This window comes from Abramis brama (assembly GCF_963993115.1).
Source record: "Abramis brama genome assembly, chromosome: 22".
In the NCBI taxonomy this organism is placed as follows: Eukaryota; Metazoa; Chordata; class Actinopteri; order Cypriniformes; family Leuciscidae; genus Abramis; species Abramis brama.
This window is the reverse complement of record NC_139984.1, coordinates 6,124,611-6,268,789: the sequence shown is the minus strand read 5'-3', so window position 1 is coordinate 6,268,789 and position 144,179 is coordinate 6,124,611. Positions and strand designations below refer to the sequence as shown.

Sequence of the window (144,179 nt, the reverse complement as noted above, 5' to 3'; positions counted from 1 at the left end):
GCACTGTGCAACCCGTGAGTGTTCCGAATGAGCCTGCGGTACAGTCCACTGACTTGCCGCAGGTCTCATTCGGCGCTCCAGAGGAAGATTTGATGTCGATCGCTGCATCACAAGGTGGGCAGGAGTCCTTGGGAAGTGACGATTCGGCTGTGCTGCCACCCTCGGGTGTCCCAGCATTGCCCGAGTCTGATCCCGAGATGACGGCCATGCTTTCCCGGGCAGCCGTGGCCATTGGACTAGAGTGGTCCCCGCCACCTGGTCCAGTGCGCTCGCGGCTGGACGATTGGTTTTTGGGTGCGGCCGCTGACCCTCGTCGGCGCCCAACCCCAATGCCTTTCTTCCCGGATGTGCATGAGGAGGTCACGAGGTCCTGGAAGGCACCATTGTCTTCCCGTGATCGCTCGGCGACCTCCTCCGCCTTGCCTCCTCTCGATCAGGCGGCCGCCAAAGGGTACACTGGGGTTCCCCGGGTGGAACGCTCTGTTGCGATGCAGTTGTGTCCTCAGAGTGCTTCCTCTCGCGGCGATCCTAAGCACCCCTCCAAGGCCTGTAGGTTCTCCTCCACTCTCGTGGCGAAGGCCTATAGAGCTGCGGGGCTGGCGGCCTCCTCACTGCATGCCATGGCGACTCTGCAGGTCTACCAGGCCCAGATGTTGCGTGATATGCACGAGGGGAGGACTGACCCAGCACTCTTTGATGAGTTGCGTGCCGCCACCGTCCTCGCCCTCCGGGCGACGAAGGTGACCGCACGCTCGCTGGGTCAGGTGATGTCCACTTGTGTGGTCCAGGAGCCTGTGGCTCAACCTGGCTGATATGCGGGAGGCAGAGCGGACCCGGTTCCTCGACACCCCCATATCCCAGGCTGGCCTCTTCGGCGGTGCAGTCGAGGACTTTGCCCAGCAGTTCTCGACTGCCCAGAAGCAGACTGAGGCTTTAAAACATGTCCTGCCCCGGCGGCCCGCTGCTTCGGCAGCGCAGTCGTCGGCACAGGTGCCTCAGCCTGCTCGCTGCCGAGGGCACCCTCCTGCGGCTCCCGCCCCTCCCGATCGGCCCCAGCAGCCCGCTGCTTCCGGGTCGCGTCGTGGAGGAAGCCGCAGGAAGGCGCCACAGTCCTCTCCCGCCCCGCGCCCGCTAAACGCCAGGCCAAGCGGCGCTCCTGAGACGGGCTGCTCAGAGATGACTTTGAGTTCTTTTCAGGAGACGGTAGCAGGGCCGCTCCTTCCCCCGGTGGAGGGCCGGGGGAGAATCCTTGGTTATCCCACTCCCGCTGCTCGTCCCACGACGGGCAGCACCCTAATGTGGTTAAAGAAAGAACTCACTTCCCCATCTCTGAGCACTCAGAGTTCTCGGATGACAGTGCACGCCGCTCTCGAGCCTCGCCACTCTCGAGCCTCGCCACTCTCGTCCCCCTCTGTTGCCAGACCCCTGCCAGAGCACGTCCCCGTGGGACGCTGGTCCTCCCCTGGCCTCCTCTGGCAGGACGCGGTTAATGACCGTGACCCCGCTCCGGGCCGCTATGCCACCCTCGCCTGGGCCGGTCATTCCGCCTCGCTGCACCACCGAGGGTATGTCTGTGGTCCGCATGACCCCGCTGGTACAGTTCTTGGGAGCTTGGTTAGAGCTTCCCGGTCTGTCCCGCTGGGTTGCGAGGACCATCAGGCTCGGCTACGCGATTCAGTTTGCGCGGTCTCCTCCCCGCTTCAGGGGAGTTCACTTCACGATGGTCGGTGGCAATGCCCCTGTCATGAGAGCGGAGGTCGCCACCCTACTGGCGAAGGGTGCGATCGAGACTGTCCCTCCAGCCGAAATGAAGTCCGGCTTCTACAGCCCTTACTTCATTGTACCGAAGAACTCCGGTGGATTACGACCTATCCTGGACCTGCGCGTCTTGAACCGCTCCCTTTACAGGCTGCCGTTCAAGATGCTCATGGCCAAACGCCTTTTCGAATGCGTACGGCCACAGGATTGGTTTGCAGCGATCGACCTGAAGGACGCCTACTTCCATGTCTCCATCCTTCCTCGACACAGACCGTTTCTTCGGTTTGCTTTCGAGGGGCAGGCATACCAGTACGCGGTTCTCCCTTTCGGGCTAGCCCTGTCTCCTCGCGTCTTCACGAAGGTCGTCGAGGCAGCCCTTGTTCCCCTACGAGAACACGGGGTTCGCATCCTGAACTATCTCGACGACTGGCTGATCCTAGCTCACTCTCGAGACCAGGTTTGCGAACACAGGGACCTTGTGCTCCGGCACCTAGCTCGTCTGGGCCTTCGGGTCAACTGGGAGAAGAGCAAACTCTGCCCCGTGCAGAGGATCTCTTTTCTCGGTATGGAGATCGACTCGGTCGCCATGTGCACGCAGCTTACGAGCGAGCGCGCACAGTCTCTGCTGACTTGCCTTCGTCAATTCGAGGGCAAGAGTGCGGTTCCACTGAAACTTTTTCAGAGGCTCCTGGGGCATATGGCATCCGCAGCCGCAGTAACGCCGCTCGGATATTCTCCTCAGGTGAGCCTGATAAGCCCTGAGTCTCCTCCAGCACTGACGACGTCAACGCCAGAGTTATGCCACTGGCAGCTTCGCGCTTGGCTAGGTGCCTCCATGTGCATGGTTCCCCCTCTGGGGGACCCCCACATGTGTATTTCCACTGTAAGCCTCTTGAGCATGTGTCTTTCCCTTGGCAAGCCACCTTGCCACCCCTGGGGTTGAAATATTCCACCTGCGGTTGGACACCCCAGTGATTCTCCATATGTAGCCCTTCGGGGTCATATGTGTATTCCAAGTTCCCCCCTTCGGGTTGGGCATGATTGCATATTTCCACTGAGATATGCTTCCCAGTGTACCTTGGTATTCCTGTGTTAAGTAGGAGTCCTTCGTCCGTGCCAGTCTCACGACAGGGAGCTCAGACTTACGCAGGGCACTGGAAGACAGTCGAGAGGTGGCGTGATTACACTGGGAACCCCATTCGTCGTCATCCGACGTAACTTGGAGTGACTACGAAAGGGAACGTCTCGGTTACGTATGTAACCCTCATTCCCTGAGTAGTGAACGGAGACGTTACGTCTCCCTGCCACTTCCGCTGTACCGCTGGAACGCCTGAGTTCAGTCTCGGCTCCTCAGCGAAGACATATCTGCATGTTGCTAGCGCACTTCCTTATATACCCCCAGGGTAGGGCGGAGTTACGTTATGCAAATTCCGCAGACCCATGGCATTTCATTGCCATTGGCTCGTTTTATACACTCGAAGATGATAGGCTTTCTAAGCGAAACCCCATTCGTCGTCATCCGACATAACGTCTCCGTTCCCTACTCAGGGAACGAGGGTTACATACGTAACCGAGACGTTACATGTATGTAGACTGTACGATGATGACACCTATTGAATCGTAGGATACGGCGTAAGTGACAATAGCAGAATAAAACGTCATCAGCATGTGCTAGTGGTGAACCAATAGAGCAAGATGAATCACACTTTGGCAGTTGTGGTTTTTATATCTCCTCAAAAGAGGAGAAAATGGACGCGGTCACGGCTAATTATATGAAAATAATGTCTATATTAACATGAATGCTTTAATAGGTCATGAGATTTGTTTGTGATGTTTTGTTGTATTTATTGTGTGTTTGCCGCTACTTATAATTCGCTGTGATGGTCAGTTGAGCAACAAGATCGCAGCACATCTCAATTCTCACAAGGATTCTTTCTGTATCCTCACGTCCTTCCGAGTTCGTTCTTTCAAGGTCGCCTGGCAAGACCGGTCTACACGAGACCACAAGTCCATTCTTTGCATTCTTGAAATTGAGAAACAGCCAAGGCAAACACAGGATGTGGAACACAGGAACAATGGGAACAAGGAATACACTTCAATACGAGTCCACAACACAAGACAGGGAAACCCAAGACCGTAATCATGGCAGTTATGTTGTTTTCTGTGAAAACTTACCGCTATCGGTCTTAATAAATAACGTGTCCATGGCAACAATTGATTTTTGTTACAGAAAATCTTGGGGCTCTGACGTAAGAGAAGTGTTTCCCTTACCTAAGATAAGTGTTCAAGGGATTATATACAACATTCTTCTATCATTCCCTTTAGGAAAAGGGAAAATCACAGTTTACGTGTCAGGGAAAAACACAAGATGCTTTATGCAATTGGGCACGGAAAATGCTTGTAATGTTTTTGTTTGTTTGTTTGTTTTTTATTATTAGTGAATTATAATGACTTTTCAAGTAACTTTAATTTGTTTTGTTGTTTGACTTGTTTTCCAGTAAAATATCTGAAAATCTTTAAGACAAGATAGGGTCAGTAAGAAAAAAGAAAAAACAACAACAACAAATACAGTAGAACAATAAATAAATATATCTTATGTAATATTGCTACTCAAGTACATTTATCTTAGATTATAATTAGACAATATAACATAATAGAAAATTAGAAAAATATAGAAGTTTAACATTAGCATGTTGCTAAGCTAATGTTCAGTCTCAGGCACAAGTAGGGAAGCTTTCTGCAAACAAAAGTGTATACACTATTCTATACACTGAGCACTTGTAGTATACTGTGTACTATGTACACAATTTTATAAGGTTATTTTGTCATGCAACATCAGAGTCTGATATTTGATTTTTGACGTTTAAGTTTTCTTTTTGGAATTTTTAGAGTGAACACACTAATCACACTATTTATATATCAAAACATAATAGAATAGTGCATAAGTGTGCAAATTGGGACGCACCTAAAATGCTGCCTCCATAAGCTCAATAGCTTTTAGAACAGCTAGCTCGTAAGTTTATCCCCTAGAGCTTTGTTTTCATTTGCATCAAACTAAATATTTTGTCGACCCTGACCCTGATATTTGGTCCACCTGACTGGCATGTAAAAACTAAATTAACTCAACCATGCCAGTGAAGAACGAAAGCTTCCCGTCTCTGTCCTCATGTGAAGCTCTGCACAGCCTTTACTAAGAGAACAAGACATGAGTCTATTTTAGTGCTATATGTGCTGTTAATTACAGATACAGCATATCTCTCCAATACTCATGTATGGCCTGTGGGCTGGGTGTGACGTTACCCACAATGCATTGGTACATCTGCTGCAGGGTTGTGTCCATTTGGATTCACATGACACAGACCACGGTTTAGGGAAGCATAGAGGGAGAAATGGAATGCAAACATTTGCTAAGCTCCCTTTAACTAGACCAGAGAATAGAAAGCATTCATTATGGGTGACAGTACCTACACTCTGCTGTCTAACCAGTGTTAGGTAGTAACTAATAGCAGTGACGCTACTAAATTTGGCTAGTTTTTATATACAACAAGCTGTAGTTTTTTAAACAGAAGTATACTTTTAAAAAAGAGTGTTTATCACCGAAATCCCATTCATCCCATTCCTGGAATGTTGCATAGGATCAAACGATTCATTTTTATAAATTCTCTTTTCATCTTCCACAGAAGAAAATCATACAGATTTGGAACATCATGAGGCTGAATACTGTAGATAATGAAAGAATGGGTGAACAGTCTTCTCAGTCAGATCTGACCACCTGCTTGCATGTTTTTAGTGCTTTAGAAGCGTGTCGAGTGAAATCAGCATCGTCGCAGTCCTGAAACTCATAAACTTCATCTCCCACGAGCCCTACTGACGTCTCCACAGGTGACTTCTGAATGCGCCCATAAAATGTATCTTTCCTGTAAGCCGAAGGGCCGTGACCTCAGCTTGACCCTGTTACTCCCTGTGATTCATGGGAGTTCAGGAGAGATACAAGCGATTCCTCAGATTCCTCCGCGACCAGACACCGACAACAGCACGACACTTGGGAAGCAGAGATCACAGACCTCAGGGACCACCGTAACTCACAGTGTGTGTGTATGTGTGTGTGTGATTCAGAAAGAGAGGGAAGGCAATGGTACAGTCTCACTCCACACCATATACACATCTCACCACTAATTCATTACACTAACGTCCATGACCTCTCTGTGTCTGTTATTAAAGCTTTCAGATGCAGTGAGAATGAGTGTGTGTGTGTTTTACAGTAACTTCTCTGTAAATTACTCCCTGTTTGAGCTTTCCGTGATCTTGTGGTTGTGTTTAAAATGAAACACATGGCTGTACTGGAGCAGATTTCTGCTCAAGTGTATCTACATAGAGTGCATTCAAAATAAACTGATTCCTTAAAGTATATTCATTGTTGAATACATTGGTTTGTTTTATGTTTCAGTTAAATAAGCTACAATAGAAGAAGTTTGGTGATTTGGCTCTGGAACTCCTGTCAACTCGTCTGCTGTATTTACTTAGAACACCTTATCAACCAAATAGCAATGTAGAAACGCCCACAACACCCTAGCAACAGAACAACACTCTACAAAACACCCCTAGCAACTACCTCGTTGTCCTCTAGTAATGATCCAGATCATGCTAGCAAACACATATGAACATTAAAACACTTAGAACACCTTACCAACCACATACTGTAGCAATATATTAGTTATATAACACACTAAAAACACTCCCAGAAACCACAGTGCCCTAGCAACCACACTGAAATGCACAAGCAACCCTAAAACTTGGCAACCACTCATAACACCCTAGCAACCACATCGCAACACCCTGATAACCACCAAACAACATCCAGCGTAGTGGTGGTGAGCTTTGCACAGACGGGAGGTATAAACACGAATGTGCACAATGAAGGAACGTGTTCTACTTTAACAGAATCAGTGTGTATTGATGATCATGATCCTCAGTTTCTTATGCCTGCTACAGACTGTGTGATTTCAACTTATAAGATCATTAAAAATCCCACTATACGACGTGAATCTAATAAACTTTGGTACGACATGTGTGTAGACTGATGATGATGACACCTATTGAATCGTAGGATACGATGCAAGTTAGTGTAGAAGAATAAAACGTCATTAGCATGTGCGAGTGGTGAACAAATAGAGCAAGATGAATCGCACTTTGGCAATTTATGCATGCTGAAAAAAGAAGAGGAAGCAAAAGAGGATAATATGGACACGGCCATGGTTAGGGAAAATAGCCCAACTTGGGATGCTAATTTTGCAAATGAGCTTGAGGAAAGTGGTTTTAAGCTTTAGCGCCATGTTGTCTTGATCAATACGGCATTTCATGTTGTATTTTTATTGGCTAGTCAGTAGACGTAGGTCGTAGCATCATACACACTGTGAGATGATCATGTTAAAGTTCGGACACTGTCAGAAAATGATCGCTGGCTATTGGGCTTTGGTCTCAAGACCGTCTTTGATCCTCTCTCACTGTACGGCGTAGAGCCACTGTTTAGGAGCCACAGCCACAGAAATCAACACAATTGCTCAACTTTCATCTGGGACAGCCCAAAATCATACAGTGTGTACCGGACATTACTCATCTTATGGTGACGGGTGTTTTTGAGTCTTAGTGTCTCTGATCCATGCCGACAGTCACACCCTCAGATTTGGACTCAACTCTTTAACCTAAACACTCCCATTCTTTACTTTGGCATCTGCCCCTGAAATAAAAATACAAACTTCCATATCATTTTTCACAACTCTGCTGTGAATTGTGAGAATATTTCCATTTGTTCTGAGGTGGGCTGGATGTGTGTGTGTGTGTGTGTGTGTGTGTGTGTGCAATCTCTTATTGAGACAATTCTCACATTATTATAGAATATTATTACAACAAAACAGAACTCAGAACTACACCACACAGCGACCAACCCATTATCTTGTCTCTTTCTCAAACATATACACACATTTAGCTAGCTATGCAAATGAGTATATAGTGTACCATTGACTTGTATTGGTTTTTATATAAAGCTAATTAATTATTATGATATCAGATTATCTCAAGGCCACAACATAGCTCTAAAATTAAAGTATAAAGCTCCACTACAATACTTTGGCCTCACTATCGCCATCTGTGGTTGAAACATAAAACTGCATGTTACTTGCAGAGAGGTTCTTCTTTTACATCAGGGATGGACAACATCGTTCCTGGAGACAGTGCTGCTGTCCTGCAGAGTTCAACTCAAAACTCACCAAAACTAATCAATGTCTTCTGGATCACTAAGACTACAGGCAGGTGAAATTTTATATCAGGGTTGGAGCAAAACTCTGCAGGACAGACGTAACCAACCTTGTTTTACGTCATGCATGCGTCTGCGTGGATGAATCTGAGAGTTTTTGATGAATCTGTGGTTATGAATCACTGATCACCACATTACAGTGGATCAGTCATGCTGCACCAAGACCCACTGACTGAAAGAAGAACTTCCAGTAAATGTATGAAAAACGTCATGAGCAAGCAAGTGGAGCTTTAAAATTATTATGTATTTAATTTATGGATTGTTTTCTTTGAAAATTGTCAGATCTAGCTAACTTCTTGGGACAAATGTATCCCCACAGTATAGCTAAGCAAACTCGCTTTCTCTCTCACACACAATGTCTATCTAATTCTGACCCTGTACAATCTAATTCAATCTCACATTAAGAGAGACGGACGCAGCCATTGACCATGATGAAACCCCTGCAGGCGAGCCAGCAGCCCACTAATGCCTCACATTACACACACTCATTCATCATTCAAACACACTCATTCAGAGACACCTCCACTGCTTTCTGTGGAGAACTTTTAAGAATGTTATTTCCAGCCCTGTTGCATTATTAAATTATACTGTTTGGGAGAATGATATTTTCACTTGCAAAATAATCTTTCTATCCTTTCATTCTGAATTTATCTAATGTTGTTGGTTGAAAAAAATACACAAAACTATACCCATATTAAATTTTGAATCAGTGGTTCATGTAACGTTGATTTTTGAGAAAATCAAGAGACAAAACAACTAACTGAATTTAATATGAATTTAAACAACATGCAACTAAGTGTTTGACAACATTGCATTCAGTTCGTACTTATATATGTATATTCTTTTTAAGAGCTTTATTTGCGTAGTATGTATTCTTTTTAAAAGTACTCTAATGTGTACGTGTACATCTTTTTCACAAGGGTAGATGACACTCACAGTGTCAACATTAATACACTGGACAAAGGTATTTTTCTGCAAAAGTGCTCTTTACGCATCTCATTTGCACAAAAAAACAGATTATATATTGCTCAAACAGCATCAAAAAGCATGGGAACTGCCAACACGGAAATGCAAATCTGTATAATTCAATAATGAGCCAAGGTATGTCGAGACTAATGAAGTGTGTCTTTATTTTTGAATCTGATCAGAGTGTCTGGCGATTCACGCTCATCACTCATTCCCATGAGCCTCTCTCTCTAGACAGAAGTAATGGGAGACAGTGAGACACAAAAGCATCATGGTGTTTGAGAGGGACTTTCACATACAGCTGCATACATTGAGCATCAGGGGGTCTCGTGTGTGTGTGTGTGTGTTTATTGACCCTCTGTCTCCCCCCTGCCGTTCGGCCCAGTCTGCAGCGCTAATTGAATTCACGGAGAACAAGTGGCCATTAATGAAGCTGATAACGACGCTCACAGCAAGAAAACACACCAATGGGCCTGACGGAGAGACTCCAGCAGCGGACGGCAAGAGAAAACACTCGTTCCTGAAGAACCAGAGAGGATTTCTACAGAGATACTCTGTGCTGTCTGGCTCTGAAGGGAAGCAATAAAGCAATAAACAATCTGGGTATGTCGAAACTCACGGAAGCAGCAGCAGCAATAGTGAGAGAAACAAAGAAAAAAAAAATAAGAATGTCTTTCTGACAAACATTCATGGTAAATTTTGACAATTTATGGGTTAGTTTGCTTCCGTAACATGTCTTCTTTTAGACCAGTGGAAAGGAAACATCCAAAATGCAATTTCAAGTGTTTATTTTATACACTTATATATGTGTAAAGGTTTTTACATAAGAGATTGTTCATATAGCAATTTCCTGATTTATATTACATTTCATTCCTAATAATACTACTAATAAAAAATTCTGGCTGTTGGCTGTATTTTCTGATTTATGGAATGATAAAAAGAGATCAAATATAAAATTCCCTATGTAAAAACCTTTAACTCTAATGTCAACAAAATCCAAGCTTCATCCTTTGTTCAGATTTTTATTTTGGAAATGTATGCAAATTAGTGCATGTTTAATTAGAAAATGCCTCGTTTTAAAAATACAGTAACATTTCAGAAAACTTGTAATACAAATCAATTGTCGTAAAATAGGGGAGAGCTGGGCACAACTGAACGCGGGGCTAGTTGTAACACACAGGGTTTAAACATTGCCACATCAACATTATATAGAGAAAAACAATTAGGCAAAATTCTAAAATCTTTGGAAGATATCACTGAACATTTATTTAACCATAGCAAAAGTACATTTCTTACTGAAGTTAATTTTTCATCTGAGTTTTTAGTGTTTTTTTAAAGGGGATCTTATTATTATGCAAAATTATTTTTTACATGGTGTTTCGGCAGTGTGTGCACCCTATAATGGTAAAAATCCACCCACTCCTTTTTTTAATATTCCCCATAAATTATAAACAGTGTCTCAAAATGAGCTGTACGCAGTTTCTATACATTGTGATGTCACAATGTAACAGGCCCAGCCCAAGACTGGTGATAAACTACAGTATCTATGTTCGGTTGTTGGCTGTATCAGTGAACACAATATGCATTTTTTCCATTACACTGTGCTATTTTTCCATTGCTTTTCTACATAAACCCGCTAGACGGACGTGTTTGACCGTCGCTCTTGCGTCTTGCATCTTGCATCTTTTACAGTGTCTCGTGCAGGAAACAATGTTCTAAAATTAGTTTAACTTTTAAAAAAACACACCTCGACACCTTTGCGTTTTCCACTGTCCACGTCTCGTGCTATTAGACTCCTGAGCAGGACAAAAATACGCGAGGACCATCTAGTGCTTGTTTACATAGAAAATAATGGAAAAGCAGAGCAGTAGAATGTAAAAACACGTTCTGTGGAAATGGCCTCATACTTTTTCTCCTGTTCCCATTGGTACAACACATGACTATGGCATATCACGCTCACGTGTCATTCGCTGAAGACACCTTTATTCACGTCTGAAAGACAAATGACCCATGCCAACATGGGTGAACATACCTGCCCACAGCATGATATAAATGCGGTCGCAAGCGTCATTTCCCGTGATCTTCAGCTCTTGACTGCACTGCTAGAACACCATTACACCACATTCACAAGAAAGTGACCACCTTCTTGTGAATGTGAACCACGATGTTGACTCTTGTTGAAACAAAAGCATAAAAAGAAAAGTAGCTCAGCTAACAAAGGGCTAATAAACTTTTTTAAAGGAAATGTCCAAACATAAGAAAGGTTCTCGCCCCTGTCCTATTGCATGTGGGTATTTACTGTCAGAAAAGGATACTCATGAGCACTGTGCGGTATGTTTGGGGATTGTCCAAACTAAACTGGCTCTCTCCAACCTGCCAACTTTAGCCAGACACGTTCCGCTTCTGTCTTTGGGTGCTGATCCAGAGGTGGCTTTAGCTGTTTTTGGGGAGGCCACGGGCAGTTGGGTCGATAGTGTGGAAGCCAAGGAGAGTCTGTGTAATGACGACAATATTCCTCTGACTGCCCCTGAGGTTTATCAGGACTTTTGGTGATCTGAGGATGACTATCTCGACTGATGCGGGCAAGGAATTCTCTGACGACTGGAAGCGGTCGTGCCCCTCCTCCGATACAGAAGAGCTTGCGCTTCGGCGCGTTTTATTTGTCTCTTGTGCAAATGGTGGTAAGAACACGCCTGCAACTTTATCCTGCAACTTTTTATCATAAATTCAGGCTGCTCGTGTAATGGTCTTGTCTCCAGAGAATGCTATTTTCATCCTGGTCAGTAGGGGTTGCTCTCCTTGAGCTCTCCATGTCATGCTCCCTCCAGAACTGTGGATGGCACTTGTATCATGAACGCTTGTCTCTCCACTCCTGAAGGAGGCGCCACTGTAGACAGCAACCATGTTCTAAAACCTGCTTGTCAATCCTGATTTCCCACACCTCTGTTTGACCATTTATAAGTCTGTTTGTTCCCTGCCACTGTGTTCAGTCTTGAGCCATTTATCCCATGTCTCCTGCAGCCTGTCTTCGAGGTGAGTGTTTTTTTGTTGAATATTTTGGACCTTCGTGTCTGTTTTATAGAAGCTTGGCTCTCCTAGTTTATTTGTATTTTTTATCTTTTGTTTCTCTAGTAAAGATTACTTTTATTTTTTTGAAGACTCAAGTCTCCTGGCTCTTTGGATCTTCTGCTATTGGGTTTAAGTATTCGGGAGTATTACAACACTTAGAGCACCAGAGACCCGGGGTCAATCCCCACCATGTGCAACTTCTTACAGCATCTCTCTGAGAACATCATTAATTAAAGCCTGGAAAACAGCTAGATTGTTAACTAGGCTGAATGACATTACCTGGTACTCGTAGTGGCCTGTTGGGGTATTAAACGCCGTCTTCCATTCATCCCCCTCCCGGATCCTGACCAGATGGTATGCATTTCGAAGGTCCAGTTTAGTTAAGATGGTGGCCCCCTGCAGGATCTCAAAAGCTGTGGTCATAAGTGGAAGGGGGTAACGATTCTTGATGGTGATGTTATCCAGCAGTTGGTTATCCTTACCGATGCTAATGATGGTAGCTGTGTGGGCCCTTACGGTCGTGAATCTAACTTGCTTATACCATTCGGATGATCGGTGGGGCTCGCCCGTCCAATGCCTTGAGCTGCAGGCTCCCGTCGGATACTGCGCGGGTCCTCCCCGATAGATGGCTGGAATCACGTTTCCCCTAAACCCTGGTGGGGCTCACCCATCCGATGCTGTGAGCTGCAGTATCCCGTCAAATGTGCGTGGGCCCTCCCGATTGGGCTGTGGAATCACCTTCAACCCGTTCGACTGACCGGCAGGGCTTGCCCGTCTGATGCTGAGAGCTACAGGCTGCCGTCGGACACTGCATTGAGCCCTCCCGGTAGGGTGGTCAGAATCGCTTGCTCCCTGTTTAACTGCTGGTGGGGCTCACCCATCCGATGCCGTGAGCTGCAGGCTCCCGTTGGATGAAGCGTCGGGGGAAACGTGGAGTGGTGATTGTCAGACTAAAGGTTCATCTGCGGGCGAATTACCAACCCAGCTCCGTCTTTCAGCCATGGAACGTGGTCCCTAGCCGCTTCGCTGTTTGGCATTTGCCAGACGTTTCACCGCGATGGCTCCATCCTGTTGACTCTGGTCTTGTTGCTCCTCTTGCCCCTCCGGTCCTGCCTATAGACACAACTATTTTCCTTGGATCAGTCTAACTTCAATCTGTTCTAAATGACAATCAGATTTTTGAAGAATTTCAATCTGGGTTTAAAGCACAACATAATACTGAAACTGCACTATTAAGAGTTCTTAATGATATTTTAAATGCTACATATTCAAGTAACTCAGTCATTTTAGTTAAGTCCTCTGCCTTTGATACAATTGATCACAAGATTCTAATCTCCAGATTAATGTCTTGTGTGGGCTTGAGGGGAATGGTTTTAAAATGGTTTAAGTCTTTTTAACCAACAGAACAGAACCTGTTGGATGTTGCGTGGGCCCCTCCTGTTGGGATCGCTTGCACCTCCGTTCGGCTGGTGAGGCTTACTCATCCGATGCTGTGAGCTGCAGGCTCCCGTCTGATGCTGTGTGAGCCTTTCCGTTTGGGCGGTTGGAATCTCTCGCTCCCTGTCCGTCTGCTGGCGGGGCTTGCCCATCCGAAGCCGTGAGCTGCAGTCTCCTATTGGATGCTGAATGAGCCCTCCCGGTCAAGCGACCAGGGTCCTCCCCGCAAACACCATTTTGCCAACTTCGTTGCACACATTTTTTGTGGGTTAGTTAATAAATTCCCAGCAGCTGTCCCAAGTTCCCTTTCAAGGGAACTCGCGTTGCGTCGAGTTTGACGCTATGGGAACGCTTTGCGTGATGACGTCTTGAAGCACATGTAAAATCAGTCCAATGGTGTAGCGGGACGTCAGAGGCGGGTGACGTCACGTACCAGGAAGCTATAAAAGCCGGCCTGAAGCAGGAAACAACAGCTTTCTGAGTCTTCAGTAGCGCTCTGTGTTGAAATCTGTCTGTCTTATTTGGTGTTGTCTGATATATATATATTATTCAGTATGGCGAGCAAGCAGCAGTTTAGAGTGTGTGTCCATCCCTGCCCGCGTTATTTAACGGGAGGTGACACACACACTCTTTGTGTTGTTTGTTTGGGAGAGGAGCATGCCCAGTCAGCACTCGAGGGTGGTGACTGTGAGCATTGCTGTGCGCTTCCTTTGCGTACGCTCCGATCCCGCTTGGCTCGGTTCAATCCCGACCACGTTCCCCAGGGCTTTGGTCCCGCCGCTGCCGAGGCACGGCGTCGATCTCAGACCTGGGGTTCGCAGATGGATCTATCAGTGGATGTTGAGACGGGCTCTGCCTTATCTCAGCCTCCTTCTGATAGATCCAGTGCCTCTCATCAGGGTGTGGAAGCACGCGCTGCGGTTACTTCCCCCCCGATAGAGGCACCAGTACTGCAACTATCCAGCTCTGAGGAGTTGGATGTTGTAAGTATTGATGCTGAGTCTGAGGATTCGCCACCTCAGTCTCATGCTTTTGAAGAACTGCTCGATGTGATCACGAGAGCAGTTGACAGATTGTCTATTGAGTGGCCAGAGGATAGGCAGGACGTTCGTTCAAAAAGCAAACTCGACGAACGCTTCCTGCCATCTCGTGCTCAGCCCCAGCGTAGGAGCCTGCCGTTTTTCCCCGATCTCCACACCGAGGTGTCGAGATCGTGGGGGAGACCAGTCTCTCACAGAGTGTACACACCACACACCTCTCTATATTCTTCTATTTCTCAATATAAAGAGCATGGTTATGGGGGGATGCCGAAGGTGGAAGAGACGCTCGCGGGCTATCTCTCTCCAGCAACGGCATCTTCCCTGAAGGCTCCTACACTTCCCTCAAAGCCAGTAAAATTAACATCTTCCCTGATCAATAAATCGTATGCAGCCGCTGGTCAAGCTGCAGCGTGTCTGCATACGATGTCTATTTTACAAGCCTATCAGGCAGAATTATTGGGGGATTTAGAGGAGGGCGGGGGAATCGGTCCCGACACTGTGGCTGAACTGCGCAGAGCCACGGATGTTTCTCTCAGAGCCACCAAGGAGACCGCTAAATCTATCGGGCGGTCTATGGCAGCCCTGGTGGCTACTGAGAGGCATCTGTGGCTCAACCTGAGCGATATTAAGGACAAAGAAAAACATGTTCTGTTAGACGCTCCGGTTTCCACTGCCGGGTTATTTGGGGATGCAGTAAATATTGCGGTTGCAAAATCACAAGAAGCCGCTAAACAAGCAGCTGCTCTCCAAAAGCTTCTCCCCCGCCGTTCTTTCTATGAGGCTGCTGAGCGGGAGCAGCCTCACTCCTCTAAAAAGGGTGCTGAGCATCGTGCCACTCAGAAGCAGAGCGTGTCCTCCCGTGCTCCCCCACAAAAATCTCGGGGACACGGAGGGCGCGCTCAAACCCAGCAGTCTTCGAGGGGTAGAACGGATCTGCGGACCGTTATTACCGCCAAGAAGGCTGCTGGGAAGAAATCCTGACGTCCGAGGGCTCAGGATTAATGAGGGTAGTCCCCCCCGAGGCAGAGCGGTTAACACCTCTTTTTACGGTGCCCGTCTCTCTTCGGTACCCTCAGGGGACCGTTCTGCCAACCCTGCCGCCATCGGTGTTACAGGGCGCAGCGGTCTCCGGCGAGCACATATCTCAAGGACCACCCGGAAACGTAGTGGCCTCGGGATGCCCGCCCCCTCCGAGGAGGGTGTTAGAGCAGTCTGTTCGGTCGCTCCCTGCCGGTGCGCCGTTACAGGGCGTCGAATTGACTGCTCAACAACAACAAAATCCAGAAACCAGTCTCGAGAGGCTGGTACCTCTAGTAGAATCTTTGACAGCGTGGAAGCTACTGTCAAATGTTTCTCGTTGGGTCCTGCAGACCGTGGAAAAAGGGTATCTGATTCAGTTCGGGAAACGCCCACCTCGGTTTATGGGGGTTCTGCCCACTGTGGTGGCCCCCGAGCAGGTTCTGGTTATGGAACAGGAAGTAAACACTCTGTTAGAGAAAGGGGCCATAGAATATGTACCTCCCTCCGACAGGGAAACCGGGTTTTACAGCCGGTACTTCATAGTTCCAAAAAAGGACGGGGGATTGCGTCCCATTTTGGATCTTCGAGTTCTGAACGAGTCAGTCATGCAGCTCAAGTTCAAAATGTTGACATTGAGACAGATCGTGCCACAGATCAGGTCCGAGGACTGGTTTGTCACGATAGATCTCAAGGACGCATATTTCCATGTTTCCATCCGTCCTTGTCATTGGAAGTTCCTGAGGTTTGCTTTCGGGGGCAAAGCATACCAATATCGTGTTCTTCCATTCGGCCTAGCTTTATCACCCCGCACTTTCACCAAATGCATGGATGCAGCTCTGGCGCCTCTGCGCCTTCAGGGGATTCGCATCTTGAACTACATCGACGATTGGTTGATTTTAGCTCAGTCGCATCAGTTGGCGGTTCAACATCGAGATGTTGTTCTCGCCCACATGAAAGAGCTGGGGTTACGGCTGAACGCCAAGAAGAGTGTGCTTTCTCCACTCCAGAGAACCACTTTCCTAGGCGTGGTTTGGGACTCAGTGTCGATGCAGGCGCGCCTGTCACCGCCACGTATAGAGTCCATCCTTGCAGCTGTGAAAAGTGTAAAGCTAGGCCAGCTACTCACTGTCAAACAGTTCCAGAGACTGTTGGGTCTCATGGCAGCAGCTTCCAACGTGATACCTTTTGGACTGCTGCACATGAGGCCCCTGCAGTGGTGGCTCAGGACCAGGGGGTTTTCCCCGAGGGGCAACCCATTTCGCACAATCAAGGTCACGCGGCGATGCCTACGTGCCTTGGTTATGTGGAAGAAACCTTGGTTCCTGTCCCAGGGCCCAGTGTTGGGAGCTTCTTGTCGTCGCAGACTGCTAACGACGGATGCTTCCCTCACGGGTTGGGGAGCGATCCTGGAGGGTCGCTCAGCTCAAGGTCTGTGGGAAGACCATCATCGTTCCTGGCATATCAATCGCCTAGAGATGTTAGCTGTCTTCCGGGCTCTGAGGAGCTTTGTCACAGACCTCAGGGGACACCATGTGTTAGTGCATACGGACAACACGTCGGTAGTCGCCTACATCAACCACCAAGGGGGTTTGCGCTCGCGCCCATTATCAAATCTGGCACGCCATATCCTCTTGTGGTCCCAGGGGAAGTTGCTGTCACTCAGAGCAGCCTACATCCCCGGGGTTCAGAATATAGGAGCAGACACTCTGTCGAGGCAGGGGCCGAGGCCCGGGGAATGGAGGCTCCACCCCGAGGTGGTGGAGCTGATATGGAGGGAGTACGGCCAAGCACAAGTGGATTTGTTTGCGTCTCGAGAGACGTCTCACTGTCCACTTTGGTTCTCCCTCACGCATCCAGCTCCTCTGGGACTGGATGCTATGGTTCAGACGTGGCCGAGGCTACGTCTGTACGCCTTTCCCCCAGTTGCTCTGCTCCCGGGAGTTCTGGAGAGAGTTCGCAGGGACCGGGTTTGCCTGCTTCTAATAGCCCCGCGTTGGCCGGGCAGAGTATGGTTTCCCGATCTGGTCTCCCTCCTCGACGGGCATCCTCTGGAGTTACCCGTCAGGAGAGACCTTCTGTCCCAGGCAGGGGGCTCAATATTTCACCCCCGCCCAGAACTGTGGAACCTGTGGGCTTGGCCTCTGAGGGGGCCCAGCTCATAGAGTCAGGTCTCTCAACTGAGGTTGTTGAGACCATTCTACAGTCCAGAGCTCCCTCCACGAGGAAACTTTATGCCCTGAAGTGGAGAGTATTCACTTCTTGGTGTAGTGACCGTCGGTTGGACCCAGTCCACTGCCCAATTGGTACAGTGCTGGAGTTCCTGCAGGACCGGTTCACTGCAGGTCTGACCCCGTCCACTTTAAAGGTCTATGTGGCGGCCATAGGTGCTTACCACATTCCTTTGGGTGGAATGTCTGTGGGGAAGGACCCTCTGGTATCTCGTTTCCTTCGTGGCACTTGGAGGCTGAGGCCTGCAGTCCGCTCTAGGGTGCCGCCATGGGACTTGTCCATTGCTCTACAAGGCCTGTCCCTGGCCCCCTTTGAGCCCATTGAGGAGGTTTCGGAAAAGTTTCTGACTTTGAAAGCTATTTTCCTTCTTGCCATTTCTTCTCTTAAGAGAATTGGGGATATTCAAGCATTGTCGGTTGCTCCGTCCTGCTTAGAGTTTGCTCCGGGTATGGTGAAAGCTTTTCTCCATCCCAGACCGGGTTATGTCCCCAAGGTCCCCACTAATGTGGCCAGACCTATTATTCTGCAGGCCTTCTGTCCTCCTCCCTTCCAGAATGCGGACCAGGAGGCTAATAATTTGCTTTGCCCAGTTCGGGCGTTAGACGCCTACGTCCACAGAGCTGCCCTGTGGCGCAGAAGTGATCAGTTGTTTGTTTGCTTTGGCTCCCCTAACAAGGGAGGGCCGGTGTCTAAGCAAAGAATGAGCAAGTGGGTGGTCGAGGCTATCTCACTTGCTTATGAGGCGGCTGGGCAGCCTTCTCCTTTGGCTGTCCGGTCGCACTCTACAAGGAGTATGGCGGCCTCTAAGGCCCTTATTTCAGGAGTTTCACTACAGGATGTCTGTGATGCGGCAGGCTGGTCCTCACCGCACACTTTCGTCAGGTTTTACTCTTTGGATCTAGACTCTGCTCCAGGGTCTCATGTTTTGTCATCCTAGTGCTGCTCTTCATGATTTCACACAGGACAGACATTTGTAGCTATGGAGGCGTTGGTATAGACGTTCCCATAGCGTCAAACTCGACGCAACGCGAGTTCCCTTGAAAGGGAACGCTCCGGTTACGACTGTAACCTCGGTTCCCTGAAGAGGGAACGAGCGTTGCGTCACCTTGCCATATCTCCTTCATGCCTGTCAGCACGACTTCAGACCTTACTAAGCTGTTGTTTCCTGCTTCAGGCCGGCTTTTATAGCTTCCTGGTACGTGACGTCACCCGCCTCTGACGTCCCGCTACACCATTGGACTGATTTTACATGTGCTTCAAGACGTCATCACGCAAAGCGTTCCCATAGCGTCAAACTCGACGCAACGCTCGTTCCCTCTTCAGGGAACCGAGGTTACAGTCGTAACCGGAGCGTTCATTGTCTTTTTTGGGGAATACTCTGGGTTTGGGCCACATTCCGAGCTTGAAGTCCTCCCCCAGACAGCTCGACAAATATGCATACTCTTTTACTAATCATTTGTAAGTGTGAACTGGTGAAAACATATTTATCCACCAGGGACTGTCAAGCTGCAAAAAAATAAATAAAATTTGACAGAGACAGATCAGAACCACAACGCTTCATTAAAGTTAGGGATCAAAATTCATACATTTCTTGCTATCACCCCACTTTCATTCTCAACAAAATAGAAAATAAATCCCACTCCTGTCACGCACAGTTGCAAGCACACATGGAAAATAAAGAGCTGGATCTAGGCAGTAGTAGATTTATTTTTTATAAACTCAAAAATGAACAGAAAAACTAGTATAAAGTGATTAAAAACAGAAAAGTGAACTGAACAAAACACAGGGCATAAATACACAAGAGGACTCATCAATGAAGTGCAAAAACCCAAACCATCAATGAAAACCCATGGTCAAAGGTCAAACACAGGATGCAGAATTAAATTATGTGCATAACCCACCCAAAAAAGACTAGATACATCATAAATCAAATACTCTTTAATTATTTTGAATAATGAATTACTTTATGACCACTGAAAAGGTAAGCTCTATATAGTATGACTGTGTGTAGCATGAATGTAATCTGGACACTACATTCACCATGTTGCCTTTATTACATGACCTAACAGCGTCAGTTGCGTCACTTCACTGCCATTCATAAATCCTCTCCCACAATCCTGTCAGTTGCGTCGCTTCACTGCCATTCATAAATCCTCTCCCATGGCCTCATGGGATAGTAAAGTGGTCATTGTATGCACACTTCAGAATCTCCCAGGAAGAAGTAGGTCATCTGGGGACTTTTGCCTACTCTTTTATGAGTAATGTGAATTCGGGCATACTTCTTTTGTCACATACTGTTTTTCGTCTCCAATATAATAGGGAAGAATGCGATTTCGGATGCAGCCAAAGAGTTGTTTTTTGTTGTTGTTTTTTTACTAAAATAGTCTTACATTTGATTAAAATCATGTGTAAATTTGTTTTTGTATACAGTATGACTACAGACAACTTTCAACTTTCTGTGGTGGCGGGACCACACACACACACACACACACTTGGATAGGCCGCATCTTTTATATTTAAAGCCCAGAGTGTATGAGAGGTTTTGACCTCTGCCTGTGGAGGTTTTAATATCGTTCTGATCTTTCTCAATGATGTAATATCTATGCCATGCATATTTTAAGACTTCATAAAAGTCCTTTTGTGTTTATGTAGACAGTTTACCACAGTCAGACTATTCATCTGCTTTATTAAAACAATAAATGTGAGAGAGCAGAGAGAATAGATAGAAGACTGATGATGTTTGTTTGCTTCTAAAACTTTCACATCTGTTTATTTATAGAGGACATCATGTTTCATGGACATATCAAAGGAATAATTAGCTCATAAATGGATTTTTAAAGCTTGAGAGACTTCAGACAACAGGATTATTTAGGGTGCAGGTGTGGAGTGTGATGAACTTTCAGGTGATGACTTTCTGATGTTTTAAGGTCTGTTCACACCTAAAGTGATATGATGGAACAAGGGCCCGCCTGTACCTGCAACAAACCCTGAGCTAGAGCCCACTCCCGCTATGAAGCCAGAGCAAGCCATCATATCCATGCTCTGGCTCATTAGCTGCTTTTCCACTGTCGGGCCAGAAGCCCCGCAGAGCTACCCTAAGACCCGCCCTTAACATACCGCCATAGAACAACGTCACACAACCCCACCATTTCACCAGCTGACTGAAAAATTGGACATCTAATATGTGCATGACAGAAGCGATCGTTTGGCCTTTACTTAAAGACTTAAGATTCAAGCATCGATATTTGACCAATGTTTTACAATAAAAATGTTACAGTGACAGTAATGTATTAATTTGTGTCAGGAGTGCACATCAATGCTGAATCAAACTGGTATTCACCATTTCACATAGAAAGAGAACATATCCCTCTTCAGCTGCACCTGCTTCCATTCATTTGTCTTCTCAGGAATGGACAGAACAACTCCATACACTTTTAAGTCCAAAGGCTTACACATTTAGAAAAATATTGAGAAAAAATATAATGTTTGCGTCACATTTCTTTAAAAAGACTGGGCACTTTTCCATTTTCCATGTATTTATGTGATCTGAGGAGGTTTGAGCATTTTAAGTTATACGAGTTATCCAGGGTTTATGTTATTTATTAGATATATGCGGACGCATAGTCCGGTATCCATCAACAAAGGCACAGGGAACAGATTGATGAAACATGGAACCAAATAAATACATTATTATAATCATATCTGATTTGTCTACATTCTTCAAACAGTCTCTGTCTTGTCTTAAATGTCGAGGTTAGCTGGTAGCCTGGTATGATAACATGGGAAATGAGCAGCAAAGTTGACCCTCTCCTGACTACACCTTTGTTCATAACAACTCCTCAAGACCCATGTTGGCACGCTTTGGACCAAGGTATTCGGCGGGCCAAAAATCCCAGGCCGCCAAGGAAGCCCTGATGAAGTAAAACCAGTAATATTGTGAAATTAAATTGCTTTTTACAATTTTAACATTTTAAAACATAACTTATTTTGCACAGGGCAAATGAGGGAGGAAACAAGGAACAGGTGAAACAAATAACTCAGGTGATTATTTGATGAATAGAACATTCAAAAGAACAACAATTACTTGAAATAGAAACTTTTGGAACAATATAAATGTATCTCTTTAATGCATCCTCACTGAATAAATGTATTAATCTATTTCTTTAAAAAAAAAAGACTGACCCCAAACTTTTGAACAGTAATGTATATAAACAGAGCAATCTAAAATAGCACAGTTCTGTACAGAGTAAATATAGAGTCAGAGATAACCAACTATGACCAGACACCCTGAAGCACAGCAGACGGGTTGTCTTGGTTTACGGCGTCCTCATCCGTTCTCACAAGCTCACCGTATCTCACTTCCTGTCATTACACAGTTTGACCCTTGACCTTAGGATCTATTTGGGAGCTGGAATGAACAATGCACAGATTGATAACAGGAAGTACATATATCCTAGAGCCCGCATCTGTAACACCATCCGTATGCAGAGTGACTGAATATTTTAAAGTTCCCCTATTATGCTTTTTCGAATAATAGGCTTTCATGCAGTGTGTAATACAGCTGTTTGTGATTTGGTTTGCAAGGTTTTAAAGATCAAAAATGCTAAACAAATAAAATTATTGTCTCCTAAAAGAAAGAATCAACCCTGAACTGCTGAAATTAGTTGTCTGCAATTTCAGTCTCACTTCCTGTTACATACCTATACAACAATGCAACAAATAATGCATAATGCCAGTCTATGGTTCTAACTGGCTGCTGGCAAACAAAATCTACTTTGACCCTCAAACCCTTTAGTTGTAACTGAGACTAGAAGAGTTTGGTTTGTGTTGTCCACATGACGAGACGATGCTGTTTTCGGCTCTGTTTTGCATGCACTTCAAAAGGAAGAGGGCTCGCGCTGGAATTGATACAGTAAAACCGACAGCATCGTTACTTTTCGTATCACTGTGTTGTGGAAGATCTGAAGCTAAAATTCAGATATGGCAATCGCCGTTTTGTTTCTGACACACGATGTAAGCGGTCGACCAATCACAACAGACTGAACCATCTGTTCAATCAGAGCAGAGTAGACCAATCACAACAGACTGAACCATCTGTCCAATCAGAGCAGAGTAGACCAATCACAACAGACTGGCCCATCTGACCAATCAGAGCAGAGTAGACCAATCACAACAGACTGGCCCATCTGACCAATCAGAACAGAGTAGACCAATCACAACAGACTGGCCCATCTGACCAATCAGAGCAGAGTAGACCAATCACAACAGACCGGGTTATCTGACCAATCAGAGCAGAGTAGACCAATCACAACAGACTGGCCCATCTGACCAATCAGAGCAGAGTAGACCAATCACAACAGACTGAGCCATGTGACCAATCAGAGCAGAGTAGACCAATCACAACAGACCGGGTTATCTGACCAATCAGAGCAGAGTAGACCAATCACAACAGACTGGCCCATCTGACCAATCAGAGCAGAGTAGACCAATCACAACAGACTGAGCCATGTGACCAATCAGAGCAGTGTAGACCAATCACAACAGACCGGGTTATCTGACCAATCAGAGCAGAGTAGACCAGTCACAACAGACTGGGTCATCTGACCAATCAGAGCAGAGTAGACCAATCACAACAGACCGGGTTATCTGACCAATCAGAGCAGAGTAGACAAATTTAGTTTTTTTTTTGCATGGATGCATGTATTGTTGGTGACCTCCAAAACAAAAATAGGAACCTTTAAAAAGCATAATAGGGGCAATTTAAAGACCCCACAAAATTAAAATTAAAATGTCTTTCCATGTCTATTGTCATATAATCAATATACGTAGTGTACTCCAAAATTGGTAATTTATTAATTTGAATAAAATAAAGTTTTAGTTTTAACCAAAATATTATTTAAAAAAATGCATGGGTGTATGTTGTTTCGTCCAAAAAATGCTCTCTAGAATAAGAACATCATGAAAGATCTTGTATATTCCACACCGAGGTTCACCAGTCATGATGAACAGAATAAATCTTGTTCTTTCAGATAATGAACATCAGTTGAGATGGTTCAAAGGAAGATGGATTCTGAAATCTATGTGTGAAGGGTCAGGTAAAGGTCTGTCCTTCATAGTTTGAAGCCTCTGCCAAGCACAGCTCCATCACATCTCTCTGTGCCAAGCATTCATTCTGTTAGCCCTCCCGTCTCGTCGGAAAAATCTGCGTTCCGCTGCTCCCTATATGACCCTGTGACCGCAGCGCACTCACACACACACTAAAAGCTGTCGGTATTGTCCTCCCTGCTCTGCTGCATCTGTCTTGTGTCTGTTACTCAGAGGTGCGTGTTAAAGGGGTTTTCGCTGCGGGTGCCTGCGTCTATTTCCACCATTAAACTGGGTTCAGGTGCTTCTTTACCGTCTGTCAGAAGCAGCAAGAGTAATGAAGCCTCTCGGTGTGTGTCTCTGTCCTTCTAATCAGGGGTCTGGAGAAACTGCAGACATGCATTATCAATTATATTTCTGTGTCCATTGTAATAGCAGCCATGTCCCTTCTTGCAGTGATTTACATTATGTGTAAGGTTTGTTCTCAGGAACCTGTTCCCTTTGAAGTCCCATGACTTACTACTGATTTAATTAACAAGAAACATGCGCTGATACTGAACTTTGTTACATTATTTGATAAATGTGTCCCTGTTTAATGTGTCATGCCAAGGACTTTTTAAATACATTTATTGTATTTTTTTTGTAATAGCCTATCAACTAATGCCTCCATTTATCACTATTATATTTGAATAGGTTATATAGAATATAAAAAAATCTACCTACATTTTACTTCATTTAAATGAACTAAAACTTAATATAAAGGTTTCTGTTTTGTGTCTCACTTCTTTTTAATCTCTGTTACATTGTGGCATTTTCCTTTTATAATAATAATATTTGTTTTATAAAATAATCACTAGTGTGGTGAGGTGCAAAATTCTAAAATTAAGTTTTATTATATGTGTTTTGTTTTTTAAGTAGGTACACATGGTACCTGAAATGAGCTCTAAAATCATGATTTCATTGTCAACTAAGAAAAAAGCAAATTGGCGGAAAAAAATCTTTTAAAACATCTTCATGTGCCATTTAAGCATTTATTTTCACAGACATTCCAATGAAAAATTCATCGCTAAATATTGATCACATGTCGCCATTACAGATTTTAGGAAAGGTCCAATTGTCTGCTTATTACAGTGGTGAAATTGGCTGGCGTCATGCGATATGTGTAATGTCTGGTACGTCCTGGTGTCAGATGATTGCAGCACAGCTGTAGTTGCTGGCTAACATTGATAGAGCTATTGACATTGAATATTATGACTCTGAGATATAAGATCTCTGACTCAGTGAGGGTAGTTATGACTCTAATTCACTGCGACTTGAGTGAAGACACAGATGTCAGTGAGGAGAATCGAAATGCTGACAGCTCTTCAATTTCATATTTCTTCTATCACACTGGACTTAATAATTGAATGAGATATGATGCAATAGCCAAATGTCCATCTCACCATGTGTACATAGAGCAACAATTTACACAAATGTGACAGAATGCAAAAACGCATGCCATATGAATGTCCCGTAATACGTAAGACTTGCGTAAGTCTGTCTCAGACAGAGTGATTTGACTTGGAAAATATATATGTATATATATATATACAAATGGGTATTATGACCTATGTTCTTATGTACTTGTTCTTGTAATGATATGCAAATAAAACAAACAACATATTGGCTTTTATTGCTTTTCAAGCAAATGTTCATATATATATATATATATATGATATTAACTTAAATTAAAAGTGGTTAGAGCATGCTAAAACTGAACAGTGCTCTGTAATATTATGAACTGAAATGAATCCATTGCCTCGGGTGAAATCAGTGAAACCATAAATAATAATAATAATAATAATTCATTACATTTATATAGCGATTTTCTCGGCACTCAAAGTGCTTTACATAGAATGGAGAATCTCCTCAACCACCAGCAATGTGCAGCATCACCGCGATGATGCGACGGCAGCCATATTGTGCAAGAACACCCACCACACACCAGCTTACTGGTGGAGAGGAGACAAAGTGATGAAGCCAAAGAGTATGGGGATGATTAGGAGGCCATGATGGACAGATTTGGGGCAAATTTGGCCAGGATGCCGGGGTTAAACCCCTTTCGAAAGACATCCAGGGATTTTTTGTCACCACAGAGAGTCAGGACCTCGGTTTAATGTCTCATCCGAAGGAAAGTGCAAACCGGTGGGTAAAGATCAGTAAAAGTGGTTTCTGTGCTTCACTGTGAGAACTGAGATGGGTTTCACACATGCTGGGGTTGACAAAGGGCTGAGAGGAGGATTTACAGTCTAATAAACCAGTGACTTACCACTGCCCTCAACTAATGGATGCCCCTGAGGACAGAGAGTGAGAAGGTGATGTTGCTTCCACACTAGTGGTTTTGGCACAGACCCAGCTTCAATTGGCCATGAAGTTCTGTTTTCATAGTGCGAAAGCCATCATCTGAACTCAGGTGCAAGTCAGGGTTAGGTTTTTGTGATCCATAGTACTGTACATGATGAAGAGGAATTCAATCTGGACGTAAATTCAGTCTGCTACAGATACTTCAGCGATATTGCATGGAAAACACTCCTTCCAGTAAAACACATAACCACCACTGCTCAATCTGGTTCAATTTTGTGCATTTCTCATCAAGAAAAGGTGGTTTTGGGGTGGAACACAATACACAATGGAACACACAAAAACCAGAATTAAACTACTTTGCAATAAAGTACATTATAATCAAAGTTTTCTATACTTCAAGCGCTTTTGACGAATGGGTAACACTGAATTGAATATATAGAGTCATAGAGGGAAAGTTAGTCAGACATAAAAATAACAGATATAACTGGTAAGATTAAAACTCAGTTCATCTATGAGAAGTTCACATACAACATGATCACAAATCCAAAATCATGTATGCAGTTAATTAAAGCATTACATCTATTTCTCTTTCATTGTGTGTGTGTGTGTGTGTGTGTGTGTGTGTGTGTGTGTGTGTGTGTGCGTTTGTGTTTGTGAAGTTAATTAACCCCTTGTGATTGCCTTTGGGAGAAGTTTAGCCTTTAATTACACTCATCAAATTATAATCATCTCTCTGTGAGTGTATGTGTCCCTTAATCTATGAATAATCCTCTGAAACTCTGAACATGGAGCATAAATACACAAGTATGTTGAGTTTTAACATAAGCCCAGCTCTATCGCTCTCTGTCAAGTCTGTTGAGTTATATGATGTCTCATGCTTCTGAATATTCAGAGATGCTGCACATATACCAGAGCTGTTGATGTAAAATCATATCATGCTTTAGGAACCTTTAGGAAATAAAGCGTAAATAAAAATAAAATAAAAACTTCTGTAATGAGAAATTCACATTGAGTAAAATGATTGGTTACACTTTATTTCGATAGTCCACTTTAGACTTTCTACTAACTATAAGTAACTTTGCAACTACATGTCAACTATTTCTACTATCCCGAACCCTAACAATCTTCTTATATTCTAATGAGAGTTAGTTGACATGTGGTTGCAAATTAATAAGAGTTAGTTATTCATAGTTTTAAGAATGTCTAAAGTGGACCATCAAAATAAAGTGTAACCAAATTATCTCTTGCATGTGAGAGACAGTTGTAGTTGTTTGGTTTTTTGATTCCCAATCATTGTAGCACTCAGATATTCTCAGTCAGTATCTAACACTTTGTAAAATATTGTCCAGCATTAAGCAGCTGTGCAGCACTGTGTTTTTAACTGGATTCATAATTCACTTTTCGACAGGGAAGGCAAAAAAAAGCTGTCCGAGTTCATTAGCCGTGTTTTGCTGTTAATGTACAGTCACATCTTGCTTTGATTAAAACCAGCAGAATATGAATGTTCAAGGATGAGAATCGCCTTTGATTTAGCCTTAAAATGGGTTGATTTATTGCCCTGGTTGGGTGGTGATATGAGAGCAGATAGTAGGGAGGGCCAAGGCTCATTCACTTCATTTATGACACAGGTTGCAAAAATAACATTCTTCCAGCACTAATCCACAACATGGGCCATAACTCAAAGTGGATTCATGGATCTCAGGGCTCTTGACTGATGCATTTGCTAACTAATCAGAACAAATACTACACGAGATAAAAAGAAAAGACTTGGAAATTTTCCAAGGAAATGTCCCAACCGTTTTCCTTGTCCTAAATAGTATCAGGGATGTTGGAGCCTATCCCAGCATTTTGGGTCATAAGTAGGGAATCACTTTGGGTACATCCAATTCACAATTGTTCATGTCTTTGGACCATAGGGAAAACCAGAACACCCAGAGGAAACCAATACCAAAACAAGGAGAAGCCATGCAAAGTCCACTGAGAAAAGCCTCCTGGCTCAGCCGGGACTCACATAGTGTCCCACTAACTGTCTCAAAAAACAGAATCTGATCAGGGGTGTCACAATTTCCGACTGTTTTTGCCTAAATCTAACCCTCTTTCGTCAAAGAAATACCAAACTAAACAACTGCCTGACACTTCTCTTTGCGAATGCTGCGCTGGCCTAAAATATCTTTCTAGATCAACATCTTTTGTTGGTCATGAAACAACATTTGTTTCAAACAAATATATAATATTTTCCTTACATGGCCTATACCAAACATTAATTCAAACCATTAAAACCCCCCTAAAACCAGATGGAAATGATGGATTAAAAATATTTTGTTCAAGCCTCTAATCCCAGTTCTAACCTTAAAATCTAATAGATGCTCCAGGACCAACAAAGATGTTGATTCAGGAACATGCTCATATTGGAAAATCACGGTCACTGGGCAGTCACATCATGAACTTTGCACTATGAACATTTCACTTGAAGGTAAATGCAGGATCAGTGGAGAACAGAGTGTGTTTCCAATATACAGAGATGCAGGCAGAATATATACGTGTGGGACTCATTTCCTCAAATACAGAAGCGGTACAACATTTCATCATGGTTAAGATGGTAAGGCTCATGGGAGTTTTGCTGGTTATCGCATCATCAGCATCTGCGGCACAGTGCTGAACATTCAGAATTAACCAGGGCGAGAGAGACCCTGGCTTTGTGTTGACTAGCAGACAAATAGAGCTGCTCTAAGCAATCTTTTGGAACAACATGCATAAAATGTTCCTACTGCCTGACATATATCCCTAAAATAGGTGTCCTGAGAAATCACACCTGGGTCTGTGACAGCATCTGAGCTCTGTAAACAGAAAAAAAGAAGAAATCTGAACGCATCCCACACAGGTTAGCCAATACTATAGTTAGTACTATACCTCATTGACTGAAACTCATTTTGCACATTCAGGTTTGCTGACATTGGATTTCCTCAAATGTTTTTGGAGGGTTTGGGGGAGAGGACGTGTGGTTGAAGCAATGGGGGGTGGTCTGATTCAGTGGCTATGTCTGGCGGAAGTTAGCAAATTGGCTAACATTTTGTACAGCAGGGTTGAAGGAATTACATGGATTTTATATATACTGTATATATCAATGGCTTGTTCATACACTTTGATTGTCAGATCATTTGAACTACTGGTTAAGCAGCCTTGACTCTAAAATTGGTAGGAGTTTTCCTTACCTACGCCTTTACATAAAACTAGCAAACATTAGAAACCACGGCCTTCAATTGAGCAGATACTGGATTTTAGTGATCATTCCACTGAAATGGATTTAGCTGGATTCAACTTTAACAGTTGTGTGTCTGAAATGGGAACAGACAGGAAAAAGTGCACCAGAAAACACACACACACCAGAAAACACACATATCCACACGGGCCGTGAAATAAAAACCTTTCTCTCTAAGGACTCCCACTTTGGGCCATGTGTTGGACGTGAAACATTCCAGAAGCGTTAAATGATTCCTGAAGGAAATCCAATCCCCACGCTTTTTGCAGACCTGCAGCGTGTAGGCTAGCCCTCAATTCACTGGTTTTCTGTGGTTCAAAGGTGTTTACCATGAAAACCTTCTGTGCTTTTTACCCGCATCCCTTCCTACGTTACAGGTAAATGTCCATAATCGTTTGCGTCTCGGCGTGTGGCAGCAGAAAATCTTTGATGAATGAAGAAACCCCCTGTGAAGGGGAACAGGAAGAGTCTCTGAGGGGCCTTGATAATTCATCAAAGATACATTGATAGACCCTTCAATTCTTCACAGAAGGTCTCACGCACTTAACACACTACCGAGAAGGTCTGAACTTTCACCACACTCTTAGAGCAAAGGATGCTGGGACAGCGTCTGTGCCAGTTTGATTTGGCAGTTTCCTGAGCTGCAGGACATAAGGAGATCTGATTCAGACCGTGAACATTTCAAAATTGTCTTGTGATACGGACTTTGAGTATTCTCTGAAGGTTTCTCATTTTAGTTCCATCTGTTAGTAGATGACAGTGACTAACTAGATGTGTATGTGCACCCACAGTGAGTAGAAAAGGTTATGTTGTCAGATTCATGCTAGCAGCTTTAGACCATGGGCGTCCAGGATGATATGAACATGACTGGCAGATGCCCGCTGAAGGGACACTCATCAACAAACACCAATGTCAGTCAACACGCTCAATTAGTTTTTCCTTTCAGGCCACGGTTTGTGTTCTAAAACCTTCATGTGCCAACTGAGACAACTAGTGGATAGCCTACATTTGCTCTTGATTGGTGCTCATGGACATCTACCTCTCTGTTGTGTTGGTTGGGGGTGAGTTAAGCCTCATCTGCCGTGATGTCACAGTCATGTTGCATTGTGGTATATGGGGCTGCCTGAAGTGTATATGACTCAACTTGCTCCCTCAATCAAAATCAAGTGTCTGTCCATATAAACTTCCCCCATCCACTTGAAGTGGAATGCACTTAAAAATGGCGGCAGAGATTCCACCAGAAGGAAGTGCTTAGGGACATTTGTGAGTGTGTGTTTGAAACTGAAGTGGAATGCATCCTAGATCTGTATTTTGCAAGCTTGTTCATGGACAAAGAACATTTCCTCATAATGCCTTCCTTTTGTGTAGGCATGTTTCAACAGGTAAAAGTACGCTACTTTCAATAAAAGGTCCTACATATTAGGAATACTTTTAGCTGTATTACTATGTGTCATAAGTAAGAAATTGAGTAGTCTAAAACTCTGTATAGAGCAGGAGTGCAAAACTCAGTTCCCAGAGGCCATAGCCCTGCAGAGTTTAGTTCTAACCCTGCTCCAACAGGCATATCTGTAGTTTTTTCAAATGAAGGACTTGATTAGCTGGATCAGGTGTGTTTAATTAGGGATGAAGCTGAACTCTGCAGGGCTATGGCCTCCAGGAGTCTAGAGCGAATTCGAGTGTCTCTCTTATAACAAACCTATGAAAAATCCCTGCATCGGATGCATTTTTGACATAACTCGTCACAATTATTTGCGGCTGTCTACACTGGACACACCAAAGTAAACATTATAAACTGGAACATTTGTCTTTTTGAACGGGTGCCTGATAATGTGTCGAAGTGTCCATTGTAGAGCATTGCATTGCAATACCCCGTTCACTTTGATGTGTTCATAACATGTTTAATCTTTGAAAGTTTAAATGCAGTTTTTTTCAGCTTGCACTTCTGTAACCGGAGATTGATCACTTTTCCCATGCATGGCATCCTTCATGGTCACACACTGGCTACACACCCTCTGGCTTCACCTGCTACAGTAGCCACACCCCAAACTCTCACTATAGGTTGAGCTGGAAAGAGATTTACGGATCTGAGCGGACCACTTTCAGTGTTTTAAAGGTGCCTGGGGGGCTTAATGTTTAAACTTTTGGGGAAGATAAACCCATGAATGGCATTCTAACAGTAATCAATGGGAAATTAACTGGGTTGAGAGAATGTATTTTAACAAAAACATTTTACATATTTTTCACACCGCAGGCTTGAGCTTCGCGTCAGCTTCACGTGAAGGCTGTAATGTGATATAATGATATATAATGCTGACTTCATTTTCCAGCAGGATTTGCACCTGCCCACACTGCCAAAAGAACCAAAACCTGGTACAATGACCATGGTATTACTGTGTAATTACTGTGTGATTTCATGTAATATTCTAATTTTCTGGGATTTTGATTTCGTGGGTTTCATAAGCTGTAAGCCATAATCATCAAAATTATAACAAATAAAGGCTTGAAATATCTCACTTTGCATGTAATGAGTCTATATAATATATTAGTTTCACCTGTTAAGTTGAATTCTTGAAATAAATCAACTTTTTGATGATATTCTAATTTTATGACCAGCACCTGTATGTCTGGTATTGGAGTCTCAACCAAAGAGCTAATGAGTTGATTCAGGTGTGATTGATTAGGAAGAGTTGGAAAATGTGTAGTGTTGGTGTGCCTCCGGGAACAGGGTTGGGAAACACTAGCCTACAAGCCTCCAAAAGACTGGACTATGAAGGACCCAGCCTCAGTAGGATGCAGCCTTCTGTTTGAGAAGCACACACCGTCTGTTCCAAGGCCGGAAATGGATGGCTCATCCAAAATGTGTACTGTTGGTGTGCCTCCTGGAAGAGGGTTGAGAAACACTCCTCTATAGATGTTGGTCCATGAATGCAGGGATTTGATGCCATTCAGACACGGGAGCATTAGTGACTTCCAACGCTGATATTGGGTAATGGCATGTTAAAAGGATGTTAAACTATGAAAATATAGGCAAAATCAATCCTAATATATTTTACTGTATTGGAGCATCATGTACAAATTGTGATTCAATTCAGAGCCTGCTCTAACACACCTGTCAACCCAAAAAAATTATTGGCTAGTTTAAATGCATTTTACTTCAGCTGGATGATCAAAAGTCTGGAACATTGTTAAATATTTTTAGGAGTACAGTTGATGGCTTTATAGTGGGGTGCCTAATCCTTTTGCTGAAGATCTACCTTCCTGTAAAGTTCAGCTCCAAACCTGATCTAATGCAGGAAGCAGTTAATTACTGTATGATCTTCAGGAGCACTTGATAATTATGGACAGGTGTGTTGGAGCAGGGGCTGGAACTGAACTCTCCAGGAAGATTAATCTCCAGGAAACCCTGACTTACACAAATGTGGACTTTTTAAAAAAAATTATTGTACATTATATCAGTTTATGAATTTAATGGGAATCAAACTCATGACCTTGGTGTTGTAAGTATCATGCTCAACTGTTTGAGCTACAGAAACATGGCACACTCTTAAAGGGACACCAGGAAAGTCTGAGTGTTTTTTCTCTACGAAGCTCCCCCTAGTGTCTGGTAGTAAATGCTTTCAAACACTCTGTCTTAAAAACAAACTGTTGTCCCTCCCCCCTCGCCACGAGCAACCCAGCTGATCAGCTGTCAACCCAGCTGAGCAGAGGAACTGGCTATTTCAAAACCAGTTATGTCTACTGAGGCAAGTAAAGCAATATTTTCTTTCCAACTGATGGCGATTTTTTTTTTTTATTGTGTTGTCATGCATACTAGTATTTTTACTGGGAACGAACGATATGAACGAGGCGAACTACTGCTTTCGTGTTTGTTTGTTTTTGGGAGAGTGGACATGAGCATAAAAAAGTAGTACTGTTTACCTTTGCTTGTCTAAGAAAACATCAGAACGTTTTTTCTAGCTCGATCATGATATGTGCAACATGTTTATTGCCTATTATCAGACGCGTTGACTTAGTGACATAAAATAAAAGTGTAAGTTACACAAATAAAACCGACAGAGGAACGGCCAAACAACTACAGAAATCAAACGTGTTTGCTAATGACAATGCTAACATCAAAGTTATAGTATCTGACTAGTAAGCCCGTAACAGACAGCGATCATAATAAAAACCTTTACAGACAATAGATAACATCCTGAGGTCACAATTACTTGAAATTTAAATATTAAACACAGTTTATTCCAAAGATACTTACAAGTGCAACAGCAGTCAGGTCAGCATTCGTTTTGCAGGCTTCTGTTTCTCTCAGTTCTCGCCATACTGAAAAAGCCGGTCCGATATTTACTCGAGTCTGACATCTTGCTCGGTCAGTATCCCGTTTCCTCTTTCGTTGGTCCTCCGACAAAGATTTCCTAGCTTTCTGCTTCTTTTTTACAGGCTCAGCCATAACTCAGTCTATCGTTGCCCTTTGCTTATAGTAGACATTCTCTGCTTATATCTAGCCGGTGCTTGAATGGGGGCGTGTATGTGTACAGTGCCGTCAAGCAATTCGTTACATCGTGAGACCTGATATCACGCGATACTTCCAAAGTTGCAAGTGAGTTTTTTCCGCTCTCGGGCACCAGGAGGGTGCGAAACCACCACCATTCAACCCGAAATAAGTAATATAACCATTCCACTGACTCCGAAGCTGTTCAGTTAAGGTTAAAAAGTTACCTGGTGTCCCTTTAACCTAGCTTGTTAGGCGGCTAGTTAGCAACTACATTTAATTTAAATTTCCCTATCATCCATGGAAAAGTATTCTGTGTAGTCTAATTTAACTTCATGCACTATGTATTCTGAAACGGACTCCTCTGATGTGAACACATTGACATAGATTTCAGATGCAGTCTAGATTTCTTTTCTTTTCTCTTTTCTGATTTGGTTGGAACTGGTGACAGGATTAAGTGTTTTTACAGAATCTGTATAGAGGGAAGTTTTACAGAACATGTCTGGCAGCCCCTGGCCTTCTCCCTAGAGCCCCACACATCGCTAACACACACACACACACATACCACTCACTAACATGCTCATGAGTGCAGGTGTTTGTTTCTAATTGGCTAGTTAGCTGAGAGACGTGTCTTACCTGACTGCTTACTGCTGATGCGTGTCTCATGGCGATGAAGAGCCGGTGAAGCCTGTCAGAACTCAGGGTCCGACACACACAATTTGAAGTGGCACTTTGTCAGCAATTAGCCTAGATTTAGTGTGCTCATGTTGGTGCTCTGATGGGATTGTTAGGAAATGTCACTAACCTCTATTTTTTTTAGAGCAAGTCGCTGGTTTTCATGGGGTTTCCAGTGGGTGGATTTTACCAATCAGCTGATAATGAAAATATGGAAAGATAAGAAGATAAAATTACATCACTGGAATATGTCAACATGAGAGTGCTCTCTGTTCTTCTCAACAGATTGTGAACTGATGTTTACCAAACCACCAGACTGAGGTATTATCCATTATGCTAAAGCTGAATGATTTTTAAGCTTATCTAATGCTTGTGGACATGGTGGTTAATTTTTGTGAAATGGTTTGTCCACCAGCTGGTGTGTTTGACGTTTCTTAATGGTATATTAATTATTATGTGACATGTATTGTTGTTAGAGGAAGTGGTGGAATAGATCCAGAATGTTAGTTTGACACTTTGCCGTGATGTTCTTGTGACACATCATTTGCTCAAAGAGACAGTGTGTTCTATGTTTATTTTTCACTTGATGTAAATCAGGTGATGTTTCAAAGCCTTATTGTTTTCATCAGCTCCTGAAAACCTTCTGTGGCTGAATATTGAATCCGTATCACTAGATGATATTTGTCTCTTTGATTAGGAGTGTCTTGGTGTTACTGAGGCAGTGGGTCTGTTAGTGCTCTTTACAATTGATTTAATAGACTTTGACGATAGCATGTCAAGCTAATAGCGTGCTACTCTAATAAGCCTAAATTCGCACGCCATTTTAATTATATTGAATCATTATTATCAACACTGTTCAATATGGAATGAGGTGTAGCCCTATTTATTAACATTTTTCTCTCTTTTCTTGGAATCTTGGTTGGATGTTTTCAATATGGGGTTGAATTATTCCGACTGTTTCCAAAAAACAAGACATATTTTTTTTTCTTGCATGTATGCATCATTCAGTCATGAAACACTTCTGAGCAGCTGGTTTTCTTAAAGCCTGTTCGCTTTGGCCAATCGATCTGTTTGTTCTCTGTATGTAACCTATTTATTTCCGTCCCAAACCAGCTCAGTGCAGCATGCCATGGGTATTTTCCTAGCCCTCCACCTTCCCCAGCACCACCTGCCTAAATCTGCTAGGGGGTTCTCCCTACTTTCCTTGAGCAGCTCACATTCTGTTCACCGCATTTATGTGCATGTTTCGGCCTTCACTCATCCAGCGTCATGTTTCGAGTTTGTTTTCTGGTCTAGTGTTTTTGACGTTAATGGTTAACGTAAAAATAGTGTTTCTACGTTAATGGTTTGCTGAAACCAGCTCCCGTGACAGTAGCAGATCTAGTCCACCAAGACTAAGCTTATGCACATTCCATTATATACATAGATATCAGGTAATATCAGACATTTCACATAGGTCACTCAGCATATTTTTTTTTATAAATCTCTTAATTAACTATTGAGTCACTTGTAGAATATAACACCTGGGCATGCGAAAAGAGTAAGAATAAGAATGTTATTTGTTCTTTCACTTTCTGGTCCAGCCCTTGAGTGATTGCATCCTTCACCTTTATGGCAGCGTTTGGGATATTTTACAGGCTACTCAACTGCCCAAGCTAAAGAACCTACAGCTGTTCCCTTTGTGTTTCTGCCACTCATAAAAAGACATGAAATCACCGATTTTATACATTTATACACGACACAAGCTCTTTTCCACAGTCCAGTTACACTCATAAACACAGATGGCCCCTCACTACACTTTTATAATGCAACCCAATCACTTGCACCCGGATGCCAAGAACCACCTCACTCGTGTCCTAAAGACTCTGACAAATGAATGACATTTACAGATAGAGTCTGATCATGCCGTTTGGGTAATTTATAGTACTATATACATTGTTGTAAAATGGATAGCTTTGACTATAAATTTTGATTGGATGAGACTGTTGCAGATAAACGCACACCTGTGACCACATTCTACGTTAATGGTTAATAACTACGTTAATTTCAAGTTATTTTAAAGCATATTAAACAGCCTAAACTAGCAAATTATATTACTTGGCATATTTTAGATTACGTTTTAGAGCGTTACATCAACCAGTTGCCTGTATTATAATTTAGATTGTGTTTTATTTTGAACAAAATTGCCTCTAGGTAGGTTACAGAAGGTTTGCTTCATAGAGTCACACACCTTTAATCCGGGTGCTTTACGACTGTTGCTTGTCAGACTGTACAAACATGATCCCCGGTGTAATCCTTGTAATGATCTCAGTTGTCATTAATGTCAGGCGGTACAACGGTCAAGTTGCGCTAAAAATAGATGCACGCAAGAAGACTTGTCTGGCGTTTTACGTCATCAATCCGTAAAATGTTCAGTTACTGTGATTTACATGCGGGATATAAATTTTGGCTAGCGAACAAAAACAATCTCTAGCGTTAATTTTGATCATGGCTGAAAAAAAAATGTAGACGTGTCACGTGTGTGTTGAGCAAGTGGTGGTTTCCCTTTCAGTCGGTCGCGTTCGACGTTACGTCGACATGCCGACGTAACGTCTTCCGTTCCCTCCTTCAGAGAACGAGAGTTACATACGTTACCGAGACGTTTGTTGTTGTCTCTCTTATTGCGTTATCAGGTTCTGCATTCCTATTGGTATTTGATTTGATGGTTGTCGTAGGTTGACTGAGCCTCAAATCTTCTGACTTCATTAGAGGTCAAATTTGTTCACAATGGTAATTAATCAGCTGTCGGCTAACATGTCAAACTAGCAATCAAAGACTTCAGATTTTGGCCCAGGATCAGAGGAATCTTTTATGATTCACAAAATTTGTCTCAGACGGCCAAATCATGTCCAAAATAAATACAGTGCATCCAGCTTTAACCAAGTTCATTTAAGCATGCTTGCCAGAGCCTCTGCCTCTATTTCACTGCACCTTATGCCGAGTTCACACTGCCCGATTTTCAAAGTAGTCGGGTCACTGTTCTTTTCACACTGCACGACTATCTGGGGTAACATTCAATTGCTGGTGTGTTCACACTGCATCATGGATCGGTGACAGGGGGTTTCACACTGCATGACTTTAAACTACGTTTCACAACCTAACACACGCAAGAAGTGATAAGGAAATAACGCAAGATCACTCGTGCGTGAGACTGAAATTATTAAAATTATAGCATGCAAGAAGATTTGTGATCCAAATTGTCTTTGTGCTGATTGCAGCGAAAGGAGAAAAAACACTTTAAGCAGGAGGAAATGGTTGGGGAGACGAGGGAGCACGGATTGTGTGTTCTGCAAAGAGAGTTGGGGATAAATAAATAATTTTGCAATGTGCTGCTGTTGCTGCTGGTCAAGCAAATGTTTGTGCTTCGTTTCCGTTTGATATAATTGTAAATATATCTATTAAAATACTGATATTCTCCCTGAACTTCCCGCTGTCCTGTTTCTTGCTCTCTCATTGGCTGTAGGTCATCGCCGATGTAGTTTTCAGTCAGAACACATTCACACAGCAGGATTTTGCATGTTAAACATTAACACATTAAAGCATTGGCTACATTCCTGAAAAGGAATGGGAATCATGAGAAGGTTCACAAAATGGTCTTCAGCTTCTGAAGAAAACATTTGAATCAAACGACTCTGGCAGGCTTCACATTGTAGCCCACAAACCATCTATTCCCAAAACGGTTAGCATACATGTTGTTGTAATTAAAATCAGCCTGATTCTGGGGCACCTTCTTGACAGTGCAACTGTTTTTTAGGACAGTTCTTATTGATAGAGCATTAAAGCTCAGGATCTGGAACAATGAACAGAAGGTGGGCTCTATTTTCTTGGTTCTGCTCTGGATGTTACTCACATTAATAATGTTCATGTGCCATGAATTGAGTGTTAAAGGAATCATTTCCCAAAAATGACAATTCTGAGCATGAGTACATGACTATATATCATTGTATGCTTGAATTGTATGGAAAAGAACAACATGCATATGCTGTTAAATATCCCTACCTCTGTGAGAAAATGTTGAAAAAGTTTGTCTTTTTTTCTGAAGTGTAAAAAGAAATATTGGACAGTAACTGTTTTTATCTATCTTTCCATCCCTCCGTATGTTTAGTTAGTTAGTTAATTACTGTAGTTATTTTTTTATTTACATTTAGAGGCATTAATGGAGAGTAAAGGATCAGGAAATCAGTTTCACTTGAACTTGTGTCTCCTTGATGTTTATATTTTTGTATTTTCTGAAGTCTGACAGCACATCACCACAGCAAAATTTCCATATTCCAGATATGATCTGTCAGTGTGTTTTATCTTCTTGGTTCATACATCTGATATGGAAAAGATCATCTCACCCTGAACTGATCATAAGAATATGAGATATGATAGGGGCGCATGGCAAGATGCTCAGGTTTCTGTTGGTGGGAATCCCCCCTTATAAAATCAAGCTGAATTTGATGATGGTGGTCCTTATCAAAACAGTCTTCAACAAAGGACTGCTGAAATCTCGCTGCCTAAAATACAGTCTGCACTTGCCAAGATGGAGTTACAGTACATGTCCACGAGAAATGATGATTCATAAGTATTTTTGACCAGTTTATTAAAAAGAAGTATTTGTTTGTTTGTTAACTGGACTACACTGGCCACACTCTATGCTTGTTATTGCTATCAACTAATGATTATTTCTCATTTCTTTGTCTTTGTATTATTTCAAAGCACCCTGACTCAAATAGTTAACTCACATTTCAGACAAGTTTCCATATCTCTTACAGAGTGGCCATACTGTATTATAGTACTGTGTAGTACATGTATACATATATCTTATATTTACATAGTATCTGCCATAATGTCTGCACTTTACTGGTGCTTATATTCCCAGACTGCTCTACAGCTTGGATAAATTAATCATTTTCTTGTTTACTAATGATCAAAGTATGTGTTCTTTTACAGTTTTTTTGGATTGCTTAAACACGATTTTCAAAACAGGGCCCGTGTTTTCAAAACACTACACACAATTAGCACAACCACACACCCAATTAGCAAAACACTACAGATCCTTTGCATAATTAAACACTCTTGTAAAAACTATACACTTCTGTTTAAAAACTACACTTTGTTACCATATGAAACACACACGTTTCACATTACTATACTCTGTTTGCACGAGTTACACTCTGCTGTGATAAACCTAAAACACTTTTAGCACTTCTACTTCCCTATGATTAGAGTAGGCTACCATCAACAAAGTGCAAATATAATGTAAATTCACCAAACACTACACAAGACCAGTGTTGCAGACTGAAGAAACTCATTTATTTCTCAACACGCCCAAAATGTTGACAAGGAGATTCATAATACTGTAACAAATGTCACTTTACGTATTGTACTGTAAGTTTACTGTTACAGTTTTTCTCGATTGTTTACACACATTTTCTGAAAGCATGCCTCATATTCTCAGAACTCTACACACAAATCCAAAAAAACACACACAATGGGCAAAACCCCTCAATTCTCCTGCAAAATGAAACTTTACATTCAAAACAATGTTATTTCTTCTCAAAATGGTATTTTGTTTTCAAATGACACACACAAACCATCATATGAATAGACATTATTATTATTCAAGAACCAGTTGAACACTGATGTGCTCAATGTAAAACACTATGATGAATGGAAAACACTTCTTCTCCATTCATTATAAGGACTTAGGCCTTTTTTTGTTCAGTGTTACACTTTCTACAGACAGTACATACATAAGTGTGTTGTAAAATATTTGAGAATATTGTTTTTATACTCAGAAAACACAAATACATGGTAACAAATATATTTAATTTTTCCCACAAAAACAATATACACAGTGTACATCCCAACCAACACAAAGTTGTTCATACAGTGGTCTACATACAAAACAACAGAAGAATTTACTGTATACAGTTACAGTAAAAACAAAAAATCCAATGTTGGCATCCATTGCTCCATTGAAGAGCTCACCTGTTGCCCTTTTATGCTAAAGCTCTGATTGCTAATTGTAAAACTGTGTGACGGGTGTTTGCCCATGTGATGAGTCAGTGTGCATATTTGAATGGCAGTGTGTTCCTTGTGAAAACAAGAGATTTTCTGCATGAAAATTGTGCCAAAAGCAGAGAATTGTGTGTAGTGTTTTGAAAAAGGTGTGTTTTAGAACTGCAATCTGAGTGTAAAGCAGGAATTGTGCTTGTAGTTTAGCAGAATTGGTTCAGGGGGTTGGTGAATGAGTTACATGTTGTGGTAATTGTGTCTTAAGTACCAGAATTTGTGTGTAAACAATTGAGAAAAACTGTAAAAAAAAAAAAAAAAAAAAAAAAAAAATAGACATCGTCTCTTCGCCTAGCTGGATCTGGCCAGAGAATTTCATCAACATCGCAGGCAATGTTGTCATTAGCAAGACACCTTGGAAAGAAACGTCTTGAATGACGAATCCATACTTGCATTGCTGCTAGCTCCATCTGGTCACAGGCCTCCTCCATGGCTTGGATGACGGAGATCATATACCTTCCACCGCCATGCCGAGAAAAACTCTTCTATAGGGTTGAGGAATGAAGAGTATGGTGGAAGATATAGGACGGTGAAATGTGGATGTTGCTGAAACCAGTTCTGAACCAGAGCAGAGTGGTGGAAAGACACATTGTCCCAGACAACAATGTATTGCATATGATCGATTTGATTTGCTGCTGTTATGTTGTGCAGTTGGTACAAGAATGTAAGTATGAGTGCTGTGTTGTAAGGGCCCATATGGGCATGGCGGTGGAGGACCCCATTCTGTGTAATGGCTGCACAGAGTGTTATATTACCCCCACGTTGCCCTGGGACATTGACTATAGCCCTGTGGCCAATGATGTTTCTTCCCCTCCTTCGTGTTCTCGTCAGGTGGAACCCAGCCTCATCTACGTAAATGAACTCATGCTGGATCTCCTCTCCATCCATCCGTAAAACTCTCTGAAGAACAGTGTCAGGCAAAATTGTGTAGTTCAGTGTAGATCTAGTATACATATTACAGTACAGTAAAAGATTATGAGACAGTATGCAAGATCACACTGCTAAAGTGAATACATACCTCTGCATAATCATGCCGCAGTCGTTTCACCCTTCGAAAGGCACTCGAAAGGCACTCGATAAATTTGCTTCATTTGAATATGTTTTTTTTAGGATGCGTGCCAGTGTTGATGTTGAGACCTGATGGATATCGTTGAAACTGGCGTGGTTATTGACAATGTTAGCTTGGAGCTGATTGAGTGTTATAGCATTGTTGGCCAAAACCATGTTTACTATCTCCCTCTCTTGCTGTTCTGTGAACATAGGAGGCCTCCCCCCTTGTCGTTCCTGACCCTCAATCCTATGTAGAAAAAAAAGAAAAAAACAGTATACAATAGTACAGTAATTTCACAGGAAAAGGTAACAGAAGTGCTGATAGTGCATAGAATACAGTACTGTAAGCATTTACTGAAACCGTGCAGATGTTTTTGATATGATGATATTTTTACAATACCTATTTTCCAGTCGAAATGTTCTTATCACACTTGCCACTGTGTATCGGCTTAGATTTGGCTGTACTCGCAGTCCAGCCTCCCTCAGCGTCAGGCCGTGGTTGACAACGTGGTCAACCAGTGTTGCGTGGATCTCATTTGTCAGATTCGGTCCTCTTTGAGCACCTTGTCTTCCTCTTCCTCTTCCTATTCCTCTTCCTCTACCTCTTCCTATTCCTCTTCCTCTACCTCTACCTCTACCTCTCTACCTCTACCTCTCTACCTCTACCTCTACCTCTACCTCTCTACCTCTACCTCTACCTCTACCTCTACCTCTACCTCTCTACCTCTACCTCTACCCCTCTACCTCTACCTCTACCTCTACCTCTCTACCTCTACCTCTACCCCTCTACCTCTACCTCTACCTCTACCTCTCTACCTCTACCTCTACCTCTACCTCTACCTCTACCTCTACCTCTACCTCTACCTCTCTACGTCTACCTCTACCCCTCTACCTCTACCTCTACCTCTCTACCTCTACCTCTACCCCTCTACCTCTACCTCTACCTCTACCTCTACCTCTACCTCTCTACCTCTACCTCTACCTCTACCTCTCTACCTCTACCTCTACCCCTCTACCTCTACCTCTACCTCTACCTCTCTACCTCTACCTCTACCTCTACCTCTACCTCTCTACGTCTACCTCTACCTCTACCTCTCTACCTCTACCTCTACCCCTCTACCTCTACCTCTACCTCCAGCATGGCCTCCATCTCTTCCTCTTCCTCTGTTGATTCCTCCTCTGTTGATTCCTCTTCCTCCCCTTCCTCCTCCTCCTTGTCCTCCTCCTCGTTCTCCTCGTTCTCCTCCTCGTCTTACTCTTTCTCTGACTCTTTCCATTGTGCTTGAAGACCGATGAACTCACCTGCTGCTTTTTATAGTGCTTATACACCGGATTGGTGTGTCTACAATTAAGCAAAAAAGTGTTTGCACACCTGATGACTGTGTTGAACCAATTGGTTGGACGGTGCGGTAATTTGACAGTCAGTGCTTTGGTATTGCAAGGAAGTGACTTCATGATAGATTTTTGTGTGTAATGTATGTTAAGTGTGTTTAGTGTTTTGCAAATCACTGTGTGTAGAGTTTTGCAACAAGTGTGAGGTTGACAATGTGCTTATAGTTGTGCAAATATGGGCTGATGTTTTGCTTCTTAAGTGTAAGGTTTTGCTAATAGTGTACTACTTTTAATTTTAGTGTGTAAGAAATCCAAAAAAAAACTGTAAATGATGTATGCTGATTAAGCACGTTTGAGTTTTGTATGCAAATTGTTGATACCTGTGTGTCGTTCAATTAGCTTCATAATTCTGTGCTAGTGAAAAAAAATACAAAAATAATTCAAAGTAAATAAGTAGATTCAGTTCATGTCTTTTTTTAAAATATGGACATTGAATAAGAACATGTTCTCTTTATTTGTTGCGATTAAATTCAGGTGCTTAAAAAGGTTTGATGACAGTCCTGTCAAGAAAAGAAAAAGAAAATGAAAGGCCTGATGTGGTTCACTGCTAAACACTCAATAAGACAAAGTTCAGTAGTCCAGTTCACCTTACTAACCATCACTACACACATTATTCACGCTCTCACTCACAGATTTCTCAGGAAAACATCTGGCTACGTGCCTTTTGCATAGATTTTTTTTGTTCAATTACTGTTTCTTTGCACATCAAACAGAAAAGAAAGAACCAGACTTCTCCACATTCCGGCAGCGTGCCTCACTCCGGACAAACTTCACACACCTTCCTTTCTCCGTTTCCAACCTGTTCTCTCTTTCCACGGCCAGCACTCGGGGAGTCGCACATGAAAGAGCCGCCTATAAAAGAGAGCTAATCTCCCAGTTCTTAAAACACGCTGCGTTTATTTTTACAATCTGCAGCTGCACCTCCCCAGAGCCGCCAGTTACGTGTGCTTGCATGCATGCATGTGTGTGTGTGGAAAGTGTTCTGGAGTTGAAATCGAGAAGAAATGTAAGAACGTATGATGGAGAAAAGAGAAAGAGACCTTTATTGTTCTCCAGAGAGGAATTATATTTTCACATTTTCTCAGGCCTTCACAATATCTGCAGTTTAGACGCTAAAAAGAAAACTCAACGTGCTACTTAAACCAAGCAGCATTTGCAGTGCTAACATTTAAAGAGAAAAAAAATGTTTGAACACTAAACTCTGCTGGGGAAAAAACAGCTTAATCCAGTTTTTGCTGGTTTAACTTGTTTAAGCTGGTTTTGCTAAACTCGCTGGGCCAGGTTAGGTTTTGCCTGGTTTGTTGGTTGGTTGTTCTCCCTGACCAGCTGACAAGTGTTTGTACCTCTCTGAAACTGGAAACATTCCTGAAAAATACAGCGTAAACAGGCTGTCCAGGCTGGTTTATGCTGATCTAGCTGGTGGACCAGCATAGTCATGCTGTTCTGAAGCAAAACTGAGCTGGTGTAGCTGGTCCAACAGTTTCTAATGCTGGGGTGAGTTTCCCGTACAGCGACTTAATTCTGTAACTCTACCATTGGTATGATGCATCGTTGAAGAAATAAACTAGTCACGACTGTTTCCCGAAACTGTACTGTCGCAAATTGGTCATTCAACCACGTTGGTTAATGATGTTACGCACATGGTGGAGTAATAACTTTTTTTTAATGAATCTGTTTGAGATCTAATTAATGCTAGATGTTTTGTTATAAATTATGGACATAGCATCTGAGGACTATTTCTAATTTTTCTAATCTCTTTCGGTAACACTTTAGAATAATGGTCCGTCATTAATAAGTAACTATGCAGGAAGTAATGCAGGACTAATGAGTAGTTCTACATTAACACCTCAGCTACTACTATTAACTAATATGGAAAAATATTAACTAATCAGTAAGTAATATCGAATTTAGGACTAAGATAGTTCCTTATTAGGCAATCAGATTGAGATTGGCATCAAGAACTAATAAGTAATTATGACAACTTATAAAGAATTACTACTTAATTACTAATCACAACATTATCGTGTCTGAGACGTTAGCAATTATCTTTTTTTTACCTTCAACGTGGTCATAAAATATATCACTACTTACTCAAGTGTTACCTAGTCACTCTTCAAGGACTACTTGTGATCTGGACAATTATTTTAAAGTGAAAAAGATGTTATTCACTTTAAAATAATGGTCCAGATCACTAGTAGTTCCTGCATAGTGACTAGGTAACACTTGAGTAAGTAGTGATGTATTTTATGACTATTTTCATAGTAAAAATGATGACTGATTATGTCTCAGACACACGATAATGTTCTTTATAATTTGTCAGTTAGTTAATAGTTATTAATGAAGCTAATCTCATTAAGTAATTATTGATTACCTAATAAGGAATAATCTCCTAAATTGTATATTACTTACTGATTAGTTAAGCTTGTTTCTTTATTAGTTAATAGTAGTAGCTGAAGTGTTAATGTAGAACTACTCATTAGTCCTGCATTACTTCCTGCATAGTTACTTATTAATGACGGACCATTATTCTGAAGAGTTACCTCTCTTTCTTACGTACTAGAGCACGTTCGCACATGCGCACTCTTCAAAAATTACGCTTTAGATTTCTTGACAAACTAAAACTAAACAAACTGAATGTCAGTTTGCTTATTTGTCTCAAGATAAGGATTTATTGAGTCCACATGTCATGCAAACAAGAAACACAGCTTCTAACCACAGCTCGAGAGCTGTCGTTCCAAACCACACAACTTTGCGATGCTGTTTGCGAATGTTCATTGGAACGATGGTTTCGGGAAACACCGACTCGTTGAACTGCTGATAACAACAGAACTTGCGACCATAGTTGGCTAACGATGCTTTCGGGAAACGCAGCCCTCGAGACCAGAAAACCAGCATCCCAGGCCAAACATAACTTATGATGGTGACTAGCAATGCTGGATTTTTCAGCAAGGAAAACAGACCAACTGGCCCTAACAAACCTGGCCCTGCTGGGAGACCAACTAACCACTTCTTCTTTTCAATAGAAAGTCGCTGAAGAAAAGTCTTCTGAGCTGGGACTGTGAATCAGGGTGATTTTTTTTCTTTAAAGACTCATATGTGCAATGAGAGTCAGGGTTGAGCTCTATGGCCCACATTATGAGGTCCCACCCTGAAATGAGGCCTGACCCTTAAACTCTTCTGGGTTGACACCTGCTCAGTCGTCTACTAAACCCTCTGCGGGGTCACCAGGGTTTTCCTGGCCAGGGTTCAGGGACTATAGCAAAAAAAATATGATTCCTCGTAGAACATCTGCGAGAAGATTAAAGTTCATTTGTTGGAGATGAGAAACTCATGGACTGCTCTAAACACTGGTCTACCTCTTCTCCAAAAATGCCTCCAGTATAACATACAAGTAATATTAGTTACAGTATTTCTGAATTGCTAAAACACATTTTTTGAATGTTTCTCTCGCTTTCTCAAAACCTTCCAGACTTCATTCCTCTGTATACATGTGCTGCATTACATTCAACACAGTAAAGATGTACAGTAACTCAATAGTGCTGTATAATCTCTGGACATGATTACTTACTTGTACATATTGATATCGTAGCTCTTTTACCCTCTCAGAATTTCTCTCAAATGGTACTCTGTAGGCTTGTTTGAGACTTATCAGGTTGCGTTTCAGGACACGGTCAATTGTGGAGAGACTCACACTGTTGATTCCTTCAAAGTTCACGTTGTCTTCCTCAACTCGCTGTTGTATTTCACGCAGACGAATTAGATTATTTTGAAGGACCATATTGACAATAATGGTCTCCTGCTGTTGTGAGAACATACCTCTCCTTCCACCGGCATGTGGCAGTCTTTCAATTCTAGCAAATAAAACCTCTTGTTAGAATTGTACAGACAGGCCTAATGCATTGAAATGTCACCAAATATGTACAATACATAAAATACTATTATTTTTAATACTACTATTAGTTTTACTGTAAAACTGCAAGAAAAGGGCCAATTTTTAGAGATATGTTACAGTAATTTACTGAGACGTTCCACAACTGTACATACTGTACTGTAAGTTTGAGGGACCACAAATGATAGAACCTGTTCTCTTCTCTGAATGTCCTGACAATGGAGGCCACAGAGAACCTGCTTATATTTGGCTGAACATGAACTGCTTCCCTCATACTCATTCCATGAACCAGAACATGGTGTATGATTGTTGCTCTAATTTCATTGGAAATGATGGCTCTTGTTCTTCCTCCTCTTGTCTCCTCCTCCTCCTCTGTCTCTTCCTCCTCCTCCTCTGTCTCCTCCTCCTCCTCTGTCTCTTCCTCCTCCTCTGTCTCTTCCTCCTCCTCCTCTGTCTCCTCCTCCTCCTCCTCTGTCTCTTCCTCCTCCTCCTCTGCCTCTTCCTCCTCCTCCTCTGTCTCCTCCTCTGTCTCCTCCTCCTCCTCTTCCTCTGTCTCCTCCTCCTCCTCTGTCTCTTCCTCCTCGTCCTTCTCTGTCTCTTCCTCCTCCTCCTGTCTCCTCCTCCTCCTCCTCCTCTGTCTCTTCCTCCTCCTCCTCCTCCTCCTCCTCCTCTGTCTCCTCCTCCTCCTCCTCCTCTGTCTCCTCCTCCTCCTCCTCCTCCTCCTCCTCTGTCTCTTCCTCCTCCTCCTCCTCCTCCTCCTCTGTCTCCTCCTCCTCCTCCTCTGTCTCCTCCTCCTCCTCCTCTGTCTCTTCCTCCTCCTCCTCTGCCTCTTCCTCCTCCTCCTCTGTCTCCTCCTCTGTCTCCTCCTCCTCCTCTTCCTCTGTCTCCTCCTCCTCCTCTGTCTCTTCCTCCTCGTCCTTCTCTGTCTCTTCCTCCTCCTCCTCTGTCTCTTCCTCCTCCTCCTGTCTCCTCCTCCTCCTCCTCCTCTGTCTCTTCCTCCTCCTCCTCCTCCTCCTCCTCCTCCTCCTCCTCCTCCTCCTCTGTCTCCTCCTCCTCCTCCTCCTCTGTCTCCTTCCACTTCCACTTCCACTTCTACTTCTTCCTTCTCTCCTGCCCTCCATTGTGAAAATCACACATGCCATTTGGATTTGACATGGCTTTATATCCTGATTACTGATTAGGTGCAACACATTACTGATTTGAAACAGGTTTGTTCAATTTTGAGTGCTTGTGTGTTACCGATGACAACAGTGTGTTGCTTGTGTTTCACTTTTGGGGGCTGTGTTGTGCCATTCTGAGTTGAAGTGCACCACAATGCTAAATGTGCTTTGCCAATGACAATGTGTTTACAGTTTTGCACAAAGACTGATTCCGATTTGCTAGTTGTGTTTAACCACATGAGAAGTGTTTAAAGTTCTGCAAACTGTGCGATTCAATCAGTAAAGTGGTTTGTACACTTGCAACTTTGGTTTTGCAAATGGATTTTAGTGTTTTAGCAATTCAGAAATACTGTAACATAAAAAAAAAAATCATTACTAGGCACCTCTGCTTCAAATGTGTGTTCTTTTCAAATTGCGGTTTTATTCAAATGGAGTGGAGACAAAAAGTATTAGATGCGTCATAGATATGTGGGGCACAAAAGTTGTGCTGGTCAAATACATTTGTCCTGTTGTCGGAAGTAGTGCAACTGTGGACAATGACAGAAACAATATAATCTCATTACAGTTTGGAACTGTTTTGTTAAAAATTAGCATGGATTCCCATGATCTCATTTGTACATTTCCCTGCCTTCTGCTCAGACTCAGTGACCGTTGTGTTCATGGTTATGTTTTGTAAGGCTTTGTTCACACTAAAACGTTGTAACACAGTTCGTTGTTGTGGGAAGAAGGAGGCGGGAACCGGCGAACATTAACAACTTTAATAATAAAATAAACAAATACAAAATGAAAGTAAAGACAGCAGCCCTTCACGGATTACTGCTGTCACATACAATAAAACAAACAAAACACAAGTCCAGGCCTGTCCTCTCTCGTTCTTCATTGTTGTCGCTCCTCCTTTTATGCTTCCGCTCCTCCGTGAGAGATACGAGACCGGTGCGTCGCGCAGGTGTCGCTCATTATCAATCACGCCACCGGCCTCGCGCCGCTCTCCCACGGCCCTCAGCCTCGTCCTGCTCGCCACAGACGTCTTCGTTTTAAAACGCATCTTTTTCTCTCTGTTTTGGCCTTCTGTCCACACTGAGACAGCATTTTTATTAAAGCTACACTTGTCATTTTTTAAGTTGATTCTTAGCAAAAAACACTTTGTTCTTTCAAAATGATATGTGCTCATTTATGTGTAATTACTTCCACCAACTAATCAAGTATTCTCATAAGCGTAGAATCTGCCATTCAGAATACATATGAGCGAGTCGCTCGAATGGCGGCAGCCATCTTGCGCCTCCATCTTGAAAATACATTAGCCAAAGAGGGACATACCGGGAAATTCAAGCTTCGCCTTTCGTGCTTTTACACTCTTTGGCACCGTGACGAATGCAAGGGGGAGATTACTCGCGACTGCCGGCAGATTTGAAAGCCTGTTGAAGATGGAGGATCACGCCTATTCTCGAGGACATGTAACAGAGGAAGCGAAAGAGAGAATTAAAACGACAAGGGAACCTGATAGCTGATGTTAGCAATGAAATGGTACCAAAATAACGAAAACATAAAACTATTATTCGTTTTACATAGAGGTCATAACCTACATGTTAACTGACTAAATAACTAAATGCAATTTGTAATAGTTTTCTAAAGTAACCTCATCACTTGAAGGAACTCTCATGGACGAAGTCGACCTGGAAGCCATGTTAATCTTGGAATAATACGGCCACCGTAGGAGTTAAAACGCCCTCGGAATGGGAGGGGCTAGAAAGTAATATTCAGTTGGTAGTCATAAACAATTTCTCCGCTAGATGGGAGAAAATCCTACACAGTGTAGTTTTAACGAAAACGAAGCTTTCTGAAAACGCTCTCCAAAGTGGATAAATTTGAAAACGCCATTTTCGCACTGCAGTGCGGACTGTCAAAACGGAGGTATTTAAAAACGATGATGTAAGTTCAGTCATGTGACGTATATTGTACCAATAGATATTCATGTTTATACCGGTATTGTGCCTGTTATGAGCTATTCACTTTCACACTGTTGCTAATATATGTTACTTTGCACACTCTTCATATCACAGTCCTGCAAAGATGACACAAAATTCACTCACATCTGCGGCAAAAACATGAGCAGTTTTAGCATTTTAGACCAAACATAATGGAGAGTGAGTGTGACCTAGTGAATGCTGAGATATTTTGCTAAATAAAATGATCCTGCCAGAAGAATTGCGTGATAACTTTATAATTTATTTTTCCATCTGTATCATCTCAGTGAGCTTTTGTGAGGTTTTACTCATGCGCTGTAAGGTGAATTTAGCGTTTTCCAACGTTTCAGTGTGGATGAGAAACTTTTGGAAAACGCCTGAAAACACTAGTGTCGAGAATGTTTTTAAACGAAAATGGCGTTTTCAAATGTATCCAGATTAATGTAGGCGTAGCCTAGGAATCTTTCTTTTTTATTTGAAATTGTCATATAGAAAAATAGTTACACTTTCCCGTGAAATCGGGTTTTCAGAAATAGAACGGGCATCAGGCAACACTTTATTTTACGGTAACATAGTTACATGTTACTGCATGTACTTACTACAGTAATAACAGTACATTATGCATAATTACAGCTAACCCTAAACCAAATCCTAACCGTAACTCTATAGTAAGTACATTAATATTACTCAGTACTTATTTGTGAGTAGAATGTAACTACGTCACCTGAAAGGTGCAGTCTGTAAGAATGACAGCTAGTGGTCGAAATAGGTACTGCAGTCCAAATTCAAAATATCGGAGATCGGACAGTTTTAGGACACACAACAGGAACAAGAGCAATTGACAATAAAAACTGGTAAATTGGCAACGTGCAGTATTGCACAGACCAAAGTAAAATAACTGGCTGTAGAAAAGAGTATGTGAACTCAGCATGTTTCCCAAATATCTGCAAACATATTATGGTATTTGAATGCTTTAGTAGAGTGAAAAAGTTACATACAGCACCTTTAAAATAAAGTGTAACCCGGGCAAGATTCTCCTCAAATTGTTGCCCTGATAGTAGTAAATCGAAAATTTTATCACAGTAGAAGACATTTTACATTATTGCATTATATGCTTACATACTTGACACGCTTGAGAACACAACGATATGATATTTGGATGGAGTGTGCTTCAGATTTTATCATTGAGAAGGCAAGGGACACCTCTCCTTTTATCTGTCCTGAATTTGTTCTCTAGTATTTTCTCATTTCAACTCCCACCATCTCTTTATTCTTCCATCCTAGTCCCACAGTTCTTTAATGCTCTGAGGAATGACAGATGTAGTCTGATTATCTGTGCATTTGCATGTGTACTGCACTAAACTTTTCAGGATTCAGTTTGTGAGAGATTCTTTGTGCATGAAGGAAAACAAGTAGCCTACTTGAGTTGAGGATGCATATGCTGGATTTGATGTGAGTGTGATTAATGTGTGTTGCCCAGTATGAAGTGTCTGGATTCTTTTATCAGGAGTTCAGTAAGGCAGGTCGAGTCTTTAGCACATGTCTACGGTTCTCTAGAGCAGATAACACAACCATCACATTGTTGTCACGGTCACAGATAAAACACTTCACACATCATACATCACCATTACCCACCATGCCCTGGGAATGGAAGCGTGTGATTATTAGAGTCACCTGTGTTAGTACCTATATGCACAGTTTGATATGTTTGTAGGTTTGTATTTGCTTCATAGTTAATGTGTCTGCCAAACCTAGCTGTACTCAGCTGACAAATTGACTGAAAAATGTCCTCAAGACTTACCTAGAAATTTTTACCTACCAATTCTAAAAAGTTTCTTTTAGCTTTAGGTTTGGGGTAGGGTTTGGCAATGCTTTTTAAGCTATTTGCTAGGTTGTGTCAGATTTTTACATGGCAAACAGACAAAAAATGCCATACCCTTACATTAAAGGAGAGACTTAGCAGATAGTTTGAAAAGCAATGTGTGCATGCAGTAGTAGATGATACTATCCACCAAAACAAGTACTTGCTTACTTACTTAAAACAAGCAATAATCTTTAATTAAATTTATCAAACTGAAAATAATCTCTCTCTTCTTTTGCTCTGCTCACCTCTTCACTTTCTTGTTCAATGTACCGTGTTGGGTAAATCGTCCACTAAGATTCTGAGATTACCAATAGGACCACACATGCACACGCACACACACACACACACACACACACACACACACACACACACACACACGCACACGCACGCACGCACGCACGCACGCACGCACGCACACACACACACACACACACACACACACACACACACACACACTTCAAGTGCATTGTATTGAGGAAACTTAAGTAAAGTTCAAGTATATTTTCCAATTATGTAGTAAGTGTACTTTGATTTTAGTACACTTACTATATATTTGGAAAATATACTTGAACTTTACTTAAGTTTCCTCAATACAATGCACTTGAAGTATACGTGTGTGTGTGTGTGTGTGTGTGTGTGTGTGTGTGTGTGTGTGTATTGAAATAGTACACTTACTTTACAAGTATTCTATTTCAATACTTCTTGGGACTAAATTGTCCCACTTTTTAATTTATAAAAGTATACTTTTAAGGGTACTTTAAGTATAATGGTAGCAGACTTTGGGTACGCAACTAGTTTGCATCTAAGTTTTTCCTTTTCCCTTGCAAATACAGTGTTAACTACACTGCAAGTGAAGTACAGTTTTCTGTTAATTTACTAGCTATACCCCTAGCTCTCTTTTTAGTTTACGAAAGTACACTTTGTAGTGTACTCTCAGTAAACTACTTGTTTAATCATTTTAATACTGAAAGTGTAGTTGTACGCTTTCTGAACATCATGATCTTAATATCGTACTTACAGTTTATTCACACTATGGAAGAGTTGTCAATAAAATCAGCCAAATGTTTATCTGGTTCTTTGTGGGCTAATAGCACACAGGTCCACCCTATTAACTCCAAGCTATTCCTCCCCAAAGCTGACTTGTTACTCTAAACATAAACACGTAAGTTTATCAGAAAGTATGTAAAACATATGCTGGAGTACTACCTAAAAGAAGCCAATGTGTGTGAAAAAAAGTGTTTAATAGGCTAAAAAAGGAGTGAACAACTATAAGCCAAGTATACTTAGAATATTACATTATACTTTTCTAAAGTATATCTTGATTAAAGATTAAGTAAAAGCATCGGCCATATATACTTCACTAAAAATACCATATGGATTGGCCAGCTTTATTTCTGGGTGAACCTCACAGCTATACAGGTCTTTTCAGCAGGTCCTACACAGGAACACATGTTGGCATGTGTTTTCAAAGACTATTGACTCTCCATTGGACAGCGAATCTAGTGCTCCCCACTTTTCAAACACAATTAGGCCTGATCCATACACACCACGAATGGCCCAATCCATCCCATCCATGGTCCAATGTGCTTCTCATCTAGAACCAGCACAAATCTCATTTCTGTCCTTAAGACCTCCAGAAACCCCCTCGCTCTCACGCAAACATATTAGGGACCATGAACTGTGGTTGTTGTTGATGAGTGTTTGTTTGCAGAGCTCAGTGTCCCTTTATCAAGCACACAAGGGGTTTGGTTTAATAGTTGCATTTGGAAAATAAGCCGCCATTAAATCCAATGACGACCATTTAAGCAGCGCTAGCTATTAGCATGTGTGTTTTCTGCGAGTGGTAGCACTTGTCCACACAAACAAGTGCTTGAACAAACAGCTTGTCAGGTTTCTCTCGTCCTCTGCATTCTCCCCTCCATTGCTTCTTGAACACCGTTGAGACTTTGGCAGAGATTGCAACCACCTGTTCCTGTAGCCCTTTTAACCTTCCTACCCTATTCCCTGCATCTCCCCATGCAACACTTTTTGTAATTCTGGACGAAATTAATTTATATGTTTCGATAATTGTCCCTAATTGTTTCTTTGAAGGAAGCCGAGGCGTTCGGGACATCTGGCCGACACATGTCCTGCATCCATGCAGCGGGCCGTGCTTTCAAACGCTTATGAGAGGGCAACTTTGTACCCAGCGGGAAATTTGTTCTCTACCGGCCTATGGGGCAAATCAGCGCCGAGCAGGGTTGATCTCTTTGAGTTGAGATGGTGACATTTTGACCCTAGTTAGATGATAAACATTGCATGAAACCGTGGCCCCCTCAGATCTACTGCGTGCTGCCGTTTGAGCCCCAATGAGGAACGAGGGTTCTGGGATAACTCAACCTGCTGACCCCGATGGTTAAAGCAAGGCGCTAATACCCTCATTGGGAATGGTGGAGGATCTCCACAGGGAATAGGTGTCCTCCACTCCGTTCTTTTCAAACACAGTTAGGCCTGATCCATGCAAACACAACACGCATGGCCCAATCCATCTTGTCCACATGGTCCTGGTCTGTAGTTCTGGGATAACTCAACCTGTTGACACTGATGGAGAAAATAAGGAGATAATAGTGAAGTTTCTCTGTTTGGAATGTATGTCTGGACCTGCAGTGCAAGCTAAAGGAATGTACAGAAGCTCTCTGGATTTTCCCGTGTGATTATACATTCCTCATGAGAACTGCAACTGACATTCAAACAAGCATTTTTATAAGATCTGGCTCACGCACACCAATAAATAGTGAGAACTGCATCGCTATAAGGCAAAACAAGCGTCTACACGCAAAACATTGTCAGTGTTAGTCAGAATTATTTACTTTAACATATAATTATGTGTGTACACCCCAAACCTGCCTACTGTTCACACACATTTACGACTACACACATGATCCAGGGACCGCTACACATCATTCACTGAATCTGAATGCAAAAATAAATAAATATGAAGAGCTAGAGAAACACAGACGCACATTGGCCTCCTTTTCTGCTCTCTGACATAAGCTCACAGGCTAATAAAACACTCACTCACAGGTTTGCTTTCTCTGCTGCTGTGTGTGAGTGATGTCTCACTACATTTTGAGTGGCTGTCAGTCACTGGGTTATTTATCCTTCACTGATTCCCGCTCACCATCTGGGAATTCCACTATTATTTTATTTCCTGCAACACCTGCAGTGTTCCATCCTCTCCTCTTATCTCCCAGTCTCTCTCTTTTCCTATTTCCCCCATCTAAATGATTTCAGACCTCAGTAATTAATGGAGAGATGAAAACAGGTCGATGCATTGATGGATAAAAGGACAGATAGATGGAAGGATGGACGAATGGATGGATATTGGATAGATGAATAGAAAGATGGATAGACAGATGGATGGTCATAGAGATGAATGGATAGATGGAATTTGAATGGATGGGGGATGTTAGACAGATGGGTGGATGAATGTTGGATGGATGGACAAATGTTCGAACGGATGGATGAATGGATAGACAGTTGACTTTTGGATGCTTGGATTGATTGATTGATTGATGGATGGATGGATGGATGGATGGATGGATGGATGGATGGATGGATGGATGGATGGATGGGTGATTGGATGGATGGATGGATGGATGGATGGATTGACGCTCAGATAGATGGATGAATGGAAGAATGGATGGATGTTGGTTTAATGGATAGATGGATAGATGTGGATGGATACATAGATTGACTGAAGATGACTGGTGGATGGATAAATGGAGTGATTGATAGATGGAGGGACGTATGGATGGATAGATAACTTTTGGATGGTTGGATTGATGGATGTTGGATGGATGGCTAGATGTATGAATGGGTGATTGGATGAATGTTGGATGGATGGACAGAAAGACTGACGGACGGATGGCTGGTGGATGGATAAATGTAGTGGAGGATAGATTGATATTGGATATGAATGGAAAGATGGATAGACAAATGGATGGTCAGAGAGATGGATGGATAGATGGAAGTTGGATGGATGGTGGATGTTAGACAGATGGGTGGATGAATGTTTGATGGATGGATGGATGGATGGATGGATGGATGGATGGATGGATGGATGGATGGATGGATGACTTTTGGATGGTTGGATTGAAGGATGGCTGGATGGATGGATGGATGGATGGATAGATGGGTGAAGGGCAAACCTCTCTCTCCTCTAAACCTCAGATAAGTTCATGAATTCAGTTCCTTTTCTCTTCTCAATATGTTTCTAATGAAACTCTATCTGCCTCACTAAACAGAATTAAGATTACACCTCAAACCTGACAGTGTGTGTTGTGTGTGTGTGTGTGTGTGTGTGTGTGTGTGTGTGTGAGAGAGTGTGTACTTATGTAAGTAAAAACACTTTTTATCTAAAGCACAACCCCAAACAACCCTGCTCTCTGTCCATCTCTGACTCCAAACAGGTGGGTGAATGAAAGCCAGAACTTTACAGAAGATCTCTCGAGTTACCAGTTGTTTTTAAAAATGCGATGACGTCAACATAAATTACAGTTAGGAGACACAGGACTCTCAGAGTGAGGCATCATGGGTACGTGGGGCTACCGGAGCAACTGCGGCCCTTTGAAGATGAGAAAGTATTTAAAAAATCTGTTAAACGAACAGTAACCCTGAACAAATGTTCTCCCCAGTGTTCAGTGCTGATGACTTACTGAGGGCTCGGGGTGCACATAAAAAGAAGCAAAAGAAAAAAGCGTGAAGCAATACATTCATTGTCTGCTTATAAATTATGACTTTTCAGCGGACTGGAGAGGAAGCCCCATAACTTCATTTGAAACATGCTTTAGTTACTGTTGAAAATAACATTCACAGTGAGAAAGAAAATAAGGGTTTCGTGGAAATGAAACATCTTCTGTCACTATTATAAATCACAGAAATGTTTCCTTTTTTGCTCAAGAACGGAAATGTACGGTACCGCATTAATGTTGCCCCTGCCAACGCAAATACAACATAAACGTAAAATTAACACAATCTAAAACCTACATGATGACTGTAGCGTAACCCATAACACTGAGGCAAAACAGCAACTGAAGCATGTCAGATTCTGCTTTCCTTAGCACTCGGAAAGAAAAACAACAAATATGATCACTTCAATATCTCACTTGTTTCTCCTAGACGACAATAAGACAATGGAGAGCAAATTGAATCACATGCGAGTTCCAGAAGAGATGCTCAGATTTGGCCAGATTCCAAAGTCTACAATAAAAAGATTTTAATATGAACACAAACATTTCTTCTCAAATTCTTCCAAGAGTTTCTGTCCATGTTAATTTTATAGCTCCATACTATTACTGTGTGTCAACAATTGATTAATTTGTGTTTATTTGTATTTCCCCCAATTGGATTTTAAAAGAAACATCAGAGACAATGTTAATACTTCAAAGAAACATACGTGAGATTTCAATGAAGTCCCCTGAGCAAAGAAAGAGCAACTTCTGAGCCATAATATTTCCTCTGGGTAAACAAGAAAACAGTTTTATTGAGCTGCAGATGGATTTAGCGTGTGTGAGAGCGAGTGAATGTTTGTGTATGCGTGTGTAGTGAGATTCTATCACACTAAACACCGCATGGCTCAATGGAGCAGTTCACAGAGAAGATGAGCGGGTGATGAAGGAGAAGTTTGAAGAAGTTCCTATGTTTGAAAAAGAGATATATACAGGCGACCCACATACACATAAAACATACACAGATATGCATACACAGATCTCCCCTCTCTCTCTCTCTCTCTCTCTCTCTCTCTCTCTCTGGAATGTCAGGCTATATACTAGTTTTGAAAGAATGTAGTATGCAGAATGAATGGAGTGGACAGTATGCATTTTTTTTATGTGTTTGAGGCGGTGTGTTCCTCAGAGTTCGCTCCTGGGTCCTATTAAGTTCTCCCTTTCTTTCAGTATTTTCATTTTCTCAGACATGCAGCCACTTTTTTTATCACTTGCTATAACTCTGCATTATCAAATATCCTACTGCATTTGCCAAAATGTTCAGTATACAACAGAGCACAATGCATGACATACTGTATCCCACATTGAAATGTGATCACTTGATCTTCCATTTGAAGTGCAATAAGGTTTTCAAATTTCATATTGATGTGTTTAAGTTTTAATAATATTTATATTTAATAATAAAATTGTACATTTTAATTATTATTATTATTATTTATTTATTTTTTTAAATCTTTCTATTTATTTTATTGTGAGGAATTTTAGAACTTCATTTTGATTTTTGTGTATTTGCAAGGAAACATTTATTTATTTATTTTTAGGTAATATTATTTTATTTTTAAGCTGTATACAATTTTAGTAGATATTAACCATATATTCACTGTTTACACATAATTTGATTATAAATGCCAACTATTTTTGTTTTTAATTCAAATGTTACTGGATTCATTATTCATTATGAATGATATTTTGGTTGGCTTACAATAAGAAATAAAATAAATAATAATCAAATGAAGTAACTATTGTGATACTATATACACTTTACAGTTATCTTGAATTAAAAACCCATACTTTGCAGTATGCAGTAAGCAGTATGCTAGTACTTAGTTCCTAACAAAGTCTCTGTCTTCCATATGCATGCAGACTTATGTCAGGTTCCAATCTGAGCAGTGACTAATGAGAACAGTGATAAAAAGAAGATAAAACCCAGAAGAGATGAAAGAGGACAATAAAATGTTCAACAAAGATTCTTTTATTCAGCCTTAGTGATTCACATAATGCTTCATCCTGCTGATTTCCCAGCATTCCCAGCAGTTACAAACCACAGAATGAACCTGAGATTTACACACTCATTGTCATCTTTGTCCCAGTGGACAGAGTCTCTTTCAGCCCGATGTCCTGATGCGGCCCAGATCCAGCCTGAAATCACACTGATGTGGTTGTGTCAGATGCCGAAAGGGTTTTTTATCAGGTTGGGTTGTAAGTGTGTGAGAGATGCGGTCTTCTATGAGTCATGGTGGAGGCCCTGTGATGAGTTAACCTAACCAGGGGTTGGTTTGACTCGGAGTGTTTGAGACTGCATACTTCATATTGTAACCATTACTGTATACAGTACAAAGCTTCAGACAGCCCAAACACTGCAAAGCTGAATATATAAAATATATATTTGTTCTGTATTCTGACAACTTGAACTGAAACGTTTTATCACCACATGCTCAACAGGAGAAGAGAAGCATTGAGAGATGTTTCCGCTCGTTCAGAATCACCTGTCCCTCCATGTGTTTGAGCAGATGTACGTTATAAAGCAAGCTGTTTACTGTAGGTAAAGAGACCGCATCCTTGTATGCGTATGTGTGAGTGTGTTTGGCTCAGCTTGAGCAGTGTAACCTTGAGACACAGACAGTTCTAGCCACACACACAATAGAAAATGAGAAATGTGTGTGTGTGTGCGTAAACTCTGATGGCCACATGAGTTGTGGTTTCCTGTCTGACAGATATGTGTTGTGGTATATTAGTGCAGCACCAAGTATGCACTGACACCAAGGCCATTGATTTTGTCGAATGAGTGTGTGTATCCAAATGCATGTGTGTGGTCCAGCAGGTTCAGTGTGACTAATTGAGGGGTCTCAGACAAGTACTCTGTTTCCCCCCTTTTCAGAAACACACATGTACACATACACTAGAGGGTATTATCTTTGAATCCATCCGTCAACGTTACGCAGAGTTATAGCAACAAGGAGTGACACTCCTTGTCTGTGTGAGAAAATAAAAACAGACAGAAAGGAGAATTTAAAGGGACCCAGGAGCGAACCCTGGGGAACACATTGCCTCAAACACAGAAAATGAGAATAAATGTCACCTATTCAGATTTTACATTCTGTGATTGTACAAATGTGTCTCAGCCACAGCAATATGATTAAAGACACCAATATTCAAAATGTTTAAATAATAATGAAAATTAACAAATAATCTGTATGTTTGGATTGGGTAGACAACCGCATCTACCTCTTACCTTGCCATAAAGATTGTATGGTGGCCAGACGTGGCTTTTTTTACGGAGAAGTCTCTCCTTTATCACAACCAGCTCTCACACAACAAAACCCTTTTGTTTTTGACAAAACGTTCCCTGTTTCATGGGATAAATGGCTTTAATTAGTCAGATCCATTCGGTTTGAGTTTTTTAGATGGGCATCACATCTTGAAAGGTGAAAGGTTTTTGTCTTTGTTTGTTTGTGAGTCTGGGAAATAAGATGATGCCACTCAGACATCATTCTGTATTAGAAAACTTCTCCAATAAAGGGAAATTCCCTGTCCTGTATTATTATAATAATAAAAATAATAATAAAAATTAATTGTCTCCAAGCATTTTAACATCTATAATACATTTATAAAAATGGGAAATTCTACTTTGCATTTTATGTTCTTAATACATTTGGAATTGATGTGTACTATTTTTTTTTAATTATTACAAAAAAAAATAAAAAAAATAATCACCACCATCCCCAATACTATTACTAATACAATTATAGGGAACAATAGAGGTTTCCATAAGAGATTACATTTGGTTATGAAGGAAATCAGAAACATTTCTGCCAGAACAGCTGTTGTCACCTTGTTACACTTTTGATGTTCCTGGTCAAAAACTAGCTTAGAAATATCTCATTATATACTATATTATCACCCAATATTGGATTCAATCTTTTTGTCAACTTGTTCTCTTTCAATTAGGACTGGTTTTATATTTCTATTTGCATCTAATTAATCGTAGGCCTCATTTATCTGAGAGTAGGCATCTAATTCTTAATTCTAAAAAAAGCATTATTTATGAATAATTTTCACAATATTAAATAAAATATGAAAAAAAAAAAAAAAAAAAAATTGCACTGTTGATCACACTAGTCTACTTTAATGTTTCACCAGGAAGTTTGTTTTGAAAAACGTTTATTTTGTACAAAATGGCACAGAGTTACACTTGTGTTCCACTGGGCCATTGAGGGCCATTGAAAGTGAATGGGAGAGACTGAAAATAAGAGTCAAATTTAGTTTTCAGGAGCATGTTCATTATGTTTATGTACACATATGTGCATGTGTGCTTGCAAACATCGAGCCCTTGGACCTGTGCATGTGTGGATACATGCATACACACACTACCCAAACACACACACACGTTAAAACACACAAACTATTTTGAGTATTACACACATTCTTTTTCACAGAGAGAAACTTGATCCTACCCTGAACTGCATATAATATCCATTCATCCATCTGACATTCATACACACACACAAACACACCCACAGACAGAGACACGTATGCGTGTGATGTTCTTCATCAGATCATTGATCAAGATACTAGTGAGGAGGAGGCAATGCAGGATGAATCTCAGAAGAAAAACTACCTTGCCTCATAGGTGGGGATGAAGACCAGGACAAAGTTCCATCTTTCGACCAGAATGTAACCGTCAGCTGGGCCCTCGTCATCAGAAGACTGCTGCTCTTCATCAGAAGACTGCTGCTCATCAGTTGATTAAGGTCTCTGGTCTCAAGGTCTTCTGATACATCTTCTAATGCTCCTTCACTGTAAGATTCATTCTGCATCGCCTCCTCTTCACTAGTGTCTCGATCAATGATCTGATGAAGAACATCATGCACAGAGAGCTTCTTCGCCATTGTGCTGCTACAAAATAAATGACAAACAAGGCACTGTGAAGCATGTGTCTGTGCTATAACATCTATATTTGTATATTTTAGTCCCTAAAGAAAATGTCATAATATTTTGTCTGAAAACTGTGATGAAACAAAGAACATGAAAGAAAGATTCTTTTGAAACAGGGTCACTGCGGACTAAATCCAGTTTGCGCATACGTGTCTGTGTGTGTGTGTGAATGTCAGATGGATGAATGGATATTAGATGCAGTTCAGGGTAGGATCAAGTTTCTCTCCGTGAAAAAGAATGTGTGTAATACTCAAAATAGTTTGTGTGTTTTAACGTGTGTGTATGTGTGTGTGTGTTTGGGTAGCGTGTGTATGCATGTATCCACCTCAAGGGCTCGATGTTTGCAAGCACACATGCACATATGTGAGTAAGTAATTGAAAAAAAAAGTAATTGGCATCACATATCAGTGACACACAATATCAATCCACCACAGCACACATTATACCAAAATAATCCCAAAACATGCTTTTTATGAAAGCTTTTCTTTGTCAAAAGTGTCCATAATCAAGGAAAGAAAATAAATCATAATCCCACATACATTTAAATGTAACTTTTCTGTGTAGATTTAATTCTATTTATTCTCATATAATTTCCAGTATCATTTTTACCCTTCTTAAATACATGCCCTCCATTCATTCTCCAATTGGAAAATGGACAAAAAATTTTTATTCCGTTCATATGCACTGCTCTTTTCTTTCACTGAAACGCAATTCACATAATTCCCTGTGTGTTTTTCTGTCAACATTCATCCGTAGAGCGAGGACAGCCCGGTGTGTGAAAGGCTATACGTTTGTGCACGTGTGTGTGTGAAGTGCGGACAGGTTTGTGGTGGAGTGCTAATATACTTTGTGATGTTTTGTGATGTGTGTGCTGACAGACCTGAAGGTTTTGCACCATACGCTGTGCTGATGTGTCTATTTCTCCCTTTTGCCTTTACCGGAGTCATATTATAAATTCAATCAACATGTTTCTATCATTCTCCCCCATTTGGCTGTTTTTTTGGAATTCCCATTTGACATTTTTAAACACTCTCTCTCTCGTCTTCCCTTATTGTGGGGGGACGTTATGAAATGTGTTTGTAGGTTTAGGATAAACCGCCCTGCGTTCACTGGAGACGTACCAAGAGAGTGGAATTAAATTGTTGCTCTTTGTAGTTGGAATCCCCTCAGACCGGGAATGTCGGGCTCTCCAGCAACCACTAATAATCCTCAGAGCGGCGGGCTGGCCGCGTGTTCCCCGTGGGCTTCCTGATGAGGGTACGCGGGACAGAGCTCCAATACGCCATGTTTTCTTTTGCAGAAGGATGAAAGTATGGAATTCCGACTCTGGGATTATGTGTTTGGCCTGGCAACCCAAGTCATGAGAGATAAAACATGAAAAATTCAAGTAACTTACTCAAATCTGCCTAGTTCATAAAAGACGGTAATCAAGCTTCCACCTCTTTATGAGAAGAAAATGGATCTGAGTGAGAAAAATTCACAAATTTCCCCGATAGTTGGCTAGACTTGGAGGCACTGTAAAATCACACAGCCATAGGAAAACGTCAGGATAAATGTTTGCTTTGGCTTGACGTAGAGCCATGGAGAAAATGCCTTAAGAATGGTTTGGATGAAGGACACTAGCAGTGTGTGTTCTTGATGTCTCTGCTGATGTAATTGTCTTAGCAGACATGTTTGAAGCAATGTTTTTGTTTGGGAAGATCTGAGGAGTAGAAAGTTGATGAGGAGACCTGAGAACTATAGCTTTCATTCAGCTATTATTATGTCTGACCACACACACACACACACACACACACACATCTCTTTAGCTCCGCCCACTTCCCATAATCACTACGAATTATGTATGTAATCGAGACGATATCTTTACGCTCTCAAAATACTGAAATGTGTGCATATATATGCTTATTTTGCCAACAACTTTATATATATATATATATATATATATATATATATATATATATATATATATATATATATATATATATATATATTATATTGCAAAATGTTTAAATGAGTAGTCCTCCTGGTTCTTGGCTTATAACACTTTAACAAAGACTCATTAAAAAAAAAAAAAAAAAATCCCTATGGGAAAAATTATTGGGAAAACAAAAAGTACTTTTGGGACCAGCGACACTAATGGACTCAATTGTGGCGAGTCGCTAGCCTATACTGTTCATCTTCAGTATCACAAGGCCAGCACTCCCATTGGTAGTCACCAAATGTCATCACTGCTCATTTGCATAAAACAACCTCTGGTGAAGTTCTCATTGAAGTTCTGAAGTTCTTTTTTAATTTGATTTATTAGACAGTAACAAAAATAAATGCATAACAAGATGCCATCACAGTGACATTACACATTTATCAGAACTGTCGAGGATAACACAAGAAAGTTACAAACTTATTTCCATTGAGGTCCTCGTTATGAGTCCTGTGGGTCGGGAATCTAAGGAAAAGAGCGTGTTTAATGTGTGTTTGCATGGAAAAACAGGGAGCGGTACCAAGTCATCAGTCCTTATTAAAAAAATAATTACTTTCAGTCACTTTGTCAATGAAAATATTTACTGAATGTTGCTCTCTGCTTTTACTTATCAAAAAAATGTAATATTGGTTGTACATACATTTACAGTAACTAATAAATTACATATATTTTCTGTTGTAAAAACACTGTAACATACAGTAGAAGACATGTGGCTTATTGATTTTGTAAATCAATATGATAAAACGAATAAAAGTAACCAAATTAACTAACATCAGTGTGATTATTATTTCTCTTTTAGATCAGTAAATCAAAAGTGACAGATTAAAAAAAGTTTCTGAAACAACATTTTTTAGAAAATATTTTTTTTTTTAAAAATAGCAATACTTTATCCAATTAACCACTGTAAAATGACACTTATCGGATTCAAAATGGTAGAAAGAAAGAACAATGTCATTTAGACCAATATTTAATAAATTAATAAAATTGTTATAAATTAAAGTAAACAAATAAACTAACAATTAATCTAGATGAACGTCCTCTCTCCTTTTGATCAGCAAACACAAAAGGGACAATGATAGATACAAGAAGGTTTCTAAAAGAGAAATGATATTTTTCTTAAAAATATTGATAATTTTGCTGAATTGTTAAACTTGTAAATAGACACTTGATTTTAAAATGGCAGCAAGAGCAATGTGATAAAAAACAAACGCTAAATCAATAATTAAATTGGTTAATAATAATATTCACTTATTCTGCCAAGTAATATAGTTCATAGTATATAGTTTTATAACATTATAGTTGCTTTAGTAACATGGCTCATCCAATCAGATGTTAGGCGTAACTATCTGTTTTATAATAGTAGAATAAGCACTGTGAACCTCACACACATTCTGTCTGCTAAATGAGCCTGTCATTGTTTATCCCGCCACTAGGGGCTTCGGCTCTCAGGTTAAAGCAAAATTCCCTTCTCCCCTCTTTTATTTCAACTAATGTCCCCTCTCTTGATTTATCGCCTCCTTTTCTCTTCCTCGCTGTGGTTGTGGGCCTGGGTTTCCCTTCTTGGTACCGCTCCCTGTTTTTCCATGCAAACACACATTAAACGCGCTCTTTTCCTTAGATTCCCGACCCACAGGACTCGATGTGGACAGCCATACTTCACATTCCGAGGGTTTAGGAAGGCATCCCACACTACCTGTTACTGTGGTGACGGCGGTCCCGTCTGACTGGACGGGTTGTGTGGTGAGAGGTTAATGATACTCCTGAAGTCAGGGTGGAGACCAGTGTCACCATCCACACACACACACGGGGAACAGGAAACCAGCAGACTCATAAAGAGAATAATTAGAAACTTATATATATATATATATATACACACACACACTGTGATACTGGTTCTCCATCACCGCTGATAAAATAAAAAATTCCAGGACGCTCTTGCAGTCTGCGGTCATGCGTGTGCGAGTGTATTCGGATGCCAGCGTGGGTTGACACGGAGCGGGATGTTCCTGTGGGGGCTGCCGTGGTAACTCCCTTTTCCCGAGGGAATGCAGCCAGGATTGGGGCGTCAGTGTAGGCATTTTGGGAATGATGAGGAGACGGGGAGAGATAAACAGAGGACGCAAGATAGAGACGAAACCCACAGTTTGGAACGGATGCTGCAGATACTGATTCAGAAGCCACTTCAAAAACCCACAGAGGACGTTCTCACACACACATGCCCTCCCGGCTACGCAGATGATGCCGAGTAAATCACTTGTGTGTGTACAAAACTCTGTGATTGAGGACAAATTGAAATGTAGAAAGGGTGTGAGAGAATTGGTTCTTGCTCTGAAGTGGTTTGGAAATGGTAAACGGTCTTCGTCTGAGTGCAACAGGTTCACTGTCGTTCTCACACCACGACCGTCCCGGTCCTAGAGAGACAGACTTTTGACTTCTGACTTGAAGTCTGGTCAACTTTGCACTTATTTAGGCCGAGAAATGCCCGCTTGAATAGGAAACGTTCATCTGAACAACATTTGAAACAGCCTGAAACTACTCAAGTTTTTTTGGGCTGCAAATTCTGAAATGAAGTAGCAAACAATTGCTCAGCAGTCTCCGGTAATCATTGTACAGACATAGCCGAAGAAACCAAAGCTTCCTGCAATTGTAGATCAATCCTGCTCAATGGTCAGGAGGAATTTTGCACCACTCCTCTAAACAAAACTGTTCCAGCTCTGCAATATTCTTGGGATGTCTGGTGTGAATTGCTCTCTTGAGGTCATGCCAAACCATCTCAATCAGGTTGAGGTCAGGACTCTGGGCTGCTATAGGAGGAGTGCTTTCTTCTGTTGAAGCTATTGCTGAATTTCCCCTGTGCTTTGGGTAATGGTCTTCTTGTATCTACTCAATGTCTGTTGAGCTGAGACAAATCACCTTACGTTCTCCATCAAAATGTCCGGATAAACATGGGAATTAATTTTCTGTCAATGATAGCAAGCTTTCCAGGTTCTGAGGCAGCAAAGCAACCTAAACTATGATGGTTCCTCCACCATACTTCACGCTTGGGATGAGGTTTTGATGTTGGTGTGTTTCCAGAATTCTCAGCTTTAATTTCATCTGTCCACCGGATATTTTCCCAGTAGTATTTTCCCACCTGGTGGAACATCCAGCTCTTTTGTCAATTTAGATGTGCAGTAATGTGTTTCTAGACAGCAATGGCTTCATGCAAGGATTTCCTCTGATGAACACTGTTCTTGTTTAGTGTTTTACATAATGTAGATGTCACTGTTCACGTTGAGTCTTGTCACAGACTCGGGGACATTTGGACTTGGTCTGGAATTGGACTCGACCCTCTTCTGGTATCAGTCTTGGCTCGGGCACAACCTACTCATGTTTCGACTCAAATTGAGCTCGTCTCGACTACAACACTGGTGGATGTTACTAGAAGTGTTACCATGATCCAGATGTTTTCTAAAAATCTTTAGTTGGCACTTATGATTTTTTTATGCTAGAAAAAAGTGAGAAACAAGTGAGGAGGAAAGAGGATAGAAAGTAGAAATAAACTGAAAAAAAGAAAGGAACAGAGGAGAAAACGAGACACGAGAGATGTAGGATTGTGTGCAAAGAATATTTGTAATATTTCAGCCTATAGTTTGATTAACTCTTACACTCCTGGCCCAGAAAAGTGAGAAGATATGATTTGAAAAGAGAGCATATATATATATAATGACTGAGATAAAGACCATTTCGAGTTCGACACTTTTTATCCAACAAGAAATCACTCCCACTTGCTTAAAGAAAATTAGTCTGTACCTAAAATGAAAGACCAATAATCTGGAAATCAAAGAAGACTTAATACTTAAGTTCTTAAGCTCAGTCTGAATTAAACAGCTCAGAAGTTTAATATTCAACCTGAGTTAAAAGACTTGTCACCAGTTCACACCCAGGATGATAACGATAAAGATATAGCCACACCACAACTATAACGATAACGGCACAGAGAAACAATATCGTCGGAATAACTTTCAGAACGATTTTTATTTTCCAGCTGATGAACGACAAAAACATTGACAGCCAATCAGAATCCATCCTGCTTTAAAGAGCTCCAGCATTTAAAGAGGCAGACAACAAAACAGAACGATACTGTCCGCTGGTGTGGACACTAATATAGTTATTTTAGTTATTGTTCTTGGTGTGAACGGGCCTTAACTGATGACTCTAGAATTTAATGTGAAAACGTCTGAGATAGAAAGACAGACTGAAACAGACAGATTTCTACAACTGCTTCAGTATTTGGCCTCATTAAAATGTCATGTTTCTGGAGTAACATCTTTTGTTGGTCATTCCAATAAACCAATGAGAGCCCTCTGATTTTAGAGAAAAGAATATTGACGCAGTCATGGAAAAGAGGCCAACTTGGCATGCAAATCTTGCAAATGGAGCTTGAGGAAAGTAGTTTTAAGTTTTAGCACCATGTCGTCTTGATCAGCCATTTCATGTTGCAATTTTGTTGGCTAGTCAGTAGACGTACAGTAGATCGTAGCATCAAACACATTATGAGATGATCATGATAAATCTACGACACTGTCAGAAAATGATCGCAGACAAAATTTGGTCTCAAGACCAATGACCGTCTTTGATCCTCTCTCACTGTACAGCGTAGAGCCACAGCCACAGAAATCAACACGATTGCTCAATTTTCATCTGGGACGGCCCAAAATCATACAGTGTGTACCGGGCATAAGGGGTAAAAGTGTTGTTCCTAGAGATCAGAAGTAGAATTTGTGCATTTAGCTATGGATCTCAGACTTAATGAGTAATTACTTTTCTGTCCAAAGCCACACGGAGGCTTTAATTATGCTCCAACCAATGCTTACCAGCTTTAGAAAACAATCATCAACCAAGCATGTCTAATCAAGTATCAAAGCACATCCGATTCCTCAGACACCAACCGTTTCCAAGATCCAAATGTTTATAATTAACTAAAGCCAATGTGATCAAGGGAGAAGCACTGTCGACTGTATCCCATAGAGCACTGCAACATGTATCCTGCAGATGGACAGGACAGGACGGAAAAATGAGTATTTACCTAAAATCCCAAAAAACAGACCGACCAGATTAGTGATATCAACGATTCAATCGTTCATTCATCCAAATGAAATCCAAACTTTCCAACTTAAAAGTCGCAAGATTTTAATCTGACAATCAAACACAAACCTTATGTGAACCTGAATGCTGAAAATATAAAATGACAAATATTGAATAATACAGTTAAACGCAAACAACATTTGAGATCAACAAACTTTACTCTCAACAAGGTTGTAGAAAATTGGCACATCATGTTCTTTGGTCACGCGACATCGTTCAACAATTGTGAGAAATCTGAAACGACTGATGTTGACATACAAACGGACAAACATCTATTGAAAAAGGATCAATATGATGGATATACTTTGTTCATGAAGCTCTATACAATTGCACATTTTCATGCTTCCCTCCAATCTAAATCTGATTTGCAGTCATGATTAAATGTCATTTAATCACACTGATCAGTCTTGTGATGATGTGTCAGAAGGAAATGAACTGGTTCTGTACATGTAGATAGGGCAGATCATTGGAATGAGTGTGGCCACTCAAATATACCCTTGTGTGTTGTATACCTCTGTATACGTGGTTTTATACGGCTTGTGTGAATATGTGTATATGTATAGGTGTAGTGTATGATTGTCTATCCCTCTGTCTCTCCGTGGACGTTCTCCATATGGACTTTGAGGTAGTCGTTGCGGGTGAACTTCTTGTGGCACAGGGAGCATTCAGCCATGGGTCTGTTGGGATTATGGGTCAGTTTGTGTCTGATCAACATCTTCTTCAAACTAAAGGACAGGTCACACACCTAGAAACACACAAACACAACCTTTAAGAAAACATGATGTTGTTAATATCTTTATCCCAGTTTGAAGTCAACATGAAATTGATTCTTGGAGAGTAAATAGAGATTTTCTTTAAACGTTCTTGGTCTTGCCGTCCAGGATTCATCGGTGCACGTTCTAAAGAAAATTAATGTGTTTTTTTTGCTGAATTTTTCATTAAAAATGGTCTGACATTACGTCCCTCAGGCTCATGTGGGTATTGGATAATATTGAATGTGAAAAATGTCTGGCTACATTATGGTATGTAACACCCACTCTTTACTATCTAATACATTCAAAATGCATAAAATCAATTCTCCCCTACAATTTTGTTTGTTTGTTTGTTTTTTCTCATTGAATAACCGGTTTCAAAAATGTTACTATTTAAACTCGCCATGGACTGTTTATACTATGGTCAGTTATTTTTCTAAGCCATCCATTCATTTTCCAAACCGCTTGCCGGTATGGTCAATTATTTTTAAGCGACTTACAATTTTCATCTGGCAGACAAATTAGTTTAAAAAAAATAACATAGCACTTTGCAGTTTGATGTGGGTGAAATGATGAAGCAGTTCTGACTGGCTAGTTATTTCTACAACGATGCATTTTATTATGGTGGTTAAGTAATGAGTTACGTTGTTGTATGGGAAACGCACCCCAGAACACCTTAGAAACCATCCAGAAACCAACTTGCAACATGCTAAAGAAACACTTTAGCCACTGCATAAGCAATGGCCTGGCAAACCTACATTGTGGCTGTGACCTTTGTAGACTTTTTTCCAGGACAGGACATAATAAATTAGTCTAGTAGCCATAAGTGGATCTACGTTACATAACCCATAAAAAAAGACCCATAAGAGGAAGGTTTTTATTTTGGAATTGATATTTAGTGAAGCAGCGCTTGTTTACAGACTTCATTCTGTAATGTTTTGTGTGTTAGTATGACTTCATGCCCTGTGACCGCAGAGAGGATGTGAAAGCAACACTCAATACATCAGACCAGACACACAAACAACCAATAACTGAATGAATAAAAACACAACCAAAGAACTGCGAGCCAGGGTGAAATCTTCTAACTATGCCATATGTTATTGGTTGAGACCCTAACACACACACACACACACACACACGGACCATTGGAAACAATGCTGCCAACAAAACAGACACTCAAAAACAGCCAGTTAGCAAACTGAAGCCAAACCGAGCAGTAAATCATATTTAGTTAAATCCTGCAGTCAAAGCAGCGGCCTGGTGCCATGATACACACACATACACACACACACAAATCCATTTCACATGATTAATCGACTTTATCTCCTCAAGAACACTCAATATTCTTTATCTCCATGAAGAGACAGTGAGAGATATTGCAGCTGTCACTTTCTTCATAAAATGAATGTATTTTTTTTATTTAAACAGCATGAAAATACATTTACCGCCTTGATAGACGAATTATTAGTCTCAGTCTCTCACATGAACTGCAGATATTAATGGCTGTGGGCACAGGATGTCAGGATGTCTGTATGCTGGCCATGTGGCGGTAGAAATGTGTAAACCGCTAGAGATTCTGCTAAACCTCCATGGCAAGAAAACTATAGAATACTCTGGAAATCTGAATCGCAGTCTTTGTAGATTTCAGTTAGAAGTAAATATTTGAAATGAGGAAGTAATTGACTGGATTTGTATCATGTTATTAGTAATATTGTGAAATATTATTACAATTTAAAATAGCTATTTTCTATGTGAATATATTGTAAAATGTAATTTATTCCTGTGAAGCTGAATTTTCAGCGTCATTACTCCAGTCTTCAGTGTCACATGATCCTCCAGAAATCTTTATGTTATGAATAGAAAGTTCAAAAGAACAGCAGTTATTTGAAATAGAAATCTTTTGTAGCATTATAAATGTCAATTACTGTCACTTTTGATCAATTTAATGCATACTTGCTGAATAAAAGTAAAAGTAATAAAAAAATCCTACTAACCCCAAACTTTTAAATGGTAGTGTATAATTTATAAATCATTTTGGGTTTTCAGATAAAAATAACTACACTGTAATATATTTTTCCTGTGACATGGAATGAAATTAATCAAACTGTCATACAAGATTTTGTTCATACAGCCCATCTCGTATGCAAATCTCCACAGATATATATATTGCTTGCATTTTCATTGTCATGAACAGTGTTAAAAATCCATGTTTCTCAATGATAGATCCTAGTGATGACGTATAGATGGAGAAGAGCAGTGGTCCAAGCACTGAGCCCTGAGGCACCCCGGTATCTAGATGTTGCGACTTAGGCCTCGTTTACACTGTCAGTGAAATGTGCCCAATTCCGATTTTTTGCTCATGTGACACAGATCCGATGTGTTCTATGACAGTGTAAACAGGAAAAAAATGCATGCATTCGGATATTTCGAGATCGGTTTCAGGCCTCATTCATATGTGGAAATAAATCGGATATGTGCCAATGCGACTGTCATGTAAACAGGCAGATCGGATTGTCTGAGGCATTAGGCAACGTCTCTGCGGTTTAATGACGAGAGAACCCCCAACGCGCTTCTGCAAAGGGACGGATGGCCCGACGAAACGTTGTGTCGTCGTTGGAGAGGAATGTGGACAAACGTTGACACAACAAAATGTCGGACCCACTGCTCCTCGTTAAAGCCAATATTTAAACACAATATGCTCCCACCAGTCCTGAGATCTCTCTCACACACAATAACTGAATCATATGTGCAATGGTGGCTCTTTTCGTCCTCCTTCGCCTCAAAATCATGGTGATGTTTGGCGAACTTCGCATAAATCGCAGAGCTAGCATCAAGCATATTTCGCGTCCGTCCATCTGTGCAAGAGAATTTAACCCTTTAAGCATGCACAATGTTTCAGATAGTATGGCAAGTGTAAACACATGAATCGGATATGGGTCACAGTTGAAAGAACGTGTAAACGGATGGTCAAAAAAATCGGATAAAGGTAACAAATCAGAATTGGCCATCAAGACCTGCAGTGTAAACGAGGCCTTAGACACCTCACCCCTCCACTACACCCTGATGGACCTACCTGAGAGGTAAGACCTGAACCATTGGAGTGCGGTTCCTGAGATGCCCATCGTCTTTAGGTATATAGATATATATTGCTTGCATTGTCATGAACAGTGTTAAAAACCTAAAGTTTTTTTGCCAACTTCAGTCAGCTTCTGGCCAACACTTGCATTCATTTCAGGGGTCTCGGAGCATGAGTTCTGGCACGTGTGTGTGAACGCTCTAAACAAACCCAGACCCTCTCAGATGTCCACAGCACACGCAGTGTGGTTCACTTGTAAAGATCTTTGTGAACACAACACGCTCAAGTTTCACTTTACTGTCACATTTATTTAATTCCATTACACAACAGCTATTGCAGGACACCATACAACAAAAATAATAAAAAAATAAGCACAAATACACTGGAATGCAGTTTAGGGAAAGAGAAATGTTCATGCTGTAGTGAGCATAAAGAACAAGCAAACACCCAAAGCATCGACAAGTGCTAGAACCCCAGTGTCCTTATATTTTAATGAGAACAAGCTTGTTTAAATACATTCTGTGTGATTTATGTATGACAAGTTTGAATGGTCCTTTACTTCAAAGTTGTAACTATTTAAGTCCAACTGAAACACTGTATCGACTAATCAGAAGTCAGGACTTGATCTATCTCTTCTGATAAAGAAGTGTGCTTAAATGTATCGAAAGTGCACTTTTTAAGTGTACTCCAAATCTTAAAAGTATAGTTAAAAAACTGTACTTACAGATAATAATATTAATAAACTACTAAAGTGTACTTAAAGAGTTTCTTAACCCACTTTTTTAAAAAGTGCCCTTCTCAATAATGTCAAATTAAAAGTTCAGAACGATGATCAAAACATAAATGGAGTAGACAGATGTATTTTTCACAAGGGATTCTGTTTTTGTGTGTATGGAAACCCAGCAGAATAACAACATCAAAGCCAATAAAGTTCCTTTAGAGCAGAAGTGCCGTGATAAACGCTAAAGTGTTTCAAAATGTTCAAATCATCGTTTTGACATTTCACAAAATAACACCACAAAGATCCTTTTCTTTAACTTCAACAGGAGCCGTGAAAGACAGACATGACCACCCCACAAACCACTTCAAAAGCAGTCAAACACTCAGAGAAAGTGAGTCAATAAATAAATTCGGAGTATAGATGGTTTCTGGCACATTGCACTTCAAAAATTCTGCGCATGAAAGAAGTGCCGGAATAATTTGCCACCATTAATGGAAGTCATTCTAACAACCATCATCAGAGCGCCAGATTTCAGACCAAATCAGTCCAGGCTCAAAAGACTTGTCACGTCAAATGCGGAGAGAAAAAACGAGGAAACAGCCAATTTCATTCTCTTATGGTCTTTAAAACAGTCAAAACTTAGACAGACATGCTTGCAGCTTGCCACTAAAATCAAATAAATACACGGGGGATGTTTCTCATTTACATCGGTGAAATGTACGTGAAGAGACCGCTCTGTGTGTGAGAGAGAGAGTGTGTGTGTGTGTGTGTTTAGATTCCTCAAGAGTCTCCTGCAGAGTGTGTTCACTGTTGGCAAAGCGTTTCAGACTGAGAAGAAACTGCTTTTATCTATATATCGGTTTCTGATTCACGCATTGCCTAAAAGAGAACAATAATAAAGCATTAAATTGTAAGTCTACAGTTGAAGAATAGTAACAGCACACTTCTCCTCAACAAGCGAATGATGAGCAAACAATCATTCCCGTCTGTAGCACAGTCAAATCATGCAGCTTTTTGAGGTCAGGTGAGCTAATTCTACTGTAAGTGATCATATTTACAATTTTCATCTGATAGATGTAATAAAAAAAAGAGCAAAAACTTAGCACTGTGACAAAAACAACAACAACAACAATTTAGAACACCTTAGTAACTGCATAGCAACACCCTGGCAACCAGCCAAAACACCCTGGAATCATGGTGGCAAGTTTTGCACTGGGCACTAATGCGATGCACTATAGTGCTAATATTTAAAAAATTAAACACTGATATTAATATTAAACATACGATGGTAAAACTTTACAATAAGCTCCCATTAGTTAATGTTATGTGCATTAACTGACATTGACTAGTACATTTGTTACAGTAGGCCTATGGAATCGTAGACTATCGATTCCAATTATTTTTGAATGCATTGCGATTCTCTCTCGATTCGATTCTGAGTTTAGTTTTTAACAGCAGATGGCACTGCGTGCTTTAGAAACAGACGTACTCTGCTGGCTTCCAATACCTCTTTAGCGCTCTTCTTCGTGAGCATTTGAGTATGTGGTCAAAACTAGCCTAGAGCGCCATCTGCTGTTAAAAAACTAAGCTCAGAATCGATGCATTCCGGAAAAATTGGAATTGATCCACGAATCGCAATGCATCGATTTATTGTCCCAGCCCTACTTTTATGTTTCCCATCCAATAACATCGTAAAAATCTGATCGACACTCCAGCCAAGTAGGTGGCAGTATTGCACCTTAATGCTGACTACCAAATGTCAAAAAAACTGAAAAATGAAGACGATGCAGTGAGTAGCTGAAGAGCAGAGCACTGAAGAGGGGCTTCTGAAGTAATAAGAGTGGTGCAGGTATGACGTCACTTTGTAAGCCAATCGGCACTTAGCATCACGCTGGTTCCTTCGAGAAAAAACCCAATAGGATTTTCAAATAGGCTTTTGGGTTACCGCTAAAAACAAGCTCTGTGATCAACAAAAGTTTATGATACTTGCATGTTTTGTCCATCAAGATAATTATCACAGATGAACACAACTTTGATGAATTTTGAAGCCTAATTAAATCATCATAAGTAAAAAGCTAAAGGCTATAAACAAACCACACCACAGTCCCACGAATTCAACGTCACCATCACTAAGCTTCCCACAACTCATTCAGTTCTTATCTAAAAACATTTTCCCAGAATGTTTGAGTTAGAATAGTTTATAAGAGCACAATTATAAGCATAATGAGGCTGTAAAAGCGGACTGGGTTTACATGTTCAGCGTGATGACGTTTAATCTCCTCTATGGTCTCTGTAGTCCCATTAGCCACTTGTTAGCAACCGGCTTTTTCAAGATACGTAACAGCTTCAAACACATCACGAGTGGGGTAATACTGATGTATTTTACGTCGTAGAATAAAACGTGAAAGTGTCTTGAGCTTGTGTTCCCCACAGACCTTATTTTAGTCATTCAACCAAAACCCCATTCAAAAAACACATTGACTTGGGGACGATAGAACCAGAAGTGTTAAAATGCTAACTCGTTTCCACGTTTTGGCCTACAAAGTGTGTCATACCTGCACCACTCTATGAAATGATGAAGTAATGCAAAGACCAACAACTGATGAACCTCAGTTTTGATGGAAATAACATCACAACATTTATTTCTATTAAGAGGTGCATCAATTTTTGGTCAAGATCTTGTCTAGACAATGCAAGAGTCCAGCACTCTGTAAAGTCTCCTCCAGCACATCCCACAGACTTTCAATGAGTTTAAGATCTTGACTCAAGATGTGCCAATTCATGTGTGAAAATGATTCTTCATGCTCCTCCCAACCATTCTTACAGAGTTTGAGCCTGATGAATCTTGACATCGTCATCCTGGAATATGGCCATGATGTGTCTTCCTACATGGTTGTTTAAGAAATGATAAGCTACACACTCCATCAATTAGGGTTAGAAGAACTGTTGCCAAACATATAACATGATAGAAACATAATAATCACTGCAATAATGATCCAATCATAGACTCATAAGCGTTTGTTTTTGGCCGGTCAGTGTATTTTATCATTAAAATCCATTTTCACATTCATCTTGACTGAGAAGGCAGGATAGTCCGGGTGAGCGGGCGACGCCTGACCCTGGTGTAGCTTCTACTGCCACACAATATCATGTCAGAGGAGATAACAGGCGGAAGAGAGAAACTCAAAAAACCTAGTTCACCAGTGTGGGACTTATTTGGATCCTAGTGAATAAAGCTCAATAAGATCAGTGGTCAGTTGCATAAATGCTTAGATTAGATCATCTAATATTTTCTTCAAGATTGGTCACATATTTTTTTAACTCCGTTACATTAAAAGGTATTGGTCTTTTGATTTAAATCTAAAAGTAAGACTGATTAGCCCTAACTAACTGCTAGTTGGTCAGACTAGTTCTAAAGACTCGATCTTAAGAAGATTATCAGTGCAGATTTTAGGTCCGTTCCTCACACAACCCCACCATAAGACTTAGGAAGACTTGGAACTTGATTAATCTGAACCACTTTTAAGGTGCTTGTTTGTGGAGCCTCTTTGAATCTTGAAAGCTACAGTCTTCATTTATTGTAATTGCATGGAAAAAAGTGGCATGTACTTTATTCAAAATGTCTCCTTTCATTCAGGAAGGACATGAGGGTGAGTAAATGATGAATGAATCATTTGGCTGGACTGAGAAACAGAGGACAGTGTGCATGTGTCCCAAGAAGGTCACCGTGATTTTGCCAAGTCAGACGTGTTCCTGGATCATCGTATTTTGGAACATTCCTGTCTGAAAGTTTAGTCCTAACCCAATCCCTACCTCTAAACCTAACCCTACCTATAACTTATCCCTAAAATCAGAGGGAAATGGTAGGTGAATAACACTGATGTGGAAGCACATAACCCTGGTTCTAAGCCTAAACTAGACATAAACTGTAAACGTGTCCCTCAAATCTGATTGGTTGATTGGAATGTTGTTCCAGGATCTACAAAGATGTGGATCCAGGAACATGTTGCACTTGGTGAAATCACGTTCGCCATCCTAAGAAACCGAGACAATGACGCAGAATGGACACAAACGTCTTTTCAGGGACAGACCCATGATAAGAGGAGCTCACAACTGGTGTGTTTTGGAGTGAGGCCGGTCTGATTGTGTGTGTCTAAAGGAGCTGAAAGGTCAGAGATGGGTCAGTTTGTGCAGGGCGGTTTCGTCCTTGTGTCCGCCTGGCAGAACGTCCTTCCACTGCGGCTTTAACACCACAGTAACACCCTCACACACACACACACACACACACACACACAGATGCAGACAGACAGCTTGGGTTTATGTGGGGCGTTCTGCTTCGTGGTCTGATGCGCGTCACGGTGCTGATTATGTGGACTCAGCGTGGGCCGCGGGGTTAAACTCAAGCCCGGCTTTAGCTCTTCCAGCGGTCTTAGACTGAACCCCGCTGAACGTCACACATTACCCACAAGCCACTGCTCTCTCTCAGCTCTTCCACTGGGATGTGGCTGCGGTGTGTCGAGAGCGGTTGTGTGATAGTCAGCCAGAATCAGACATAAAAAGAGCCTGTGTTTGTGTGTCAGAATGCAACATTATGCAATGTGGTTTGCGTGTGTAACTCACGTCGCACTGGAAGGGCTTCTCTCCGGTGTGTGTGCGCATGTGTTCATCCAGACCGCGCTTCTGACTGAAGGCCTTGTTGCACTCGCTGCATTTATACGGCTTCTCCTGGAAGAGAGAGAACGGGAACAGACAGAAATACTGCTTATTGTGTGATTATAAGATGAGAGCAAATGTCGTAATTACCAGTGGGGAAACTTGTCAATTAAAGAATCATGGCAAAAGTGAAATAATAGTTCATAACTAAAGGTGATGTGCATAATTGTTGAATTGCTTAATTTAATATGTAGAGACAGCTTTAATTAATTTGTATGTTGATTTTCCAGAAAACTGCAGTATTTCTTGACCAGACAGACAGACAGACAGACAGACAGACAGACAGACAGACAGACAGACAGACAGCAACACTGACTCTAAGGATTATATATAAAAATTATATATAAATATCGTGACCACAAATTTAGATTTCCTTCTTATTAACTTATTTATTCATTTTCTGCTTTTAGTTAAATCGTGGCTATGTTGTACTAATTGGTTCCCTCATTTTAATTTAGTTAAATCGTGTCCATAAACAAATGAATGAATCATGGGAACGAATAAGTACAACGTAGCTATGATTATTTACCTTAAATGGGGGAACTAATTAATAAATCGTGGGGACAAATTTTTCATGGCCACATTTTCAGTTTTTTCTTCCGTACATGACATGCAGAGAAAAACACACACACATAGAAATACAAACACACACTCTCACTCATTTGCACACAAACACATGCACTCTCACAAACACGCACACATACACGCAGACACACACTCACTCACTCGCACATTCATACACATGCACACACACTCACACACACGCACTCTTGCACACACACACACACACACACTCACTCGCACACACTCACACACTCGTGCACGCACACATACACGCAGACACACAATATACACTCGCACACACACACACAAGTACACACATGCATGCACAGACACACTCACACACACTTGCGCACATACACACACTTGCGCACATACTCACACATACACACACACACACACACACACACACACACACAAAGATATAGAAAAAGATATAACGATATTAAAACAAACTAATTAAACGTGCAAGTAGTGGGAACAAATTCTTAATTTGTGGCCACAATATCTTTTTCTTTTTCGCATGTCATGTGCGGGGCTCTGTAGCTTTCTGATTTTGTCTGCAAGTGAAAATGTAAAAGCATATGAAACTGGCCTACGTATCAAACTCGTTCCTCCGAATAGGGCGTTCGATATTACGACATTTCACACATTCAAGTCGTAAACATAACATGCAAGTAGTCTAAACAAAATAATTATACTGGGACCAATAACATTTGATGTAGGATTTGATTACTTTGCAAGTACATTTCACAAATAATTACATAAATTTTTAAGTAGAAATACAAATAGTGTTTTCTTGTAAAACATACTCCAATAATCTCTTTTCTATTTACAACTTTGAAGAATTGTTTTTACAGTGTAAATACAACTGAATTGAAAATGAAAAAAAATTAATAAAAAATAAATAAATATATATATATATTTATATTATTAGAGAGAGAGAGAGAGAGAGAGAGAGAGAGAGAGAGACATACTATTACGGACTATTTCAGACTCCACCTGAAGGACTCAAAACAGGCAGGTGTCTCTTTGAGGAGGAATGGACACTCCTGATGTAGGACTTTCCTACAGTTAGTGTGTTTTTCAGGAGACTAATGAAGAGCTGATACATTCAGAGAGAGAGAATAATCCCTCAGGCATGAACATACATCTGTATGTTTACAGAAACTAGAGATCGCCATTACACACACACACACACTGAAGATGGACTGGGATAAACAAATGAAGTGCCTTTCATGTGTTACACACCTGGAACTCATTTCACATGGACACACGCATACATTTACTTATATAACAGACTAAAACACACAGCACTCCTGTCACACCACAAACACATACACACATACCGAATAAAACACACCTGGACATAATAATACTCTTTTGATGTCCTTTTTTTTCACGATTTACCCATTGTGTGAGTGTGTGTGTGTGTGTGTGTCCTGGTAAACCCTATGCTATGGGGACAGAATTTCCCCACAAGGACATTTTTGTTCCCATGTGGGAAACAGCTTATAAATCATACAGAGTGATATTGTTTGAAAATGTACAAAATGCAGAAGGTTTTCTGTTAGGTTAGTGTGTGTGTGTGTGTGTGTGTGTGTGTGTGTGTGTGATGGGTAGGTTTAGGGGTAGGGTTAATGTAAGGGGAGAGAATATACAGTTTGTACAGTATAAAAACCATTGTGTCTATAAAACATGGAAACCCAACGTGTGTGTGTGTGTGTGTGTGTGTGTTGAGCAGCGTGGTGAACATGCACACATTGATAGTCCACTCACACCTCCGACACCCAGCTATCACGGGAATGGGTGTTCACAGGAAGAGAGGATCCTGGGAAATGGAGCAGGGCGAGGTGTGGTCACACCACACAGGATACGCAAGGTGCCGAGGATCAAGTGTGTGAGTGTGTTTGTCAGAGCGAGACGTAATCAATATGGGCCTGGGCCAGAGTGGACACGTGTGTTTGAGTAAGAGAGGCGAAAAGATTGAGTGTAAGATGAGAGTTTTGGCGATTCTAGAGTATAACACATCCAGCGTGTTGCTGTGAGGCTCCCTCGCTGAATCAGGTCAGCAGTAAAACCGTCAGCTGGGACCATCAGCAACACGACCCCCACACAAATATGCAAAGGTCAACAGTCACAGACTATGACATACGTACATTAGGACAGATGGGCAATAGTGGACGGCCCATAATGCTTTGCAGCTTTGTTAGTCTACTAGAGCAGGCGAACAAGAACAAGCCCGCAATAAACTGAAACAAATCCAAATGTTTTATGCTGAAAACGAGACCAAAATATCACTAACCGGGAACCGCACATGCTCACTTTAAAGGATTAGTTCACCTCAAAATGAAAATTTCCTGATAATTTACTCACCCAATGCAATGCCATCCAAGATGTTCATGTCTTTTTTTCTTTAGTGGAAAATAAATTAAGTATTTTGAAAGTATTTTAAGTATTGTGACCTTTCCAACGTGATGACGCAATGCGTGGCGCGTCGCAGACCAGCACAAGACGAACAATTGTGGTTAAAAAGTATATTATTTTTTATTTTTTTTGAAAATGACCAATCGTTTCGCTAGATAAGACCCCATTCCTCAGCTGGGATCGTGCAGAGCCCTTTGAAACGACATTGATTTGAACTTCAACATTCTGGTTGCCATTGAAGTCCATTGTGTGGAGAAAAATCCTGAAATGTTTTCCTCAAAAAACTTAATTTCTTTTCCACTGAAGAAAGAAAGACATGGACATCTTGGATGGCATTGGGGTGAGTAAATTATCTGGAAATTTTCATTTTGAGGTGAACTAATCCTTCAAAGGAACACTACATCGTTTTTTTCATATTAAACTATGTTATTCCCCTAACTAAGATGAGTTGATACATACCTCTCTCGTCTCAGTGCGTGCACTCAATCGCTCTGGCGCGCGACGACACTTTGATAGCACTTAGCTTAGCCCAGTTCATTCATTAGGATCCAAACAGAGATGAAGCTCGTCTTAGTTAAGGGAATAACATAGTTTAATATGAAAAAATGGTGGAGTGTTCCCTAAAAGTCCCCATGAAATGAAAATTTAAGTTTTTTGTCTTTTAGTATGAATATGTTAGGCCTAAGGCTATCTATAAGCTAGTGCGCTCCAAAACAATGACAAAATTCGCATTTGGAAGATATACACAAAACTTACAGTCTCTCACTTCCGTTCAATGATTTGTCATGTCTCTGGGCTGATCTGTCCGTCCTTCCCGGTCTCTGTTGTGTGTTTGTGTTTGTTTGGAGCATGTGGGTTCGTTTTGACAGTTCAACATGTGCTTCACTGTCATTGCAGTGTCTCGTCCCGCCCCCTTGTTATCCCATTCATTACCTCGTTATTGTTTGACTCACCTCACCTGATCCAGTATCAGTTAATTCCTTCTATCTCCTATTTAGTCTCCTCGTGTGTGTGTTGTCTTGTGCCAGATCGTTGTTTGAGCTATGTGTGAGTGATAGTTCCAGTCACTTTGTCTTGTGTTCTACCGTGTTGGATCTTTGCCAGTTTTTTGTTCCATTTTTTGAGTTTTATTTTCTCTACCTCCTCCTGATTTTCCCTGTCTCCTGTCGTGGATTGCCTTTTCCTCTGCCCTGCTTCACGTGCTCCCTGAGAGCCGCCAGCCTCCCGGCTCTTCAGCCTGTCTCTCTGTGCTACACTGCTTTGTTCTGGCTCTTCAGACGTTGCGTCAATCTACTGAGGACGCTACTCTGGAAGTTCCTCTGAAATTGTTCAGTTTGTTTTGAGTTCCTGTCTGGATTATTGACAGGCTTTTGTATTTCCTATTTCGAAGAGAAATAAACCTTTTATTTAGTGATGGCAAAATGAGGCTTCCTGAACCACTGAGACCTCGCAGCCCATTGCTTCAGCCGAAGGTTCATTACTCGAAGCTTCATTCAGCATTGCTCACTAGTGACACCTAGCTACTGTGCTCTCATCAGGTTTTCTGTCCAATCAAATACTCTCTAGAATCTGAAGCTCCGCCCCTTACATTATAAATAGCTGTGGTCGAAATTGGTCACTTGTTCTACAATTACTATTTTCTACACAGTGAATGGCACATAGTGCACTATATAGGGGATGGGGAACAATTCAGACAGTGCAAATATGCTTTCCATTGGGCGAATGAAGTCTGGTATCACGTTAATTTAATGTTTTGATTCACTGGTTCAAAGCTTATAAAAAATAAACATTTGGTAACACTTTAGTTTAGGGTCCAATTCTCTTGCTTATTAGCATGCACATAACTAGGAATATATTGTTTATTAGTACTTATAAAGCACATATTAATGTCTTATTGACATCTGCATGACCATATTCAACATCCCTTAATCCACCCAATACCTAAACTTAACAACTACCTTACTAACTATTAATAAGCAGTAATTAGGAGTTTATTGAGGCAAAAGTCATGGTTAATATTGAGAATTGGACCCTAAACTAAAGTGTGACCAAACTTTTTTTTTTTAATCCCTACAAGAAAAAGGCTGCTGAAAACATGGGAATCTGGCACAGCATATAATGAACCTCATTTGCATAGAAAGTCATGTTTGTTAAGAAAAAAACTGGCAATGACTTTTGAGTACACGAGGTGCATCGCTCTAGAGTGACGACAAAACCCGGAAGAGTAATTCGCCAGTGGTTTCCTCGAGATTCTCCAATTGTTTTAGTTTTTTTCATTTTATGAGTGAAATAAGGTCTGTGGTAAATATACGGTTTGCTCTACAGCATTAATGTGAATTTTGAAGCTATTATGTTTTTTTTTTAATAAAAAACGTATGTTTTTAACAAGTAACTAGGTAAGACAGTTTGGAGTATGTACAGTTTACGTTGTAGAACAAAATCGACAAGTACGAAATCGTATAGAAGTATCGTTAAGTTATGTTTACCACAAGCTTTGTTTTACTCATAAATTGAAAAACCCCATTATAAAACCCCATAGGAAAATCTTGAAGGATCTTGAAATCTTCCAGGTTTTGATGTCACGACTGCAGCCCTCTATTCCAACACAAGTATTTGTGTGATACAGGCCTAAATGGAAAGAAAGACCTGTCACTTAAGAGGATTAGCACAGTTCTGTCACTGCTTGTTCTCATTACCGCATCACGATTGCTTTGTTTTCATACGATGTCTTAATGGCTGTGTTTCTGTGCTGTGTCAGTCCACAGCTCATATGTTATGCTGCAGAATTACAGGATCACGGTCCATATTTGGCAAAGCGCTCTAATGATGTGCTGCGTCTGCTCTGCTTTCTTAGGTTTTCCTGGATTAACACTGATGTTGCCACTCTGTCTGTGTTATAAATCTGAGAGACACTGCTATTCTCAATAACTGGGGTAAAGATGGGAGAAATGATACAGTTCTTTCAGGAAATGATGTCATAAACATCCATGCCATCCATCATCAGATTTAGAACCATCATTCCAAAAATGATTTAGCTATATAGCAGATTCTATTCAAAGCGTTTCTTAGCTTCCACTATGAAATTTCTCCACCCAATCTTTGGTAGGTTCATTTACATAATAATTTGAAAATCGAGTTGGTGTGTGCAAACGTGTTTGGTTACAGGTAAATGTTAACAGCCATACCGACTCAAATCCCTGCTGTGTTGATGATATTACAACCTCTGCGAACATTACATAGTTTCAGAGGCTGTCATGGCCTTGGCACTGACCAATGAACTCTTTCTCACTTTCAATTCACATTGAAGAACTCACATACTGACAATTGTGCCACTTTTTCTTCACGCTGATGTGCCAAAATTGTGCTATAATATGTGAGACATTTCAGAACCAAATGTCTATTGATCACCCCTCATCCTTATTTTGGATCATCAGCATTTGGCTTTTACAGTAATAACAGGGATGTAAATATTTCAAAAACTCACATCTGTTAAATAAGTGGTGTAATGTGGGCTTAATCATGTGTCTGTTGCTGCTTTTATGTCATGCACCTGGACATGTCTGGAAACACACGCACGCACACACAGACACACACACACACACACACACACACAGATCAGGTGTTTATGTAGTAGCCTTTTCAGGCAGATGTTGAAGTAAGTGTATTGCTTGTGTTTTGTTCTGTGGTGAGGAGATGTTTCCTAATGACCCACTGCTGTGAACGTTAAAAATATCCACTGTTAAACACAACTTCAAAACTTGATTTTAACACAAGGATATAAAGATAAATTCACTATAGTTCCCTAGTATAATATCATATAATATCTTTGTGTATATAGTTTTGTTTAGTATATATTCTTAGTATAAAGTTTAAAAAAAAAAAACTCTCCACTTCAGTGCCACGTTATGGACTCTTTCTTTGCTATTGTTTGGTTTTCTTTAGTTCCTGTTTCCCTGCTCTGTTTAGTTTTGGTTTCCCTGGTTACTGATTATGTCCTTATTTGTTTCTATGGTTACTTATGAATTGCACCTGTCTCTCATTATGTTCGCCTTATATAGTATCCCTGTTATGTTCAATCCCTTATGGGTTTTTGTTTATGATTTGTGTGGTTACCGTTAATCCCTGCTTGACCTCCTGTGTTCCTCCTCAGTATTTTGGATGATAATAAAGACTGTCTACTTGAATCTTCGTCTTTGTGTGCACTTACCACAGGCCACATTCACAAAATAATTTTTAAGGAATCCATTAATTATTATTATTTAGTTTATTAAAATATACTTAAAAAATCAATATAAATATATTGCTATTGAAATAGCAGGGGTTCCCAAACTCTTTTGTCAGCTAAACCCCTTAGTAGTAGTAGTAGTATGTTTTATCTCAAATTATTACTGTTGTAAATTAAAAAAATACTGTAAAATAATATATATATATATATATATATATATATATATATATATATATATATATATATATACAGTGAGGAAAATAAGTATTTGAACACCCTGCTATTTTGCAAGTTCTCCCACTTGGAAATCATGGAGGGGTCTGAAATTGTCATCGTAGGTGCATGTCCACTGTGAGAGACATAATCTAAATAAAAAAATCCAGAAATCACAATGTATGATTTTTTAACTATTTATTTGTATGATACAGCTGCAAATAAGTATTTGAACACCTGAGAAAATCAATGTTAATATTTGGTACAGTAGCCTTTGTTTGCAATTACAGAGGTCAAACGTTTCCTGTAGTTTTTCACCAGGTTTGCACACACTGCAGGAGGGATTTTGGCCCACTCCTCCACACAGATCTTCTCTAGATCAGTCAGGTTTCTGGGCTGTCGCTGAGAAACACGGAGTTTGAGCTCCCTCCAAAGATTCTCTATTGGGTTTAGGTCTGGAGACTGGCTAGGCCACGCCAGAACCTTGATATGCTTCTTACAGAGCCACTCCTTGGTTATCCTGGCTGTGTGCTTCGGGTCATTGTCATGTTGGAAGACCCAGCCTCGACCCATCTTCAATGCTCTAACTGAGGGAAGGAGGTTGTTCCCCAAAATCTCGCAATACATGGCCCCGGTCATCCTCTCCTTAATACAGTGCAGTTGCCCTGTCCCATGTGCAGAAAAACACCCCCAAAGCATGATGCTACCACCCCCATGCTTCACAGTAGGGATGGTGTTCTTGGGATGGTACTCATCATTCTTCTTCCTCCAAACACGTTTAGTGGAATTATGACCAAAAAGTTCTATTTTGGTCTCATCTGACGACATGACTTTCTCCCATGACTCCTCTGGATCATCCAAATGGTCATTGGCAAACTTAAGGCGGGCCTTGACATGTGCTGGTTTAAGCAGGGGAACCTTCCGTGCCATGCATGATTTCAAACCATGACGTCTTAGTGTATTACCAACAGTAACCTTGGAAACGGTGGTCCCAGCTCTTTTCAGGTCATTAACCAGCTCCTCCCGTGTAGTTCTGGGCTGATTTCTCACCTTTCTTAGGATCATTGAGACCCCACGAGGTGAGATCTTGCATGGAGCCCCAGTCCGAGGGAGATTGACAGTCATGTTTAGCTTCTTCCATTTTCTAATGATTGCTCCAACAGTGGACCTTTTTTCACCAAGCTGCTTGGCAATTTCCCCGTAGCCCTTTCCAGCCTTGTGGAGGTGTACAATTTTGTCTCTAGTGTCTTTGGACAGCTCTTTGGTCTTGGCCATGTTAGTAGTTGGATTCTTACTGATTGTATGGGGTGGACAGGTGTCTTTATGCAGCTAACGACCTCAAACAGGTGCATCTAATTTAGGATAATAAATGGAGTGGAGGTGGACATTTTAAAGGCAGACTAACAGGTCTTTGAGGGTCAGAATTCTAGCTGATAGACAGGTGTTCAAATAATTATCTGCAGCTGTATCATACAAATAAATAGTTAAAAAATCATATATTGTGATTTCTGGATTTTTTTTTTTTAGATTATGTCTCTCACAGTGGACATGCACCTACGATGACAGTTTCAGACCCCTCCATGATTTCCAAATGGGAGAACTTGCAAAATAGCAGGGTGTTCAAATACTTATTTTCCTCACTGTATATATATATATATATATATATATTTGATAATTATAGTAATGAAATCTGCTGCAATGCTTAACTCTGAAACGCTGCGCATCTGACTATATAAATATTTATTTAAATTGCCTTTTATTTGATAATCACACTATATTGCGAATATCATGCAGCCAAGTTTATTTATTTTAATTTTACATTATCAATTATTAGTTTTTCATCAACACACAAACCTCATGCAGATCCCTCATGAAACCCTGTACTGTATTATTAATACTACTGTACTGTAAAAAAAAAAAGATTATTTAATATACTACTACTACTACTACTACTAATAATAATAATAATAATAATAATAATAACAATAATTTTATTTTACAGAACAACAGTAAAATTACAATACTAATATTTATGGCTATCTTAATTTCTTTGCTTTCAAAAGTTAAACCATAGCGCTTTTATTTTGAAGGAAAACCACAGGGAGACATTACAGCTTCTCTATTGGTTTTAAACAACAGGTTTTAAACAAATTAAATGATTCTCAAAATGAATTTGGGAAGATGGTTACCACATTTGTCACATTATAAGTGACCCAAACTGATTAGATTCGAGACACTGAAAACACCAGATTGTGAGACAAAGTGCTGTGCTTCACAACTCAAATTGCATGTTTTTTTGAGCTAAGAAGATCTTTCACGTACATGCACAAGCAGAGGAATGCAAAGGCAATGGACAAATCAGTGAAAGAGAGATGGAGAAGTGGATGTACATTGGTAAGTAAATGTGTGCATGTATGTGTGTAGTCTTACCCGAGTGTGTGTACGTATGTGCATTTTAAGGCCGTCGTTCTTGCTGAAGGCCTTGTCACAGTATGGGCACTGATACGGTCGCTCACCTGAAGACAGACAAACAACAGACTTTCAAAAAACAGCTCACTGATAGACATCCAAACACATCTGCTTAATGTGTACAAACAAATAAATCATTATTAGGAAGAAAATAGGACACATATTTTACTTCACACTGATATATAATATAACAGCAAAATGTTATAAGAGCATCAAAGAGTCAATTCTACATCCTTCAGGAACTACTCTACCATGTGACCAAATTTCAAGATATTACAATTTCAAAGCACTTTGGCGCAGACATGGTGCTGTTAACAAGACACCGTTGACTGCTACTGATGACAATAAGGAGATGGGGCGGCACTAGTCGCGTTTCCATTACTCTTCAAATTGCGAATTGAAAATTGAAAATATGCCCCCCAAAAAAAGTTTTTTCGCATTTACAGATCACCTGGCATTCGTAAAAGTCAATCATTCTTTAAAGAAGGTACGGTATGTTTGAACAGAAGATCAGACGGAGTTCTTTGATAAACTCATAAAGTATTACAGGAATACTGGATTCTAAACAACAAAGAAATGCCACAATTGATCAAGAGCTTGAAGCAGAAGGAGGGAGAAACACCTCATATTTGCTGCTCACAAGTATAAGGGGCTTTCCTCGCCATTAATGTTGGATAACACGCCTATGTCTCCTTCCATCAAAAATAATGGCTAGTGGTGGCTGAGATATACGTAAACCCATAGATATCATATATAAACGCTAGATGTCTTATGGCGCAGTCACTTCCGGCATCACCGTTCGGCCATCTTACCACAGTGAAGCTGTGAAATAGGTGAGTGATCAGCACGCACACAAATCCTCATATCTCGCTGAAATATTGACGGATTTACAAACGGTTTGGTTTCTTACAAACGTTATTAACGTGGCTATAATTCCGAATGCTTGAACATGTATGTTATAATTATTCCTATGTATGCAGTGTATGTATGTAGTGTCATAACTACATCTCTGACGTTTATAACAAACCAAACCGTTTGAAAATCGGTAGAAAATTTAGCAAGTTATGGTTATTTAAAAGTATATGCACCATTAAACGAGTGAGCGAGCACACTGTGGCAAGATGGCCGCCACGTGCGGACGTCGACCTCCATTGGCCAGCAGCGCGCACGAGACATCTAGCCTTTATATATGATATCTATGCGTAAACCTACCAGCATCTGTGCCACGATTTTTGGAAGGACTTATCGCAAGAGTATAAAATGACGTTTAGTCGCAGAACATTGGTTAATGGAAACGCCGTCATTTCGCAATTTTTTTTTTTATCGACATATAGAAAATATCGCAAAAGTTTTGTGCAAATCTGTAATGGAAACGCTGCTAGTCACTCGTTCCGTCATACTACTGCATAACATCTGACCCTTACATCTAAGCCAGTGTTGGTATAAAGACACTTGAACTGGAGAAGATGTCCATGTCGAAAAAGGCGGGGCTGCAGAGCCACACCTACCTATGACATCATCATCATCATGGACCAATGGTGGTTCGAAGGTGTTTAACAGCTGGAGCTTTGGCAAGTGGTTTTGAACTTCCAAAACGAACTCCAAACGAATTTCATTGTGGCCTGATTTTTTTTCTTTTTGTGAAATGACATCACACCAGTTTGTTCGTAAATTTCGCTTGAAGTATATTGGTGACTTAATTCAGTTACTTGGATGCTAGAATACGTTTCCAAAAGTAAGACTCGTAAACAAAGACCATGACGTGGCAGTGGCATGATTCTTTTTGGGGTATTTTTTAGTAACACAGTCAGTTACGTCATTGTTCAAGTCAGTTGGTTTTAACAGAACTCCACAGATCTCCATCTGAGGAAGAGTGCCAACTGTCTAATTGGTGATCAAGGCACATTACGGCATCACGATCACTCTTAACGTTCTGCACCACTGGAATCAAAGCTTGGAAAACAAACTGGAATCTTCTGCCTTTTTGGATTGAGAATGTTTTGATGCCAGGCATAATTCGGGTTTGGAACGGGAAACTTGGCACAGAACTTCGGAATCTGCATAATATTAAGGGCTCCAATATGTTGTGGTATTCAGTGCAGAATGTGTATTGTGCACAGAACCAGCTAAATAAAACACATTTGATGACTTACTTTGAGGGTATAAATGCTGCATCTTAAGGCTGAATAACTTTTGTAAAAATGTGTTCCACATATTTGATTGCAAATACCTTTTTTAGCCCAAGATCAAGCTGCATATTGACATTTCAATCAGATATATATTTATGCAAACAGAGTAGGCTTTAATCTTTATGAATGCAAACATATATAAGCAATTTGGTCCAAAGAGGGTCTAGATATATGCTGCCTGATCTCTGACTACATAAAGTCTGGAATAATGTGTCCACAAGGAATTTAAAATATAAAACAGGATTTCCAAATCAATACTTCATGTGTCTTTAGATTACCGGTCTTCCTCTCCAGAAATGTAAAACCAAACACACAGGGTTTTTGTGTCTCTATCTCCACCATCTTGAACCGCAGAGACCTGAAGTGGGAGGAGCCGGTTAGGCCACGCCCCTCAGCGGATCAAAGAGGTGCTGAGCTGAATGGGAGAGATGCTATCGGAGCGCGCTCGGTATCACCACAAAGGAGGAGTGACAAGCTGTCAATCAGAGAGCGGACCAACACGTGGGTCTGCTTAAGATAAAGCTGATCCAGGTTGCAGATAGCAGAGCAGTTATGATTGCCGCTCTGCAATCCTGCAGTGTGAGGTAACAAACACTGCTTCGCTGGAAGCCCAATTTAGTAGTTTAGCCAAAAAAAATACTACTAATTAACATAATATCAAAATTGCATTGCAATGTGAATTCTATAAGTATTACACATTACTATAATTTATTACAATAACCTCTGGTTTCACAAACAAGGCATAGGGCGATCTCCAATCTCTGTGTGTGAGTGATGTCTGTGCGCTTCAATGAAAGCAGGCATTAATATAGAACATGATTAAACTGACTGGAACTACCTGTGCATTAAACAGTTTTAATGCACATCTTCCAGCCAATCAGAATCAAGCATTCAGACAGAAACATAATATAAATAAAAAATAATTTATCCGTGTTACAAATTAATTTTATTTTCTGGTTTTCTTCAAATAAGTCAAGAAGGCCTTATTTGACTGAGTTTTACCTAATGAATGCCTAAGTACCACTTGAAAAGGCGCAGAAAGTCTTACATCAACAACAATGCAGCCATTCCACACAATTCCACTGATTTTTGCCACATAGTCAGTGCAGAAAAAGCAATAAAACGCACAGATAATTTCTTATGAGTGTAATTACAACATGGACACTACAATGTAAAGTGTGATCAGGCAGTGGCATACTTTAAATAATGTGGTTAAATTCGCAATAAATGAAAATGGGACATCTCTCCATAGATTAAGGCCTGTTTCACACGGGTGTCTGCAGCATGTGTGTGCTGTAAGTGACGTGTAATTCATTTCAGTGCACATATTAACAGGCTAGAGTAGTCTGCACTCATAAGGCATAGCAGAAACAGGGGCTAAACTGCAAATGAGTTTCAGTGCTGAAAGCTATTTACAGTGAGTCACATGCTGAACTGAATAAATAAAAAAATGCAATGTAAAAATGCAATACAAATCTCTTTACTGACACAATCTTTTGTAATACATGCTGTTCTGAAGCAACCCATCTGTCTATTACCATTTGTATATTGGATCCTAATGTATCCAAATTAGATTTCATGGTAATCAAGTTAGCAAAACTTCTGAATGGCCCACTCCTGATGTTAAAACTGTTACCCTGGGAGAAATAATAATAATATTTGAAACAATTTTCACTAAATTTTCACAATTATTACAAAGAATTGGCAAGTAACACATTGAATTAAACATGACATTTTTATGTAGAAAGACTAAAATTGTATTTTCTTGTAGAACGTACTCTAAAAATCTTTGTTTTATTTACAATTTTGAAAATTGCAGATTATTAGTGTTGTAACCCAAATATAAATTATTTTTCTTTATACAGCCACAGGTACAGGCTGCAATATTTGACTTGACAGAAAAAGAAAAAGAAACTTTCCGTAGAAGTAGAAACTTTACGCCAATGCCCCCTATAGTGGCACTTATAATGAAGTAGAGAACGTAATGCATATACTGTGCATTATATTGTGTTGTCTGATGGATTTATTTTTAAAATCAGGACTATGTGACGTACAAAATAGGCTTTGCATGATGTCAGCAAAAAGATTTCCCCACATAAGACACAGAGTTAGAGATAAAAGTTTAGCTCATTGGCACAGTTTCAGTCGCTCTGGCATGTTGTGTAGGAATTATTTAGAGAGTTTCGGAAAAGACGTAAAATATCAGGCTCACATAACCGTGAGATCCAGCTGTCACTAGCAGGAAGCAGAGAGAAGCCCAGGCACGTGAAACAAAGCTCTATTCTCATTACAGGCCTTTCTGGGCTAATGAAATAAGGGTTTTCTGGATGGAGAATGGCTCCCTTTGGAATAGGTAATGCGTCTGGCAATTGGGGCAGCCCCACAGAGAAACGTGAAATGGCAAAACATAACTTAATAAGACACTGCCTTCAGAGAGATGCCAATTGCTGTGTTCCTGTGTGTGTCCTGATTGCGCAACAATCCAGTTTCTAATTCGCTTTCTTGTCAATGCAATCTCTTGAGGGAATATTTGTTGGATCAAGAAAAAGAAAACGTACGTAGATTAATTAGATAAACGAAGAGATTGGCGAGGGAAAATGTATGCTGCCCTTTGAATAATAAGGTTAATTAGCTCAGCTTCAGGGGGAATGCACATGTAAGATGTTCATTAAACATGAGACCGCTCTCCAAACGAGTCTGCCGAGGCTTTACAAATGATCCGTTATGGTGCTTATTTGATGGTGACAAGCTTCCCTTGTACACCTCCAAAATATGGATGTAATGCACAGTGTAAAAACCAATGCGAGCCACTTAGCATAGTTCTTCTTTACGTGAAAAAAACCCTGCGCCTTCCACATACTCCAAAGCAACTTCCTCCTGGAGCCACCGACCCTCATCTATAAGACCAGCTGCATGTGCTCATGACTGCTTTTAGGACAACATGGAAAATAAACAACCTTATACAACTCTATACAGGTGAAACTCGAAAATTTTGAATATCGTGCAAAAGTTCATTTATTTCAGCAATTCAACTTAAAATGTGAAACTAATATATTATATAGGCTCATTACATGCAAAGTGAGATATTTCAAGCCTTTATTTGTTATAATTTTGTTATGCATGTTATTTTCTATATAATATATTAGTTTAACCTTTTAAGTTGAATTACTGAAATAAATTAACTTTTGCACGATATTCTAATTTTTCGAGTTTCGCCTGTACATGATGACGTTTTTTGTATGTGCATCTTGAAACCAGTCTTCACCAGCTGCATCTTAAAACCACATATCACATCCCCAACTATCTCTCGAGATTCAGTGGTTTCCTCCTGTATTTCGGTGTGTATTTCTGACATCAGGAAACGTCCTCACCCTGTAAAAGCTATTTATAACCATTGCGTCCATTGCATTTGTCTTGCATGGTTTGACGCTAATTTGCAACTTTCATTGACAATGTCGGTGTCGGTTTACAGGTCAGGATGTTGACAAACATGAAAATGTCCTTCGCAGATGTGCTTGAGTACACCAAGAGGAATCCATCATGTATGTAACAAGTAGGGTATTGGGTTAGAGCTTATCTTAGCCTGAAGGACCTCTGTAGAAGACATTAGAAGAGGGATCCAACAAGACAGGGTTCAGCCCCGGACCCTGGGTCAAGGGATTTGAGCATCTGTCAGGTCTGTAAAACAGGGATTAGCTCAGGACAAAAAGAGCCTGTGCTTTCATAAGCAGATGGTATTGAGGAGGACCGTTCCTGGCTGAAGTTCTGCCGCTTCTTCCAACAGTCTGACGGACTATTGTCTTATAATAGGAGTCTCCAATATGCGGAGACATATCAAATACATCATGGCGCATTCCCTTTAGGATATTGGTCTACACCGAGAGCAGCACTTAGCTCCACACAACAGTATACATGGGTGTTCGTACAAAAAAAAAAGTGTTTTAAAGAAGACACACCTCAAAAACACCTTAACTTTGCTTTATAGTTGTTTTTGAACGTAAGAACACATCATGGGTTGCGTTTCACCTACAACGACACAACTCTCTGCTTAACTACTGTAGTACGATGCACTGTTGAAATCAACTAGCTAGTTACGTCTGTTTCCCGAAACCATATTGTCGCAAATTGGTCGTTCAACCACGTTGTTTGATGATGTCACGAACTTGGTGGAGTTATAACTTCTTTTAATGAATCGTCTGAGATCAAATTAATACTAGACTTTAAATAAATTGCTATAAATTACGGGCATGGCATCTGAGGACTGTTTCTCATTTTTCTCAGTTATTTTGTTTATTTCCAGATTCAATCATAGGCTCGTTCTTACGTACTAGAGCACGTTCACACATGCGCACTCTTCAAAAACGACGCTTTAAATCTTTTGACAAACTAAAAGACGTAAATGACATTTGTATGTTTTCTAAATAAATGATACAGATTGTTCTGAATGTCAGCTTGCTTATTTAGCTCAAGATAAGGATTTATTGAGTCCACATGTCATGCAAACAAGAAACTCGGCTTCTAACCACAGCTCGAGAGCTGTCGTTCCAAACACACAACTTTGAAATGCTTTTTGCTAATGTTCATTGGAACTATGTTTTCGGGAAACACCGACTCGTTGAACTGCTGATAACAACAGAACTTGCGACCATAGTTGGCTAACGATGCTTTTGGGAAACGCACCCCTGTGTGAATGGTCCCTAAGAGTGTGTTGTCTTGATAGTTGTTGGATTTAGTACTAAAAGTAAAAGTCTTCTAGTAGAAATAGGAGCCACACCGATATTACAATTCTAGACGATAACGATAAGATGCTAATTATTTTCATGTTATGGCAGATGACAGACAAATGGCTAATATTAAAATTCTATTTAAAACTATTTTGCCAAAAACTAAAATAAATTGCTTTAAATGCTACAAGTGAAAGACATCCCGACATGTAAATGTAAAGTATAAAAAAGAAATTCATTTTGAGATTTGATAAAGATTAAATGTAACATTGATCACTAGATGATGGCAAAGTGAGTCTACTCACATAAATTGGGTAAATTAGAATGCACAATTATATATATATATATATATATATATATATATATATATATATATATATACACACACACACACAGATATGAACTCTCTACTATTGGTCAATAACCAATACAGTACAGATGTTTAATATATATATATATATATATATATATATATATATATATATATATTACACATTCTTACTTTGAAGGGAAATATTATTAAGAGATATATTTCACCCAAACATGAAAATCCTGAACTCAATATACTCCAGCTCATGTCATTGAAAAACTGTATGCCTTGTATATTTTTCTGACCATGCATTGGAAGTTAAGGGGCTCCAATTTTGATTGTTTCCCAACATTCTTCAAAATATCTTGTTCTGCTGAAATTAATACAGGTTTGGAGTGGCATGGCCTCTTTTGCCTTGGGCCGATAAGTATCCACACAGTAACAGGTTAAAAAACGACTCATAACACTGTAGTGTAGTGGTGGCATATGCAAACATAACTCGCTTCAAAACATAACTTCTTCCAAAACTGTGAAAATCGACTCGTTATTTTGATTTATCTAGTGGATCACTATCTGAGACCTAGTGTGCGGAAAGGGGGCTAACTGATTTAGCATGTGTTGTAATGCGACACCGTCTTTGTGTGACCCGAATGTCTCTGCTCTCTTTCCAGATCCCCGGCGGTCCCCTGTGGCCCCAGACACCCCCGTCTGCTAATCGATCCGTTTGGCACCCCCCTCATGTGAGAGTGTGTGTGTGTGTGTGAGTGTCTGGTGAACAGATGGTTGTCCCTGTCACATGCCGAGCATTGTGCTGGTGTTATGGGGAGATCTTTGTAGCTCAGGGCCTTCAGTATGAAAGACATTAGGCCTGTCCATCACACACTCCATCCTGGCTTCCTTTTTTCATTCCAACATCCAAAACAGACTCACCCATGCAAGTTAACACATTCACACACACACACACACAGTAAATGTAGGCTTGAATGCCGCCGGGTACGGACCAGCAGACTGGAATGGTGCAGTAATACAATATTGATCGGTTCTGACCGATAAGTGATTGACTTTGATCAGTCACAGACACACCCAATCACTTCATACTTGACCTGGTGATTACTGACAGACCTTCACAACTAATGCTGCTGCCGCCACACATGCTTAAACGTTACCATGTACAACTGTGTTCAGTACACGTATGCAAACTTACACACACTGCCGCCCAGAATGGTTGACTAGTCAGTGAATAGTGACTTTTTTTAGTGAGAGGTGCTTTAAATTAAATTAAAAGGCAAACTATGTAAGCTTTTTGGATTCAAATATCCAAAAACCACAAGAAAAATTTTATATATTTTGTTGAGTTGTGTACTTACATTATCCCAGATGTTTCTAAGAATGTTTAAATCCAAAGAAATAAGCAGTTTTAACCAGGACACGGACCGCCGATCAATGTCACTGAATAGTGACTTTTTTAGTGAGGTGCTTTAAATGAAATTAAGTGTTTTGATTTATTGGTGAATGTTTTCACGTGCTGACAGTCTAAAGGAATGTTCACAACACGAATGTACGGCGCAAAAATTTGAACCAGTTTGGACAAGCAATTTGTCTTTTTGGCCCAATATGGGAAAAAATGGCAAACATTGGGAATTAAGATGCAAAGTCACTCTCTGACAGTAGGTGGCGCTTATGGAACAATTTGTCGTGATGTATATCAAAAAACACCAAACAACACAAATAACAGTGGCCCTGTCCCAAATGGCCATTGCGTGCATTTGTCCGTTAAAGGATTAATTCACTTCAGAATTAAAATTTCCTGATAATTTACTCACCCCTATGTCATTAAAAATGTCTTTCTTTCTTCAGTCGAAAAGAATTTAAGGTTTTTGAGGAAAACATTCCCAGATTTTTCTTCATATAGTGACTTCAACGGGTATCAACGGGTTGAAAGTCCAAATTGTAGTTTCAATGCAGCTTCAAAGGCTCTACACCAGGGTTCCTCAAACTCGGTCCTGGAGGGCCACTGTCCTGCACAGTTTAGCTCCAACACTGATCAAACACACCTGAGCAAGCTAATCAATGTCTTCAGGATCACTAGAAACTCACAGCTAGGTATATAACCAGTGTAATCCTATGAGAAGAAAAGATTTCAATTATTAAATAAATAAATTAAATATATCTCACTTTACGTTTGTGGTGGGTTTCGAGATTGACCATTATTTTTCCTTGCATGAAAAACTTTGGGAGTCCCTAATTTAAACAACCCTCCAACTAATCAACGTTGAAAAAGCTTAGCTATGCATAGTCCAACTCCCAAAGCTGTCATCAGACCAATCAACAGTGGCAGCTACAGTAACTGAGGAAAAATATTTCCCAAACACATCTTGAATCTGAATTCATTCAAGTGGAAAAAGCTGTTCTGTTGTTTGGATCCAGTAGTAGGCAGTTCAGTAGAGATGTTTATATCGCACACATACTTAGTTTTACTAGACACGATGGGTTTCACTTTCCAGATGTGGATGGACAGTGTGTGTGTGTGTGTGATTGTCTAAGTGAGCACTCTTAGACTACTGTGAGGACACAGACTCCTGCAGTGAGAACATCCCAAAGAATTACCCATCACTACACACACACACACACACGCGTGCCTCGGCTTCCTTTAGATACATGTGCAGAACTTCCTACAGCTGTTCCATAACATTTCATTCTGCTATCCTTACACATCTGAGCACCATAAACATGCCACTCCAGCCCTGAGATAATACGGCTTCATCTCCTCAAGGTTTAATTGTTGTGTGAAATCACTTATCGGATGGAAATCAAGTAAAACCCCGTCTTAAATCAAGCGGAAACCTTTTGGCTTTGGATCGATATAAAGTCTGGATAGCTTATTCTGGATAAGAACCGCCCACTGCAGTATAATCTATACATCTCATTGTATATAGATATTCAGTATATTTGATTTAGTGTCTTTTAGTTTGTCAGGAGAATAAAAAGATGTATAAGAAATGTATAAATGTGAACCCTGGAGTATGACATAAGAGGAAAGCCGCGATTGAATCAGATCTGTAAAAAAAAACAAAAAAAATAAAATAAAAAAAAACAACAGAGAACAAAAAAACGGGAGTAGTCCACAGTTTCCATGTTCGTTATTTAAAGAAATAATCTGATATTAACTCAATTACGAACCAATTAACTGGCAGAAGTCATTGCTTTACCACCTGCATGATGCCATTAACGACAGTTCTACTGTTGAACCAATGTGGTTTGAACGACGGATCTGCGAAAAATTTAACCAGCTACTCACGACTGATAACATAATTTACATACATAACCTAATTTCTCCAACAATGCATCCCACTATGGCAGTTAAGCAGATAGTTGTTGTTGTACATTACATTCATCCCAGTTTGTTTTGTTTTTAACTCTTTCCCCACCAGCATTTTTTGTTAAAAAGTTGCCAGCCACTGCAAGCATTTTTGATAATTTTCACAAAATGTTCATGTCCCCCAGAATATTTTGTTGTATGAATATCTGAACATGCAATCTATCTATCTATCTATCTATCTATCTATCTATCTATCTATCTATCTATCTATCTATCTCTCTCTCTCTATATATATATATATAAGAAAGAACAGAGCCTCTGCTTTTTAACAAAAAATGCATTATTTTTTTTTATCAACACTTGGATGTGGGTGTGAGTTTAATTTAAAAAAAGAAACATTTTGAGCACATTTTGTTGAAGACTACATCCAGATTGGATTCAGACCGATGATAAAAACACAGATGGAGTCCATCAACACCCCTAAAGCTTCACAGTCCTGTAGCTCGTCCTGGGTTGACGTTTCATTCAGTAACATTAGGCAGTTTTGATTTATATGCTGTTTAAAGTTGATGATCGCGATGAAGCTTACATATGTTATCGCTTGTTACTGCTTCTTCTTCACCTGTGTTTTGATCAGGAGATTCGGTACTCTTTCAGAGGATGTGTAATAGCGCCCCCTACCGTATAACAGTGAAACACACAGAAAGACAGAAATGTTTGTCAATGGCGGGGAAACGTTGTCTCATAAATGACAGAAATCTCTGTCAATGGCGGGGAAAGAGTTGAGTGTTATTTAGGGGTGTGTTTATCATAAACAGTTGATATCACAATAACACACGTTGCAAAACAAATCAAAAGTAAAGCATGCATGTGCAGACTGCACAACACTGAAGAAATGATCAGAAACTGTGTATAAACAGTCAGAATTTCCACCCGTCCAGAAGTAATAAGCACTGACTACTTTATGGACACACAATATGTCTGACAACGTGAAAGAAGAATTTTGTGTGACTAAAGCCATAGTAACATAGAAAGATTTCACGCAATGAACCTCGCAAACCCTGACAAATCCAGGGATCCGTTCACTCTGAGAAACGCTCGTTCTGAGACCAGTATCCTGTAAACATATCTTTATTTTCCAGTGGGCTGATTAAAAGCTGTGCACGGTGCACCCCGATCCCCGGAAATCACGGAAAGCCAACCCATTAAATTGGAATCAGACGGGATTTTGAGAAAGCTATTGTCATTATTGTGTGTAACATCCATCAAGCGTTCAGTGAGCGGTCCATGGGCGCCTGAGGCTCAGACTAGTGGAACGCCACACTCCTGCTGTTTTACATGGATTGTAATACCTTATTTGTGCAGTACCTCCCTGATCCTGTTCTCTAATACAGAAGGGCATGATACAGATTTTTGGTAGAAAAGAAATGTGGATAAGGAATATTGCTAGTACACTAGTCAAGTTGGCCTGTATAGTTGCTCTGATGTAGGTTCATGTCCACCAGACACTGAACATTTCTTCTGTGTATTACAAGTATATTGTTCATAGTCCGACAGAACTTGCCTAGAGATGGTGACCAGTAGAGAGAGTACAGTGATACAATTTGCTGTCTCAGGGAATCCATGAAAAGCTTACAAGATTGTACCTATAGAATTTTCAAAGTTAATGTGTTAACGTTACATGTTAAAGCTGCAGTGCAATCGATTTTGCCAAAACTGCACGTTACTCGGAAAGGAACATTGTTCTGGTGAGTACGTGAGTTGGGCTTTGGCTCAGAAAAGAAAAATATGATGCTGTAAGGTGCAGATATCATTTTATCAGAGCAAATTACAGTAACGATGCCAAAAATATCTCCCTTTTAAAAGAAAAGACATAACGTAAAAAATAAACAAATACCTGTTCATAACATAGAAGAGACAAATATCTGTGTAACAACGTCTTTCTTCCACTTTTGCTCAGCCTCTGACTCACTGAAAGCTGTATAAAAATATATAAATGATAAACAAAGTAAATAAAAATGAATGAACAGAAACAAGTTTAGGTGGAAGTGCTAAAAGTACTTAAAAAAACTGGAAAATGGGAATAAATAAAAACTAAAACAAAAAATTCAAATAAAAAAATAAAATAAATAGTAATATAAAAAACAAAAACTCATAAAAATGACAAAACCAGAAAAAAATGACTAAATTAAATTTGAAAAATGAATGCTGAAAATATAACTAATTCAAAATATCAATCAAAAACTATAATAGTATAAAATACTATTAAAATAACAGTGTTTGATTACACTATTTTAAGGTGACAGTTGCATTGTTTAGGGTTAGTTTGGTTTAGGGTTAGTTGTAATTATGCATCATTTACTGTTATTAGTATAGTAAGTCCATGTAGTAATGTATAACTACATCACCTTAAAATAAAGTGTTACCCAGTGTTTTGTACTAGATCTTCAACCATTGTAAACCTACCAGATTAGATAATATTAGTACTAAATCTGCTAGAGTTTGTCTAGTGAAAAACCATCAAAATATGGCATGCTACATTCAAGACAAACAACATTAACCACACAGCGGCAGCCAGAAAGTAGGTGGAAAACCAAACCAAACAGGATGCAAGACAGACGAAGGACTTTTCTAGTTAATGTCAGAGAAGCGTGTTCAGCTCATGGCTAATGTGTCGTGTCACTTTCACCAACGACCATCAATAGCATGAGCACTGACCTCATGGCTGAACTACTTTCACTGATGAGGGCACTAGACTAATGTGGCTTGATCTGTCCTGAGGGCAAACGCATAGGCTTTTCCACACATGCACACCTTGTACATTGTGGCTGTACAATGAGTCTTTTCAGTTTCACGTAAATGAGATGTAAAACCGGGGCAACTTTAGCTTCTCCCAGACCTTGACACTTCACATGATGTCATTCAGCCCTTCACATTCCATAAGTGTTTCCTTCAGGTCCTCCTGCATTCCTCCTGCCAACGGCACCGCGCTAACCCAGCGGGGTGTGCAAACTAAGACACGCATACATGCAGACAGAACATCCATTCACGCCGGGGACCTTGGATCTGTTTGGATGGTGTTTTTAGCTCGACCTTTAAAGAGAAACACCCATTCCATCTTAAATCAGCCCTGTCTCCATCGACTTTGAACTTCTGTTCTGTATTTGGCAATCTTTAAGGCCGTGACGCACCAAGCCGATGGCCGGCCCAGCATTAAGCGTCTGTAGGCCTAGTTTCTGTGGTGGGTTTGGCACCGGTGGGACTAGTCGGATTACTATCGCCATCTTATCGTCCGATTGAGCAAGTTGAAGTGCCGACGGTGAGAGAGATCACTCTGGGGTGTGTTTCCCAAAAGCATCGTTAGCCAACTATGGTCGCAAGTTCTGTTGTTATCAGCAGTTCAACGAGTCAGTGTTTCCCGAAAACATAGTTCTAACGAACATTCGCAAACAGCATCGCAAAGTTGTGTGTTTGCAACGACAGCTCTCGAGCTGTGGTTAGAAGCTGAGTTTCTTACAGGTATATCCTTCAATACATCCTTATCTTGAGCCAAATAAGCAAGCTGACATTCAGTACAATCTGCATCTTTTATTTAGAAAACATACAAATGTAATTTACATCTTTTAGTTTGTCAAGAGATTTAAAGCGTCGACCAACTTGCGACAGTATGGTTTCAGGAAACAGTCGTGACTAGCTTGATTTCTTCAACGATGCATCGTACTACTTTTTTACAACAAAAATGAACCATCACTGAACTTACTTAAGCAGGACTGTGATGCTGTTTTCTTCTGGAAACAAACTTTGTTGTATTATTTTCCTGTTATCTCTGTAAAGCTGCTTTGATACAATCTGTCTTGTAAAAAGCACTATATAAGTAAAGGTGACTTGACTTGACTATGGTAGTTAAGTTACGTCGTTGTATGGGAAACGCACCCCTGATTTAGCTTAGCGAAGCAATGCACAAAAGGAAAAATAAAAGTGATTAAAGCAAGCAAATGGCAAAGTCAAGACAGCAAACATAGAAGGATCTTCTCATATTTTCATATCCACAGTGCTAGCTTTTTTTCTGGTTTCTATTTTTGAATGCAGATTACAGATTACAGCCACCCTACCCACCGAATTCAGTTCTCTGTGCCTGAAAGGTCAAATACTGACACAGGTGTCAGAGTTGACTATCATGTGGAGTATCTCACGTAAATACAGTGGGTTGTGGCTTAAGGGCGTGTGTCCATCAAAGTGTTTTTTCACGCGGCTAGCATATTTTTTCTATTGTTTTCAATGGGAGCGCCACATTTTTAAAACGGCATGAGCGTAACGAGGCACTGAACGTCTTTTTCACGCTGAAGCGCTGAGCGCTCTGCGTTTTTTACTGGTCACCGAGAGTTGAAGAATGTTCAACTTTGGGTAAAACACAGCGCTCATCACTGTCACTTTTTACCCAACCGTCCAATCACAGTGGAGGAGGGGCGGGACTAATACCACACCAACCAACCGCCACATTCTGCTTGTACAACGTCAACAGAGGACAACAACAAGCACAATAACGGAACAAAGTCATTTAAAACAAGAGCCAGAGAAAATACATTACATTGTATCAACATTTTAATATAGAATCAACACAGAAACAAAATATGTGTGAAATGAGATACTAGTAACACTTTCGCGGATATTCCGTATCACAACAAGCAAAGTGTCTCAACTGAAAAAAAACGTTCTCAAGCGCCCACAGCTAGGCGTTTTCAGCTGGCTAAAACGCTTTGGTGGACACACGGCTCAAGTGAACATAAACAGCTCGGTGAAAACCGGATATGTGTCAGTATTTTAGATCCTAGGTCTTAAAGTGACAGCAGCCTAAAATACCTGTCTGTGTCATTAATGTTAATCAAACAACAAAAAATGTTAAGTAAATGTATACATGTTAAATAAACCCACTGTACCTGAAAAAAAAACATAGCTTATGTAATTTGTAACTATCATATTTGTCCTATTGTTTGTAATTTGCTTCTTTGTTCTTTTTTATGTAACGAAAGTAAAATAACAACCAAGTTGAAAATTTGGGGAACTTTTTCGCCCTCACGTGAAACACTCGATCATGCGGATTATTATTTATTATTATTCATTCCAAACCTGTATGATGTTATTTTATTTCTCTAGAATGCAGAATTGAATAGAATTTTACAACTTTGATGGAGGGGAAGATTAACCAGTGAACAAATTATAGACTATTGTTCACAAAAAAAACTATTACATGTCTTCAGAAGACTTGGAATATAGTGCACAAGTCATATGGACTTCTTCTATGGTACATTTATGGTGCTTATACATTAAATCATTCATTCAGCTGTTCAGCGGTATACAGTTGTGACGTTATGAAATGGAAATTAGGTGAGGTTATGTTTTTAAAGGTAGTTTTTGTACACCGCTCTGGCTAACAAGTGGAATCCCATGTGGCGCCTGAGGATGACATCATCAACACGTTGAGCTCAGTATAACTCACGCCAGTCTGACATTTGGAGAATAATGCAAACCCCCCGGTCAAATCCAAATCCCCGCATTACCAAATAAACAGCCTTGATCACACGTATAGTGCATTCAGCTTTGTCTGCAAAAGCTGTGTTGTCACCACAGAAATGAAAAGGAGTTAAAATCACAGCTTTGTGGATGTTAATGTGTGGGTGGAATGAAAGTTGTGTGTTTAGCTGAGCTTAAATGCGGATTTGAGAAACAGATGGTTGGGTTTATGATTAGGTTTAGATGTTTTAATTAGGTATGATTTCATTTATAGGAAGTACTGGTTTGAGTTTAACTTTGGCAAAAGATTTCGAATCAAGCTTCTAATCAAGCAGGTTAACCAAACAAACAATCATGAGATTAACCCTTTGAACCAGCGGAGAGACTGTCAGCGCTGGGTTTTAACCCCGTCGGGCAGAGGTGAGCTGGGGGAAGGACAGAGGAAGACACAACTGCTACAGAAATCGCTTGCCCTGCTAAATCCATTGCTGATTGCTCCAGTGGTTTTGATCTTTCAACACATATAAGCTTATGGAGACCTAAACCACAGGGAATTCACCTTACCCAACTGAAGTTCTGGTTTGGTGTGTGGTTATTAGCAAAATATTGTGTGATGTGTTGAATAATCATGATATAAATCACAATAAGGTTGGCTGCAATATAAAAACTAAGTCATCTTCATGTTTTCATTTGCAAATATGAGAGGGTTCATAGAGTTGTTATAATAGCATCTCTGACACATCAGTAGCAAAAGTGAAAAGCGGCCCAGAGATGAAAAAGTGAAAGTGCAGTTAGTATCGCTGAAACTGTTTTAATGACTCTATTCAAAATTCTGATCACATTTAATACTTTTTCAGATATTAAAATGTTGTAGTAAATATATTTTGTATACGGTAGTAACATATAGTAATATATAGTAATATATATATATATATATATATATATATATATATATATATATATATATATATATATATATATATATATATATATATATGTAGAAACTAGCGATATATTGAAGTATTCAAGTCAGTTAAATTTCGACGAGCATCTTACCCTTGTGAAAATAACGACACTTCAGAATATGTTTAAAAAGTACTTATTACAAGACTTGCACACTTTAAAAGAAAATATAAGTGCAAAAATAATGTAATGATTTCAGACACTTAATTGCATGATATTTACTATTAAATTAAAATATATTATTGTTTAAATTTATATTAAATGTAAATAGCTGAACTTAAAAGTGTTTTTGACCCACGTAAGTAGGACTTTAGTACATCTTTATTTGTAATTTTATAATCATATCTATTGTCTTTGAAATATGGTTAAAGTGTACTGCTGAATAACCTGACAAGCATTTATGGTAAACTAAAATAAACAAACATATTTGTAGTTACACATTTGTAATGTTGAAGGTACAATTTAGCACATTTAAAATTCATTACTTTAAATCTAATATCAAGTAAAATTATAATCAAGCACTTCTCATGTGCTTTAGTAATTTAGTAAACATCAAAATAAGTGTACTTCTTTAAAGCACAACAAAATATCAAAGCATGATTTAAAATTAATGAAAGATTACTCTAAGCCATGGGTCACCAAACTAAGGCCCGCGGGCCGACTCAGGCCCGCCACCCCCTTTTGACTGGCCCCCCAGCCCCTCTGCCCCCCACTACTTGAACCGGCCCTATGAGGCAATCCCCAAAAGTCGTCATGGCCTTTTATATAAATATAAATAAAACTTGCGTGCAAATTAATTTATGCAATGCAGAACTACTGTTAGATACGTGGGTTCTTTAGGGACACCTAATCTGTAGCTCCGCCTTAGCTCTGAAGCAGGCTGCGATGTAAAGATTACAATGCTGGAATATGTTGAGAGAGAGGTGTGGGCGCGATCAAAAAGTCGCAAAGTGTTTACTTATATTTGTGTGTGTGTGTGTGTGTGTGAGGCGCGGGCGCGGGCGCGATCGAACAGTGGAAACATAAAAACATACTCCGTCATTTTGTTTATACAGGACATCATTCAAACTGCAAAGTGTTTAAGTTACTGTTAATTAAAATTAAGGAAAATATATATATAATCTGAAATGTAGCAAATTAATTTTCAATTCATTCAGGTAAAATTACCAAACATATCTCAAGGTCTTTTTGTCTTTTTATTGATTTAATTAATAAACTAATTATATAAAACTATTGTCAGTGAACTACAAATAAACTGGTTCTATGCCTTTACTTTATTAATAAAACTTATTTTAAAAAAATACAAGGCTTAAGACATTTATTTTCCTTTGGTGGAACAGCCTGAGACATGCACAAGCCTTCTGCATTTTTGTTTTGCTTTTCCCTCCATTGTACCGAACTCGTACCGATGATGTCTGAACCGAGGTATGAACCGAACCGTGACTTCTGTGTACCGTTCCACCCCTAATAGAGAGTGCAGAGTTTTCAAAGAACAGTGGACCAACGATTATTTTTAAAGTGAAGAATAACTTTAATTAAAACAAAGTGTGAAGACTTGATTACTACTTTTGCAAACCACTAGTAAAGATAAACAAATATGTGCCAGGAATCAAGTGTTGATATAGTAGTGTGGATATAGTAGTGGGGATGGCTGTGCCAGGCTAGTAATCTCTACTACACAATGAGGCCTGCTGGTGGTCATTTTGGTCTGGGTCATACAATTCTATGTTATATAGCTGAGCCGGCCCCCCCATCACAGTCAGGAACGATAATGTGGCCCCCAGAGAAAAAAGTTTGGTGACCCCTGCTCTAAGCACACTTAAGTGACCATTTTTTCATTAAAATATCTGCAAGTATAGTTTTTTAAAACATATATACTTTTAAGATTTGAAGTGCACTACAAGTGCACATTTAATACAATTAAGTGCACTTATTTTTCACAAGAGAAGTAATGCTCTAAGTAGTGCTCTTGAAGTAATGCATTCAAGTATTTTGCAGATTTTATGCTCATTGACATTACATTGAATGACATGCCATTACACTGGCGTCAAGACCAGGTACAAAGATGCTAAACTGATGTTTATGAGCATGTCTTTTTAAAAGAAGAAGAGCCTATAATACAAGTCCAGTTGAAAGAAAGGAAAGTGGGATTTACAGGCAGCAGAGGTCAGGGGTCACAATGCTGGATGCCTACAAAGAGCGTTCTTTTCTTTCAGGCGCATCACTCGCTCTCACCATGTCTACTGCAGTCCAACACACACACACACACACACACATTTACTCCACTGGGCATGTTTTGGCCTTGTGTGTATGTGTATAAATGTGTGGGGAAAGGGTCAGAAAACAAGTGTGTGTGTGTGTGTGTGTGTGTGTGTGTGTGTGTGTGTGTGTTGTAGTCTGTTGTTATGGCAGCACACTGGAATGCTGAGCTCTCCACTATAAAGGCTCTTTAATGAACATGCTGTCTGTCACCATGTCCATGCTGAGATGTTCACACAGAGAAAGACAGAGAGCGAGATGCCAAATGCAATCTATGTGCTGTTGTTGGTGGCATACTATATACGTTTCTATATCATTTCATTTTAACTCTAAGGGCCAAATTTACTAAACAGTGCAAATTAGCGTGAGAGTGCAATCCCGAGTGATCTACTGACGACACGCAAATTAAAGAACACAGACGCGACCGGATCATTTCCATAATGACCAACACAATCTACCAAGAGCAGCAAATTAGCATCTGGTTTAAGACATGCTTGTTTTGGGCGGTAAAAAATGGTGCAAATACCAGTAAATTGACCAGCGCAAACCTTAGTATATCATGTTGTGATTAATTTAAAGGGGACCAATTATGCATAGTTTTACAAGGTGTAAAATAAGTCTCTGATGTCCCCAGAGTGTGTATTTGAAGTCAAAATACCCCACAAATAATTGTTATAGCATGTTAAAATTGCTTCTTTTTGGGGGTGAGCAAAAACATGCCGCTTTTGTGTGTGTGTCCCTTTAAATGTAAATGAGCTGGTGCTCCCGGCCCCCTTTCAAGAAGAGGGCGGAGCTTCAAGAGCTCATGCTCCAGCACACCAGCAACAACAAAACAGGATAATCTCACGCACTGAGAATCTCAGAAACTGTCAGTAATTGATGAATTTATGTAATTGATGTCGAGTTAACCATCTTCAAGTCAGCGATCAGCATGTTCTGTCATAATCTATAAATCTCTGTACAGGTGCTTGTGTGGAAACTGTTGTAAAATGCCTACAGAGCCAGAGAATATATGCTGCATGGAGATAGAACAGGTATAGTTTAGTTGCTTTTATGACATTGATATGCTTTTATGACATGCTATTGCATTTGTGTTACACACTGTATTGTAATAAAGGTGAAAATATGGATATGACTGCTTGAGAAGACTCCCAAATGTATGATTGACCATCCTGGACTGGAGCCAGTTTGCTGGCTTATAATGATTGGCACAAACGTATAAGACTTAAGCGATTTTGTTAGGGACATTTCCTTCAAAAATGAAATTTAAGCAGAATGTCCTCAGTGACTCAGATGGCAGACTCTTATGTGCATTGGTACATCCCGAAACACAACACTTCTTAATCCCTTTTTGGCAAAGACATCATACAACTACAGAAATGGCGGACTCTGCGCTTCTCACTCAGGTCTCAGGTCACAGTCTCTATGCTAATAAGGCAGATCGGCTCATTTGAAGAGACTGCTTTTGATTCATGGAAATTATAAAAAAAAATAAAAAAAATGAGTGAGTGAGTGGATGTTTACCATTATAGGCTGGTTGTTCTCATACACTGCGGACACACATTGGTGTTCAAACACCTTATAAAAGTGAATTTTGCATAATAGGTACCCTTTAAATACTCTCCTCCCATAAATTGTGCATCATAAAAGGGAAACTCCTACAAATGCATCTAAAGTATCAAGTATCTAAAGATAAGCCATGGCAAGAAAAATTAGCCAACTTCTGAAAATAGATAAATAAGCTCAGGGTTATTGGAAGATCAGCATGGAGTGTAAGTTCGGCTGGTGAGGAGGACTGACCCGTGTGGCTGCGGATGTGCACTCTCAGAGTGCCGTTACTGGCAAACTTCTGGCCGCAGTACGGACAGATCTTCTCCTTCTCTCCTGTATGTGTCTAAAAGGGACGAGAAACACAGCAAAACAGATTATTAACATTTGAGAACGATCCTCTAACCCACAGGTGTCAAACTCAGTTCCTGGAGGGCCACAGCCCTACACAGTTTTGTTCCAACCCTGCTTCAACACACACACACCTGCAGTTTTCAAATAAGCCTGAAGGACTTGATTAACTGATCAGGTGTGTTTAATTAGGGTTGAAGCTAAACTCTGCAGGGCTGTGGCCCTCCAGGAACTGAGTTTGACACCCCTGCTCTAACCTATCTATATTTGATGAACTGAAGTGATCTGAACTGATCCAGTCTGATGTGATTCAAACTCAGCTGACCTGAACTAAGGTGACCTGAATGAATTTGAACTGATCTGAACTGATGTGTTTTGAACTGAGCTGATGTGATCAGAACTTTTACGAACTGAAATGAAATGATCTAAACTGAACAGAGGTCGTCTGACCTGAAGTGAAATGAACTGAAGTAAGGTGATTTGGAAATGAGGTGATCTGAACTGATCCGAACTGATCTGAACTGAGGGGATCTGGTCTGAACTGAAGTAATCCAAACTGGTGTGTACTGAAATTAAATGATCTGAACTGAAGTGATCCAAAGTGAGGTGATCTAAACTGAAGTGATCGGATCTGTTCTGAACTGACTTGATATGAACTGAAGTGAGTTGAAACAAAGCGTTTTAAACAAACGCCGAACAGAGGAGAGCCTGTGACTCGCAGCAGAGCCCATAATAAAACCAGAATCAACACTGGTTTGGCTTTGCAGAGATGGCGAGAACTGAGGGATTTGGAAAACTAGCAGTTATTTATTTTATTTTATGGATTGCATGAAAGTGAATTAAAAACAAATGAACAGGAGCAAACGTTTCAGCACATTGCTATCTTCAGTGCTTCAGTGCAAGAACTGAGGGATTTGAAATGTTGTAAAAGCGACAGAGATGATGGTGTTTTTATTACTCAATTATATTGTATTTTATTATATAACGTATTTTATTGAACTGATAATTTGCCATATGTAGCTCTCTAACAGAGTTCACTGTAAACCAGCAGATCCAAAGCACAACCAAAACAACGTTCTCCCGCAAAATGCATGCAGTTGTGTTTGTTTTTGTTTTTATAACTGCAAGAGGGCCAAAAGTTACATAGTGTACCTTTCAGAAGAGCTTTATATGTGTGTGTGCTGGACTTGCCGTCTCTTCTTTACGCATCTACTATTAATCACATTTCTCCGATTGAAGTTTGGTTATGGCATTTGAAGAGTTGCTGAGCGTTCTAGGTCAGCCAGAGGTGAACCATGTTGCACGGTCGTAGTTTGCAAGGCCGAGATGGCGACTTGAGTTTCAGATCTGAGAGCAGATATTTCACCTCTGATAGTTGCGGCATCTCTTCAGTGTGTGTCAATCGTATGACAAATTTCAACTTTGGTAGCTCGTAGATCCGAACGTAGCAAGTCAATGGCTTCCAGGACTGTAGCATCTGCCAACCGTTGCGAACATCATCGCCAGGAGAGGTCGGTGTGACAGGGCCTGCCTCCTTCTGCTTTTTGCAGATTGTGTCTTCGAGCTCGCTTTCATCTTGTAGTGTAAACGAAACTTCAGCTAATCAAATCCAAGGATGCATAAGGATCTTTATGTAGAAATTATTGTTAAAAAGGTCAATTTAATAATAATTGTACAGGAGCAGCAGGGGAGTGCGACCTACCGACCCATAGCTCACTAGCGCATTAAACACATTTCTTACCTATGAAACGCATATCACAACATAACAAAGCGACCTGAATTAGTATATGTTAACTTGAACTCTTCCACTTTAAAACGAATCGCAAGTACTGACATTTAGGATTTTTTTCTCATGCAAAGCTACTCTATGGCTTTCAAAGTCCTGAAATAAATGAGAACACGTTTTGAGGCTATTATCATTTATTCTCCCTCATGTCATCGCAAACCTGAAGGTTAGTAAATGATAATGCAATTTTCATTTCCGGGTGGATTATCCTTTTAACAGCCATGGTCACTATAAATGAGGTGTGGAGACCATGTGAAGACTGGTGAGCATTTCATATTTGAAAAGAAAGTCATACCAGTTTAGAATGACATTAACAAAAAAAATGTAAAATTATGACATAATTTTAATATTTGGGTAGACTATTCCATCAATCACTTATGTAAACCTCAGAGCCTGTGTGTTCTCATGCAGATCTTTGCTCATAGCGATGACATGAGCGCTATTGTTAAAGTTGAAGGAAAACTATGAATCATATCATTTTTAGGCTGTATTCCCATAAAGCTGATGTAAACAAGGCTTATCTCACAGTGCTGGAGGGAATATCTGCACCAGCTCCTCCACCTCCTGGTATTTTCTCCATCTCTTTATCTTTTCCCTTTTCCTACTCACTTCCTGTCCCGCCTCATATCTCTCCCCTCGCATCTCCACTTCCTCACCTCCATCCCTTCCTCTCCTCTCCCTCTTTCTTGAACCCCCCTCTTTCTCACTCAATCATAAAGTGTGGAAAGACAGTTTAAAATACCATTACTCTTTCTGTCTAATCCCTTAAAATGCTCCCTGTGATGTCGTATAAAAACCTGTACACACACGCGCGGGCGCTCACACATGTCCACCAGATGCGTCTGTGTACCATTAGTTTGGGGATTGTTTGTGTCACGGAGCAGGACACGGCATTTAACATTTTGTAAGATACTCAAACAGTCCATTTTATGACTGAAATATACCTGATTATTACACAGCTTCTTGCAATATTTGATTCTGTTTGGTCAATCGTGGTTTCGTATAACGACACTAAACTGTATAATTGATGTATTATATACAATACTAGTTTCATATCTTTCTTGTGCTCTTCTCACATACACAGTAATAATAATAATAATACATTAAAATTAAGTAAACAAAATTAAAATTAATATTTTTATTCATTCTCAACTTTAAAATTGTCCATTTTTTTAACAAATTCAAACAATAGATGTCGTTTTGGCGCTGACGGATCGCTGTAGCGCCTCATTTCAAGCGTGTGATCCGATCATCTCTTACTCTTTACTACTAGTTACTGCAAGAAATAAACATGCATGAATATCAGAAGGAATGTTGAAAGATATATTACAACTTACTGAAATTAATTCTGTCTTATGTAATCGCTCAATCAGTGTTTCAACCGTGGAAAGACGTCAATAAAACAGCTTGTAGGCTATACAATGTCACTTAACCATAGATTTACCTAAAAAAAAAGCTATTCAATTTCCATAAACTCATTAGTTAGCTAAAAAATAAGAGCATTTCGCCAAATATATGCACTGTACTACATATTTATTCTATTTTTACTTAACATGTTAGTGATGTTTTTTCATTATTTAATATATGTTTGAATAAATGTGTCATGAAAACAAGTTAATACAATTTATTGTGGTTTAAATGTTTATATTTCACCAACAAACTGGAGTAAAAACAATTCTGTTATTAAAAAGTTGATATAAAAACAGCCTTATGTGCAATTTAACTCAGTTTTAGCTATTTGAGTGTTGATTATTAAATAAGTTTGAATAATTAATTTATAATTAATTTATTTTTTATGTTCGATTTCAGTACATTCTGAATTTTCGTTTTCAGCCCATCATTTTAATTTCGGTGCATCAACAATATAACTTCATGCCAGTGTCCCGACCACGCTTTTTGGGGATTATTTTGCGATAATGACCAGCTGACTGCATATTATTGCTTATGTAACCGTATTATACAAACACTCACATCTTAGGTAGTGAGAACGATCACATTCACTCACTCACACATACGTAATCCTATAATAATACAGTAAAGATTCAGTTGTCACACACTCCATCAGGATAAAACAGCTTTTTGCTTAAAATGTCAAGAAAAGAAAACCCAGAATCCCTCTATCATGACTGTGTGTGTGTGTGTGTGTGTGTGTGTGTGTGTGTGTGTGTGTGTGTGTGTGTGTGTGTGTGTGTGTGTGTGTGTGTGTGTGTGTTAACATACAACATCACTTCTAAATCTTTCACTGCAACTAAGGACTGAAAAAATAAATAAAAATAAAGGACTATTTTTTACCTATGCTAAAACTTGTTCTCCATCCATGTGGTCTTAGTTATGCTAGCACAAAAATCATTACAGACAGCCTCAAAGAAAGTGATAATTGTTTGAAAGATTATGAAAACGGACAGGTTTTTTTCCCGCTTTGGAATAATGTGCAGTGATGAATCGTGCACAATAAGGGACATTCATTCAAAACGGTCAATTTTGATTTCACGATCGCAATAAGTACTCTTTAAGAGTTTCATATCAGTGATAGTGTATCTGGCATGCAGCTGGGCTTCTGTTCTCTGCACACTGTCAGAAAGTAAATGAATATGGTAAAGGTTCTTTACTCTTGTGCCAACAGTAGGTCACATTTCAGACACAATGTCAAATTCAGCCCATGCCATCTCAACTGCTTTAAAACTATAGTGGAGTTTGGTGTCACTGTGCTACTGTTCATGTTAAGTGGTTTACCTGAAGTATAAATCTGAGATGAAATTGAATATGAAGTTGATGGTATGTGAATACAATCATCCTCTGTGTAGATGGAGCAATAAATCATGATAGAGCTGTGGTACACTATGATAGGAGGGAATGTGCAGGATATAAGATGATTATGGAATTGAGTTTCACCGTGTGTGAGGAAACACACATTGGAAATGTTACCGTGCTGAAATACATGGGAGCTAAATTCAAAAAAATAATAAAAGTTTTAAAAATAACTAAACTAAAAGTGCTCTTATTAGAAAACAGAGATCATAACTGCATATTAAAACTGCAATTCCATTTTAGTTCAATGAAACTGGGTAAGTTTCACAAAATATGTCATATATATGTCATAAGACTGAAGTGGAGGCATCTTGATCACTCTTTTGTGATATTGGCCGTCTGTACATTATCATGCTTATAACACAGCTACTTACAAAATAAAAAAAAACAAATGGACATTAATTATTGATTTGAGTTATTGTATTATATGTGAGAAGTCAGCGCAGATTGATAAAATAAAAATAAAAACAGCAGTTATGTAGGAAATAGGTGTTATTTGACCGCAGGATGTAAGGACTGACCAATCAGAATCTCAGGATTAAAAATAATTATATATATAATGGATCTTATCTTGAGCACAACATGCACTAACCACTGCACCGGTTTTTAAGTCAAAAGTGTTTACCCTCTCCATCATCACATATGTGAGCATGTAAACTCATGACCAGACCAAGACTGGATCTAAAGTGATTTAAAGTCCCCCTGTAGTCAATTGTATCCCTTAAAACTCATCTTTGATCACCAAAATCACATATTTAAACTTTTTTTTTCCTTGAAAATTTTTTCTTCACGTCTTAAAATAACTTGAATGTAACTCGACACCCTTGCCTCATTTAGTATACGCGGTTCTATGAATATGCAAATGAGCCCCGCCTCCACTCACTCACTCAGCTCAGAGATCCACTGTCTTTGGTTCACTGCAGTTTTAAGGAGAAAATACTCAGCAATGGTGTCGACTTATGAATTTACACATGTTTTGTCTTAAAGCATATTAAAAACACCACACAGACATATAAACTACATTAAAAGCTTGATTTTCACCACAGGGGGACTTCAAGAGTTGTAAAGTGTGTTACACAGAGCTGAGAGTATTAAGACGTGCTCACATTAGACAAATTTCATGGGGAAAAAACAAAGATTAATTGTCTATCGTCCGCAGGGTTGAAAATATCGATTTTGATGAACCGATATCGATTCTTAAATCCCAAGAATTGTTCTTTTGGTCTATGCTGTTGATGTGTGAATAACCATAATTTTGTTAGTCAGCTAGAAAAAAATAACTATAGAGGAGAATTTTGCAAAATATATGCATTAAATTTTTACTCAATCTGTTAAGACTGATAAGATCTTAGATTATTTTGAGCTTTAGTACATTGTGTCTGTGATTATGAATTCACCTTCTTGTGGCTCTTGAGCACAGACGGCGTGACGAAGGCCTTCTCACACAGGTCACACTTGTACTTCTTGTGGCCATCGTGTACGACCTGAATGTGCACGTTGAGTGTGTCCTTACGCTTGAAGGTGGCGTCACACTGGTCGCACTTAAACGTTCTCTCACCTTGGACAGAGAAGAGCAGAAGATTTCAGTCAAGACTCCCTGTGACACGCTAAACTTCAGAAAAATGTTGACAGCCATTGTTCCACATTTAAAAGCGCGCCATTCAATCGAAGCTTTGCAGGAACTCGCTTTGTATCCGAATCCACTTTGCTGCCCTCCGAGTCAAAATTGTCCCATTATCCTTTTATGAGCCACTTTTTCCTTTCGAAAAAAGGACGCCAGCCAGTTATCCAGTTGTTTTGGAAGATGGGAGGGTATAAATAGAAAGGATAAAAGATCAGGTAGAGAAAGCTAGGAACTGTTCACCTCAGAGGAGGTCACAATCCTTTTCAGAAGATGGCACTCTGTTCATCTTCCAAAGCTTTCTTCTAATCCCACAAAATCGTAAGCGACGCCAAGAAACGTAAATATGTGCTGTGAAAGCAGGCTCTTCTGCTCAAACAATGGCTTTCTGTAACAAACACGTAGAGTCGGTGCCAAAACTCTAGTTCTGGTCTTTAAATGGCTGAATGGAGTCCAACACGTCACCACATCTAATCACCAGCAGAACAGAGTGAATGCTGGGTTATAAAAACCTGGACTATGAACAATGTCTTTAAATGAATGGGCACGGGATGGCTGTCATCACATAACATGCTAATCTTCCTGCGTTTCCGTACCAGTGAATCTCTTCATTCATAAGGTGGTTTTGTTGGCATCTGGACGCATGTCAGAGCCCATAAAGTTAAGTGCTGCGTTCTTGAAAGAAACCGGGTATGATGACGTACTGTAACTCCATCTTTGATCACGCATGATGGGAATTTACATGTAAGCTGGTCTTGTCAGGCCAGCAACTGGATGGAGTGACAATCCACAATCGCTGTACTGTAAGAGATTGCTGGTGTGTTCATAATTTCAAAACAAAACTCCACATGCAAGATATCATTTCAGATCTTTGATGACATGGGGAATTCTGGGAAAGGTGATGGAGGTATTTGCGCTCCTTGGACTGAAAGACTAATATGTGTCCTTTGCTCAAAGCAGATTCGACCACCAACAGCATTCTGCATCAAAACATGTTGAGTAGTTGGTCCAAAATCACTTCGTAATTTGTGTTTTGTCACTTTGTGCAGCATTTCGCTTCAGTGAAAAATCATTTAGGAGTTTGAGTCAGCATTCATTTTACTTCTATAATGTGAAACTATATTCAAAAGAACTAAATTCTAAGACTTTTTGCATCCATTGTTTAGAATGTGAGGCAGAGTCAGATCTAAGAGAGAGTTTGCAGTGAATTGTGGTTTTGGATTTACACCGCAGTTACTTCGCCCCGCTGATAGTCATTAATATGGCAGGTGAGCAGAACAGTCATGTGACTGAAACACATGAATGTAATGTTCACATACATTACGGTTCAAATGTGCTGTAAGGGCTCGGAAAGACTTTTTATGTTTTTGAAAGAAGTCTCCTCTGCTCACAAAAGCTGTATTTGTTTGATCAAAAATATAGTAAAAACAGTAATATTGTGCAATATTATTACAATATATATATATATATATATATATATATATATAAAACGTTTTCTATGTGGATATATTGTAAAATGTAATTTATGCCTGTGATCAAAGCTGAATTTTCAGCATCATTACTCCAGTCGTCAGTGTCACATGATCCTTCAGAAATCAGTCTAATATGATGATTTGATGATCAAGAAACATTTCTGATCATTATCAATGTTGAATTTTTTTGTGGAAACCATGATACATTTTTTCAGAAAACTTTGATACATAGAAAGTTCAAAAGAACAGCATTTACTTGAACTAAAAATCTGTATTTACAGTCACTTTCAATCAATTTAATGCATCCTTGCTAAATAAACATCTTAATTTCATTGAATAGAAAATCTTACGAACCCCAAACCTTTGAACGGTAGTGTATATGTGATATAAGCTAAACAATTTAATTATAGCAATTGCAATGCACACATGGAAAATAATATTTTTAACATGCATTAATTACTCAATATTTGCTAAACATATTTGGAAACAGAAATGGTGAATTATTATATTTTGGAAGTGTTAATTGCTCAGGTCAAGCACAATGCCAATAATAGCAAAATATTGGTTGATTTGTCCATAGCTTCTGCAACGTAAATATTGAACTTTGAAAAAAAAGTGTAAAAGACACTACGCCAAAAGACCCAGATAAAGATCTAAACTACACACACAGACATACACAAACAAATACACTCAAACACACACAAACACAAAGGAGGGTGTTTGTGAAATATTTGTGGAGGACTTACTCCACTGAGCCACTCGGGCCTTTTAAAACGAAAATGTGTGTTTAATAGATGGTCACAAAAACAGCTTTATTTCATAACCAAATATTGACACAGATGGATCAGATTATGTCACAGTGGGCCATAAGTGATCACACACACACACACACAGTAAATACAGCAGAGCAACACTTTGTTTCTCTCTGTGCAAGTCCTCTCCACCAGATACATACAAGAGTTTTAGCCGTATGTGTGTGTGTGTGTGTCTCTCTGGGGAGGACAGCAGGAAATTCCTCTAGCTCAATAATCTCAGTGTGATCAGTCTAGACTGGGCAGAGCAGAGCCGAGACCCATCCTGGCTCCACGAGCCCCTGCACCCGCAGACACACAGCCCAGGGTTCAGGGGGTGCTGGGGTACACAGACACAGAGCACTCGTGTTGCACGCGTGGAACACACACTTACTGTTGTGAATGAGGAGGTGGCGCTGTAAAGAGAACGGGGTGCGGAATAGGGCCTTACACTCTTCACACTGGAAAGGCCTCTCCTCCGAATGTGTCTACAGACAGAAAAGCAGGCCAGAGAACCGATTTAGGAGATTAAGGGGTCAAAAACAACATAAAACGCAATTCATAATGTGTTTAATTTACATAATGTGAAGTGTCTGGACTTGGTGGAGGATTAAGCAAATTAAAAATATCCCTTAGATTTGAAGGTGGAATCTAAGGGATTGAGAGTGGACTGACTGACTTGGGCTTGAACCACCCAGAACACCCTAGAAAACACAAACACACTGGGAAAAAGCAGTGTGTGTCCATGAAAAATAAAAAAAGAGTGGGTCCTATTGTGCCATTTTACGAAGTCTTGATTTAGTTGTTGGGGTGTACTAAAATATGTTTTCATGCTTGATTGTTCAAAAAACACATTATTTTTCACATATTGTACATTATTACAGCTCCTCTCTCGCCAGTCTGGCTCGAACACTGCGATTTCGATGAAGCCCCGCCTTCGGAAATACGAAATGTGCTGTGATTGGTCAGCTGGCCCAGTGTGTTGTGATTGGCAGCTCTTAGCATGTGTTCGGGAAATGTCCCGAATGTTACATTTGCCTAAGTCAGATCAGCACAAAAGTCTTTGCAAATCAGCCCCAAAATTATTACATTTTATCTAAGTTTTCATTTATTACTAATTAGATTCATTTATTAAGAAAGTAAATGATGCCTTATTATCAATCTAGATCTGAATGTTGATTTCTGTGCTCTTTTCTCTATTTCACACACTCTGTTGGGAGCTGTGTGGGGTTTTGGGCTTCATGTTATCTGCGCGGTGTAAAGGTCAGGGGTCGCGTGGGGTCATTACAGGTCAGGGTTAGGCTGAAGGGTTTGATTAGGCTCCACAGTGGCTGATTGGGCTCCAGATTTCCGTTAAGATAAGATGCCAGAAGTTTATTTGACCAAAAATCTGTCAGATCAATCTATCGGTCTCTCCAACCATCTGTCTTTCCAGTTTAATTCTGCCTCTCTGCCCCACTTTAAACTGGAACATCAGAAACACAGGGTGCAGGCCTCTCAAGACATCAGGAATAAACACATAGGCTGATCAGCACCTTTTTATGGTTTTTGTAGACGTTGCGGTGAGCGAACTCCTTCCAGCACACCTTACACTTGTAGGGTTTATCTTCACTGTGGATGATCTTATGAGCCGTGGCCTGATCCAGACGCTTGAAACTCCGACTGCAGATATCACAGGTGTACGGGCGCTTTTCTACAAACACAAAGAGAATGCAAAGCCAACAGCATCTTCGTAAACAATGTTTTACTCATGTGTTGGTTGTATATTATTTGTATGTATGTGAGTGCATGGTCTTCACCAGAGTGTGAGATCATGTGTCGCTTCAACTGATTCACGGAAATGAACTTTTTATCACAGGCCGTACAGTCAAAGACCTCATGAACCTGGAAATACACCAACATTATAACATGTAAATACTGTAAATACAAAAATAAATCATTCAGAACAATACTTGCAGGTCTTTAAAGGAGATTTCATGCAAATAAATTAAATCAATTTCTCATCTCATGCCACTTCAAACCTGTATGGCCTGTATATTTTGAAGACTTTTGGTAGACAATTTTGGTTACCATTTACTTCCACTCACGGACAAAACAAAAAAATCTCTAAATATCTTCTGTTTCAAAGAGGAAAGTCATACAGGTTTGAAACCTCATGAGGGCCCTTTAAGGGCTAAAAAAAAAAAAAAAAAAAACCTTTCAATTGCTGAACTTTCAGTGTCACAAATTGCGTTTAGTAACCACAAAGTAAAACACACTGACAGACCAGACCAGAATCGAACGCTCAGCGTATGACCGTAATGACCAGAACACATCTGAAGTCTTTTAATGGACCATTGAGGGTGATTGCTGAACTCTTGGGTGGGATTTAGTTGCCTGTTCTTAGTGTGTGACCTTGAAAATATCCTCAACCCAACTCACAGAGGACAACACACACACACACGCACACACACACACACACACACACACACACACACACACACACACACAGATGGAAATGTAATTAAACTTCTGAGCGGTTTTGAATAGCTCCTCTGCTAAATACAATTTTGCTCAATGGGAAGAGTTCTTCGGCTGAAAAATGTTCACATTTCAGTCTGTCTGAACAGAGTCAGTTTTCTCACAGGGAATCAGGAGGTACAAATTACAGTGAACTCTAGCCAGTCAGTTTCTGTTGAAAATTACAAACAGTCAATAATAAAACTGTCAAATTTTCTCCGCTACTTCATCCAATACGATGAAAACAAGACGCCACATGTGTCACAGTACTTGATGTAAATCCAGAGTTGAGGTACTTTGAAACACTATCTTTGCGAACTACAAGCTACTAATAATTTAAAGTACATAAACTACAGTCAGTTGCTCTTTTGAAAAAGTAATTGCATTACATAGTATTCGTACAGTATTTATTTCTCCCAGCAACTTCAAGTGTGACCATTATGGTTTAAATGAATTGAAATATAGATCATAAAAATATAACTGATTCAAAAAACATTTGTTACACTATAAGACGTAAACCTGACTAATGAAAACTACTGAGTGACAACTCAAATTAACTGAATGATTTGTTTAACTAGTTCATTCAAACAAGCTGTATGAATAACCTGATTCAATGAAATGAACTTGAGTAAGAAAGCATTCTGGGAGTTCTCGTTTCACTCAGCTCTAAAGCTGCAACAGAATGCAACATAAAAAAACAAACAAATGTACTGTCTTCATACGCTTTATGTGTTCCTGGACAAGATTTAATGTTTACTGTCAAAAAATTAGCCACAACTATAAATCTGAGGGATTTTTCCAGTGGTATTTTATTGCTCTTCAACAAGGCTTTTGCAGCAATGCCTCCCTATAATTCCGTTTTGTTCAATTTTAAGGTCAAGTCTAGTACATGTAATGCTCAAAAATCGTCTCTGTGAGAACCTATAAAGACTCTAGAGGGCGTATACAGGGTGGGGTAAGCTGTATCACAAAATGCAGACGTCCACTAGATTAATTTACATATTTGTAAAGGTATAGTTCACCCAAAAATGACATTTCTGTCATTGTTTACTTGCCCTAAAATCACTCCAGGCCTATAAGTCATTTGATCATCTTAAATGTCTTGTTCACACCTGGTATTAAGATGAGTTTTGGTCGATCGGATCACAAGTAGACGAGGGAGATACATATCCATTTACACCTGTGTTTTAATCCGTCTCTTTTGTCCACTTTCCATCACTACTGTCCTGATTTTTTCGAGGGGAGGGTCTATGGGCGGGTAAATGGATGGGCTTTTTCAGATCTTTCGATCTAATGGACGAAATAAGCTCACGTAATTTACACATGAACGTGACCGGAGACATACGGAGAGAGCAGCAGCTTTAGTTTCTGTGATACAGTGCAGTGATTGGATTAAAAGAGTTAATTCTGATGAATAATGCGTAGAAAAGCTCAGACACTGATGACGTAGACACGTGCTCTCCAGCCACAGCAGCCAATCACCACTCCGGATTAACGCACCTCACTTTTCATGACGTTTGCTTAACTTAGCTTTTTCAACCGGAAGAACGAAATGGATACAAAAAAATAAATAAATAAACACTTTTCCCTTAATAATTCCCTTCTAAATTATTATAAATATTAATTCCCTTAGTAATCCATATGAACTGAGCAGTTTAGTCCAAGTCTTCTGAAGAGACACAGTAGCTTTATATGATGACCTGCCTAATTTAGACTTTATGTCAAATGTTTGGTTTAATGGATTTCAATGGAGGGACAGAAATCTCTCAGGTATTATTAAAAATATCTGCATTCGTGTTTTGAAGATGAATGGAAGTCTTGTGGATTTGGAACGACATGAGAGTGAATAAATGATGACAAAATGTTCAAGTTTTAGCCAAATTAACCCTTTAAGTAAAAACTGGCCCATCTCCTCAGTGAATATATCTGCTTTTGTATGGTCATTTAATGTGAAATGTCATGATCACTGAGCTGAAACTCTTGAAACTCTCTTCTCTTATCTCTTCTCCTATACGCTCTGCTCTCAATTCATATCTCTAACAGCTTAGTTTTCTGTGAAACGCTTGGCACTTGTAATCTTCTCATGCCAGTTTACGAACATATAGAGAAATTGTCTGCATGTGGAGGAGACTCTAAAGAAAGCCATTGAGCTTCCACCCTCACAGAGCAAATCATATTTGCAGGCTTTCCAAATGGCATTGCTGGTACGAATGAACTGCAGTCAGATGGACATGGTCTGGTGCAAAAAGGAAGGTTGGACATCTAATATTTAGACAAAGATGGAGAGAGATGGAGAGCCAGGAAAAAGGTCTGTGACCAAATTGCATGTTTGTATAACGGGCAGCCTAGGAAATCAAGTAAGGCCACAGAGATTTAAACTTCATTCTGCTGAAATTAAACTTAAATTCATCATGCAGTGGGGGAGTATTTCTTAGACCTACATAATGCCAAAATTCTTCCATCAATGAGTTCAGAAAAGTACATGCATCAGTTGTGCATAAATAACCTAACATTTTAAAAGATTAGCTTCTCCCTAAACTTTCTTTTAGCTGGACAGACTTTCTTTCCATACATTATAAACAGCAACATCCACACTCTTTTTGCTAATGTAGAGAGATTAACAAACCCTACGAGTCACATTCCCAGTGAACTGCTCTCCAAAAGCAAATGCAATGAGTTTGTTTCCATTAGCCACCATGTCTGATTTTGAAGCAATTGATGGTAAAATCTTGGAAGAAACTGTACAGAATCTTAAAACATCAGCCTGCTCCCTTGAAACACTTCCCACATGTTTTTTTCAAAAGTGTGTTTAAGAAGCAGATCTCCTAGAAGTGGTCAATGCCTCACTTCTTTCTGAGACTTTTCCAGAGTCCCTGAAAACCACAGTTGTTAAACTTCTCCTGAAAAAGAGCAATCTGGATAACACCGTTTTGAGCAACTACAGACCAAAGTCAAATCTTCCTTTCATAGGCAAGATGGTCAAAAAAGTGTTTTTTTTTCAATGAGCAAAGTCCTAAGATAAAAAGGATATTTGAACAACTTTTAATCTGGTTTCCGACTGCATCATATACGCTTTGTACACAGTAGATGAGGGAGACATATTCCCGTTTACACCTGGTGTTTTAATCCGTCTCTTTTGTCCACTTTCAACCATTTCTGTCCTGATTTCTTCGAGCGTAGGGTCTATGGGTGGGTAAATGTTTGGGCTTTTTCAGATCTTTCGATCTAATGGTCTTTCGAGCGCATTCGACCACATGAGCGTTTAAACTACAAAAGCAATCCGGTCGAATGCGCTTTCTACTACCTCTGGAAGTGGTGGAAAGTGGACAAGCTCAAAAAGTTTTAGACCCCGTCGCCAAAACACATCTAAATACCATGTTTAAACAGGGCCATAGTACAGAGACAGCGCTCGTCAAGATATTAAATGACACCTAAATAAAGATACAGGCCAATTAGACACCGTCGATCACAGCATACTTCTTGGCTGAAAAACTGGGTAGGTCTTTCTGAGATGGTCCTCAAATGGTTCAAGTCATACTTAGAAAGGAGAGGTTACAATGTGAACATAGGTGACCATAAGTCTAAGTGGAGTCCCACAAGGCTCAATTCTTGCACCACTCCTGTGCAACATGTATATGGTCTCACTGACCCAGATGATCAGAAAGATCTAAATTACTTACCACAGTTATGCAGATGACACTCAGATCTACCAAGCCCTACCGACCTAACGAATACCCTGTGTTAATTCATTGATGAAATTAACAGTTGGATGTGCCAAAACTTTTTTCAGTTAAGCAAAGACAAAACTGAAGTCATTGCGCTTGGAAACAAAGATGAAATTCTCGAGATGAACGCATACCTTGACTTTTGGGGTCAAAAAAACTAAAAATCAAGTCAGGAATCTTGGTGTGATTTTGGAGTTAGACCTTAGTTTCAGTAGCGATGACAAAGCAATAATTTTAATATTATCAATAATATTATCATCTCAAAATTTTTTTGAGATGTCCTTTCTCTGGCCCTGTCTCAATTTTGGCCCTGGATTGTTTTATTTCTAGTCAAGAATCAGAGAAACTTGTTCATGCTTGACAGCTGCAGCTCATACAGGACACTGCTGCCAGGAGTCTGAGCAGAACCAGAAAATCTGAACATTTCACACCAGTCATCAGGTTTTCACTCTGACTTCCAGTTACAATTACGTGTTTATAAATCACTGGCCTTGGACCTCACTACATTGAAGATATGCTCACTGAATATTGAACTGATAACAGATCACTCAGAACATCAGGATCAAGACAGTTAGAAATACCTAGGGTTCACTCAAAGCAAGGTTTCCGCTTTTAGCTCTTAAGCCACCCGTAACTGAACCAGCTTCCAGAAGAGATCAGATGTGCTCCACATGCTCTACTGTAGTCACATTCAAATCCAGACTATATCTATCTTGTTATCCTTCTCTTTTTTTTCTTTTTTTTTCTTTCTTTTTTTTTTAGAACTGTTTTAATACATTTTAAATCAATTTTTGCTTTTATTGTTATTTTTATTTATTATGTCTTGCCTTGCGATATAGAATAAATGTATAAATGTTTGACTAACTGGATAGATGTAAATCTCAATTCAACATACTACAACTGCAGTGTACCACTAATGAATATTCTAAATATTATAACATAACTTTAATTCATTTGAATGTATTTTTTGTTTAAGAGCAAGCAAATGTCGAATAAAACAAAAGAACATAGAAGCGCCAAACAGGTTGGGTTTAACACTACCTGTGGGACAAATTTTACAGAAACATTAGCATTTCCTCTCTAGAGTAACCGACCGCTGCCGTACAATCAGAAACACACAACAGAGCGGCAAACGCAGATGATGCTCTTGCAGGTTGAAGCCAAATCCGGACAGCTGTGACTGGAAAGGCTCTCTCTCAGAACGGCTGCACTGATAACTGCTGATGAGTGAACGCTGACAGGAGGAAGTGCCTGTTTTACGTCAAGTTTAGGCAAAGAGAGTGACGATAGCATTCTCCAGGCCAAAACAGAAAGGGATGTTGGTTTGGTGGAGCAGTGGAAGCTTGGGATGCATTCCAATTGTAAGAACATTAAAACTGCATTGTGGTTCTTCACCTACATCCTTCAGTCAGAAACTCAAATTACCTTCATTTGTCCCTCTCAACTCACTCTGCCAAGGTTTAAGTTGCGGTTTCATTGAAAAGCATCTAAAAAGTGGTATATATTTTGAAAAGGAAGCCCACATACCCAAACCATGAATATTCCCAAGAGAAAATGAACCAGGAACAGTGAAAAGAAGCTCAGAATTCTGACTTTTGTGGTGATTTTGGAGATAGTGATGATGATGATGAAGTCATCTATTTGTTTGAAGCTATTTGTCTGATATTTCTCAGGTCTTTTTGCAGAAGGAACCCTGACGCCAACAGGAAGGCTGGGCAGTCTGGTCTCCCAGCTCTTAAATTTCACAAGGGCCACAGGGATGAGCTTGTGAAACAAAAGACGACCTTTCTGTACACACTCACACCAGTGGAAAACCTTACAACATCCACATGAAGCCCACCTCCTACTGAGAGACAGAGAGATGGACGGCACACAAGAGCGAACCAGAGTCTAAGACGGCCAAATTTCATTTTTTTATTTTATTTCCTAGCTTTTCAAAAACAATGAAACTGATGAGGAGAACATTATGTATATGGATCATACAGCAGCCAAAGAAATAGAAAAAGAGGAAGTCGAAAACACAAGCGAGACATGAGAGATGGACAAATAGAGGCCTTGTCCTAAATGGCACACTTGACATGGATTTATCATCTAGTGACCTTCATTTGTGACTGTAAGATGTCCCATTTGTCATTTTAGTATGCTGTTTTAGTCATATTTAAGTGTGAATATAATATTGATTAGAATAATTGTATTTTTGTGATTATGCAGTTTCAGTGACAGATGTTGTTTGTGTATATGTATAGTAACATTTGGTGTCACATGTATATTTGGCAGACATGTTCACAAGTCCCTAAAGGCTAAGTCCTAGTCAAGTCTCAAGTCTTTGGGTCCAAATCCTAGTCAAGTCTCAAGTCTTTGGGTCCAAGTCCTAGTCAAGTCTCAAGTCTTTGGGTCCAAGTCCTAGTCAAGTCTCAAGTCTTTGGGTCCAAATCCTAGTCAAGTCTCAAGTCTTTGGGTCCAAGTCCTAGTCAAGTCTCAAGTCTTTGGGTCCAAGTCCTAGTCAAGTCTCAAGTCTTTGGGTCCAAATCCTAGTCAAGTCTCAAGTCTTTGGGTCCAAGTCCTAGTCAAGTCTCAAGTCTTTGGGTCCAAGTCCTAGTCAAGTCTCAAGTCTCAAGTCTTTGGGTCCAAGTCCTAGTCAAGTCTCAATCTTTGGGTCCAAGTCCTAGTCAAGTCTCAATCTTTGGGTCCAAGTCCTAGTCAAGTCTCAAGTCTTTGGGTCCAAGTCAAGTCTCAAGTCTTTGGGTCCAGGTCCAAGTCCTACTCAAGTCTCAAGTCTTTGGATCCAAGTCCTAGTCAAGTCTCAATCTTTGGGTCCAAGTCAAGTCTCATGTCTTTGGGTCCAAGTCCTAGTCAAGTCTCAATCTTTGGGTCCAAGTCCTAGTCAAGTCTTAAGTCTTTTGGGTCCAGGTCTAAGTCAAGTCTCAAGTATTTGAGGTCCAAGTCAAGACTCAAGTCTTTGGGTCCAATTCCAAGTCAAGTCTTACATCTTTGGGTCCAAGTCCTAGTCAAGTCTCAAGTCTTTGGGTCCAAATCCTAGTCAAGTCTCAAGTATTTGGGTCAAAGTCAAGATTAATTTCTTTGGGTCCATTTCCAAGTCACGTCTCAAGTCTTTGTTCTATTTATTTATTTATTTTTTTGCAATAGTTTTATCAGCTAGTTATTGTAATTAACAGCTTTTTAAAACATTTAAACTGATTTCTGCTTCAAAAGCACAACAAATTATTACTTAAATCATTAATATTTTATTCACAACAGAAAACTATTACTTTCAATCTATATAACATTATACATTTTGTTCTCTTCACCACGAGAAAAAAAAGGCAGGGAATTGCCTGGTGCTAATTGTTTTCAGCACTATATTTTTGAGCATGTTTGTTCCATTACCATATTTGCATAATTCCTTTAGTGAATCAGATGCTAGAAGCATGAACTCAAAGTATGGAGACCTGCAAGGGCTGAGGGTGCCATTTGAGACAGGGCCAGAGAAAGGACATATGGATAGATGGCATGACAGAGGAGAAAGATTAAAGACAAAATAGATGAGCGAAAGGTAAGAAATATGAAGAGATGGATTGGATGAACGATAAGAGGAGATTTATGGAGGTGTGATCTGACCTTGCGGTGCTCCTGCAGGTTGAGTGAGGATGAGCACTTCTTACTACAGATGGTGCATACCAACTTCCTGCGAGCACTCCCTACACACACACACACACAGATCATACATCACATCAGCGGTAGATCCTAATGGCATGAGGAGATGCTAATGGAGACACTGCATCAGTTCAAACAGTCTTTCAAATAAACATCAGGAAGCCCTTAAATAAATCAGTTCCTGGTTCAGCATGAAGTACACAACCAAGAAAAAAGGAAAAACAACTATATTTAACAGGGGTGAAAGGTCAGCTAAAATGTATTTCCAGTAGGGAAGTAAGTGGATACGAGATCCGTCAATAACAGTTCTTAAAGCACTGGTATTTTAAAAGGCTTTAAAATGCCATCTTCTACCCTTTGTAGCACTGTATTCTGTTATAAATCCACTTTAACGTCAGTAAAGGTTTCTTGCAGTAAAAGCAGTCGTAATTTAGGGTTTATTACACGACAATGATGGAAGAAAATGGAAAAGTTCTTCCTTTGTGTTTTTGAGAACGATCCCCATTCACACAGATCCGTGAAAGCAACTAAAAACGCTGTATTCTGCTGTCAGGCCAGTAGTTGGCGATGTCACTTTGTAAAGAAACACTACGCACCTGCGCACTTATGCATTCTTCTACGTATGAAAAAGTTTGTTTATACGGAGACGATACCAGTATTAACTTAAAAAAATGTGCACTTTGAAACCCGTTTTCAAATGTTTGCATTTTCAGGCACCCAAAACGCAGTTGTCGTGTAAATGAACGGCCAAAGGGCATAAGACGTTTTCAGTTTTTTGTTGTTGTGTAAATGCCTACTTAGTTATTATTAGTACATATTTAGTTATTTTCCACCCTCTCAATGATCCGTTTACTCTTTTTTTTTTTTGGTACTGTATCTTTAAAATTTCAATATGTAAATGATCTCTCTTGTGATTGGTTAATTTCAGCATACTGGCAAGCTGTTAAAATTTAATAAGTGTTGCTATGTAACTGTGGCCTACCACATGTTAATGAGGTAATGACTGTGATTTCATAACTAACCATAATGATTTCTGAGCGAGCTGTTTTTGTGTACAAGTGTTAAGGCGCAGTCACATTATCGAAATTAGGTGAAATTTTGCGAGCAAAGGTCTGTTATACATGAAACACTGCTTATTCAAAGGTCATTTTCAAACTAAGCAGCATTATATTGTTCAGCATGGCAAATTTGCATCTTAAAACTTGAATATGGCGCAAAATCTGCATGGGTAAATTCCAGACTGCATGGATTCCTATTGAAATAACTGCATTTTGCCCAAGGAATTTTGCCCATAAATTATAATTACTGATTATGTGCTTTATTTAACGTTAAAATAATATAATGTAAGTTTAAATATCATTTTGCATGAACCTTATAGCCGTACTGAAAGCAACAATGGATAATTCACCTCAGATCTTCAAAATATATTAAAGAAAACAAATATTTAAACTGTGAACTCAGTGTGAAAAAACAAGTGTATTCTCTGACAAAGATTGTTTCAGTCACTCAGTATTTATTTAAAAAAATGTAAATATGTATGAATTTGATTATGTGCTTATCTATTTGGTTGCAAGTGCAGTGCGCTTGTGGAGACTCCGCCCACACGCTCTTCTGATTGGCTGTGGCTCGTCTGGTTAGGACACAGTGTTACTCGTGGTTTTGAGGATATTTTAACATCCAGAGTGATTCATCATCTTCTTGAGTTGGCTTTGATGTGAGCGTCAGAAACAGGTAAAATAAAGTGTCTAGAGTATCTGTGCAGTGCGAAAAGAATAGTAAAGTGGTGTCCGTAAACTAAATATGAGTTGTTGGCATGCAAAGCAGGGTTGTTTAATAAATAAAAAAAATGTAATACTGAAAACTTGACGCAGTGAGGGCACTATCCCATCCCTCAGTGCATTTGAGGAACTGATTCAGAGCCAATATCTACAGCCCAGAATGCAATGAACAATGGAGAAGACTAGTGAGAGAGTTTGCATTGTCAGTGTTTCCGTCTACATACAGTAATACACCAAACCTTTATTTCAAAACAGCAAAAAACTCCTGCTTTCCATATCAACTTTAAATGCTCTTATTATAGCAAAACACGCACAATCATTTATGTGCCTACAAGCACTTCCACAAGCACGCAGTAAATCGTTCAGCTTTACACAGTTTGGATTCATTTGCAAATGACTGATTGACTTGCATGTGGCCAAACTGTCCAATTATAATTACTGACAATAATATTGAAAACATTCTGAATCATGCTTTCATCGGCCGATTAGAGGTCTTTGACTAATTTCCTCAGTTGTCTGCGCTTCTGGCTGAGAGTCTGGTGAAAAGATGAGTGCAGAGAGGGAGGGAGCGCTTAACGTTTATCTGACAGACAGAGGGGATGAAGAGCGGATCAGAAACCAGGAGATTAATGAAGATGTTAAACAGCCGCTGATTAGACTCTCATTACAGACGGGTAATTTCACACTCGCCTCACTCCCGTCTCGCGTGTGTGTGTGTGTGACCAACCTGTGTGGACGTTGCCTTTGTGTTTCTTCAGGGCGTCTTTACTTTTAAATCTTTTCCCACAGCTCTCCGACTTACAGATGAACCGACCGTCTCCTTTACACGCCTCTTTATGCTGCTCAAAACTGTCACACACAAACAGAATTTTTGTTCAAAGTCAACATAAAACACTGTCTCCAACCAACTGTAATGCTCCTGTAATTCCAGGTCAAACAGAATATGCAATGCAAAAATATACGGATGGTGAAAAGTGAGCACTGTGCATTAGAACGGATGTGTCTGATTGCTACATCAGCCGGTTTGGTACGGTAAGGCGACTCCAGATTGGTGTACCTGGACTCTGAACAGAAAGTGCTGTGACACAGGACACACTGATGAACTTTTGAAGGGTCTTCTGATGAAGCTGAGCTCTCTGTACAGTGAAGAACACTACCAATAAACAGGATATCAGCATTACCACACATGAGACGCTGTGTATACGGTGAGTGTGAGTGTGTGTGTGGTACTGACTGGCGCTGCAGGGCCTGTTTGACAGGAAACTCTTTTCCGCAGGAGCGACATTTAAACTCTTTGTCCTCTGTACTTCCTCTCTGATGAAAGCTCTGAAGATGCTCCGCTAACATGTCTTCACTGGGGAAGTTGTTCTCACACAGCAGACATGGGTAATCTTCATTCTTAATCACCAGCTCTGCGCACACACACACACACACAGATCTATGAACTACTGCTCGACTGACGTGAGTTTTACAATGGCAGATAATGCTAGCATTCTTGGATTAAGAACAATATTAAGCCTTTTTTCAGTTTGAACCCATTTTGTCACATTGTCATATAATAAATCTATCCTTTTTTCTTACAAATAATGTTTCAATGTCTGATTTTAGAAAGTCTAGACTAGAAAAATTCAAGTAATCTTTATTCTATCTAAATGATGACTGATTATGTTTGATTAACCCAATAAAAAGTCTACTTCATCTTTATCATACTTGGCTGAAAAACCAAAAGTAAACAAGAATCAAATTACTATTATACTAAATCCTTTATTAAAAACTATATTAAAATCCATTTCAGACACACTGAACACACACCGGTTTCTGTGCTGAGGTGTTGGCTCTCTTTACTGCTCTCCTCTTCCTCTTTGATGTCCTGATCTTCCTCCAGGTCCTCCTCTTCCTCCTCCATGTCACTGTCCAGGTAACCAATCAGAAGCTCCGTATCTGTCGCAATGTCATCAACAGCCAGATAGAAGATGTTTTCTCCATCCTGTTAAAAGAAACAGTGTCAGCTACTTCATTCAGCAAGAATATGATATTTTTATTTAAAAAAAAATGTGTTCTTTTGAAATTTCTATTCATCAAAGAAACCTGATAAAAATGTATCACAGTTTCCATAAAGATATGAATCAGCACAACAATGTTTTCAACATTGATAATAATCAGAAATGTTTCTTGAGCAGCAAATCAGCATTTTATGTCCCCATGAAACAATTTTTTACATTAAATTTTAATAAACTTTCATGCCAAATGGTTTTTCATGCATAGATGTAATTAACACAAAAACTTAAACCCAATTAACACAAATTCATAATGGTTAGTACCTAAGAATTGAAGCACTTGACAGACAAACTCCCACGTCCCCAATCATGTGTTCTCAACTTCACTTTGAAGTTACTTATTCTCTTTGACATGAAATACTATTTATTTTGATTGTGATTGAACTTTTTTTTGTAAAATTATTAAATTAGTTTATGTCCCTCAAACTCCAGTCCACCCAATTGCCCTTTAAAATCTTAAGCATTTTCCCTAAATCTGACTAGACTAAAAAATAATTGAGTTTTAAAAATGTTTTCAACAAACCTGCTCAGTCCAAAATCCACCAAACCGTAGGAATGACCTAACTAACATAAAAATCAGCTCTTGGTATTAGACAAATTTCTATATCAGAATCGTTGACAAAACTTTTGAATTTTTAAATTGTTGATAATTACTGGATATGGTTTTTATTTTTATTTTTTTACTGAAACACTGAAAAAGAAAGACTTTCCATTTGTCGGCGTCAATCCTTGAAGTTAAGTGTCTCCAGTCATAAGTTATAAACGCCAAATGATTTGGCTTTCTGGTCCCTGTGTGCTCAGAAATTATGACTTTTCCATAACTTTTAACATTGTTGTATTAATTTCCAGGCTTCTGAAATCACCTTATTTTCCCAGGTTTTCCATGACCATAGGAAACCCGTGCGAGTGAACGCCTACACTTTATTAACTTGAGTTAAAGCAGTCAGCAAAGTTTTGTCCGGTTCAATTTCAATATATAAAAGCACTACTAGCATAAATTGTGTAAATATATCAAATGTGTCTTATTACAAAGGGAATAAACTGAATTAGACGTTGAAAAGCAAAGATCCAGGTGTCGTCTGACACTGAACAGACAACATAACAGAGAACCGCTGGGAGGAGCAATCAAACATTCACACGAGGGGAAGCGTAAGATCAACAGTGCATCCTGATTAAGGTCAAAGGGCAAACACTTCAACCTCTGTTTAATGGCTTTATCAGACCTTCATTTCCTAAAAGGTCATGCAGAAATAAGCACAGTTGCTGTACATTATGTTCAAACCGGAGCCGGAGATTTATCCACAGGGAGATGCTGAGAGAAGTGTCATGTGTGATGAAACGCAGACTCAGTTCTCTTGATTTGGTTGTAATGGCCATCAGATCGTCAACGTCTCAAACTCACCAGAGACCGCAACTGGCAAAAAATTATTCACAAGCACTGTGATGCTTTCGCAAATGATTCTTCATCCATCTATGCAAAAAAAAAAAAGAATCATGATAAAAAATGTTAATGTAAAATTTTATTAAAATTATTACCGGTAATAATTTAGTTAAAGCTGCAGTCCGTAACTTTTTTGGGTTAAAAATTATCCAAAATATTTTTTTGAGCAAGTACATAACCAGCCAGTGTTCAAAACTCTGTGCTTGCCGTAGCTCGATTCAAAACGGTAAGCTTGTAATAATGCTTTTAACTCCAGTGGTACTGGTGGATTTCTGCGGGAAATTTTAGCATGTCTTTGCGTCATTACGTCACATCTGTCCACATAAGTCTCGGCTAGTAGGATATGAGTGTGAGGATGTTGGGTGGAGATTTATAGCCTTTTCTCGCAGCACTTGATATAATTAAACGTATCACTTTGATGGCGGATCCAGAAAGGTTCAAACGACAATAACCAGTGGCAACTGGAGATTCACCCGAACAAACGCGAAAGACTTTGGAGTGGCTTCAGAAAAATAGAGACTGCAACCGGCCCATGCGAAAACAAGGATAAATATCGGAAGGGCATTAAATGTAGTCAGATTTCCCTTGATATTTTTACATATAAGAAGACATTGTACTATAAAAATATCCTCAAAACTTCATTTGTTAGTCGAAAAACAGCTTTTAAAGGGGTGGTTCAGGATTTTGGACATCGGACCTCATTTCCAAGTTAGCCTGGGTGTTATTTATCAGTGGAGACAGTTTTCAACATTTTTCATCCAGTCCTTCCAGTTGCATAGTTTGCCGGTGCTAGGCTAGCGCGAGTCAACGGTATCTGCTAGCCTGCCATTAAAAACAGTTTTACCCACTCCACAGTACACCAAAAGCAAATAAATTATAACGCCAGACTATCGATGTAAATGTCTGTTGAGAGAATAATGTTAGAAATAAAACTACCCTTTTATCGCATTGTAATAGTTATACTTTGTTCCCTGTATTTATTAGCACAGTCTACAGCAGCGGCGGAGTGATATTAAGTTACCTAGGCAACCGCTAGCTAGACGTCCCGACTGTAGTGCGCTTCTGTGTTTACTTTTCGGCGCAGTACTACTAACCGGAGCAAAGTAAAATTCCGCCGCTGCTGAGAAACTAGTTCCTGTAAATGTAATGCGATCATTGAGATGCAAGAGTAGTTTGATTTCTAACATTATTCTCTCAACAGACATTTACATCGATAGTCTGGCGTTATAATTTATTTGCTTTTGGTGTACTGTGGAGTGGGTAAAACTGTTTTTAATGACAGGCTAGCAGATACCGTTGACTCGCGCTAGCTTAGCACCGGCAAACTATGCAACTGGAAGGACTGGATGAAAAATGTTGAAAACTGTCTCCACTGATAAATAACACCCAGGCTAACTTGGAAATGAGGTCCGATGTCCAAAATTCTCAACCGCCCCTTTAACTTCCAAGCGGCCAAAACAACTCGCTTCAGATGACGTCATAATAATTTATGAAGAAATTTCTAAAATGGCAGCAATCATGATTGTTTTTCATGATTATCATTTTTGAGCAAAATAACCGTAATTATCAGTGTAACCATTATCATGCAACCCTAGCAACACGTCTAACATGCAGAATCACACCGCACATTTCCATACTATATTTGTAGCGATCAGTTTTATAGTGTTTGCTATAGGTCTAAACATTCTTCACGTGTTGAGATGAGTTGTGAAATTATTGTTCCATCATGGCATTATTCCCATAATTGCGACTGAATTATGAGGTGCTAAGGCGCATTAACACAGACTGTGATTAGGTCATAGGAGATTGCCAGGTCACCAAACTATTGATAGACACTCAACTGCGTATCCAACTCATGTCACCTCAAATGTTTATGCCTACATGTGTACGCCCACATTGCGCACGTGTGTGTGTGTATGTGTTATTCATCTAAGGCTCATTGCACTTCTCTTATCTCCGCACTCTTTGGTGTTTTCAGATCTCTGGCACTGTGAACGCACATCACCACCACTAGACATAACAAACAACTCACTCCATCTCATCCCCTCCGCTGTCTGCATCTGTTTCAAAGCCTTATGCAAAGCTGCTGTCACTCTCTGTGGCTCTGGTCCAAAACCTAATGAGTGCCCTACGTAGACAGCATTTTCAGGAATCATAGGTGTGCTCCTAATGCGAAGGCGTTGCAAAAGGCAAGCAGTTATGTTAAGTTATACAGTTTTAAGGCTGCAGTGCATCGTTTGTGATAAGATGATAAGAATGTAAGAACTGATCGCAAGAACTGATAAGAATGTAAATGTGGACCTTGAAATGCAATGTAAGTCACTTTGGATAAAAGCGTCTGCCAAATGCATAAATGTAAATGTAATGTGTTCCTTACTGAAAAGGAAATCATAGTGGGAAAAAAATCCCTCTAAAATGTCAGAAGTGAGAGAAATGACAAAAATATAGAGAAAAAATGATTCAATCTAATTTTTTTTAATCAATGCTACAAAATCATGTGACAAACTTGAACTCGTTGCAAAATCTCCGGGAATCTTTCATCTTTGCAAAAAAATTCATAATCATGAAATCTGCGTGGGGAAATCGTCTCAGGTTATGACTGTAACCATGGTTCCCTGAGAAGGGAACGAGACGCTGTGTCCAATGACCAACGCTAAGGGTAACACCTCGCCATGACTGCGTCTGAACCACATGTGCAACTATTCCAATTCTATATAAATACTATATAAATAATTCCAATTCTATATAAATATATATATATATATATATTTATATAGAATTGGAATTCTGTGACGTATATATATATATATATCTATATAAATCTATATTAGGAGCTATAAAGGATACCTGAAAGTTCAGGAGGAGACAGCGGAGCGTCCAACAGGAATGATTTATCTTTCTCCTTAACGCCAGAGAGGTTCAACCGAATCCTTGGTGGCCCGAAGAGACAGATCTGGGGCCCGACGCAGTTCTTTAACTGGTCAGGCCCAACCCCCTCACCTTCATCCAGGTCCCTCAGCAGGTCAGCCTGGTGTGCCTGAAGAACTCAAGACCTACTGCCATTTAAGCTTTGCCCACCAAAGATAACGTTGTTCTTCATGGTTTGGTCAGCAAGGTCGGGGCCATGAGGGTCAGTGCAGCTACGGGGGAGAGATAGCTAGCCAGCGTCTCTTCAGCCCTGGGCATCGTCCCATCCCCGTGCTCCCTCATCCCCACGACCGAAGAATAGTTAGAAATTGTGGGGCTGGAGATGTGAGCCGAGAATGGTTTATTCCAGGACCTTGACACCTCAGTAGCCGCGTTTCCAATGGGCCGTGCTGGGCTAAAAGCCTCGGGCCCAAAATATGCTGCGTTTCCACTGTCGGGCCAGAAGCTCCACAGCGCTTCACTAAAACGCGCCTCTCTGGAACAACGTCAAATAAAAACCTGCTTTGTTGTACTATGATCAGCTGTTCGGCCGAGCTTTCAATGTTGTTATGGAAAGGTCGGTTGGTTTTTGTCACATGACCTGCGGTATTCTGAAAAGTTGATGCGCGCCTGGAAAATCAGACGCCTACATTTGAAATAACGAATTTGCACGCGCAAAAAAAACGCGATATGTGAACGGCCCCAAAGTCAGGAATCGATAAGCGGAATCGAAATGCGTGCGTCTTATCGAATCCCCGGTTTTTGGAAATTTGTTACCGGTTCTAAAATGGAACCGGTTCTCGATACCCAAACCCTACAGAGCGGGCTTCCGGATCCCGAGTGAAAGCACTGGAGCCCGCAGGTGAGAGCTGAGAAAGGGACGGGCCCGTCCTGTTCAAGCTTCCTTGCGAGCTCCATCTGCGACCCCCATGATGCGCGAGCCTGACCGCTCTCATCAAAGAGCGGAAGCCGATCACAGTGAGCACAGTCAGCGCCCCCTCGAGAGATAACAGTCCTCGCTCTGCTCCCAGGCAGCTCACAGAGATCTGAATTGCTTATTTACCATTTTATAAAGCTAAAATAGATCAATATAGCCGTACAGGACAAACGAACACCAAATAAGACAGAAGCTAACGCTGCTTATAGCTTCCACAGTACGCCATAGTGTCGTCATTGGATGCAACGTGGAGTTCCCTAGAAAGAAAACTTTCCTCACGCAAAATTCACAATGCATGGGGAAATCACAAATTCTTCGTGGGGAAATCTTTTGCACTCAAACGAAATACCCAGTGTGGATTCCTATTGAAGTGATTACATCAAATGATTTATGAGTAGAGCCTTAGTTACACTGGCATACTTTGATGCACAAACTGTTTGTCTGTGTAGAGTTTTCCAAACTCAAATAAAGCACACAGCAACAGTGTGTCTTTGAGAGAGAGAGAGTCTGTGGTTATCAGCCTGTGGCATCTTGTCATACCTGAATGGCGGCCAGGTTCTTCTGCTCCTGTGAAGGGGCTTGATGAACGAAGCGAAGCCAGTTAGCATGACGAGGGCTACTGGCGTCCAGGATATACAGCACGTCACCTTTATTCCCTCGAACCTGCAGACGCACACAGATTCAAAGGTTACACACAGGTTAACTCACATTATTAGATCATTTTATAGGCCACGCCAAAGGGATTTCAATCCCTCCAACAGACAAAAAATGCCTGAAACGCCTTGATTGTAGTATTTCTGTGACGTAGCTACTTCACTATGTAACACATTTGCATAACTCCCGCCCACTGGCTGCTTTGGTCCGCCCACAAAAAAACTGTTGGGTAAGTGATTTTGGTGAGACGCTGTAAAGGCTTCCAATACTGACGGAATATATATATATATATATATAATACAGTATATCTGGAACATTGCTCACTTCCCACAGACATGCTCTTTGCCCAAATCTGACGAATACCTATATTTCACTGTTTATGGATACAAATTATTATTTTGAGCCATTTCTCAGTCTTAGTCTTAGGTAAACGCTGGCTAATAGTGACTTATTCTGACTGATCTTGAAAGGTAAATTCCCTGAAATTGCCTGCATCATAACACACGAGCAGCATGAAAGAGCGGCACAGTGAAAGATTGCACACTAACATGATATATCATAATAATTATATGCACAAGTGTGTAATTTAAGAGTTAGGCTCACTATACTTTAGGCAGAAAAGTGTCATCAGGGCAGGCAGATCAGTAAATCACAGCTCTAATGTGGCTGAACACGACCTGATCTTCACTATAATTAAAACTTTAATGCAGCTGAAAATAAACTCAAATCTTTTAAGAGCAGATATTTGATGGGATATTAGATACGCCGTGCACTGGGAGACGCGTCTCGCTCCCGTAGCTCTGTCTGGCCTGGGAGAGTCAGTGTGAGTTGAGTTCATGCTGGCATGTCTCGTCCAATGAATCGTTGCCTGGAGACGAGCAATGATGCGTCTGTCTGAACAACAGGGGCAACAACTTCTCCAAGATGGTTAAAATTCAGTCAGACCTCAACGATCTCTGTTTGCAAAGACAAACGCCACTTGATTTGAATAAATCTCTACCCAAAGTATTAAACTTTGGTGTGTAACGCATCTCGCACTGTTTGCGTCAATCCCTCAAATCATGTGACATGTTGATGAGAGGTGGTTTTTGTTTGGTGAACAATAAAATGGGTGAAAAAGTCCCATTCACTTGAAACAAATGAGAGAATTTAGGCCAATAATTGTATGCCTTAAAACTCATCTTTGATCACCAAAATTACATATTTAAGCGTTTTTTTCCTTGCAAAAAAAATCGTCATGCCTTAAAATATCTTGAATGTAACTCGACACCCTTGCCTCATTTAGTATACGTGGTTCTATGGATATGCAAATGAGCCCCGCCTCCACTCACTCACACGTTGATCTGATTGGTTACAAGGTAGTTTGTGACATCAGAAACACCAGCGATTTCAAAGCGTGTTTTTGAGACTGTCTTTGGTTCACTGCAGTTTTAAGGAGTAAATACTCAGCAATGGTGTCGACTTATGAATTTACAAATGGTTTGTCTTAAAGCACATTAAAAACACCACATAGACATATAAACAACATTAATTTCTTCTGTTGTCTTTGAAATATGGTTAAAGTGTACTGTTGAATGTACTGACAAGCATTTATGGTAAACTAAAATATACTTTAATGTCATAAATATTAAAAACATGCATGTCATGTTTTAAAATATATTTGTGATTACACATTTATAATGATGAAGTTGCAATTTAGTACATTTCAAATATATTCTCTTTAAATGTAATATTGAATAACACACTACAGTTATAATCAAGTAGTTAACATGTGCTTCAGTATGTTAGTTAACACATCAAAATTCTTCTTAAAGCATGACAAGTGCACATTCAATATAATTAAGCACACTTCTTTTTCACAAGGGCAAGGAAATCACAGAGACAGAACACTAGCTACAACCTAGAAAACCATACGTCAACACATTTAAAACCAGTTAAGACACCTCAGCAATTGAATATCTCCCTCTGAACAACCACTCCCAACAGCCTAGCATAGTCGCGGGTTTTGTAAGCGCAAACACTCACTTACTCTTCAGAAAAACATAAATGTTGTACAGTCATAAAACAGCCAAGAAATAAACTAGCATCTAGTATTGTAAAGACGTTTTATCAGATATGAGTTACCTTTGAAGTGCTCCCAAGTGACACAAAAACAAAAATCTTTGTGGCGACACATAGCAAATGTATTGTGGGTAAAGCGATGGGATCATTGTTGAGTCTAGTCACCCACCTCCCACATCAGTCGTGGATCCATGCTTTCATCCAAGTCACTCAGCATCCGCTTTTCACCTGCAAACGGGCCGAATTTCTCACCCTGTGGGGAAAAAGAGGAAGTTTGTGTGCGAGTGTGTTGTAGGATTGGGCTTTGATGCCACAGTTTCTGGAGTGCCTGTGTGGGATCTGAACATGATCAAGGTTGATTCTCAACTCACAGAGGCTTATTCAGAGACTTCACACATTTAGGGTGTATCACACTTGTAGTTCGGTTCGCTTGGTTTGCTTAGTCCTCCTGATCCGCTTAATGTTCACATTGGCATTTTTATCACCGAAACTTAAGGCATATGGATGTGTTCACGGCCTGATTGGTCTGCTTCTATAATGTATATTTTGTGACGGAACTTACCGAACATCAAAACAATGCTGTGTTCTGGGCTAAATGCGCTCGTTGTATGTGTGTAGCTTCATATGATGGTATTTTGATCAGCTGAGAACTCGTGAAGAGCTTATAAACGGTTAAATGAGACAAAACAGCGTCAGGAATCCCTCCGTCACACAAATGAAGATCTGCAGTGAGGAGACGCGGTTCTGATCCTGCACTGAACTGTGATGGGAAACATCACGAACAGGTATGCTGGAGCATTTTAGGGTCACATCTTGTGACATCATGTCCTGTTTTTGGTTCGTTTACATGTCTTTGGTCAGTGTTGTGGACCAAACCGCACCAGAGTTTGTTTGGAAGTGGACTGAGACTCATCTTTTCAGCATCTCGGTCCGCTTGTTTGGTGGCGCCAGGGTTCAGATGGCAGCGTTCACACTTATTCAAATGAACCGCACTAACAGAGCAACCTGGTATTAAGATGAGTTTTGGTCGATCGGATCACAAGTGGACGAGGGAGACACATTCCTGTTTACACCTGGTGTTTTAATCGTCTCTTTTGTCCACTTTCAACCACTTCTGTCCTGATTTTTAGAGCGGAGGGTCTATGGGCGGGTAAATGGATGCGATTTTTCAGATCTTTCCATCTAATGGACAAAATAAGCTTGTGCAATTTACACATGGACACGACCAGAGACACGGAAAAACACACAGAAAGCATCATCTTTAGTTTCTGCTCTGACAGACGCAAGACCAGCCGAACGCTGTGAGTGTGTGTTAGAGATCAGGAATGATGAGAGAACATTGTGCTTGGTATGTTTTTTGTCTTCAAACCAAACTTGAGTCTCCAGCCGACAGTTTAAACCCTGTCTGTCTAGAGCTCTTCTCATAATGTCACGCATTAGTTCAGGAGACGGAGAGAAGACGGTCTTTTGTGTCTGTCTGAACACATTCGACCACATGAGCGTTCACATTACGAAAGGAATCCGGTTGAATGCGTTTTTGACTACCTCTGGAAGTGGTGAAAAGTGGACAAGTTTAAAAAATTTTAGACCCTTTTTACACCTATAAAATCACCTTGTGATCCGATCCGATCGACCAAAACGGGCGTTTCACACCAATAGATTGTTTGTTTTGTTCCGAAACAGGGAATTGATTTGTTGCAATGTTGCATTTTCTTCTTGGTTCGGCTCGCTTTCACAAGGCAACCTTTCAAAGCGTACCAAAATGTGATCACGCAAGTCACGTGTGAGTAACTGTCCTCTTATTGGTCAGTTTCCTCTGCGTCATGGCTTTATTTGTAACTGTCAAGACACACGCGAACACTAGACGAATGTTATAATGCAGCTAGAGCAGGAATCAAGTCTTCAAAGGGACAGCATTCTCACACAGGGAAGCGCAATTACACAACATTTAAGATGAAGACACTCTTTTGGTTTTCAACTGTGATAACTAATGTGCTCACTCCAAGGGTGTAGATTTGGTTTGAACATTGGGGGGGTTGAAGCTTGGGTCTGCATATTTATCAATATTGGGGGGGTTGTAATGCATAGATTTAAATATTGGGGGGGTTATCTCCCCCCCAACCCCCCCACAAATTACGCCCCTGGCTCACTCACAGAATCAGACACTTCTGCTTTCTATACAGTACATTTATAATACCATCTGGTTCATTGGTCTGTTGGGTCGGATTGCTTTCACACCTCAAGCGAACTCAGAGTGGTGCGGATCCGAACGCGATTGCCGTGTTCACACATGCCTAAACACATGCTCAGGTGTGAAAGCACCCTTTAATATCAGGTGTAAACCGGGTCTGAGTCCTCAGGCACGTCTCAGAACATGCTATATTACACAAAAATCTTTTGTTGTGCTTTAAAGAAGTACACTTATTTTGATATGTTGACTTACACATGTAAAGTAATTGATTATAATTATACCTGTAGGGTGTTGTTTGATATTACATTAAAGTTGTAATATTTTTAAGTACACATTTGTGATGAAGTTGCAATTTAAAACATTTAAATTAAACCACATACAAGTTTAAATGTATGTGATAGATAGATAGATAGATAGATAGATAGATAGATAGATAGATAGATAGATAGATAGATAGATAGATATTATTTTGTCGGGGTGAAATATTGAGCAGAACATGTTTTTGCAGGTTATGTGATGTTCACACACTTTATCTTGTAAACTGAAGAGGGTAAAACTCCTGCTGCAGATGTAGAGCCCTTACAAACAATTACCACAGTAAATATATATATATGTATTGTTTTTGCTGAAAAGTCATATAAGTTTATATCAAATCTTTTTCAAACAGTGTAAAAAAAAAACTCTTTCTGGCATTTGTTTCATTTACTTTTAGTGACAGCGGGGGCTTATATCACATAAACCGCAGATGTACTGTCATAACAACAATAACTGTAGTAACTTCATGGCGGAAACGGAGGCTGGCATGGTGAATTTTTGGCGGAAACTATGGTTACCATGGTGATTGTTTGTAAGGGACGTGGCAGCCCACGTAAGCGCACACAAACACACACAGAGGAATGCAACTACAACCAGGCGTTTATACTTTATACACTATGAGGAAAGTGAAAATAGTAATAAAAGAAGTCTTTCTCCAGAAGTTACTACAGAACCCATACTTTATCTTTCATGCGGAGAGTTTGTTTTATGCACGAACCTTCTTGACTGCCCTGGCAGTGTAAAGCCCCATCCCGTCCTGAACTTTAGAGGACTTCAGCACGAATCTGTCCGGCACGTACATGCCCAACATTCTCATCACTTCAGAAAGACGCCTTTCTTCCAAACAAAACACATGAAACGCGCTCGGAAACACGGGTTATGGGCTGGTTTGATATTCTCTGCAGGCTGTGTTTGTAAATCTCAATCCAGGCTGGTCTTCCATGTTACTGTCTGTACATGAGAGCGACACTGCGTTCCGATTGGCTGTTGGCCTTACAGGGAATGCGTTTCTGCGCTCTGATTGGTGGAAAGTTTAAGAAGGTCCATGTTAGTGTCAGTCACAGAGTGAGTTTCTGCGATCTGATTGGTGGAAAGTTTGTTACCGCGAGCTACATATTTTACTTTCCCGGGAAAAATCACCACATCATCCTAAATAAACTAAATATAACTAAAATCACGAATACTACAAATAATGTTAACACTTTACTATAAGGTCCATTAGTTAATGTATTAATTAACATGAACTAACAATGATCAATACATATGTTACTGTATCATTGTTAACGTTAGTTAATAAAAATACAGCTGTTCATTGTTTGTTCAAGTTAGTTCACAGTACATTAACTTATGTTAACAAATACAACCTTTGATTTTAATAATGTATAAGTAAATGTTGAAATTAATATTAACTAAGATTAATAAATGCTGTAGAAGTATTGATTATTCTTAGTTCATGTTAACTAAGGTAGTTAACTAATGTTAACTAATGAACCTTATTGTAAAGTGTTACCCAAATAATAATAATATCAACAACAATAATGGTGTTGCTACTACAAATAATAATAATAAAATACTTGATGTGCATTGTGCAATAATACATTAATTTTGGGGTTTAGGTTTGTTGGGGACATCCAATCCTTATGACAAGGAGAGCCTCTGAATTTAAGCGATAGTCCAGATTTAAACATATAACAGCATTAAATTAAATTAACATTACCCTTTTACTGACGTTATATTTACATCTAACATCCAAACAGAGCTAATGCACCTCAGCATGAACATTAGCCTCTGGTCTGACTGTGTGGCCATGCTTCATGTACACATTGTGTTTTCTTTAATTGATTTTCAAAGCCATTTGATTTAATGCTCTATAAACAAGGTGGTCGCACAATCAGCCACAGTAATGGAGGATGGATGTGCATAGGAGTCTGTGTTTGTGTGTCACGTGTTTAGATGCTGTTTACTGGCCCTTCATCAGTACCTGCCAACCCACATCTGTTTAAAACAGGTTTCTGCAGAAAGCAACTAAGGAAAATGGGCATACAAACAGCAATGGATGATCAGGCATGTAGATGAGAGAGGACACAATATCACACGGGGCTTTTAAGGCCAGGCCCATTAGACTAAACCCAATGACTCTGGGTAATTTGTACAGTCACTTAGTACATGTTATGCTGTCTGTACAATCGTGAGTTGTGTGTGTATTAAATATCCAGTCATATCCACAACCACTTTAGTCAAGTAGGCT

General features: G+C 40.1%; 1 protein-coding gene across 2 annotated transcripts; it reads right to left on the bottom strand.

Annotated features, from left to right (window-relative positions):
• Window positions 1-68,931: 68,931 nt before the first annotated feature.
• Window positions 68,932-142,902, bottom strand: prdm5 (PR domain containing 5). 2 transcript variants are annotated; one of them, XM_084099688.1, is made up of 16 exons: window positions 142,650-142,902; window positions 139,595-139,678; window positions 137,251-137,373; window positions 131,181-131,355; window positions 130,603-130,780; window positions 130,426-130,521; window positions 130,096-130,217; window positions 127,555-127,634; window positions 119,512-119,596; window positions 119,248-119,405; window positions 118,107-118,200; window positions 115,226-115,386; window positions 109,136-109,229; window positions 88,022-88,107; window positions 78,073-78,177; window positions 68,932-69,648 (listed from the first exon to the last, which is right to left on the bottom strand). In XM_084099688.1, exons 1-16 carry the CDS (start codon window positions 142,746-142,748, stop codon window positions 69,484-69,486), a joined length of 1,905 nt encoding a protein of 634 aa, XP_083955814.1. In that variant the 5' UTR covers window positions 142,749-142,902; the 3' UTR covers window positions 68,932-69,483. The 2 variants fall into 2 exon arrangements, with proteins under 2 accessions (XP_083955814.1, XP_083955813.1); XM_084099687.1 differs by having other exon boundaries at window positions 130,426-130,780.
• Between the last annotated feature and the right edge of the window lie 1,277 nt (window positions 142,903-144,179).

Bases quoted from the DNA above. Each gene is read 5' to 3' on its own strand.
- prdm5 (XM_084099687.1), bottom strand. From the start codon at position 142,748: ATGAGAATGTTGGGCATGTACGTGCCGGACAGATTCGTGCTGAAGTCC. The intron at 130,781-131,180 runs GTGTGTGTTCAG...GTGTGTGCGCAG, and splicing joins ACACCTCAGCACAGAAACCG to AGCTGGTGATTAAGAATGAA. The intron at 127,635-130,095 runs GTTGGTCACACA...GTGTGTGTGTAG, and splicing joins CAAAGGCAACGTCCACACAG to GGAGTGCTCGCAGGAAGTTG.